Genomic DNA, 144,179 nt, shown 5'->3' with positions numbered 1-144,179 from the left:
CATGGTCACTGCCTATTTATATGGCTCATTGGACCACAATATTTTTATGAAAATTCCCGAAGGATTCAAAGTGCCTGAAGCATACAAGGATTCTTGATAAACTTGCTCAATAAAGCTTCAGAAATTCTTATACGGGTTGAAACAATCAGTGCGCATGTGGTACAATCGTCTTAGTGAATATTTGCTACAAGAAGGGTTTAGAAAAGAACCAATTTGCCCTTGTGTCTTTATGAAAAGGTCTGGATCTGAATTTGTAATAATAGCAGTATATGTTGATGATTTGAATATTATTGGAACTCCGGAAGAACTTTTAAAGCAGTAAAATGTCTGAAAAAGGAGTTTGAAATGAAAGACCTCGGAAAGATAAAATTTTATCTTATTCTACAAATTGAACATTTTGCAAATGGGATATTTGTCTATCAGTCAACATATACTAAAAATATTTTAAAGAGGTTTTATATGGATAAAGCACATCCATTGAGTACCCCAATGGTTGTGATATCTCTTGATATTAATACAGATCTATTTCGACCTCATGAAAATGATGAAGAGTTTATTGGTGCTGAAATACCATATCTTAGTGCAATTGGTGCATTAATGTATCTTGTCAACAATTCTAGACCAGATATAGCTTTCTCAGTAAACTTGTTATCAAGATTTAGTTCTTCTCCAACACGAAGACACTGGAATAGAATTAAGGATATATTTAGATACCTCCAATGGACCATTGATATGAGATTGTTTTACTCAAATGAATCCACGTCACAATTCATGGCATTCAACAAAGTAAACTATGGTTGCCACTTCCTCAAATCATGCAGAGATAATATCCATCCATGAAGCAAGTCGAGAATGCGTTTGGTTAAGATCAATAACTCAATACATTCAAGAAACATGTGGCCTTTCTTTGAAAAGAGACGTTCCAACAATATTATATGAAGACAATGTTGCATGTATAGCTCAACTGAAGGGAGGATACATCAAAGGAGAAAGAATAAAATATATTTCACCAAAATTCTTTTTTAGTCATGATCTTCAAAAGAAAGGTGAAATAGATGTCCAACAAGTTCGTTCAAGTGACAATTTAGCAGATATGTTTACCAAGACATTGCCGACTTCAATCTTTGAGAAAATGAGATACAAAATTGGAATGCGTCGTCTCCAAAATATCAAATGAAGTTTTAATCAGGGGAGTAAAATACGTGTTGTACTCTTTTTTTCTTAACCAAGATTTTTTCCTCTGGATTTTTCTTCGTAAGATTTTTAATGAGGCAGCACTCAAAGCGTATTACCAGAAGTTGTGTACTCTTTTTCCTTCATTAGACTTTTTCTCACTGGATTTTTTCTAGTAAGGTTTTAACAAGGCACAATATTTATGGATGTTCACGATAACTATGTGTATTATTTCTTGTAAAAATTTAATGAGGCACATTTCACGTGGACATCCAAGGGGGAGTGTTATAAAGAAGTGGATGTCATTTTAGTGGAGAAGTGGATGTCATTTTAGTGGGACCCACTAGCAAATTAATGAAGTGGGGCCCACTAGGCAAGTTGTCCAACTTACTCCCTTTTCTTTGCTATAAATTGCCAAGTTTTGGTAACATAGAAATACACAAACACGACTTTCTCAATTCCTCTGCTCCTCTTTCTTTCTTTTATTCTCACCTTATTTTGCTAAGTTAATTTACTTTATAACACACCAACATTTGATTTACTTTGCTATCTCCCTGATAAAGGTAAAGTTATATTTTGTCTGCACATTAATAAAAATATTATCTCATGGATAGTAATAAAAGGATATATAAGTGCACCAATTGCACTATGATATGATACTTTTTGATTGTTTTCATGATATTTAAATTGATCTTTCTTTATATTAAGCTATCTCATAATCATTGTGGTACTCATTGGAATCAATTTGAAATCTTTTAAATTCTTCAAGGATGTTCATATAACCTTCACCGTATCCGTTTAATTATACATGAGAATTGACAATCATTCACTATACATATTTAAGTTTTTCATGAATTGTAGACTGAAGGAAAGTTCATTGCGTCCACCATAAGATAACACTTTTCCATACAATAATGTCAAGACTTTTGTGAATTTTTTTTTTATCCCACAAGGCACAAGTCATAATCTATATCTCACATTTTATTTTTTCGTTTAACTTTCACACAATTGTACCTCACTGACATCATACCTTAGATTTTGGACTACAAGGCTAAAGCATCACTTTCTCAAGTCAAATAAAGTATAATTGAGTTATGTATTTTTTGGCCAATTATTTATATGTCCGCACTTTTTGACGTATTTGAATTCAAAACCATCGTTATTCTTCCACCTTCCACTACATTCATCAAACCACCACCACATTAATTTAGAAAATCTTATAAAAACATAGTAATGCACGAATTTTGAACAAAATGCAAAAAAATTATTACACCGATTTAGAATGATATATGGGAGATATGGCTTGTTAGATTTGAAGTGTTCAACTGATTCCTTAGATAGTGAAAATAAGCACCTTGATGCAGGTGCAATAGACATTACCAGATACTCCAAATCAAGTTGAATAACTTCAGAGGAAACTCTAGTATAGGGCGGTTTCAGGGTGTGGACTGCCTAGTGATGCATATATGAAGTACTACAGAAGAATGGCCCGTGCATTTACATTTAAATGTGATGGGTGTTTTGCCACACATGGTAAAGTTGAAGAAAGGAAAGCATAAAGCCACAACTATTATACTAATGTAAAAGTACGTTGAATAAGTTCTTAATTTACACCAGAGAATGCCTTCATAGGTAATAATAGGTATTCCACATATCCAAAATAAAATTTAACGAGTAATGCCTATTGAAACTGAACTTATCCAGTCTAATTCAATAGAAACACTTCCATTGTTTCATCTCTTAGAAAAAAAGACAGAAACTGATGAATGAAAGCAGCAAGCACGGTTGCAACAGCAGTAGTACAAAGTCAAATACACCTTCTGCCCAAATACACCTATTGGCTTAAATTTCTTATCTCATGTCTGTTTTTTTGTGAAAAATACCAATTGAAGTGGAAGGTATCGAAAAAAATTAGTTGCATTCTCTGTCCTTAATGATAAATAAATCAATTCGTAGTAATGTGATAAATGAATCATATACCTGAACAAAAACACAATAGAGGAACTCTTGTAAAAGCAAAGCTAGGAGAAACAATCAACATAAATTGCCAAATCATAAAACATTACACATCATGTATCATATTATTAATCTTTGCTTCTATCAAAGCAGGAGATCAACATGTCAAACGGAGGAAGCACCATTACTAAAGTTTGATATGATAATAAATAATGAAAATAAATTGAACATGAGAATTTTACGTGGAAACCCCTCAAACAAATAGAGGGGAATGAGAGTATACTGCTCTCAAATACAAGGAGAAAACAATAATAAACACTTCTCTTTTGTAAAAGGAATAACTCACTAAAGAGGACACTCAAAACTACAATATTTATCTTGGTGTATAACTCTCCTTGTGTTCTTACTCTTTTGGATTGTATTTTTTGTGGGATGATCTAAATGAGGGCAAGAGTCCCTCTATTTATAGAAAACTAGAAACGCATAAAATAAGTGTTTTCTTATCAAAAGTTGCTAAAGGAGGCAACAACTTTTGAAACACGTAAAATACGCGTTTTCTTCTTAGACGGTGCATGTGCACCTCCCTTTTTGACTTTCTTGCATTCTTCCACTTGAAGATTTAATTGAGAATCAATTAAGTCTTCACACCATCCTTTCTACCCAATTACTGCAATATTACGTTTTTGCTAGGCCAATAGAAGATCGACACCATATAAACTTGTTACTATTGATCGGCTTCGCAAACATATTTGCTAGGTTGTCATTAATGTGAATTTTCTGAATATCCACATTGCCTTCTTCCACCTTCTCACGAACAAGGTGATACTGAACTCGTATGTGCTTTTTCCTTGAATGAAATGCCAGATTCTTTTTTGCAAGATGCAAAGCGATCTGACTGTCACAAAATAGAGCAACATTCTCTTATTTGTGCCTGAGCTCCTCCAGTAACATCTACATCCATATTGCCTCTTTGCTAGCTTGTATAGTTGCTACATATTCTCCTTCCGTCGTAGATGTAGCCACGATAGACTGCAGTTTTGAAATCCAGCTTATAGCTCATCCAGCAAGAGTAAACACATAACCTGTGGTGGACTTGCTTTTATCAAGATCACTTGCATAATCTGAATCCACATAACCTTTAACAGTAAAGTCTTATCCTCCATAACACATTGCAACATCTGAGGTACCCTTAATATATCTGAGGATCCTCTTAACAGTATTCTAATGCTCTCTACCAGGATTAACCATGTGTCGACTAACCACTCCCACTGCTTATGCAATGTCAAGTCTTGTACATACCATGGAGAACATTAAACTTCCCACTTCTGATGCATACGGTACTCAAGACATCTCCATCCTCTCTGCTTCATTGCTAGAACTCATACTTGAGGATAACTTGAAATTAATAGGAAGTGGGATAGAAATTGACTTACTGTCTTGCATCTTGAAACATCGTAAGATTTTCTTGAAGTAGTTCTCTTGAGAAAGCCGAATCTTCCTATTATTTCTGTCTCGGTGAATTTGCACTCCTAGAATATTGTGTGCTGGTCCCAAGTCCTTCATTTCAAACTTCCTAGCCAATTGTGCCTTTAAATTTGTGAGACAATCTTTATTGGGGCCTACTACCAACATGTCATCAGCATACAATAGCAAAATAATAAAATCGTCATCACCAAATCTCTTGTAATAAACACAAGGATTTGAACTATGTCTGTTATATCCAAGACTTATAATGAAGAAATCAAATCTCTTATACCAACACCTCGGCACCTGTTTGAGACCATATAGAGATTTGTTCAACCTGCAAACCCAGTTCTTTTTTCCCTATTCTTCAAAACCTTCTGGTTGGAGCATGTAAATTTTTTCTTCAAGCTCTCCATGAAGAAATGTAGTTTTGACATCTAACTGTTCCAAGTACAAGTCAAATGTAGCACACATCGCCAGGACCACTCGAATTATTATGAGTCGAACCACTAGAGAAAATATCTCATTGAAGTCTATACCTTCTTTCTGAGCGAATCCTTTTACCATCAATTTTGCATGATCTTCTCCACTTGATCATTACCATTGCTTTTGATCTTGTAGACCTATTTCTTTCTAATGGCCTTCCTTCCTTGTGGTAATTGAACAAGATTCCATGTTTTATTTTTATGAAGAACTTCAATTTCTTCTCGCATTGCTGTCATCCATAAAGATGATTCTTGGCCTTTCATAGCCTCGTGAAAAGTTGAAGGCTCTACATCCTCTGTTAATAGACAGTATGCAACATTGCCCTCCATAGAATAATCTGAGTGCTAAGATGGTTCTCTTCTCTCCTTAGTTGACTGTCAAACTTGTGGAGTTTTGATCTCAGCTTGCTCTTGTTCTTTGTGCTCTAGTGCAGCTTTAGAAGAAAGTGGAATTTCTTCTATTTATTCAATTTCAACTATAGTAGTCTCTGATTTTTCTTTCAAAGTGCTACCTTCTTTTGCTTGTATCTTGTTTTCAACAAATACAATATTCCTGTTGATTACCACCTTGCGGGCAGTGGGATCCCACAGCGATACCCCTTGACTCCATCAGCATACCTTAAGAAAATGTATTCTCTGAATTTCGTATCCAACTTCGATTTTTCTTAGGTGTTGTACATAACATAAGTAGGTGTAACACCCCTCAAAAATTTTCCTAAGATTCGGACTCTTCTTGTTTTCGTGTAGGGTCTAACTCAATTATTTTGGGAGTATGTGCTTGAGTTAAGATGAGTCCCCGAGCAATTGAAGAGTGTTGGAGGTGATGTGGGGTCATGGAAGACCCCTAGGACCAAGCTAAGTCCAAAAAGGTTCGTCGTGGCTAAGTTTTAGGATGAGTTTGTATGAGGGGTTGACTTCTAACGACCCTATCTTTTGAAAGATGACAATCTAGGTAGCTCACGACCTATTAAATTAAAGTTCGTCGAGTCTTCTTTTCAACGCCACCAAGAATGTAAATTTTGGAGTTCGGAGTCGAAAGATATGACAATCCTAAGACGAACTAGCACGGCAGGGATTTCAGGCCTGGGTTCAACTACTGGAAATCTGGGCTTGGCACTGCAGTGGCGCGACGCGCCACTATCGCTTCAGGAACAAGCCTCAGTAGTTTGGTCTCTGGCGCGGCGCGCCATTACGAGGTGTGCAGGGTTTTTCAAGCCAAATTTCCAGAACTCAGAAACTTTGGCCTTGGCGCTATAAGGGCGCGATGCGCCACTATCGCGCCAGAAACATGCCTTAGTAGTTTGGTCTTTGGCGCGGCGCGCCACTACGAGTTGTATAGGTTTTTAGGCGTAATTGGCCTTCGCGCTTTAAGGGCGCGATGCGCCACTATCGCGCCAACGGCGTTTTGGCCTAATTTTCAGAATTTTGGAGGAAGGGTAATTTGGGAATTGTCCCAAATTATATATACTCAAGCCTAGACCATTTTGGGATCATATTTTGCAGCCACCCTCTCTCTCTAAAAAGCCCTAGGAGTTCCTCTCTCTCTCTCTTCTTCTTCCTCTCCAAATCTTTCTCCAACAAGAAGAGTTCCAAGAGCTTTAAGGTTTGAGTTCTCCATTGAAGACCTAACCACAAGGTTTTCTTCAAGTCTTCACTAAGGTATGTAGGGCTATCTAAAACATGGGTTGAGTCCACCCATGTGCCCTACTCTTGCTTTGAGGTTAGATGTTCATAAAAATGGAGTTTCTTGGTATGGTTTATGTTTGAATGAGTTTTGTCCGCTATTTATTTAATTCTATATGTGTTGATGTTGTTGAGTAAGAAGTCCCTAAAATGAGCCTTTAGGCGAGTATGAGTTGATGAAGATGAGTTGTTAAATATGTTTTGTTGATCTTTTTAATTATGTAGATTTTGATAAATGATGTTATTTTCTTAAAAATGTTGCCTATTATAAAATGTCAATTTAAAGTCTTGAAGTTGTGATGAGTCTCAAAGATTTCTCAAATGGATGGAAGGAATGATTGATTACATCTAGATGTTGCTATATATGTGCATTTAAATTTCTTTTGAAGATATGATTGAGATTGATTGGATAGTATGATTGGGAGAGATTTGATTGTGATAGAGTTGATGAGTTGACAAGGTTGTAATGAGACTTGTCGATATGATTTGATTGAGTTGATTGGATGGAGTTTTATGAGCATTAAGTCTTGGAAAGAGTATCGAGCACCGAATTGGACAAGATTATAGTCCATACTCGAACCCAATAACTGCATTGCCAAACATAGGGGGGATGGAACCGTTAAAGTCGGATGCTTCCCCGAAATGTTTGTCCTGACATTATAGGACCTGGTTGGATTGGATCCATGATTGGTTGATTCGTTCATACCCTGGCAAAGTATGAACGGACGCGGCAATAATGTCGGTTTGTTGTACTTTCACTGGCTTATAAGTGATGGTTGTCGGGTAAGAGAAACTTCCAAATAGGTCTTGATAATACTTTGAGTCAGATTGAGTTGAATTGTATGTGATTGGTCCCATCTAAATCATATTCTTGTTTAGACTTAGGACATTTGATTGAGTTGTTATTCCTCTTGAGTTGAGATTCCGAGTTGATTGATTCTTCCTTGATGTTCATTGTATTCGGCCATTTTACATACTCGTACATTCCATGTACTGATGCCATTTGGCCTGCATCGTTTCATGATGTAGAGACAGGTATTAGAGATCATCAACCGGCGCTCCGTTGAAGATCCACATACGCTCCCAGCTAGTTGGTGAGTCCTCCTAGTTTTTGGAGGATGTTGAGCCTTCTCGTACAGTTTTGTTATCGTTTCCTTTATTTTTGATTGTTGGTAGCCATGAACTTGTCATTGGCACCTCTTAGACTTTGATAGAGGCTTCATAGACTGGAGTGTGGGGAGGTTGAACTGTTATTTTGAGGAGTCTTATTATATTGTTTTGTTGGCTTGAAAATGTTTGGCCTTCGGCCCCCATATTATGAGCAGTATATGATTTGATTGAGTTTTCCGCTAAGAGAATGTGATTGAATGAATGTGTGACTGGACCAGGTGGTTTGCTCGGAGGTCAGAAATGGCCTTCGAGTGCCGGCCACGCCTAGGGTACCTTCCCGGGGCGTGACAGTAGGACTTTCGAATATATGTAAGCAAGAATAATCAGCTGGTTTTCTTGTCCACATCTCCACTGGGGCCACATTTCATTAGTCTTCCTCTCGCCATCGTCAAAGCTTCAGCTTGCTGCGAACTTGCTTATTTGTCTTTCTTATTTTTGCATCGATTTTCTTCTTCTTAGACAGCGGCTGCAACTTCATCAAAAACTAGACTGTCTGTATTGTTCGTCAGGTTGATAATGAGTTGATCATACGAATCAGGCACACTTTGAAGTAGAAGCTTCGCACGTTCAGTCCCCTCTATTTTGCAGTCCATTGTTGTAAGTTGCGAAAATAGAGTATTCAAAGTATTAATGTGTTCAGTAACCGATATGGACACTACCATTTGAAGAGTATACAATCTTCTTTTTAAGAAGATTTTATTGTGCAAAGACTTGACCTCGTACAATCCCGTAAGAGTATCCCATATTTTCTTTGTCGTCCGTTTTACAGCCATACTAAACAACACTTGATCAGCTAGTGTCAAGTGTAGATCAGCAATGCGTTGCTGTCTATGTCATTCCACTTGCTGTCATCCGTAAAGTCTGTGGGCCTGCCTTCAATTGTAACTAAGCAATTATTTTTTCTCAATATCGCTCTTATTTTCAATTCCACAACGAGAAATTAATTCCATTGAATTTCTCAACGTCAAACTTTGTTATACTCGACATTGTTATTTGTTTCACACCCTTTTAGATTGTTTCTGAATATTTTGCGAACAATCGTGACAAACTGTATCGTCACCAAAATTTATTAATCATGTGAATAGTACTTTTCACCGAATTTTACTATTCACAAAAAATTACTATTTACAGATAGTACCTTCGCATAAAATAGACAGAATAATCGAGGGCTCTGATTCCACTGTTAGGGGGAGGAAGTACCACAACTAAAGTTTGATATGATAATAAATAATGAAAAATAAATTGGATATGAGAATTTTACGTGGAAACCCCTCAAACAGATAGAAGGGAAAAACCACGGTGTAGAAGAATTTTACTATGATAATATGGTAGTACACCGCTCTCAAATACAAGGAGAAAACAACAATAAACACTTCTCTTTTATAAAAGGAATAACTCACTAAAGAGGACACTCAAGACTACAATATTTATCTTGGTGTATAACTCTCCTTGTGTTCTTACTCTTTTGGATTGTATTTTTTTGGGATGATCTAAATGAGGGTAAGAGACCCTCTATTTATAGGAAACTGAAAACGCGTAAAATCATGTAAAATACACGTTTTCTTGTCAAAAGTTGCTAAAAAAGGCAACAACTTTTGAAACGCGCAAAATACTTGTTTTCTTCTTGGACAGTGCATTGTGCACCTCCCTTTTTGACTTTCTTTCTTGCGCAACAGTCCAATACAGACGAAGTACCTTAATGCATAATGATTAATGACCACCAACCTATACATATAAACTTCAGAAGTGTAGCTTTTACTATTTGGTCCTAGAACATATGAACTACACGAACAGATATGTTCGATATAAAGAGCACAAAATCAGCACCAAACAAAATAAAATCATGTTTGTAGCAAAAGTATACTCATGTCAGAGTTCCTTATTGTCACTTAAAAGGAGCTGAATTAGCATAAACCTATAACATATAAATTGTAGAAGTATAGCTTTTACTATTTGGTCCTATAACATAAAAAATGCACAAACAGAATAATATTTGTATGTTCTATACGAAGAGCACAAAATAAGCAGGAAACAAAAGTAAAAATCACGTTCGTGGCCAAAGTATACTCATGTCAGAGTTTCTTATTGTCGCTTAAAAGGGAGTTGAATTAGCATAGCTACAGTCCAGGTTGCATGTAAATTTGTACAGAAAATAGAGAAGCCGAAATATAACATAAACTTGTTGTTTCATCACTCTTAAAGAGGTAAAAATTATTAACTTATTGTAATTAGAACATTGGCAACATCAGTTTTACATGATTGGTACTTCTCTTTCCTGCAGAAACTTAATCTTGAATAATATTTTCTTCTTTAGAAAGCAGTAGGAAATCAACACAAATTCAAAGCTGAATTAATATTTGAAAATCCTTTTCCACACATTTTTTTTAATAAAAAAAATCAATAGGTCTCCTATTATGTTCGTACCTACTATCTTCCATGAAATAGCTGAATAAAGAATCTCTTGATATGCATAAGGAATAAATACAGTACTATACTTAGAAAATTTTCAAGCAGTAATCAGTGAACAAATTCAGTCGTCTAGTCTATATGTAATAATGTACAAGTGAAGAGAATAATAACTAAAGTATCAAACTTGCCAGTAAAAAGTGTACCAAACAGATTGCTCTCTTTTCGTGTGCCTGAGGTGACATCATATTGCAGAGCAGCTGCAAAATAGTTCGAGATATTGCTACAAGAAAATATATAATCTCAAAGGTATACCCTTACTCCAAGAGTTCCATCGCTTCCATCACCATCACTGTGCATGAAGACTTAATAAAAATTCCATCATACTGTTAAACCATCAGTTAAGCTAGATAAAATTATTTGTCTATTCAAAAGAAATGTAACTTGTAGCTAATATATTGTTATAAACATGTGATGGAAGGCATCCAACTTGGAAAGAGATAGGGAGAAACAGATATCAAGTAACCGAAGAAATCCAAGGGAACTTATGTTGGCCTTGCCAAAGACAGCTAGAAATCAAATATTATTATTAATATCTTGAAAACATTTTTCTTGTTTGCTGGATAACACAAATATATCAGGGAGATGCTTAAGAAAACTAAGCTCATATTTCAGAGGTGCTTTCACCAATATGTTGTTTCCTCTATGTTATTGCTACATTTTTCACACCAACTTCATGGGAATCCAAATGACATTAAATGCAGTTATGAATGAATGATTTCGTAGAATTAAAGGCGGAACAGATCATAGTACCTGTCGATGTGAAAACACTGAAATCAAGGTGAGTAAAAACAGATTAAATGTAAGCTTCGTATCACCATAGAATACGAAAATCACCAACTATATCCAATTGTGTTTTTCTATTGTAGGGAACATGAACCTAACGTGCAAACTTGAGGGGTAGAACTTCCTATTACCACTGAGCAGAAACAACATGGAAGCCCACTCATCGATCTTACACAACAACTTTTGATTTGTTGATTTTTTTTTTCACAAACTACTCTTGAAAAGCAATTTAAGAACATATTCTCTTGACTTAAATGATAAGTTTTTACCTTTTCTTTCATTCATTTATTTTTTCAACAATTGAAACATTTCAGGAGTTGATTGGATCAGTTAGAATAGTTACCAAGAAATTATATGCTTAAAGATTCAAGCTTTTCAAAGAGTTGTGTTTTTTCCTCTTTTTACCATGTCTCTACAGATGTGAAATAACATATCAAGTTTTTTCACAATAAACTCTTCCACAAAAAGCACTCAGATATTTTAAAAAAAGTTATCTCGACTAATACTATCATCATCATCATCATCATTTTTTGAATATTTTTGTTCAATCTCTAAGCCTATTGGTACTGCTCAAAAGGACTAAAGTTACAATTCCTCTCTAAATTAGAGAAGGTTTATGAAATCTCCCTTATGTTTCGTGCCTCTTTACCTTCACAAAACTAACATAACAATTATTATTAGATAAGTGGTACTTACTAAAAAGAATTACACCCTCCATTTCAATTTATTTGTCCTATTTTCCTTTTAGTCCCAAAAAAAATGTCTCTTTCCTTTTTTGTTTAGCAATTCTTTAATTTCAATTTTCCACCAGTAGTGTTTGAAATCACAAGATTAAAAGATATTTTGGTACATTTGACATAACTTTTAATTGAAGACCACAAGATTCAAAATTCTTATATATTTTTTGGAACATCATGCCAAGTCAAAATAGAACAAACAAATTAAAACGGAGGGGGTATTATATAAACAGAGGGACAGAAAAGTGAACATTGTTATAGGTAAATAGATGTATTTTCAGCTTAAACAAACACAATTGAATACCTTGTAATAGTGAAGCAACTGTGACCTTTTATGTTAGAATACATGGTACCTAATATACCGTTTCGGTCATCGCTATTATCAACATTATAGCTTTGGTATTTAAAGCAAATTACCAACTTGTTCAGGTAAATGGTTAACACTATTAGGATGATTGAAGTGTATATGCATTTCTCTAAATTACTATCTGGCGATTATATTAGTAAAGTTGTAGACCCCAATTCCAAAGCCTTGGGGCTCTCAAGCCATAAACTACCATCACATTTCCATCAACAGAAAAATTTCATACTTTGAAAAAGTGAGAAAAAGGGGAGAAGTCATGAAGAAAGTTCAGAAATTAACCAAAACAGTGAGTAAAAGCTGGAAGGAGTGAAGAAGAGAGAGAAAATCGAGTAAGTAATATACTTACCTCACGATTATTCAAAACAATCTGGTCATTTGAATCAATTTCCACAATGAGTTTCTTCAAGAAAATTTTCAATAAGACCAAGAGTCTTCACACGCTGCACCTATTAAGAAGAGTATTCAAAACCAATAGCAGGTAAAAAGGTCGACACTTATAGATTCATTTAAATAAAAAATAATTGTGGGAACCAGACTATTTAGCAAAAAAGATAGAACCTGCCATCTTCCTTCAAGGCATGCAATGCTCGTCGTTTTTTCATCGACATTCTTGTTGCAAGTAGTTCTCAATTTTGTTAAAAGTAATAGTCACAATTTAATTTTTTTCTAAGTGTCACACATTATATTCTAATTTTTTTTGTGAACACAAAGTTAAGACTAACAATTTCAAACTGCAGTTGAACCACATTCAAACAAATTATACACATCTCAAATGAGTTTTTTGAACCTAATCATAAATAACACACCTATTGCTCACTAATATTGTCCAATAGAACTAAGTAATGTAACAATCAGATTGTTTATTGGCAGAGGAGCATGTTGCAGTAAACCTAATGAGAAAAATAAGAAAATCCAGTGCTTTGGCATACTATCGAACATCTTAGTGCATCAACATTTATTAGCCAAGTATTTTAAGATTTTTGTTGGGAACTGTCAATGAATAAGAAAATAGGAATCAGACAACATGTTCACCATTAGAGACAATGCTCCATCAGTGAATTTATACATTTTTTTGAGAAAATCGAAAAATAGTTGAGATGCATACAGAACTTTCAGCAAAAGCAGAAGCAATCCAAAAAAACTGGCTACTATAAACAATGAGAATACAGTAAAAACTCACCAATACAATGAGCTAAGATAAACACCAAGATATAGAAATATAGCAACTTCTAAAATGTTTAATACAGAAAGAAGCTGATGAAAATTTGAGACCCACAAAAAGAAAAAAGAAAGAAAAAAATGCTCTGTGACAGAATTTTCTGTAGCACACATAATTTGATCATGGACGGAGTCTGATATGAGCAAGTATAATGCTAAGCTAAGAAAAGAGTAAAAGACAAAAAAAAGGAGTATAATTTGTTTTCCAATATTGAAATCGTAGACAAAGAAACCATGAACTTACCCTATGGGTAATGGAGAATTGGATAGATTTCTTTTGAATATGAAGTTCCTATGTTCCATTGGTGCACATGTTTGCAATTCTGTCTTTCTCCTTGAAGTAAATGCAATCAGAAATTTTTAAAAATAAATAAAATACAAACCGATAAATATAAAAGGAGGACATGAGAAGGAGAAAAAGAACCAGAAGAAATAACATTAAATTAACTCCAAATTCAGAGCATGCAACATAACTACAACACAAAGGTCGAATAGATCAAGAAAATTGTATGAAAAATCAAATCAGTCGAATAAAAAATCGACAAAATAAGAACTAAACTCAAAACAAAAAAATAAAATCAGAGATACCACTTTGATTTTCGGGACAAAACTTATGAGAACACAAAAATAAACCTAAACATCAACTATTGGAAGAAGAAGGTGGAAGAATGGCTACAGTTTCTGAAGGCCTTCCAATGCACAATAAGCTCACTTTACAAAGCACTTTTTTCTTTATAAGCTGAGATAGAGAAGATGACCAGAAATAAGTACGTGATTTGCTTACAAAAATACGCATATTAACAGATGGGCCCAATATAAAGTACCGTTCACAGAACTTTTGGTACAACAAATAATAGCAGTGTTCGTCCCAGTCCTTGTTGGCTTACATAATACAACAAATAATAGCAGTGTTCGTCCTAGCCCTTGTTGGCTTATATAATAGGGTAATACAACTTTAAGCACTAGTACAACTATGTGGCAGTACTGAGTTCAAATGCCATGTTGTATTGCTATCATATCAAATTGTGTAGATTGAGGTAGTGTCTGGTAGTGGTTGAACCAAATGCCTGGGGAGGTTGGGTGTGGGGTTGGAACTAAATAAGATAACTGTTAGGGGTTGTTTATTTTGAAGACAAGTTGTGTCGGGATTGGTTATTTTGATACTCTATAATTTTTAAGAATAAATTATTTGTTTTAAAAAATACACTCTATTTTATTTAGTAGAGAAGGGATTTCAGGGACCTCGAGGATATTTTTGTCATATCCATTGTTTTATTCCGGTACTAGTACTCCACCCTATGGTTAGGATAATTACTAATTACTAATTACTAATCATGGCATTGTTATAACTTATCCAAGGATTAATAACCAAACAAGGATAAAACAGTATTAAATATTTATTTTAAGACTGTCTATGCTTGTCCATCATACAAAATAACCCCTTAAAGTTAATAATAACATGATTACTATTAAATTATGAACCAACTTGTTTGTGTATCGACTTTCACGGAGAAGATATTGTTGGGATAAACTATTAACCATGCATCTAAGTTATAGTGTTTTATTTAAATCCTTTGTAAAGACCTTTTATTTTATTTTATATATTATAATAAAGTCTTTATTTAAACAGATTGTTGTGAATATATGTCCGTCCATTGCTTGTATAGCAGACAATTTTGGGCATGGAGTATTTTAACTCATACACGAAAGATTAAAATTGTTGGTTCATATAAGTTATATATTAAACGTTCACAATCAAAGATGAAGTTAGACAAACATATTGATGATTGTAGCACAAGATTAAATATAATTTAATCTTAATTATGGAAATGATAAAATTCTAACTTCTTGTGCTAGTACATTTAGTATGTATTGAACGGGTCAAATTGAGATACTTGTTGCGGTTCTGAATTTTAATAAACAATATCTCTAGTCCATTACGTGTACTTATACTCTTAATCTTGATATAATTATTATAATCTATGTAATTTGATTTATTATTTTAATCTATGAAAATGTGAGACTTTTTTAATGAGTCAATAAATTCCTAATAGATTGGATAATAACAAATCATATTAGTGAAATAATAATTAGTTGATAGAACCGTGTCTCGGTCTTGAGATAGAAGACACCCCTTTATGGTTGCTTATAAGTTTTCACGTGAAACTCTGCAGGTGAATTTTATCCAACACGTGAAATAAGTTAAGTGAAATAATCAAGGATTAATTTAGTCAATAAATTAAATTTTCAGAAAATTTGATTTAATTGATTGGTGTTGGTAATTCTAACACGGGGAGTTAAATAAGATGTAACGGTGGATTTTGAAATTAAATTGAGGAGTGAAATTATAAATTTTTAGTAGAATAATTTATAACTTATTACGATATGATTAATTCATTCTTTTGCGAATTATTGTCGTAATTGGAAGCTAGCCTTTGTTAAATAAATATGTGGTCCCTAATATACCTGACTAATTTGTCGTATCTGGGAAAAGATAAAGGAATAGAAGAAGTGATATATCAAGGATCTTCTAAAATGAATTATTTGGAAATTCAAACTTTTAAATGGTGTTTAAAAGCAAAAACGTTTTGCTAATAAAAGGCAAAAATGGTTTTGAGTTTAAATGGCCATTTATGGTCTTTATTGCCTTCTAAAGGAAATAGAGCCAGTAATAAGTTAGAATTAATTCATTCTAATTTGTGTGTCCCGATGAATATACAAGCAAGAGGTGGATTTGAATATTTTATGACTTTCACAGATGATTACTCAAATTATGGGTATATTTATTTGTTGCACTGTAAATCTGAATAATTTGAAAAATTCAAAGCATTTAAGATTGAAACGGAGAAACGACATGGTAAACATATCCAAAGATTACAATCTGATCATGGGGGTGAATACATTTTTGCAGAATTCATTAAGTACTTATCAGAATCAGGAATTACATCTCAATATTCTGCTCAAGAAACACCACAACAATATGGTGTGGCAGAACGAAGAAATAGGACTCTTTAAGAAATGGTTAGATCAATGTTAAGTTATTCCGATTTGACTTTTAGTTTTTGGGGATTTTCTTTGAAAACTGCAAATTATATTCTGAACTTGGTTCCTTCGAAATATGTACCTTTAACCCTATTTGAATTTTGGAATGGGCACAAGCCTAGTCTACGGCATATTCGAGTTTAGGATTGTCCAACTCATGTACTAAAAGGAAAAACAACTAAGTTGGAATCTAGAACAGAGGTGTGCATTTTTATTGGATATCCGAAAGGCACTAAACGAGGTTTATTTTATTGTCATAAGAAAAAAAAGGTAATTGTCTCAATAAATGTCAAATTTCTCGAACAGGACTATTTGATGAACATGTTCCTAGAAGTAAACTTATGTTACAGAAACTGACCAAAAGAATAATTATTTCTGAATCATATGATAGAATCCCCGAAGATCTTAATATAGAACCATTGAATTATGCCGAAGCACTACATGATAAAGATGCTGAAATATGGATTTTGGTATGAAATCTGAAATGGAGTCTATGTACTCTAATCAAGTCTGGAATCTTGTAGAACCACCTGAAGGTGTAAAACATATTGGTTATAAGTGGATCTTCAAGAAAAAGAGGGGTGTGGATGAAAAAGTGAAATTTTTTAAGGCTAGGCTTGTTGCATAAGGATTTACTCAAAAATAAGAAATTGATTATGAGGAAATTTTTTCGCCGGTAGCTATGCTCAAATTCATTAGGATTATCTTGTCCATTGCTACTCATTACAATTATGAGATTTGAAAAATGAATGTCAAGACAACTTTTCTTAACAAAAGTCTTGATGAGTGCATTTATGTGGCACAACCAGAAGGTTTCATAGAAAGTGGAAATAGACACATGTTTTGTAAACTTAAAAGATCTATTTATGGATTGAAATAAGCATCTAAAGCACAGAATATTTGTTTTGACAATTCGATTATGACTTTTGATTTTGATCAATTTGAAAATGAATCATGTATCCATAAGAAGTGGGAGGGAGACAGAGTAGCATTTTTGATTCTGTACGTTGATGATATTTTGCTCATAGGAAATAATGTGAGCATGTTGAACTATGTAAAGGAGTGGCTATCATCACGTTTTGATATGAAAGATTTGGGATAAGAGACTCATATCCTAGGGATTAAGCTTATGCAAGATCGTAAACAACGGATACTAGGCCTATGTCAAGAGCTTTATATTGATACTATTCTTGCAAGGGTTAACATGCAAAATTCCAAAAAGGAATTTCTTCCTTTTAGGCATGGAATTACTTTATAAAATGATCAGTTGCCCAAAATAACTGATGAGATAGAGAGAATGAAGGCGGTTCCTTATGCATCTGTTGTAGGGAGTTTCATGTATGCTATGTTATGTACTAGATCGGATATATGCTTTGTTGTTGTCATGGTTAGTAGATTTCAGTCTAATCCAGGGCAAGAACATTGGATAGCAGTTAAGCATATAATCAAGTACATGAAAAAGACTAGCGATTACATGCTTGTTTTCTATCATGAAAATCTTGTACCTATTGGGTATACAAATTCAGATTTCCAATCAGATAGACATTCAAGAAAGTAGACCTTAGGATATGTATTTACTCTGGGAGGTGGAACTGTAATATGGAGGAGTATCAAGCAATCCTATGTTGCTGATTCCACCAATAAAGCTGAATATGTAGCTGCCTCTGAGGTGCCTAAGCAGACTGTTGGGCTCAGAAACTTTCTAAAAGAGCTTGGATTGATTCCTTCGATTGAAGCACCTATCACGTTTTATTGTGATAACAGTGGTGCAATAGTAAACTCGAAAGAACCACGTAGCCATAAAAGAAGTATACACATTGAGAGGAATATTATTTGATTCGTGATATAACTCGAAGGGGTGATGTGAGAGTTTTGAAAATTGAATCGAAGAGCAATTTGAATCGAAGAAAAATTTGGTGGACCCATTTACAACAGGCTTGCCTCAAAAGGTGTTTGATAAGCATGTAGAAGAAATGGGTGTTAAAATTGTAAATGCATGACTATGAGTCTAAGTGGAAAATTATTGGGATATACTATTAACCATGTATCTAACTTAGTATTTTACTTAAATCCTTTGTAAAGACATTTTATTTTATTTTTATATATTATAATAAAGTCTTTATTTAAACAGATCATTGTGATTATATGTGCGTCCATTGCTTGTATAGCAGACGATTTTGGGCATGGAGTATTTTAACTCATACATGGAAGATTAAAATTGACGGTTCATAAGTTATAAATTAAACGTTCACAATCAAAGATGAAGTTAGATAAACATATTGATGATTGTAGCACAAGATTAAATATAATTCAATCTTAATTATAGGAATGGTAAAATTCCAACTTCTTGTGCTAGTACATTTAGTATGTATTGAAGGGCCAAATTGAGATACTTGTTTAGGTTCTGAAATTTAATAAACAATATCTCTAGTCCATTATGTGTACTTATACACTTAATCTTGATATAATTATTATAATCTATGTAATTTAATTTATTATTTTAATCTATGAAAAGGTGAGATTTTTTTAATGAGTCAACAAATTCCTAATAGATTGGATAATAATAAATCATATTAGTGAAATAATAAGTAGTTGATAGAATCGTGTCACGGTCTTGAGATAGAAGACACCCCTTTATTGTTGCTTATAAGTTTTCACGTAAAACCCTACAAGTGGATTTTATCCAACACGGGGAGTTAAATAAGATGTAAAGGTGGATTTTGCAATTAAATTGAGGAGTGAAATTATAAATTTTTAGTGGAATAATTTATAATTTATTATGATATGGTTAATTCATTCTTTTACGAATTATTGTCGTAATTAGAAGCCTTTGTTAAATAAATATGTGGTCCCTGCTATGCCTGACTAATTAATCGTATCCGAAAAAGGTAAAAGAGTAGAAGAAGTGATATATCACGGATCTTCTAAAATGAATTATTTTGACATTCAAACTTTTAAATGGCGTTTAAAGCAAAAAAGTTTTGCTAATTAAAGGCAAAAAAAGTTTTTGAGTTTAAATGGCCAATTATGGTCTTTATTGCCTCTTAAAATGCACTCTTGAATAACCCTTATGGCTGATCTTATTACACCAAAATTGGATGCATAAAAGGGCATCTTGGAGGAAGAAGAAGATCATCCTCTTATGAAAAGAAAATACTCACTTGTCCACACAATTTTCAGTTTAAGAAGAATCGGTTAGAAAAATAGTAGAAGGCCACAGAAAGACTGTAACTCTACAGTCCTTGCTTCTAGGCGAATTTTGTGAAAGCTTCAAGAGGTTAGTCTTCCAAGTTCACTGTTTTGATTTACGCTATCATGTTATCATGTAAATTTAAGATCCAATAATGTGCTTTCGCTGTATGTATGTTTTTACACTCTAACAGATATAATTGCTATTTTACCCTGGGAGGAATGGTGGGAGTTTGAACTGACAAAAGATGATTCCAGTCCACATATTGCGTTGCTTCCTGGGTTTATAGTTATGGGAAATCAACATCTTGTATTGCTTCTGTTCTTGAAATGTACATGGAAGCAGGACTATTTGGTCCACTTGCAAGTTCGATTCAGGTTACAGAATTCACGGTGAGTTCGTTAGATGGATTTTGAAGTTCCATTTTCAGGGAAAGGGTGGTTTTTTCTTTTCAGTTGTTTTCCCCTGAGCATTATTGGGGGTGCCTTAACTGGTGGTAGTATTTTCTGCTTATCCTGTCCTATTATTCACATATGCCTACCAAGTATATATTTTGGACAGTCGATTCCCTTTTAGTTACTTCCCCTTTTTAAGCTGTTCTATTTTTTTGCTTGGGCTATCCTGAAATATGTACATGTTTTACTTTTCCTTAAAAAAGATGTGTGATCAGGCAAGTGGTTCGCTTGGGGACCAGCAATGGTTTTCGAGTGCCGGCCACGTCTAAGGTACTCTCCCGGGGCGTGACAGTTTTACTTTTCCTTAAAAAAGAAATGTTTCCTCTATACCTTGACTTCTGTTTTACAGATGTTTCTTTGACTGTGTTTTAATCCCTGTTAACCCTTTTTGGTGCATCTTACTCAAAGGCATATAGAGTCTTATATCAAATTTCATTGAGATACTAATAAACTGGTAGGGGTCTGCCGTCCATGCTTTAAAGAGGTAATGGTCTTAAGTTGTCACTTGTTGTTTCGAAATGCAGATAAAAGATGCTTACTCTTTTAAGTTTTTTGAAAACAATACCAATCGATTGCCTAAGTGGTACAATGCGGATGACACAGTGAACTTCCTTTCTGTCAAATTCGAGGGGAGTACTGGATGGAATTGCCTGGATATAACACAATGGATATATATGCCCATATGAATGAAAAGTGCCCATCTATGCCTCCAAAATATTACAGGCCACAAAGTTGTTGACGAGGATTTTTATTGCCAGCTATCTTTGCTGTAGTTTAAGGTATTGCATGTACAAGGATGGTTGTTCCAATGCTTTACATTCCAGCAGGTTAGTGTGACAATTGAGTTTGATTCATACCGAAAGCGGTAGGGAAAAAGAAAGAATCCTAATGAACTTGTATGTCAAAACAGACAGATAATTGATGTGTAAATAGCATTATAGTAGTAGTTTTGTTGATTTAATCTATCTGTAAAACTTTATAGATCCTCAAACAATCTTTTACTGTTGGTCAACATATGTAGCCACTTTCTGATGTAATCCATACAATCTTTTTGCTCAAGCAGTTGATACAAGTTTGCTCATTCACAATTTCTATCACTGGAAGATTTGAATTGAGATACATATGAAACTATGAACACACATTTTATCCTGCCTTGTACTGATGACATAAAAAGGTTACATGATTCAAAAAAGTATCCACACAAGTCAATTATATAAACAGATTACATGGCCAAAAATTACAATAAAGAAATTTGTGATTGCAATGATAGAGTAGAGTCAATAATCACTATTCTAATAAGAATAATGTAGGCAGTCGTCATGTGTTGTGGGCAAAAACTGAAGCTCTACAAAAAGGACATGTTTTTTTCCTTTGCAACCACTTGTTGATGCATTCATCATGAAATTCATGACCACATTGAAGTATGGCAATGGTATCTTCATCTTTATATTCAAGTAAGCAGATAGCACATGCTTCTTGTTCCTCCTCTTCATCATCACCATCTATATTCATAGCAGGAGTAGCATAATATGTACTTGTTTCGAAATACTCAGACATGTCTTGATCCACAAACTCATTAGTATCGTCTTCTTCCTCCATCTCTTCTTCTTCAATGTCATCAAGAATCAATTGTGGCACTTGAATTCTGTAATGAACGTAGTTAGTATTCACTCTCATTCGAGCCGTCCTAGCCAGTCTTCCACTTGTTTGGTTCAATCCTTGCTGTTGATAGCCTTCATTAAGAAGATGTCTATCATACTCCATTGTTGTTTCCATATTTTCAGATATATCAACTTCAAACTCCTCAATTTCTTCATCAAGAATCGACTCAGATACATCATTCGCAAACACCTCCTCCTCCTCTTCTATAATTTCTTCATCAAGAATCGACTCAGATACGTCATTCGCGAATTCCTCTATTTCTTCTTCTTCCATAATTTCTTCATCAAAACTATGATCAAGAATCGACTCGGATATGTCATTCTCGAACTCCTCTGCTTCTTCTTCAATTTCATCAACAATATGACCAAGATTTGAATCCTCAAACTTAAAACGAGTCATGAAACTATAATCAACACGCACTCGAGGCTGCTGTTGTAGTCGATTCAAGTAAGAAACATCAGGTGGCAACGTACGAGACATGTTTCTTAGGGTTTTTTTTTCTATGTGATTTTTGTTAGATAACGAGAAAAATAAACAAGAAAGTGATATTCGTTTTATTAATTTATAGCCTATAGGGAATGGGAATTGGGAATTCTTTTTTTTTTTCCTATAAATTTTGTTTCCTTTGCTTGCCTCCCAAGTTTCTATTTTTCAAATATGTAGCACTATAGATTATTATTATTATTTAGAGTTTTAGGTTTCAGCTAAAACAATGTTTGGATGGTTATTATCTATTGTATTCTATTATTTAGATTAAATGCAGTGTTTGTTTTTATTATTATTACTTAAATTTTATTGTATGGTATGGTTGAATTCATTGTTAGGTAACGATAGAAAGTCTCGTTTTGTGTAACCATTGATTTGGTATGATTATACCATTATCGTATTCTTTTCTTATTTATACTTACCGTTATTTAATAATCCTATTTTATTCCTTATCATACCTTTTATAGTAACTTTATAATGTACTCTATTTTTCTTGTTGACTTATCCTTCAAATTATTGATATATGGTATTATGTAACGACAAACAAAAAAGGATACATTATAAACAAGTGTTATATTCATCAAAACAATATAGTACAATACAATATAACACAGTATAATATAATACAATACATTATAAAACAATATGTTACAACTATCCAAACAAAGTATTAACAGGGCTGGCTCTATGCCTTACAAAATAAGGCACTTGCCTTAGCACCCTAAATTTGAGGGGCCTTATTTTTTAGCAATAATAAAATTATTATAAGTATTTTTCAAAATAAAATAAATTTTTACTGTCCGTTTCAATTTTTAGTTTAATATTCAAAAGATTTTTTTATTTTTTTATTAAATTTCAAACTTCATTGAAATCAAAATCAGACAAACAAATTGAAACGGAAAGTACTATTTATAAAAAATGATTGACTTATGGGGGTGATGGTTGACAATAATGGTGTGGGATGCGACAGTTATTGGTGAAAGTGGATGATTACATCTTAATGATATTAGATTGCTTCGTTATAAATCTTAATCATTTAGATTTCTGCCTAAAAATCTCTTCAGGTGATCAAGGGGGCTTTGCATCTGACATTCGTTGGGCTTCTTCCCTATCCGGAAACTAATCCAATGAAAGCGCAGAAAAGCCCAGAGACTGTACTGAGCCATTCGGTGACTAGTGAAAGATTGAGCCTTTTTTGTTCAACCCAAGTGGAATTTCTAGCTGGACAATTAAAGAATAGAGTTTCATTTCGAAAAGCAAGCGCACCAAGTGCGTGTGATAACTAGAAATTGACAATTCTAAAGAGTCTCGAGTTTTCCATAGAAAGCATGTGGCTCAACAGTTCCTCGCTTCTATGAGCCAAATCACTCTCCTCGGGAGTTCTACCGTTCTGAGTTGGAGGTAAGAGCTCTTTTTCTTCAATAAAGGTTTGTCTTTCCGATTGCCTCCGCCCCTATCTCTTAAAGCTACGGCATCCCATGTCAGAGGACCAAGCCACTCGAACAAAGTTAGACACTTTTTTGAAAAGATCGGGCTCGGAATTATTGGAAGATGAGCATGACTAGGCAGAAGAAAAAATAAACAAATTGCGTAGAGCTCCCGGCGGTTCATTCATCTGACCGTAAACTAGGGCCACTTTTGATTCTGCAATATTTTCTTTATTAATCACTCCAGATTCTTTCATTTCCATGTAAAGATCACTCCCAAGGATCCCCCGGCCTCGGGTCCTGAAAAAGACACCGATCAGAGACGAAAGTTTTAGAATTGATGGTCAAATTAATACCTTCATTATGTGCAAACAAATGAAATCGTAGGGTGTGTTTGGTATAAAGAAAAACATTTTACAAAAATATTTTTTCATTTTTCTCATGTTTGATAGGATTAAATATTTTTCAAATGGACTTATTTTTCTCCAATTTAAAAAAAATGACTTCCCTACATAAAGAGAGGAAAACCTCTTCCAAAAATCACTTTCAATCTGAGCACCCAGCCTAGGACCCTACCTTTGATATCGCCCTCAAAACAAGGTCAGTGTTGGATTGAGTTTTGAGTTAAGGTCTATGTTATGTATTGAGTTGGGTTGAGAGTTGAGTCCTAAGTTGGAAGTATGGTCTTGTGAGGGAGTTGGGTCCCGAATGAGGTCAGATCTCTAATCTCATATCAAGGTCGACGGTCGAAGTCAGGTCCTAAATCTAGGTTGAAGTGAGTTTTTGGGTCAAGAATTGGGTCCTAGTTGAGAGTTGGGTGGCAGGTTGAGGTCAAAAGCATAGTCAAGATCCAGGTGTCGGGGTCAAAGTTGAGAAAGATTTTTTTTATTGGGATTAGGGTAGGGTTCAAGAATCAAGTCTCGATTTGATATTAGCGTCTAGTCATTGGTTGGGTTTCGATGAGGGATTAGGTCTAGATTTGTTGTCGGATCAGGGGTCGTGGTTGTTGTTGGTTGTTGTGTCCCAGGTTAGGGTTAGGTTAGGTTATGGTCAAGGATCAAGCTTTGAATTGGGATCAAGGTCAAGTTCATGTCTCAAATCGATGTTGGGGTCAGGATAAGGGCTTGGGTTCAGGCCCGGATCTAGTGTAATAGCATTTGTACAAATTATATACCTAAACATTTTTGGCACAATAATTTTATTTATTAACCAAACATTAGAAAATAAGTAAAAAAACTATCTTATTTTCTAGAAAACCATTTTCCTTCATACCAAACACACCTTTAATGTCAAACAATTCTAAAAGCCATCCATATTATCTTTTTTATGGAATTTGAACCTAAATTTTATTTTCTATTCCTAGTACAAATCATTATTTGTATTCAATTGACTCCTCTTCTTATTTATTTTACATTTCAATTTAAGCATATCAATTTATACCTAGCGCATTTTTTTGCGCTGCTCTTTTTTTTAGGGACAAGGGTGAAAAGTGTCCTTAACGTATTGGAAATAACTCAAAAATATCCTCCTTCCACCTATGAAACAAATATATATTTTTAATTTAAAATGTGACATTATTTTTATTGGTCCGCATGTAATTAAACCAAATAAAATTGGAGCCATTACGTAATATTCAATGCAGTGGCTACTGCTCCATTGGTAAGGAATTGAACTGAACTGTAGCACACCAAAGTTACCGTTTAAGTCAATTTTCTCATATAAAAAGCTCAAATCCAAGTTTTGACAAACCCATACAAGCTGATTTTATGGATAAATTAAGGTTCCACGCGCTATGGGTAATTGTTTTCAAACATTTCTCCAAGTTAGCTTCGAGGTGTATTTTAATATATAGATAGTATAAATAGGTAAAGAGAACATCGAATAATTGGGATGTAAATTTCTCAAATAAATGTTATTCCTTTCGTTTTAATTTATTTTTTTGATTTAACCACTACACAAAAAATGATCTTTAGCGGCAATTTATTGACGGCAACAGTTTAATTGTCGCTAAATATATTTATTTAAAAACAATCGCTAAAGCCTATAACGACATTGATGTCAAATACTAATGTTGATAGACGTTTTAACACTCTTTGTTAATGTATATACTTATTGTCGTCAAAAATTATTTTTATTATAGTGAATCTTTGAATTTTAAAAAAAGTAAATACTGCCTTCAATCCAAAATAAATAAATTTTTCGTGTGTGATACACCCATTAATTAGTTAATGACATTAATTTAAAAGATAATTTGTCAATATTACATTTCTGTTTTTTTTCAAAATTAACCTTAAAGGTGCATATAGTTGAAAACTCCATTAAATAAAAGAATAATTTTGGAAAAACATAATTAACACATCTTTAGATTTTGAAAAATTCAATATATTCATTTTGGACCATAGAAAAAAATGTCAAAAACTCATTCATTTTTAACTAGAAGGGAGTAATATTTTTCAATCTTATAATCTTAAATCAAAAACATATAAAATATTTCAAAAACCCTTTAATTTTATCATCTTAAACAATCTTATAAAAACATTAAAATTAAAAAATTTAGAAACATCATTTTTGAAATGATAAAAAGAAAAGAAAAATAGATCAAACAAAATTAAACACAAGGTAGTACGTAACTTCATACTTCTTCTGTTATAATTTATATAACAAACTTTTCTTTTTAGTAAATTTAAAAAAGAATGACATATTTCTATATTTATAAATAATTTAACTTTAAAATATTTATTTTACACTAAATGAAATGATTTATAGTCACACAAACATGTACTCTCTCTATTTCTATTTATATGTCACCATTTTAGATTTCACGCATCTCGTAAAAAACTAGACAAGTTTACTATTGTACCCTTATTTATTGTTATCTTGAAGTTAGTTTTCAATAAATGAATATAAATTAATTTATTTTAATTAATAAAATTGACCAATGAACATAAATTAATCATTTAGTTATCCTATGTTGGTCAAATTCATATTTTCAAGGCTAATGACTCTGAAGGGTAAAATAGAAAGAATAATGTTATTTATGTATAGGTCTTGTGAAATGACAAAAGTATTAAAGAACATATATTTTTACCAAGGATGAAATATAAATAAAAACGAAGGGAGTATGACTTATTTTAGATCACAAATTTTAAAAAATTGTAAATTTTATGTCAAGTCAGACTTATTCACATAAAGTGAGACGAAGTGAATAATCATTTAATTTTTAAAGTATTCATTTTACCATTATATAATTTATAGTCACACAAACATATATACCTTATTTTAGACTTAAACTTTTTTTAAAAAATTCGTATCAAGTTAAGATACAGGTATTCTCCCTCTGTCCTATTTACTTGTCAAATATTTTCTAATTTAATTTTTCTTTTTATTTGTCATTTTTGACAAATCAAGGAAGAATAATTTTTTTCTTCTTATAAGACATTATTTTATTGATTCAGTTGACAATTTTTTTTATTGTTAAAAAAAAAAGAAAAAAAACGACTACTTACTTGGCTTTCTTTTACTGAGAAGGACTTTCACTTAATGATTCTCTTTTTAGGGGTCGAGGTTAAACCGCATACATGAAATTGATGTGTGCTTCACACTTAGCATATAGATTAACTAACTGATTGTTAGTTCTACAAAAATTCAACAAAACCTCTAAATTATTTTATGTATTTATAGTTTATGTACTTTTCCACCAATTTCAACACCTTCGTTTTTCCACCAATTTCAACAACTTCATTAAAATTTAGGATTTAAAAATATAAACTAAACATAAGAGGAATACCAAAAAGTAAGTGCAGTAATGCCTTCATAATAAATCGAAATTTGACAATGAAAATACAAGAGGAAAATTAAGCAAATAAACATTCAATGATAGTCTAGCTTGATATAAAGTCCGTAAGTCAATTAAAATTTAGGATCTGTTTGAAAAGTCACTTGATAATTGAAATTTGTGTAATTACTAGGATAGTAATTATCAGCCTAGTAATTACACAATCCAATAATTACAATGATCTGTTTGTTTGTCACAATGTAACGTACTTGGAAATAAGCAGATCATAGATAAGGTTTTTCATATCTCGACTCTCCCTCGGTTCGTTCGGAAATCATGGTAGTCTTTGCAAGATAGTCAAAACGCGTTTTGAACGCGTAGTCAACAAAACGCGTTTTGAACGCGTAGTCAACAAAACGTGTTTTGAACGCGTAGTCAAAAAAGGAAGGTTCAATACGCGGATTTTACGCGTGTCTAGTTTTCTATAAATAGAAGACCTCTTGCCCTCATTTATTCCATCCCAAAAAGAGAGAATAAGAATACAAAGAAAGTTATACACCAAGATAAATATTTTAGTCTTGAGTGTCCTCTTTAGTAGTTGTTCCTTTTACAAGAGAGAAGTGTTTATTGTTGTTTTCTCCTTGTATTTGAGAGCTGTGTACTCCATATTTTTATAGTGAGATCCTTCTACCCCGTGGTTTTTCCCTTCTATCATTTAGAGGGGTTTCCACGTAAAATTTTCGTGTCCAATTTATTTTCATCATATCAAACTTTAGTTGTGGTGCTTTCTCCCCCAACAGTCTTTTCATGGAGATTATTGGGAACGAAAATGTGCCTGGGGTTAAGAACAACGAGAAAACTGCCTTCTGTCTGTTGCCATGGAATGTGTATATATATATATAACATAATGAAATGCATGTTTCACAAAAATATTAATATTATAAATATAATGTCATAAAATTAATAAAAAAAATTGACAAAAAGATGATCTATCAAGTCTAGTTAAAAAATAAATAGCTTGCAATGTGAATAATCAAGTCAATACTACTAAAATAAATGAAACTGAAAATATAACATAAGTTCTAAATTTAAAATACAATTTTAAACATAATACTACTCTTATGTCAAATTTCAACACAACATATATAAATATGATTTCAACGAAAAGAACGTAAATCTGCAACTTTATTCAATAATGACTTCTACTTTAATTTAAAAATTCGAATACTAGCAAAATTATGCTAGTGAAATTAATAAACATAGAATTAAAAAAAAGTAATACGAAAAATTGCATGGAATTACATGAAGTAAAGGTGGAGAATGAGAAGGAAATGAAATTTAAATAATAAAAAATATTAAAATGATAAAGATAATAAGAATTAAAAAATATTAATAAAAAATAAATTAAAACAAAAAAAATAAAAATAGAAATAAAAGGAATAAATTAAAAAGTAATCAGCTTGTAATTACACTATGTAATTACACCAATTCACAACCTCCCTCTAGAAATTGTATAGTGTAATTAAACCCCTGTCAATTACACTCAATTACCTGCTGATCAAGTAATTACATGGTTAACCAAATATGCCAGACAATATAATTACATTTAATTACACCAAATTCAATTACCAGGTGACTTTCCAAACAGGCCTTAAACTTAATAAACGATAGCAATAGGCCATTTCATTCAAATTTCAACACTAATAAGAAAACTTCAACATCAAATATATGGAGCATAATGAAAAAACAGAAAGTACCATTACAATTCTTTTGACTGCATATTTTTTTAGAAAATTATATCAGATTACCTAACTAAACTCCTATAGTATACTTGATAAAAAAATTAAAAATTCATTAAGTGAAATATTATCTACATCATTCCATGGAGGGTAAAAATGTAATTAACCCTAAGGAGAAAACTCATAAAATAAATAGAAAAGGAGAAGTCTTTCAAGGTTTAATTTGTTGTGGTGTCCTGTAAATATTTTTGAAGCATAGTAGTGTACATTGCTGACTATAGGCCATTATCTTCCCTCTTTGATTTTGTAATCATGAATGAAAGAGAGATGTGATATTCTTATCAACATAACACACTAAATAAAACTTTTCAATGGTTAGAAAGACGCCTAACTTACTTGGGTTGGAGCAGTGATGCAGATAGCAAAAACAGGGATAATATGAAAACAACTATGAATCTGCGAAGACGTTAGTGTCAAACTAGGTTGGCATATGAATAAAATTTTGTGATAAATAAAAAGCAAGAATTGTCGAGATAGAATGGAATGTAAAATTTGATTTGTCAAATATTAAATAATAATAAATCAAGAGAACAAAAAAAACAGGAACAAACTTAATAAAATTGCAACTATGGGAGGAAGTTCCTAGCAACAGTACCATATGCATATGGTATTTTTGGTACTATAATTTGGTTGCCAAATTTTCTAAGATAGGAGACTTTTTTGTATTTTGAAAGGAATTAGTAAGGTGAATTTAAAATTCTAAAACATTAATACTATCAAATCAAACCATTCTGGAACACAAAAATGCAAAAGTTTAATATAGAAAGACATGAATTTAAATACCACTTAACATGAAGTATTAGATCTTTGGATTTTTATAACAGAGGATAAACTTCTTCTCCTGTATTGATTTCTTCTCTGCCTTTGCTGCTTTTGGAATTGAAAATCTTACAGTTTTGATTTGAAAAGACACAAAATATTTATGGTGTAAGTCTTCTTCTCTGTTGATTAATTTTCACATTTGTAAAAATTGATGTGATTTGGCACTATGATTTGGGTGAAGAATTTTCTAAGAGAAGGCTTAACAGTGTGAGAAACAGAAGATGCATGATTTTGTGTGGAGCTGCAAGAAGGCGCCGCTTTTGCTGGAAAACTACTGATTTGAACCGGAAAAACCTAAAGGTCGACACGACAATGGGAGAAAGAATAGGGAGAAACAGAGGAGGATATGAATGAAGGAAACGCCTGTTGAGTTTTATTTAACTGGGAACATTAGCAGCTTTTGGGGTTTCTTCAACTGAAGCGCCAAGGGTTTTCTAATAACTTAAAAATTGAATTTATTAATTTAAAATAGTAAAAAAAAACATTTAAAAAATAAATAAATAGCCATCCTGGTCTTTATGAGCGCCAGTAACCGAGTCTAGAATCCTATGTATATATATAAAATTGAGTTAATGTCTTTAAAAAGTGTAGTGGATAAATATATTTTAAGAGTCTATTAATTAATAGAAATAAAATAATAAAATTATTATATCAATAATTATTTTTTTAATGGATATTCTAAATCAAAATTTAACTATTAAAAAGAAACTGAAGGGGAGTATATTTTTTACCATTATTTATATCTCTCTTTTCCTCTCCCTCTTTATTCACATTCCAAGGCAGAAATAAAATAAATTATCATTAATGTCAATCCTTCCCCCCTCACTCTTAAATTCTAGAGAAGAGTAAATTAATTTCCTAATTATACCTCTCATTCCTCTCCATCTTTTGCTAATTTAACAAAATCTAGGGTTTAAAATTTCACTACAACTACTGCTTGTTTATCTCCATTTTTTGAACTCCTCTAATCTTCTAGCAGCCCTACAATCCAAGGTATGGTCCTTTTTTTAATTTTAGGTTTATTTATTCTTTTTAGGTGACAACTGTTGATTTTGTTTTTAGTTGTGTTAAATATTGAAATTTGTATGTTTTTATGTATTTTGCATTTTATTTTTCGAGTTCTGCAGTACAAATGATGAAAATAAGTCAAATAGAATCACTAAAAGATATTAGAGAAGTCTATTTTTCTAGCATTGATATCCAAATTTATCAGCAATTTTCTTGTAATTGATTTTTTAAAATAATTTCTTTTTCAATTTCTAATATATTTAGCTCTTGAAACATATTTTCTGATTTATGATTCTTTTGTTTTCTAAAATAATATCAAGTGCTCCTTTTTATTGTATTAAAGTTTCAATTCTTCTCTTCTTTTTTTTTTTTTGCATTTTGAACAACCAAATTGTGTGTATTTTCTAATTGTCATATTTAAATTCTAATAAATAACTAAAAAGACAATATTAGTCTATGAAATAATTTTTTTTAATCAGCTATTAAGAAAGTTTTGGGGTCGCAAAATTTACATGTACACAAGTTTACATGCCCAAGACAGTTGCTTTAGCAGCTTCACCCTTTGGTCGTACCTATAATGGTTGATGAAGTGGGAGGAGAATCTCGAGGTCTCATGTTCAAATCCTTGTGGAGGTCTCATGCCTAAGCTTTGGTGGACTAAGTTGCACGATACGTGGGAGGTAACAAGTATCAGATGGAATAATCTAGATGTGTGTTAGCTAGCCTGGACTCCCCGTCACAAAAAAAAGGGGGGGATTCTCCCTGAGGACTTTGGTTCAGTGGTAAGGAGATAACATGAGATGCATGGATAGAACTTATGTCATGAGTTTGAACCTTGCCATTGACAAGGAGTTTAGTATTTACGCGGGATCAGGGTAGAGGGGCTAGTGGATATTCCCCAAGTTTCGAACATGTTGGCCAATTGGGGTTAGGTGGGTTAACTCATCTGGGATAACTCGGTTATCAAAAAAGACATTATAACTTTTAGGAAGGTTTGGAGAAATGAGAATCTACATTATACATTTGATAATTAGCTTTTATTGGTCTTCCCTAAAATGTCCAAATTACGTTTGCTATGCATTTAGCATATGCTGTCTTATAAAATTCAGTTTAGGTGTTCCAGGATGAATTCGGATAACAATGTTAATGAAAGCTAGAATCTTTCTATTGATAGAGCCTTCACATCTACGCAAAGCATCCTTTTTTGCCCTTCCATTTTGTTCTTACTGTAGTTGGGTCCGAATCTTTGTGATGGTTTGAAAGTAGTTTCAAATATTCCTCATTCTCCGGGTAGTATACTTCCACTACAAATGGAAGATGCGTATAGTTGCTTACTTCTAGCTCTTCAGCTTCACTGGTGAATCAGTAAATGTACTTTGAGTTTGTTTTCTAATAATACATCAGATAGCATATAATAAGTTAAAGAATTGACAAAAGTGGTATCACATTATCTGAGCAATCATGGTCATAGTAAACTTTCCACCACAAGCTTATTATTCATCTCGACTAATTTGGAGGAGAAATACTCGTGTCTTGTTAATCTCTGAGTTGATGATTTAGAATTGCATGCATATATTAGGGATTGTACTTGATAACCTAAATGCATGCCATTGGCGCACCCTTCCTCATTTGAGAGGATACTTCCTTTTTCGTTCCTTCCTTAAAATACCGCACCATCTTTAGAAGATGGTCTTGCAGTCATCTTCTATTTTTCCTGCTTGTTTTGTTCAAAAACCTCGGGTGTATATTTTCTTTTGCAATATTTTGATAATGTAGTTTCGTGACTTGGGCCTTATAGGATAAGTCAATTGTACTGTTTGCTATTCATAATTGGATTAGATCAAGATGTATTTCAGATATTAATTGGCTTTAACAATCATAACCAAATTACACGTATGGACAAAGATTATATATATATCCCTGCTGATGACTTGCAGTAAATATGGTTTAAATATTATAAAGAAAGAACATCTGGTATTTTAACACTTCCATACAATCGAGTTACATAACAAAATCATGCATGTCAACTTGCACAAAGAAAGTTATGTGAGATCGTACAGAAGTGATTCTCTTAACAATGGAGCTATCAAAAAAATTTCCTTAATTGATCTCTTATCACTTTGGTCCATGTCCGTTGCTTTTTATAGTATACATTATTCCCCCAACAATTGTTTCACTAGTCAGTATTATAACGTATATGTTGAATACATACCAAATTGTTCTCGGCTCTGGGCTGGATAAAGTTGCTGTGTCTTGTGGCATGCATTTGTTGCTATGGGAAGTTACATGGGTATCAGCTATGCTTTTCTGAGTTGCTGTTATCATTTTTCCTTAGAGTCGTTTGTTGTACTGCTCTGCCTTTTGTCTCTAATAGGGAGCCTTGGAGTAACTGGTTAAGTTGCTGTCATGTGACCAGGAGGTCACGGGTTCAAGCCTTGGAAACAGCCTCTGGCAGAAATGCAAGGTAAGGCTGCGTACAATAGACCCTTGTGGTCGGGCCCTTCCCCGTACCCTGCGCATAGCGGGAGTTTTAGTGCACCGAGCTGCCCTTTTTAGAGAGCTGATGGAGAAATGACGTGATACAACTATTCCGCAACTTGGACATAGATTAAAAATTTCCTTCCATACAACTTTGTTCTTTTCAGTCTAAGCCATAACTCACCATGAAAAATAAACTTAGGAGGCGAAAAAAGGGGAGGGGGCAGAGAAGATAGAAAGAGGAATTTGGAAGCAATTCCTTTTATGTGAATCTGCTGAGTCCTACTTAGCCTTGGTCAGCTAGAACCATATTAACAACAACAACAACAACATACACAGTGTAATCTCACTAGTGGGGTCTGAGGAGGGTAAGATGTATGGGACCTTACCCCTACCTTTGTGGGCAGAGAGGTTGTTTCTACCAGACCCTCGGCTCAAAAGAAAAGCTTTCTAAGTAGGGTTGCAGGAAGAACCATATTGACCATGAAGTTATAATCGTTTTCTCCTAGTAATATTTCATTGTCTGTTCCTAAGCTTTTTTGGAGATTACCATATATGGCTTATTAGATGTTTAGACCAGTTTAATCTTATTTCTTATTAACCTTCACATGTTTACCTGTCAAAAAAGCCTAATTCCTAATCTCTCTATATGTCATTAACCGATACAGCCATTGTTTTAACTTTACCATTTCAAATTTTTAGTACTTTACTATCCTGCTTTTGTGTCAACTTTTATCATGGAATCCTTGCATAATAGTGTTCCTCCTTCCTAAATGGATTCTCTACTTTTATCCCCGAGTGATCCCAAATTGCAATCCCAGAATTGAAATGATACATTAGGTCATATTCTCTTGCCAAGTCAATGAAATGTCACAAGTTTTATTTATTATCATAATAGTTGTTCCTAGTCAAAATAAGAGCTGATTTTTCCAGGCAAGTAATACAAAAGACTAGCAGGAAGGAAGTTTAGATACTCGACAGCAAATTCTGAGAATGAGCCAAGAAGCTATTCAAGGGAACAGCTACTATGCTGCAGTAAGTCTTCCTGTCAAGAGGGGGCGGGGGAGGCCACGCAAGGATAACAGCCTAAAGCGTGTAAAAACTGCTCATTTTCCACCAGGGTTTAAACAAACAAACGAGATCCCATCCGAACAAGTAGATACAGTTAATGTTGCAAATGATGGAATGATAGGTCAGGCTGTTACAGGTGTTGTCGAAACTGCATTTGATGCTGGTTATTTTCTCAATGTTAGGATTGGCGACTCCAGTATAAATTTCAGGGGTGTTGTTTTTAAGCCAGGACATTTTGATCCTGTCACGGCAGAAAATGATGTGGCACCACATGTTCCTATGATTAAAAGGAATGACATTCATCTACCCATTAGAAACCAAATTCAGGTACATGGCTATGATTGGAGGCCTCAGCTAAATGTATCGGCTCCAACAACAGCTCCTCCTTCTGGCCATTTGGTGGGCGCCCGCGGTGCTGTTGTTCCCATTGTCCTTCAACCTGTCAACCCGACCAATGGATTTCCACCTACGACGCAAGCTCCTCCAGATTCATCCCAAGCTGCTCATATGACAGCTGCTCTAAAAGAGAGAGGTTTGCAGACCGTTGCTCCCTTGGCTATGCTGCCACCTGATGATTCACTAATTGAAGTGACCAATGGCATTGAGGCCTCTCATAAGTTGTCAGCAGGGAACTTGAATGTGGTCCTGGAACGAGATATTGGCAACATGAATGAGCCTCCATCTATAGAACCAAGCGATTCTATGAATTCCCCTCTTCCCACCTCTGTTTCAAAACCATTGATGAATTACGGGATTGGCAGGATGACAGAGCTTTTACAGGTAAACTTGAATAACTTTCCCTGCTCATTTCAAATTCTAAGAATATTGTACATCCATTCTGTGTAAGTCCTGAGAGAATTGTGATTTCCTGAGTGAAGGCGGTGCAGGAAAATCTGATGGAGAACCAGGTGCTTCGTGCTGGGGAACCATCCATTGGCCCTGGCGAAGAGCCTATTAGAACAAGGAGTCCAAAAACGGATGGTTAAAGAGAGGAATCAAGTGTGATATCTGATGTCTCGCATCCCTAGCTCGGAGAGACCTCGACAACACACATGGATGTGGTTCAATTGCTTCTGAAGTTGTACCTTGTCTTTTCCATGGAATGACACATCCTGGGCAAAAAAAGACCAGAAAATGGGCAAGTCTTGGGACTCAAAAGCCCCTCTGTTCAGCATCTAGAGGTCCTTGTTTTGTTATTTTCTTAATTTGCTCTTTAGGTGATGTGATGAAGAAATTGTCTAAAATGCTACTTTGTGTTTAAGGACAAGCATTCACAGCCGTTTAGGATCAGAGAGGAAGAGTGACCTTTCAATTTTCTTTCATTCTTCCCAATGGTAGAAACAAAGAGTAAGAGGGGTGTGTTCGGTATGATGAAAATATATTTTGGGAAAATAAGTGGTTTTCTTATTTATTTTCTGTGTTTGGTTAGTAAAAAGAAACTATTGTCCTGTGGAATTGGTATTTAGGTATAATTTAGGCAAATATTATGATTTCATACTCGGACTCATGTCTCGACCCAATGCAAGAATCGGTCCCGGCTTGACACCGATTCAAGACCTGACCTCCAATTGACCTGGGACATGATCTTGACCTCGAGTTAAGACTTCACCCCAGTGTCAGACTCGAGATTGAGATTCCAACTCTCTTCATTTTTTCAAGCGCATATTTAGATGAGGAACACTTGTCATTAAAGGTATAGATTAAATTAATTTACTAGGCCTCTTAACCATAGTTGAAGAATAAATTAGAAAATAAATTGATCGACTTTGGTAAGAAAAATCTCAAACATTTCATAATTTTTGGCTCATTAATATCATCACTTTGATTATACTTCCTGAATTATTTTAGAGATAAGTGTCAAAAACAAATTTAAATTATTTTCCTTTTTTGAGTCATACCTAAATTATTGTAAGTGCGAGTTTAATATCTAAACTATCACTTATTAGTTTCGAAAACACACCTCTCTCTGTTTTGTTCTACTTTTATCACGTGTACTACACTCTTTTTTTCATTAAATTTTTTTTGTCACATCACACTCCACATGGAAAAAACATTCCACCTCGACAAAAATTAAATAAATTATTAGAATTAATTAAAATTAAAGATTAAAATATTACTATCCATCCAAAAAAAACTATAAAATAAAATATAAAATATTTTTCTTACCCACTCCACCACTTTCTCCCCCCCCCCCCAATTGTTTAGTTTATTGTTATTTTTTAAATTTATTTTATTAAAGTTTTAAAATAAAATTCTTACTTCATCTCCCCAAACCCTTTCAAATAATAATTTAGATATTATTTTAATTTTTTTAAAAAAAATTCTACCCTCCCCCGCCTAACCCTCCGCTGTCAAATTGTTTTCTCGTTTTGTATTAGATATATAAATATGATTTTAGAAAAATATTTTTTACTTGCTGCAAGACTTTTCTTAAAATAAATTTTTTATTTCTATTAAATTCGGTTTGCAAAAGAAAAAAATAATTTCCTAAAAATATATATACATACCTAACACAAAACGAGAAAATAAAAAGTAAATAATAAAAAATAAGAGCGGAGGGTTAGATGGGGTAAGTATAATTTTTTATCAAGGTGGAATAGTTTATCCATGTAGCAAGGTTTTTTTTAAAAAAATATAAAGAGTAGAGAGAGTGTATTACACATACCACTGATGTGTGTTTCTCAAACTAATAAGTGATAGTTTATGTATGAAACTCACACTTTCAATAGTTTAGATATGAAACTCAAAAAAATGAGATAATTTAAATATGTTTTTGACACTTGATAAAATTATTAAAAGCAATGGTAAGTCTATCTTTTAAAAAACAACACTCTTCCCTCTTTTTAATTGTAGTTTTTGGCCATGTAATTTACAAATTGAGTTAATGGCATGTAATTTACAAGTTTTGTGTAAAGCAAGTCTCTATGAGTCCTCTTAGATGTATAAGTTTCATGAACACCTATAAATAGAGATTAGCTAAGTTAGTGTAACTTGGAGGACACCTCAAATACCTTGTATAAATATTCATATTGCTCAACGTTAAAATAGAGAAAGTGACAACTTCTGGGACATGACAAAACTAAAAAAATTTAAACACAAGAACTTAAGAATCAAAATCAGATACATATATGATAATAAGGCAGAATGGCTAAAGATCCTCCTGAACTTAAGGTTTTTTTTATTAGTGAACACCTAAATTATAACCCATTTTAAATATCCTCTGAACTCGTTTATTTATCTATCACGTACCCCTGCAGCGTCCACATGGCTAAATGGTGTATACACGCACATGACGTGGTGAAAAAATAGTTGATATGAATGTCCACATAGATAATTAATAGCTGATGTGGATGTCCACATAGGTAATTAATACCCCACGTAAATTAATAATAGAAACTCCAAAATGCCAAACTCCAAATATAACCTTTACTAGGGCTGTACAGGACAAACCGATAAACCGCACCAAACCGATAAATCGAACCAAACCGTAAAAAAAAACCCGACTAGTGGTTTGGTTTGATTTGGTTTGGTGTTTGAAAAAAAAACCCCCGACCATTATAGGGTTGGTTTGGTTTTAACTAAAAAAAGTCAAACCGAACCCAAACCGACCCGATTATAGAAATACTACTTTTAAATTATGTTATACATAAAAATATTTATTAAAATGTAATTTATAAATATTTTTTAAATTTTTTTTATAATTTTTGTTTTCTTTCTTACATTTAGATTTGGACTTGAGTAGCCCATCTAAATAATATACAAAAAAAACTTATCTTATAAAGTTATATTATAAAGTTGAAACTTCAAACAGTGTTGTGCCTCCATCTTATATGTTGATATTTTGTACTAAAACTCTTTCTAAGAAGCACTACTCTGTGCTTTTTATTAGATACTATGAGAAACCCAAAAAAATTCGAAAAAACCCAAAAAACCCGAGAAACCCAAAAAAACCCGAAAAACCCGAGAAAAATTGATATCGAAAAACCCGACTTTTATTGGTTTGGTTTGATTTATAGATTTAATAACCCGACACAAATGGTTTGGTTTGGTTTGTAAAAAATCCAAACCAACCCGGTCCATGTACACCCTAACCTTTACACTTCTCACTAGGGCTGTTCACAGTTTTGGTTAAAACCAAAACCAAATCGAAAATTTAACCAAACTGAATAAAAAAACCGACATTTGGTTTGGTTTGGTTTGGTTTGATTTTAAATTTGAATAATCGATAATATTTGGTTTGGTTATGGTTATAGAAAAAAATAACCGAATAAATAACCGAACCAAACCGATAATTATATACATAAAATTTATAATTATTTATATGTATAATATTAGTTTTTCATAAATAATTAAAAATATTTTATATCTTTTAATTATTAATTTAATATTAATCTACTTATTTTTAATGTCCAACAATCCAAGTCCAACTCTCAAGCCCAATTATAAATTCTAATAAACACTAAACAGTCGTCCAAGTCCAACAATCCAAGCCCATTAGCCCAACTCTCAAGCCCAATTCTAAATCCTAAATTCCTAATAAGCACTAAGCACTTAAGTAGCAGGCAGCAACATAAGGTAAAAGTTAAAACTTTAAAACCCTAGTATTTATTTTTCTTTTACATTTCTGTTTCTCTCACATTGGTTTCTCACAAAGTCACAGACTCACACTCATAGACTAACAGTGAAGGCTCAAAAGCAACCTTAACTCCTCAACCCCAATTAAATTGGTTTGATTATGATTTTAATCAATAACCAACCATGAACACCCCTACTTCTCACTCCAGATTTTTCTCACTTCTCTCTAAACCTTTGCACCTTCTCACTCTCTCACTCCAGAACTTTGAACTTTTTCATCTCACAAAATACGTCGGAGTAATTTTTGCCTCACTAAGAGGTGTAATCGAAGGAGTAAAGAGGTTTTGGTGAAGCTTTTGCTCGATTTGGGTCAGTTACAGTTCTTAGTGGTGAAGCTTTTGCTCGATTTTGTGAAGCTTTTGCTCGATATTTTCGATCTTGTCTGAAATTCTTACCAAGGAAGTGATTATACACCCTTTATAATGTGTTATTGTTTGTTTTCTTTGACTAGGGTTTCGCTTTGTCATATTTTCTAACTAGGGTTTCGCCGTAGTTTTCGACTGAGCTTCTGAACAGGGAATTGTTTTCGTCATAGTTTTCAACTATGATTATTACTTACTGAATGTAATATTGTTTACTTGATCAACTTATGCATGCATGAGTACTAGGGTTTCTGGTAATTAGTTCAAAAAATTAGGGCTTTTTAGTAAAATCAAGATTCTATGTATAATTGAATGTTTGTGAGTATCATCAATATTTTAGGTTTCTAATTCATATATTCTATTTTGGTATTGTTAAATATTAAAATTTTATGCATATTTCCATACGTGTAATTGTATGCTTGTGAATATTCATATATGTTGACTCTGTTGTTAAATGCTTGTCATTATTATTGTGGTTATAGGTTGTCAGATGGCTTGTAAGTACCTTAAGGTTCAAATTTGGGGGTATGTTGGTAAGTGAGGTAGGTCGTCCAATATATGTTGGGGGTAGGACTGAACATGTGTTCAATGTGGATGAAGATCATTTGTCAATTCCTAACTTGCAGATTATGCTAAGTCTTTTGGAATTACTAAGTTAGGAAAGACTTACGTAGTTCCATCTCTAGGGAGTGATCTGGTTGAATTAAAAAAAGACAGGGACATTTATGATATTGCAGTGTTTTTGCATAGTGGGGACACCATATATATTTATGTGTATGATGACTCAATGCTAGAGGATATGGGTCCCTCTTAAGGGAAAATTAGTCAAGATTTGAGTCAAGTTGGTGAGTCTTTTAATGCACTTGGAACTAGGGAATATGACAGTTCTTTAATTAGGCAAGCAAAAAATCCAGATCTAGGATTAGCTTCTTCTTCTTCTTTGAGTCAAGATCTAGTGGAGAATGAAAGAGTTGAGCATGAAAGGGCTGATGATGAATCTTCAATAGATTGGACTGATTCTGAAGAAGAAGAAGAAGTTGTCCCTTTTGTCCAACAAGAAACTGAACCTTCTGTTCAAGAAGAAGTTGAACCAACTGTCCATGAAAATGCAGAACATGATATAGACAATGATGGTGAAGATTTTGACCAGTCTGTTGACTATGGTAGTAATGTGCATGAGGAATTGAGAATTGTGAAGGAAGATGTGAGAAAGTTTAATAGAGAAAATAGGAGGAACAAGAAGAAGGAAAAAACAAAAGGATTTTTAGGTGAAGTTGGACTTGATGAAGGGTATGAGGGTATTGAAAAAGGCAAGAAGAATTTTAAGAGTAACCTAATAGAGGATGAGCCATACTATGACAGTTCTGATTGTGATAATTATCAAAGTGATGATGACTTACTACCTGTTTCTAATGATGAACTTGAAGGGGGGAGTTTAAGGGGAAGAAAAAAGAGTAATAGAGTGATATATAATTCTACTTGTGATGTTGTAATATGGCAGTGTTGGTTGGTATTTGAAAGTGTAAAGGAATTTAGAGAGGCAGTTACAAAATATGTTATAAAGAAGGGGGTTGAGTTAGACAAATATGTGAATGAGAGTACAAGAGTAAGAGTGAAGTGTAAAAGTGGTTGTCCATGGTTGTTGTATGCTATCAAGGAAGGAAGAAGTGAGAACTTCACTATCAAGACCTACAACCCAAGGCACAAATGTACCAGAACCAACACTAATTTCCTCTGTAATTCTAAGTTTTTATCAAAGTATCTGAAAGATAGGATTATCTCTCAACCTAGGATCAAAGGGTGGGAAATTCAGGATTGGGTGAGGAAAGAGTTGAAGGTTTATGTAGGCAAGACAGTGTGTTTAAAGACAAGAAAATTAGTTTTGCAGGAAATTATAGAGGACCATGTGGCAGAATTTAACAGAATCCTAGACTACAGGGATGTCTTTCTCCAAACAAATCCTGGCAGCATTTGTGTTGTGAAACTTGCATATTCAGATAATGGGATGAAACAGTTTCACTCTTTCTATATATGTTTTGATGCTATGAAAAGGGGTTTCCAACAGGGATGCGGAAGATGTATAGGGCTGGATGGGTGTTGTTTAAAAGAAATTTGTAAAGGTCAACTCTTGATAGCTGTTGCTAAGGATGGAAACAATCAAATGTTTCCAATAGCATGGGCAGTAGTTGGTACTGAAAGCAAGGATACTTGGAGATGGTTCATGACCATTTTGCAAGATGATCTTAATCTAGGAGATGGTTCCCGGGTCAATATTATTAGTGATATGCAAAAGGTAATTCAATTTCTTTATTTTTGTCTTTAATTTAATTTGAACCAAATTTATTTAACTTTATTATTTTGTTTGAAACTACAGGGACTAGTAGCTGTTGCAGATGAAGTATTTCCGGAATGCGTGCTAGGCACATATTATCTAATTGGTCACAAAACTGGAGAGGCATAGAAAGAAGGAAGATATTCTGGAGTTGTGCTAGAGCCACTTTTGAGGCACAATTTAAGCACAACCTAGATGGTCTAGCAAAGCTGGGAAGAGGTATTGTTGAAGACCTTATCAATTACAACAAGGAGAAATGGTGCAAAGCTTATTTCAAGACTTTTTCCAAATGTGATAGCGTAGATAACAACATGGCAGAGAGTTTCAATGCTTGGATCTTGGGACCTAGGAACAAGACTATTGTTTCTACGTTGGAAGAAAGCAGAATCAAGTGATGAATAGGGTGAATAAGTCAAGAGCATTTGCTAATTCTTAGATAGAGAATATATCTCCAATGGCAATGATGGTATTTAATGCCAATGTAACAAGATCAATGCAGTGTAACATTGATTGGAATGGTGATGAAGGATTTGAAGTGTTAGAAGGGACATACAAGCATATTGTGAACTTGGGACTACAGAAATGTCGTTGCAGATCTTGGGAGTTGAAAGGCATTCCATGTACATGGTATAGTAGCAATGAACCACCTGAACGTGGATGCATCACAAGCAATTTCAAGCTGGTACAGAAAAGAGACATATCTGAAGGCTTATTCTCATTTTATTCAACCAGTTTCAAACATGAAAATGTGGCCAGAAAGTACAAATCCAATAGTTGAACCACCTGAGGTAAGAAAAATGCCTGGTAGGCCACCAAAGAACAGAAGAAAAGAGATTGTTGAAGTGAGAAAAGCTGGGAAGTTGCTAAAATTAGGGATAGTTATGACATGTTCAATCTTCAAAAGAGTAAATCATAACGACAAAAGTTGTCCAAAAAATCCTAAGCCTAAGTCCACACCAACACCCACACGAGGTATACTCACATTAACTTAGACTATTACAAATTGCATTACTTATTAACTTAGTTTCTTGTTCTATGGTGTTTTCAGTCACAACAGTCCTCCACTGGAAACAAAAAGGGTAGAGGCCAATATGAAAGAGCAAGTAGCAACAATACCCGTAAGGCAAAAAGAAGAGGTGAAGGAAGTGGTTACAAGAGGCCAAGAGTTGTGGGACAAGGTGTATTTGTTTCTGATATTGGATATATTTGTATTAATGTAAGTTTCTTATAATATTATGAATATTGTATTCTCAAATGTGAGTTCAAAAATAACTAAGTTGTTAATATTTCAGCAAGGAATGGCTAGTAGTAGGACGGTTAATACTGTGGTACAGAGTTCTGCACATGTGACAGGTGATATTGGTTATCAACCTATCAAGGGACTGAAGTGGAAAGGCAAACAAGCAATTACTCAAAGAGAACTTCAAGTCTGAAGTGTTATGCATTGTGTTCAAACCAGATCAAGTGCTGCTGGAATTCAGACAAGGGCACAAGCCAAGGGAAAATCTCCCTTAAAGAAATCTTATTTTGTTAATGTGTGGTTGGTAACTGTTAATGTACTTTTGGTATATTTAGTACTTGTGGTTGTTCAACCAAACTTAAATTAGTGACTGTTTTTGTGTTTTGGTGATTGACTTTTTAAGTATTATGGTGGTGGTTGGTTGAAAGAATGAAGCACTATGTTGTGTTTCATGATCAAGAAAAACGTATGGAATGCCACTACTTATATTATTACTATGTTTTATTATCACTCTCTCTTTGTATTTTTGTATGTTTATGTAGTATTACCTATTCTATGTAGTTGTAGTTTTACGAAAAATGGGAAAAAAGATGTATTGAATAGACATCAGCAACAATATATATATTGCTTTAATAAGAAGAAACATACACGTCATACGTTAATAACATTTTCACTAATCAACTACACACGATATGAAAGAACATTATGACATTACATATCAAACTATTACGCAAAATCAGTTTTAACATCCTTCTACACTCCAATTGCTTTTGTTGTTTGTTGGTCTTATTCAACAGACCCAAAATCACAACATTTGCTTGGTTGGAAAATTTTGGATCATACCAATCGAAAAACTTACAAGGAGTTCGAAATAAGGATTGCATTACATAAAATCAAAGTTAAAAAAATTACATAATACGAAATGAAAAGAAAAAAATGAATAATACATACCCCATAGTGCCTACAACCAAGGAATCTACGTCCGGGGTTGTCACTTGTCCATGAAATTCTCACAATTGGAGGACTCCCACATGAACAAACAAGTCTTGCAAAAGAAAGAAAGTGGGTTCTAAGAAATTTGAAAAGGTAGAGAAAAGCAAAGAAAAATGGGTGAATAAATAGAAATGGTGGAGAAGAGAGAGAATGTTCTGAAAATGGAGAAAAAGAACAAAGAAAATTGGATATTTTAACTTTTTTTTACTGTTGGAGACTGTGATGTGGCAAAGATATTACTCCCTCATGCGCCTGATTGAGTTTGTACTCAATTTCTATGCCATGTGGACGCTGCAGGGGTACGCGATAGTTAAATAAACGAGTTTAGAAGGGGTATTTAAAATGAATTATAGTTTAGGTGTGCATTGAATAAAAAACCTCAAGTTCAGGGGGGTCTTTAGCCATTCTGCCATGATAAGAACTGTAATCTAAGAAAATAAGTGGTGTTCGATTAGAAAAGAGAAAATATTGTCCTAATGGCATTTAGATATAATCTAAAAAAATACTATAACCTTGCACTCTAACGCATGTCCTGACCCAACATAAGACCTGACCTGACAATAACCCAGCACCCAACCCCAATATAAATTTGGGATACAACCTTGACCTCGACCCCAACGTTGCTGACCCTAGACTCTAGACCGAGACTGTCGCAGTCCAAAAGTGGACATGATGACACTCGTCTTATCTCACCAAGGCAATTCAACCTAAAATCCGATTAAACAGATAAATGCGGAAGTAAAGAGGAAATGCAACCTTAACATAACGAAATATGTTGATAACTTAAGCAAACTCTTAATACCCTCAAAATCTAATTATCACGTGTACAAGCCTCTAAGTATTACATTAGATTAGAAAGAAATACAAGTCTCAATGTCTTTGTGTCTGAAGTAGAACAAGAACATAAATAAAGTGTATGAGATATCCGCCAAAATGACAAACAACTACCTCACTCTCCAACTGGAGCCACAGACGTAGAAAAGTAGGAGGAGATATCAATAGGATCTGGGCTCAAACCTACATAAATGTAGAAAGCAAGGGTGAGTACCAATCAACATGGTACTCAACAAACAAATTATTAATTCTAAGTAAAGACATATTGAACACGAGTACCCATCACATACCATCCGAACCTTCTCAAACTACAACTTGTATAAGAAACAACCCAACCTAGCGATCCTCACTCCATATCAACAATACACGAAAAGAACATCACAATTTGCACTTCAACACACACATAATAGTATTTAAGTATAATCACAGTTCTTCGTTAGTTAACAATCACAACTCACGCCATAAGTTGCGAATATCATAATATAAAGACAAGTGTACTGCAATGTAGTGTAATGTCAAATAGAGTGATACATATCTGTCCTAATAATACACATGCACTGAATCATCGGTTCAAAAATAATGGGGGATCTTCAGTCCATGCACCTGTCACGACCGTATGGCTCGATCCCTTCTCTCTCAAAATGAATATGCAACGGATGTGTGGCCTGTTCATTATTTCCTCTCAATATGAATCAGCCACGTACGTGTGGCCCGTTCCTTATTTTCTCTCAATATGAATCGTTCCCTATTTCATCTCATTCTTACAATTCATGTACACAACATTGACACAACCTCGGTGCAAGTAAATAGGTACAAATACTCAATGAGAGAAACACAATGAGAGGAATAACACTTTCATAGTCACAATCCAATACAGAAATGTCATCACAACATCATGTTTAAGTTGATCAACTCATTCGAATCATTCAAGCAACCTTACTTCACAAAATCAACAATTTCTTCTTTTACCTTGCTTTTATCGTCATTAGAGTTTATTGAATAACCATCAAAGCACGATATATGAACCCTTTATCAATCCTCATTACTCTCATGCATACAATGACATACAAGGTTCAATATACTTCAAAAATATTTATAAAGTCCACTTGCCTCAATTCAAGCATGCAATCACTCTGCAACTTGAGTTTTTTCCTTCCGACGAATCTTCAAATAAACACAATCACTCCCAATCTGAAACTAACAACACTCCTAGACCAAATTCTATATTTTTGGAGTTAGATAGAACTGACAGAATTCTATTCCGAGACTCGTAGTTTGGTTGGTACCAAAAACCACTTCTAAACAACTTAAGCCTTTAAAAATTCAGAACTTTCAAAAATCATAACTTTTCAAAAAAATTCCAGAACTAACTTCGTAAACTAATCAAGCATGAATCAGGACAACTATCGACAGGATAAAATAGTAATATTTCAAAATTTTCAAAAATGATATTTAGGGTTATTATAGAGATCCAAACTCAAGCTTGATGTACCAACCCTGAGACCCAAGATTCAAACTCGATCCTTGACCTTGAGACCCAACCTGACCCCGACCCTAACCTTGAAACCCGACCCCTAGATCCAACCTTACCCCCTGACGAGGAAAATTAAATTCCTTAAATCTGTAACAACTCCAATTTCACAATAAAAACTAAATATTATATTCACTAAACTCAAAGTTATAATGGGAAAATGAAACCAACAATGAAATTGCAGAACAACAATTGACTAATAAAACAAGAAACTATTGAAGAAGATAACTGAAGGGAGATAAGAAGCTTAGACTCAATGAAAGGGATAAGAGTACTAGATATTTTTCTCAACAATTTGCCTAATCCTTCTTCCTAAACCTTAGTCCCTTTTAACCAGTTGATAATTGGGCATGGATCCCAAATTAACCTTTGTGAAGGCCTTTTGCTCCTATTACTTCTTCTTGGCCCAATAACTAAGTCTATGACATCCATATTTATATTGTGTTGGGGTAGATTCATAACAAAATCCAAGTCATGAATATTCAAGAATCAAAAATCAATTTTGCTACTTCAAGAAAGAGAAAGCCAATTTGAATTTTGCTACTAGTTGTCAAGTTTATCTGTTAAATAACTCTAGAATAATTAGCTATAAAGAAAATGAGTTGTCAACTATGAGTTGTCAATGAGTTAGGTTATAAGTTGTGTATGAGTTGTCAATTAGTTGTCATTAAGTTGTACAAGGCTTTTGAAGCCTATAAATAGAGGCAATGACCTCTAGCTATGTGGTTTTTAGTTTTTTTTTAAATCTTCTATTAGTGAAACTTTGAGTTTTCTTTTAAGATCTTGGATTAGATCTTGTGTTTTAAGGGATTTGGATTAAACTCTTTCTTTCCATGGATTCGGATTGCCTTTAAGGTGTTATCTTACAACACGTTGAAGTTGTTCCTTGAACAAATTGTGTTGCTTACTTTAATCATCACATTAGAGAATTTCTCTAAAACTTGTGCTACATCAGCTTGGTATCAGAGCCGGTTGATCAAGCTATAATTTTTGTTATCTCTTGAAGGAAATATGCCACAAGCTATGGAGGATCTTACAATGAGGATGAACAACTTAGAAGAAAGATTGAATCAACAAAACATTGCTCTTCGTGAAGAACTCACGAAGAGGTTTGAAGAACATTTTTATTAGTGAGAAACAATCAAGGAGGTGTTGCTGGAAATCAAGGAATCAACATCAACAAAGCAGAAAATCAACAGTCATAACAAAGAGCGATAAATATAAATGTCAATCGGAGACAACATCGAGCTCAACATGTGGAAGAGGAAGATGATGTGGAGGAGCATGATATTTATGCACAACCAAGAAGAGGTTATGCAAATGGTGAAGATATTTACAAGATTAAGGTAGAAATCCCAACTTTCAATGGTAATGTAGACATTGAAGGGTTTCTTGATTGGATATACGAGATGGAGACATTCTTTGATATTATGAATATCCCTCCAGAATGTTGAGTAGACTTGGTGGCATATAAATTGAAAGGAGGTAATGGAGCTGGGTGGAATCGTCATCAAGAAGTGCTTCTTTGAGGGGTGAAAATCGTGTAAGTTATTGGCCACAAATGAAAGTACTTCTAAAGACTAGGTTCTTGCTATCAGATTATGAACAACTCTTGCACTTGCAGTTCCATAATTGTGTTCAAGGCAATCTGTCTATTTCTGATTATACAGATAAGTTCTTAAGGTTACAAGTAAGGTGCAACATTTCTGAAAATGAAGATCAACAAGCCGCAAGGTATATCAATGGTCTAAGTGATTCGATCCAAGAACGTCTTGGCATACAACAAATTTGGTCTATAGATCAAGCCCAAACTCTTGCCTTAAAGGCTGAGAGATCTTTGAAGACCAAGAAGCCCTATAGAGCCCTTTCTTATTCTCGTCCTGAGAATATATCCCTAAATTCTCCACACAGAGAAGAGGTGAAATCTATTCCATCTAAAGGGAAGAAGACCGGTAAAGGAACATCTTCTAGCAAAAACCTTGAGAAGCAACCATCTAATATAATCAAGTGTTATAAGTGTCATGAAAAAGGGCACATATCTAGCAATTTTCCAAGAATGAAGTTTGTCAACACCACTCGTCGTGATGAAAGGGATGAAGAGGTGGAAGACTATAAAAGTGAAGGTGAGCCCGAACTATATGAAGAAGAGGGAGAAAAAATTATATGTGTGGTTAAGAGCCTTCTATGCTCAACTATGCAACTTGAAGAGTCACAATGAAAGAGGATATTTGAAAGCAAATGTACTATGAATGGGAAGGTATGCAAATTAGTAATTGATAGTTGCAGCTGTGAGAATTTAGTTTCTGAAAGCATGGTGAAACACTTAAATCTTGAGACTCATGATCATCCGAATCTATATACTATTAGATGGCTCAAGAAAGGAGTGAAGATCAGGATCCCCAAATAATGTTGGTTACCACTTTCATTGGGTAAGCATTATCGCTCAAATATTTTATGCGATGTGGTTGATATGTATGCAAGTCATGTTCTTATTGGAAGACCTTGGCAATTTGATGTGGACGCCACACATAAAGGGAGAGACAATTGGTTTTCTTTCATTTGGAACAAATGAAAGTTTATTATACTTCCGAACAAAACTCTTAATAATGCTTCTAAAGAAAACGAGAAAAGTATGCTATCTATTACTCAAAATTCAAAAGAATTTGTTCAACATTTGAAGGAGTCAAAATTATGTGCCGCATTAGTTGTAAAAGGAGATGAGCAACCTGTGAAAGAAACTCCAGTGGAGATGCAAAGTCTATTATCTGAATACCAAAGCATACTTGGGGAGCCTCAACATCTACCTCCTATTAGGAATATTCACCATCGAATTAACTTTGTTCCAGGTGCTAGTCTTCTAAATTTACCACATTACAGAATGAGCCCAAAAAAGCATGCTATTTTGAAAGAAAAAGTAGAAGAGTTATTGCAAAAGGGGCATAGTAGAGAAAGCATAAGTCCATGTGTTGTATCAACACTACTCACACCAAAGAAAGATGGGTTTTGGTGGATGTGCACGGATAGTAGGGCTATCAATAAGATCACTACCAGATATAGATTTCCTATTCCACGCTTAGATGACATACTTGACCAATTGAGTGGAGCAAAGGTATTTTCAAAGCTTGATCTAAAAAGTGGGTATCATCAAATACGAATTAGACCTGACGATGAATGGAAAACTGCGTTCAAGACAAAATATGGGCTATATGAATGGCTAGTTATGCCATTTGGTCTTTCAAATGCACCTAGCACTTTCATGCACTTAATGAATCAGGTTCTTCATCCATTCTTATCACAATTTGTAGTTGTCTATTTTGATGATATACTAATTTATAGAAAGAATATGGAGGAACATTTTGAACATGTTAAGAAGGTGATGAATGCATTGAAGGAGAATGAACTCTACGTCAACTTGAAAAAGTGTGTGTTCCTTGAAACAAGGTTGGTTTTCTTGGGCTTTGTTATTTCAAGTGAGGGAGTTCAAGTTGATAAATTTAAAGTAGAGGCAATAAAGGGCCGTCAACTCCAAAGTATGTCTCTGAAGTGAGGAGTTTTCATGGTTTAGCCATTTTCTATAAAAGGTTCGTGAAAGAAAAGTTTAAATAGGATAAAAAAGCTGAAGCTAGGTTCATGGAGATTAAAGAAAGGCTCCCACAAGCTCTTATTTTAGCATTACCAGATTTCAACAAGATTTTTAAATTAGAATGTGATGCTAGTAGAGTAGGCATTGGGGGTGTTTTATCACAAGTAAGGAAACCCATTACTTTCTTCAGTGAGAAACTAAGTGAAGCAAGACAGAAATGGAGTACCTACCAACAAGAGCTGTATTATATTTACAAGGCATTGAAGACATGAGAGGTTTATTTATTGCCTAAGGAGTTCATTGTCTACATTGATCTTTAATCGTTGAAGCATTTTAGAAATCAAAAGCATGTGGATTGCATGTTGGCAAGGTGGGGAACCTACTTAGAGAGATTTAATTATCTTATTGTCCACAAGTCCGGAGAAACTAACCGGGTGGCAGATGCTTTAAGCCGACGTGTAAGTCTCATGGTTTCTTTTAAAGCTGAGTTACGGGGAGTAGATCAAATAAAAAAATTGTATGAAAATGATGAAGACTTTGGGCAAATCTTGATGAAACACATGAAAGGGCTACCATTAGAAGAGAATTTTGTGGTACAAGATGGATATCTCTTTAATGGAAATCACTTATGCATCCCTAGAAATTCTCTATGGGAAGTTGATCAGAGAGATACATTCAGGTAATCTTAGTGGTCATGTTGGTTGTGACAAGACTATCGCTAATATGGAAGCACGCTATTATTGATCACAACTTAAAAGATATGCTGGTAAGTTTGTGCAAAGGTGTCTCGTATGCCAAACATACAAAGGTCAGGTCCAAAACACTGGACTATATATGCCATTACCAGTTCCAAGTGCACCATGAGAAGATCTATTAATGGATTTTGTACTTGGTTTACCAAGGCCAAGGTATGGGCATGATGCTGTTTTTGTAATAGTAGACAGATTTTCTAAAATGGCATATTTAATTCCTTGTCGTAAGATAATGGATGCCCATCATATGGCTAATCTTTTCTTTAGAGAAGTCCTTAGACTACATGGTGTTCCAAGATCAATTGTTTCAGACCGTGATAGCAAATTTCTTGCTGTATTTTGTCTTACATTATGGAGGCAATTCAATACAGTGTTTTCAAGCATTGCACATCCACAAACAGATGGACAAACAGAAGTGGTGAATAAATTTCTTGGTAATTTAATTCGCTGCATATGTGGAGATAAGAAAGGACAGTGGGATTTAGCTTTATTTCTTGCCGAGTTTTCCTACAATAATTATGAACATAGATCTACAGGCCGTAGTCCATTCTTCATTGTCTACACTAAAGTTCCAAGACATGTGGTTGATTTAGTGATGTTGCAAACAAGGGAGAATTCAAGATCAACTATGAACTTTGGTGACAACTATTTGGAATTATTTAAAGAGGTTCAAGATATATTAGAAGCATCAAACAAGAAATACAAGCAATTGACAGATAAGAAAAGGAGGCTAATATCATTCCAAGTTGGTGACCAAGTAATGGTATGCCTTAGAAAGGAGAGATTGCCTACTAGTGTTCATGGAAAACTAAGGCAAAAGAAATATGGACCATACACTATTCTAAAGAAGATTAATAATAATGCCTATGTGGTAGATTTGTCAAGTGAGATGAATATTTCAAATATTTTTAATGTGGCTGACCTATCACTCTATCATCCAAAGCAAGCATTTTACGAAGAAAACTCGAGGTCGGGTTTCAAACAAGTAGAGGAGAATGATGAGGAACATCAAATTCCTTAAATCCAAGTCATGAATATTCAAAAATCAAAAATCAATTTTGCTACTTCAAGAAAAAGAAAGCCAATTTGAATTTTGCTACTAGTTGTCAAGTTTATCTTTTACATAACTCTAGAATACTTAGCTATTAAGAAAATGAGTTGTCAATGAGTTGTATTTGAGTTGTCAATGAGTTGCGTATGAGTTGCCATTAAGTTGTACAAGGCTTTTGAAGCCTATAAATAGAGGCAATGACCTCTAGCTATGTAGTTTTTAGTTTTTTTAAAATCTTCTATTAATGAAACTTTGAGTTTTCTTTTAAGATTTTGGATTATATTGTAACACCCCTCAAAAATTTTCCCTAAGATTCGGACCCTTCTTGTATTCGTGTAGAGTCGAACTTATCTATTATGAAGTATATGCTTGAGTTAAGATGAGTCCCTGAGACAATTAAAGAGTGTTGGAGGTGATGTGGGGTCACAGAGGACCCCTAGGACCAAGCTAAGTCCAAAAAAGGTTTGTCGTGGCTAAGTTTAGGATGAGTTTGTATAAGAGGTCGACTTCTAATGACCCTATCTTTTAAAAGACGACAATCTGGGTGGCCCACGACCCATCAAATTAAAGGTCGTCTAGTCTTCTTTCCAACGCCACCAAGAATGTAATTTTTGGAGTTCGGAGTCAAAAGATACGACGATCCCGAGATAAACTAGCACGACAGGAATTTCAGGCCTGGGGTTCAACTACTAGGAATCTGGGCTTGGCGCCGCAGTGGCGCGATGCGCCACTATTGCACCAGGAACAAGCCTCAGTAGTTTGTCCCCTGGCGTGGTACGCCACTACGAGATGTGCAGGTTTTTTCAAGCCAAATTTCCAGAAACCAGAAATTTTGGCCTTGGCGCTATAAGGGCGCGACGCGCCACTATTGCGCCAAGAATGTGCCTCAGTAGTTTGGTCTTTGGCGCGGCGCGCCACTAACCGATGTGCAAGTTTTTAGGCGTAATCAACCTGGCACTGCAATGGCGCGACGCGCCACTATCACGCAAGGAGCGTTTTAGCCTATTTTTCAGAACTTTTGAGTAGGGGAAATTTGAGAATTGTCCCACATTATATATGTATCATCCTTGAACATTTTAGGGACATATTTTCAGCCCCACTCTCTCTCTAGAAAAGCCCTAGAAAACTCTCTCTTCTTCATCATCATCTTCTTCTTCTCCTTTTTCAACAAAGGTTTGTCCCAAGAGCTTCAAGACTCCAAGTTTCCATTGAAGGCCCAACAACAAGGTTTCTTCAAGAATCTATTCTAAGGTATGTAAGGCTATCTAAAATATGGGTTGAGTCCACCCATGTTCCCTATACCTTCCTTGAGAATAAATGTCCATAGGAATGGAGTTTCTTGCTAGGGTTATGTTCAATGAGTCTTGTCATCTATTAAATTGATTCTTGCTATGTTGATGAGGTTGAGTCAAGAAACTTCTAAAAAGAGCCTTTATGTGAGTATGAGTTGATGAAGATGAGTTGTTAAATATGTTTTATTAATCTTCTTAACTATGTAGATTATGATAAAGGATGTTATTTTTCTTTAAAATGTTGCTTATTTTCAATTGTCCATTTAAAGCCTTGAAGTTGTGATGAGTCTCAAAGACTAATCAAATGGATGGAGAAAATGATTGGTTATGTCTATATATTACTATAAATGTGCATTTAAATTACTCTTGAAAGATATGATTATGAGATGTGTGATTGTGATAGAGTTGATGAGTTGACAAGGTTGAAATGAGACTTGTCGATATGATTTGATTGAGTTGATTGGATGAAGTTTTATGAGCATTGAGTCTTAGGAGGAGTATCGAGCACCAAATTGGGTAAGAGTATAGTCCATATTCGAACTCAATAACTACGTCGCCAAACGTAGGAGGGGATTGAACCGTTAAAGTCGGATGCTTCCCCAAATCTATTGTCGTGACATTATAGGACTTGGTTGGATTGGATCAATGATTGGTTGATTCGTTCATACCCTGGCAAAGTATGAACGGACGAGGCAACAACGTCGGTTTGTTGTACTTTCACTGGTTCATAAATGATGGTTGTCGGATAAGAGAAACTCCCAAATAGGTCTTGATAGTACTCTGAGTCGTATTGAGTTGATTTGTATATGATTTGGTCCCGTCAAAACTATATTCTTGCTTAAACTTAGGACGCTTGATTGAGTTGTTATTTCTCTTAAGTTCAGATTCTGAGTTGATTTGATTCTTCCTTGACGTTCGTTCCATTCGGCCATTTTACATACTCGTACATTCCATGTACTGACGCCATTTAGCCTGCATCATTTTATGATGCAGCGACAGGTACTAGATATCATCAACCGACGCTCCGTTGAAGATCCATATACACTCCCAGCCAGTTGGTGAGTCCTCCTAGTTTCCGAAGGATGTTGAGCTTTCTTGTATAGTTTTGTTGTCGTTTCCTTTGTTTTGATTGTTGGTAGCCATGGGTTTGTCATTGGCACCTCCTAGACTTTGATAGAGGCTTCATGGACTAGAGTGTGGGAAGGTTGGACTGCCATTTTTTTTAGAAGTCTTATTATATTTGTTTTGATGAGTTGATAGTGATTGGCCCTCGGCCCTTACATTATGAATAGCGTGTCTATGATTGAGTCTTCCTTTGAGTGAATGTGAATGAATGATAGTGTGACTTAATCAGGTGGTTCGCTTGAAGGCCAGAAATGGCTTTTGAGTGCCGATCGCGCCTAGGGTACCCTCCCGGGGTATGACAATAATGGTATCAGAGCACAGAGTTCAAGAGTCCTAGGGAGTCTATGAAGCTGTGTGTAGTAGAGTCTTGCTTATGGGTGTGTTGTGCACCACACTTATAATCAGGAGGCTATAAGACATTAGGAATTGTTTCACTTATTTTATACTCTGAAATCGTGCGATAGAGTTAAACTCTATAAAACTCCTTTCTAATTCGTGCATTTATACGTTACAGATAATGCCTCCTAAATGTACGACTAGCCAGAGAAATGTTGATAACGTCAAGATGCCTCAATCAGAGGTACGCCCAGCAATGGCTAGAGGCCGACCTGCGAGATATGCGAAGGCACCTCAAGTGCCTGCTACTCCACCTGTACCCACTTCAGAGGCAGATTTTCGAGGGGCGATTGCTATGCTCACTCAATTAGTGGCTGCCCGAAATGGTAACCAGAGTTCGCTGACTCTTAGCTCTAGTTCCCAACAGCCGTCGACTGCCACCAGAATTAGCGACTTTCTGAGGATGAATCCGCCGGCATTCACGGGTTCTAAGGTTGATGAAGATCCCTAAAATTTTATTGATGAGATGTGGAAAATTATGAAAGCTATGTATGCTACGGAAATTGAAGGGGTTGAGTTGGTGTATTATCAACTCAAAGATGTGACAAACATTTGGTATAATCAATGGGAATAAGGTAGAGGTGAGGATGATGAACCTGCTATGTGGGATGAATTTGAGGGAGCCTTTCTTGACCACTTCTTTCCCTGAGAATTGAGAGAAGCAAAAGTGGAGGAGTTTGTAAATCTGAAACAAGAAGGAATGACAGTTAAGGAGTATGGTCTGAAGTTCATCCAGCTGTCCAGGTATGCTCCAGAGATGATCCCAGATTCGAGGTCGAAGATAAGGAAGTTCGTCTCCGGATTAGGGAGGCATGTGAAAAAAGAGTTCAAAGCAGCATTGTTGATCTCAGACATGGATATTTCGAGATTAATGGTGTATGCTCAACAGGTGGAGGATGAGAAAAGAAAAGACAGAGAGCAGCATCTGAACAAGAAGGCAAGATCAGTGGGCCATGAGAATGAACAGAGGCAAAACAAGGGCAATAGGTCCTTCTCCCATAAGAGGCCTTCCAACTATGCCTCATCCACAGCAAGTGCACCTATGTCGCAGAACAGGTATGATCGGTAAGGACAGAGTCGTCAGAATTTCAGACCCCAGGGTTCTCAATCCCAAGCTAGCGTGGTTCAAGGTTCGCAGGGGAAGCCACCATGCATCAAGTGTGGTAAGCTCCACTTGGGAGAGTGCAGAGCGGGAAGGGTTGGTTGTTATAAATGCGGCCAAATAGACCATTTCCAGAAGGAATGTCCAGCATGGGAGAACAGAGCCCACTACTCTACCACCGCACCACTAGCTAGAGGTAATCAGAGGGACACTACTTCAAGTACGAGCAGAGTTACAAACCGTCTATATGCCATAGGTAGTCACCAAGATCAAGAGGACTCTCCAAACATCGTGACGGGTATGATTCGAGTCCTTTCTCTTGACTGTTATGTTCTGATGGATCCGGGTGCCACACTATCTTTTGTGACTCCTTACGTGGCTAGTAAATTTAATAAAATTCCTGAACGTCTTCATGAGCCTTTCAGTGTAGCTACTCTTGTCGGTGATTCAGTCTTAGCGGAAAGAGTCTATAGAGATTGCACTGTGTCAATTCATCACAGGGATACCTTGGCTGACTTGGTTGAGTTGGACATGGTTGATTTCGATGTGATCCTTGGCATGGACTGGCTTTATATCTGTTATGCCTCTATTGATTATAGGACTCAGATTGTCACGTTCAAATTCCCGAATGAGGCGGTCATAGAGTGGAAGGGTAGTCCTGTTGTGCCTAACGGTAAGTTTATTTCCTACCTTAGGTCCAGAAAGCTAATCTCAAAAGGGTGTATCTATCACATTGTCCGAGTGAAAGATAATAATATTGAGTCTCCATCCCTCAAGTCGGTCTCGATTGTCAATGAGTTTCCCGATGTCTTTCCCGAAGATCTGCCTAGAGTCTCTCCTAATAGGGAGATCGACTTCGGGATTGATGTTCTTACTGATACCCAGCCTATCTCAATTCCTCCATATAGAATAGCCCCAGCTAAGTTGAAAGAGTTGAAGGAGCAGTTGAAGGACTTGTTAGATAAGGGATTCATTAGGCCGAGCGTCTCACCATGCGGTGCTCTCGTCCTATTTGTGTGAAAGAAAGATGGGTCCCTTAGAATGTGTATTGACTACAGACAGCTGAATAAGGTCACCATAAAGAACAAATACCCTCTCCCCAGAATAGATGACTTGTTTGATCAACTACAGGGTGCCACTTATTTCTCAAAGATAGACCTGAGATTCGGCTACCATCAGTTGAAGGTGAGGGAATGTGATATTCCAAAGACCATTTTTCGGACTCGTTATGGCCACTTTGAATTTTTGGTCATGTCCTTTGGGTTGACTAATGCCCCCGCAGCTTTTATGGATCTCATGAACTGGGTTTTTAAACCATATCTTGATATGTTTGTGATTGTATTGATAGATGATATTCTGGTCTACTCCAAGAATGAAGAGGAACATGCTTATCATCTTAGAGTCGTTTTACAAACTTTGAGGGACTAGGTATTGTATGCAAAGTTCTCTAAATGTGAATTTTGGCTTACATCAGTGGCCTTCTTAGGCCACATTGTATTTGGAGATGGTATTCAGGTTGATGCTCAGAAAATTAAGGCAGTGAAGAATTGGCCCAGACCCACATCCCCGACAAAGATAAGGAGCTTCTTAAGTCTGGCCGACTATTATCGAAGGTTTGTGGAGGGGTTCTCATCCATATCATCACCATTGACTAAGATGACCCAAAAGAAGGCTAAGTTTCAATGGTCCGATGTTTTGAGGAGAGTTTCCAGAAATTGAAGACCAAGCTAACCACTGCTCCTGTTCTAACCTTGCCCAATGGAACAGAGGGCTTTGTGATCTATTGTGATGCATATAGAATTGGGTTGGGCTGTGTACTGATGCAGAGGGGAAAGGTGATGGCATATGCTTCAAGACAACTTAAGGTTCATGAGAGGAACTACCCAACTCATGACCTTGAGCTGACAATTATAGTGTTTGCGCTTAAAATTTGGCGCCACTACTTGTACGGAGTGCATGTTGATGTATTCATCGATCAAAAGAGCTTACAATACGTCTTTAGCCAGAAGAAACTCAACCTGAGGCAAAGAAGATGGCTTGAGCTACTCAAAGACTATGATATAAGCATCCTCTACCATCTAGGTAAAGCTAATATTGTTGATGATACTCTTAGCAGGTTGTGTATGGGTAGCACTACCCATATAGAGGAAGGAAGGAGGGAATTGGCAAAGGAGGTACATATATTAGCCCAATTGGGAGTTCATTTGGAAGAGAACAATGAAGGCAGAGCTACTGTTCAGGATTGGTCTACATCCTTACTTGTGGCAGAGGTAAAGGAGAAACAAGACCGAGATCCCGTCCTTCTCCAATTGAAGGGAGTTGTTCACAAACAAAAGGTAATGGTTTTTACCAAAGAGGGAGATGGTGTGTTGAGGTACCAAAATAGATTATGTGTGCCATATGTCGATGATATTCGAGGAAGGATTATGGCCGAGGCTCACAGTTCCAAATACTCTATTCATCCCGGCTCTACAAAAATGTATCATGACTTGAAGGAAATCTATTGGTGGAGTGGGATGAAGAGAGATATTGCGGAATTCGTTTCCAGGTGCCCGAATTGCCAATAGGTGAAAGTCGAGCATCAGAGGCCATGTGGTTTAGCTCAAAACATAGAAATTCTGGAATGGAAGTGGGAGATGATCAACATGGACTTTATCACTGGGTTGCCAAAGTCCCAAAGGCAATATGTTTCGATTTGGGTAATTGTGGATAGGATGACAAAATCAGCTCACTTCTTAGAGGTAAAGACTACTGACACCGCAGAGGATTATGCAAAATTATATATACAGGAGATCGTCAGGTTGCATGGGGTTCCCTTGTATATCATTTCAGACAGAGGAGCTCAATTCACTTCCTAATTTTGGAAATCTTTTCAGAAAGGACTGGGTTTGAAAGTGAATTTGAGCACGATATTTCATCCCCAGACGGATGGACAAGCAGAGCTCACCATTCAGACATTGGAAGATATGTTGAGAGCTTATGTGCTTGACTTCAAAGGAAATTGAGATGATCACTTACCTCTCATAGAGTTTGCATATAATAATAGCTATCATGCAAGCATTCAAATGGTTCCTTATGAGGCTTTATATAGGAGGAGGTTTAGATCGCCAATTGGATGGTTTGAAGTTGGTGAAGTTAAGTTGATTGGGCCTGACTTTGTTCACCAAGCCATGGAGAAGGTGAGAGTTATTCAAGAGAGGCTAAAGACAGCCCAAAGCCGCCAAAAATCTTACACCGACATGAGGAGGAGAGACTTAGAGTTTGAGGTGGGTGATTGGGTATACTTGAAGGTGTCGCCCATGAAGGGCGTCATGAGGTTCAGAAGGAAGGGGAATCTTAGTCCTCGATATATCGGCCCTTACCAAATTTCGAGGCAGATTAGGAGTGTTGCCTATGAGTTGGAGTTACCCTCAGAACTAGCCTCTATTCATCCGATGTTTCATGTTTCGATGTTGAAGAAATGCTTAGGCGATCCCTCGTTGGTAGTCCCTATTGATAGTATTGGAGTTAAGGATAGCTTATCCTATGAAGAGGTTCCGGTCCAAATTCTTGATCGCCAAATTCGCAAACTGAGGAACAAAGAGATCGCCTTAGTCAAAGTCCTATGGAGGAACCAAATTGTTGAGGAAGCCACATGGGAAGCGGAGGAAGCCATGAAATCTAAATATCCACATCTATTCGTGCCTACCGATGAGAATGTTGAAGGTAATGTCCATTTTCTTGACTTAAAAATTGTTTGCGCATTATGAGTTTGATTGGTAAATTATTTGAGAATTTGATTGACTGAATGACTGAATTATGATTGTGATTTGTACTCCAAGTCCATTCTTGGTTACTCGTCATTCGAGGATGAATGATCCTAAAGGGGAGATAATGTAACACCCCTCAAAAATTTTCCCTAAGATTCGGACCCTTCTTGTATTCGTGTAGAGTCGAACTTATCTATTATGAAGTATATGCTTGAGTTAAGATGAGTCCCTGAGACAATTAAAGAGTGTTGGAGGTGATGTAGGGTCACAGAGGACCCCTAGGACCAAGCTAAGTCCAAAAAAGGTTTGTCGTGGCTAAGTTTAGAATGAGTTCGTATAAGAGGTCGACTTCTAATGACCCTATCTTTTGAAAGACGACAATCTGGGTGGCCCACGACCCATCAAATTAAAGGTCGTCTAGTCTTCTTTCCAACGCCACCAAGAATGTAATTTTTGGAGTTCGGAGTCAAAATATACGACGATCCCGAGATAAACTAGCACGACAGGAATTTCAGGCCTGGGGTTCAACTACTAGGAATCTGGGCTTGGCGCCGCAGTGGCACGATGCGCCACTATTGCACCAGGAACAAGCCTCAGTAGTTTGTCCCCTGGCGTGGTACGCCACTACGAGATGTGCAGGGTTTTTCAAGCCAAATTTCCAGAAACCAGAAATTTTGGCCTTGGCGCTATAAGGGAGCGACGCGCCACTATCGCGCCAAGAATGTGCCTCAGTAGTTTGGTCTTTGGCGCGGCGCGCCACTAACCGATGTGCAAGTTTTTAGGCGTAATCAACCTGGCGCTGCAATGGCGCGACGCGCCACTATCACGCAAGGAGCGTTTTAGCCTATTTTTCAGAACTTTTGAGTAGGGGAAATTTGGGAATTGTCCCACATTATATATGTATCATCCTTGAACATTTTAGGGACATATTTTCAGCCCCACTCTCTCTCTAGAAAAGCCCTAGAAAACTCTCTCTTCTTCATCATCATCTTCTTCTTCTCCTTTTTCAACAAAGGTTTGTCCCAAGAGCTTCAAGACTCCAAGTTCCCATTGAAGGCCCAACAACAAGGTTTCTTCAAGAATCTATTCTAAGGTATGTAAGGCTATCTAAAATATGGGTTGAGTCCACCCATGTGCCCTATACCTTCCTTGAGAATAAATGTCCATAGGAATGGAGTTTCTTGCTAGGGTTATGTTCAATGAGTCTTGTCATCTATTAAATTGATTCTTGCTATGTTGATGAGGTTTAGTCAAGAAACTTCTAAAAAGAGCCTTTATGTGAGTATGAGTTGATGAAGATGAGTTGTTAAATATGCTTTATTAATCTTCTTAACTATGTAGATTATGATAAAGGATGTTATTTTTCTTTAAAATATTGCTTATTTTGAAGTGTCAATTTAAAGCCTTGAAGTTGTGATGAGTCTCAAAGACTAATCAAATGGATGGAGAAAATGATTGGTTATGTCTATATATTGCTATAAATGTGCATTTAAATTACTCTTGAAAGATATGATTATGAGATGTGTGATTATGATAGAGTTGATGAGTTGACAAGGTTGAAATGAGACTTGACGATATGATTTGATTGAGTTGGTTGGATGAAGTTTTATGAGCATTGAGTCTTGGAAGGAGTATCGAGCACCGAATTGAGTAAGAGTATAGTCCATATTCGAACTCAATAACTACGTCGCCAAACGTAGGAGGGGATTGAACCGTTAAAGTCAGATGCTTCCCCAAATCTATTGTCGTGACATTATAGGACTTGGTTGGATTGGATCCATGATTGGTTGATTCATTCATACCCTGGCAAAGTATGAACGGACGCGGCAACAACGTCGGTTTGTTGTACTTTCACTGGCTCATAAATGATGGTTGCCGGATAAGAGGAACTCCCAAATAGGTCTTGATAGTACTCTGAGTAGTATTGAGTTGATTTGTATATGATTTGGTCCCGTCAAAACTATATTCTTGCTTAAACTTAGGACGCTTGATTGAGTTGTTATTTCTCTTGAGTTGAGATTTTGAGTTGATTTGATTCTTCCTTGACGTTCGTTCCATTAGGCCATTTTACATACTCGTACATTCCATGTACTGACGCTATTTGGCCTACATCATTTTATGATGCAGCGACAGGTACTAGAGATCATCAATCGACGCTCCGTTGAAGATCCACATACACTCCCAGCCAATTGGTGAGTCCTCCTAGTTTCCGGAGGATGTTGAGCTTTCTTGTATGGTTTTATTGTCGTTTCCTTTGTTTTGATTGTTGGTAGCCATGGGCTTGTCATTGGCACCTCCTAGACTTTGATAGAGGCTTCATGGACTAGAGTGTGGGAAGGTTGGACTACCATTTTTTTTAGAAGTCTTATTATATTTGTTTTGATGAGTTGATAGTGATTGGCCCTCGGCCCTTACATTATGAATAGCGTGTCTATGATTGAGTCTTCCTCTGAGTGAATGTGAATGAATGATAGTATGACTTAATCAGGTGGTTCGCTTGAAGGCCAGAAATGGCTTTTGAGTGCCGGTCGCACCTAGGGTGCCCTCCCGGGGCGTGATATATATCTTGTGTTTTAAGGGCTTTGGATTAAGCTTTTGTTTTCCATGGATTTGGATTGGCTTTAAGGCGTTATCTTACAACACGTTGAAGTTGTTCCTTCAACAAATTGTGTTGTTTACTTTAATCAGCACATTAGAGAGTTCCTCCAAAACTTGTGCTGCATCACCCCCGACCTCAGATCCGATCCTGATCCCAAGGACCTACCTCAACCTTAAACCTTAACACGACCTTGAGATCAAGCTCGATATTCTAACCACAAGACTTGAGACTCAATCTCGACAATGACCCGACTGCCAACCTCAACTAAAGACCCAACCCCGATAACTACCCAAGACCTAACCTCAATGTCAATATCCAACCTCGACAATAACTCGAGATTCGACCCAACTTTAACCCGAGACACGAGACCTGACCTTAACTTCGACACCCAACCTCGACCTGACCTCGAGATTCAACCCTAACTCCTGACCCTAAGACACGACCCAATTATGAACCCTACATCGAGACTGGCCCTAAGATCCAACCCTAATACTCGAACCCAACCCTAACAATGACATTAACACAAAATTTAGCGAGTCTCAAGTTAGGGTTTTGGTCTTGTGTAGATTTAGGGTCAAGTCTTTTGTCAGTTCATTATTGGGGGTTGTTCATAGTTTATGGTTGAAATTTGAGGAGGGTGTCGATTCAAGTGTCAGATCCCAAGTTAGGGTGATGTTAACATCTCCGAAGTTGATATTCACAATTTTTCAAACTGTAATAAAAGTGAATGATCTCCATAAAATTGTTGGTGAATATACCACAAATTGGGGATAAGCATAAGCTAAACTAACACCGACATTCTAGCGATTCACCTCAACTTAACTCGGGTCTTATTACCCCTCCCCCCCCCCCCCAAACTCAAGTTTTCTGTATTTTCTTGCACATTCTATGCTAACATGACACCTTTCAACCAGGTAAAGTTTGATGCGTTATATAACACGCGCCGCCACGTATGTAAATATTTTAAATTATAATTTTTTTAAAAAATTAGTTTTTAAAAATCTTCTTATTTTCTTTATCTTGTCTTTAAACTAAGTTAATACATATATATTTTTAAAAATTCTTTTGCGTTGTATTTAAACTTTTTTTTTTCAATTTTTTTATCTGGAATTTATTGTTTTTTCTCTTGTATTTAAATGTACATTATACACGAGGGGAGGAAGTTTAAAGTTGAGAGCAAATTCTGAGAACAGCTCTTACGCTACAACAGGGGCGGCCGCGCAAAGATAACAGCCTAAAGCGTGTAAAAACTGCTCTAAATAAAACGTGTAAATAACCTATAGTCCTAACTCCTACGTATAAAAAGAATTCCAATTCCCATTTCCTATAGGCTATAAATTAATAAAACGAATTATCTCTTTCTTGTTTATTTTTCTCGTTATGTAACAAAAACCACAGAAAAAAAAAACCCTGAGAAACATGTCTGAACAACATCAAGTTGCCTGTTTTTGTTCTCGTACGTTGCCACCTGACGTTTCTTACTTGAATCGACTACAACAACAGCCTTGAGTGCCTGTTGATTATAGTTTCATGACTCGTTTCAAGTTTGAGGATTCAAATCTTGGTCATATTGTTGATGAAATTGAAGAAGAAGCAGAGGAGTTCGAGAATGACATATCCGAGTCGATTCTTGATCATAGTTTTGATGAAGAAATTATGGAAGAAGAAGAAATAGAGGAATTCGCGAATGACGTATCTGAGTCGATTCTTGATGAAGAAATTATAGAAGAGGAGGAGGAGGTGTTTGCGAATGATGTATCTGAGTCGATTCTTGATGAAGAAATTGAGGAGTTTGAAGTTGATATATCTGAAAATATGGAAACAACAATGGAGTATGATAGACATCTTCTTAATGAAGGCTATCAACAGCAAGGACTGAACCAAACAAGTGGAAGACTGGCTAGGACGGCTCGAATGAGAGTGAATACTAACTACGTTCATTACAGAATTCAAGTGCCACAATTGATTCTTGATGACATTGAAGAAGAAGAGATGGAGGAAGAAGACGATACTAATGAGTTTGTGGATCAAGACATGTCTGAGTATTTCGAAACAAGTACATATTATGCTACTCCTGCTATGGATATAGATGGTGATGATGAAGAGGAGGAACAAGAAGCATGTGCTATCTGCTTACTTGAATATAAAGATGAAGATACCATTGCCATACTTCAATGTGGTCATGAATTTCATGATGAATGCATCAACAAGTGGTTGCAAAGGAAAAAAACATGTCCTTTTTGTAGAGCTTCAGTTTTTGCCCACAACACACGATGACTGCCTACATTATTCTTATTAGAATAGTGATTATTGACTCTCTACTCTATCATTGCAATCACAAATTTCTTTATTGTAATTTTTGGCCATGTAATCTGTTTATATAATTGACTTGTGTGGATACTTTTTTGAACCGTGTAACCTTTTTATGTCATCAATACAAGGCAGGCTAAAATGTGTCTTCATAGTTTCATATATGTCTCGATTCAAATCTTTTTGAAACAAATACTTGTTTACTTGTTTCCATTCTGGCATTCTTCGCTCTATTCCCTGTTCTCGAGTCCCATGGAACACTCTTTTAGTAGTCATGCTCGCGTTCTTTCTTCTTGCATTTATATGGAAAGATCATGGGGTTCTCCCAACATATATAATGTAGGAGTGCAGCTAATTAGTATGCAGGATTGAAGCACTAAATTCAATCGATAAACTCGATTTTCCAGTGATAGAAATTGTGAATGAGCAAACTTGTATTCACTGCTTGAGCAAAAAAGACTGCATAATTACATCAGAAAAGCGGCTACATCCAACAGAAAAAGATTGTTTGAGGATCAATAAAGTTTTGCAGACAGATTAAATCAACAAAACTAGTACTATAATGTTATTTACACTTCAATTATCTGTCTGCTTTGACATACAAGTTCATTAGGATTCTTTCTTTTTCCCTACCTCTTTTGGTATGAATCTAACTCAATTGTCACACTAACCTGCTGGAATGTAAAGCATTGAAACAACCATCCTTGTACATGCAATACCTTAAACTACAGCAAGATAGATGGCCATAAAAATCCTTGTCAACAACTTTGTGGCCTGTAATATTTTGGAGGCATAGATGGGCACTTTTCATTCATATGGGCGTATATATCCATTGTATTGTATCCAGGCAATTCCATCCGGTACTTCCCTAGAATTTGACAGAAAGGAAGCTTCACAGTGTCATCTGCATTGCACCACTTAGGCAACCGATTTGTATTGCTTTCAAAGAACTTGAGTGAGTAAGCATCTTTTATCTGCATTTCGAAACAACAAGTGAAAACTTAAGACCATTACCTCCTGAAAGCATGAACGGATATTAGTATCTCAATGAAATTTGATATAAGACTCTATATGCCTTTGAGTGAGATGCACCAAAAAGGGTCGACAAAGATTAAAACAGTCAAAGAAACGTCTGTAAAACAGAAGTCAAGGTATAGGGGAAACATTTCTTTTTTAAGGGAAAGTAAAACACGTACATATTTCAAAATAACCCAAGCACAAAAATAGAACAGCTTAAAAAGGGGAAGTAACTAAAAGGGAATTGACTGACCAAAATATATACTTGGGTAGGCATATGTGAATAATAGGACAGGATAAGCAAAAGATACTACGACCAGTTAAGGCACCCAAATGCTCAGGGGCAAACAACTGAAAAGAAAAAAACACCCTTCCCCTGAAAATGGAACTTCAGAATCCATCTAACAAACTCACCGTGAATTCTGTAACCTGAATCAAACTTGCAAGTGGACCAAATAGTCCTGCTTCCTTGTACATTTCAAGAACAAAAGCAATACAAGATGTTGATTTCCCATCACTATAAACCCAGTCATCCTGTTCTGGTATAGTCAACAATTTGGCAAAAGATGACCCACGCTTTTCGACTTCAACAAGAACATCAGGAAGATCAAGGCCCTGCATGGACACAAAATTCAGATCCTCATTCAACATTAGTTGTGGATCGTATCAGATGTACGGAACAAGCTTGCACTCTCTTGGTTGTTTTCTCGAGAATTTTGACAGCATGCTTTTAAACAAACCGTTGTGCATTTTCAGGGCAAACTATATTTATGTTATTGAGCTTTGTTCATTTCGTAGTAATTTGCTCAACTTAATTAAACTAGTTAATGGAGGCACATATTATCTTTAGATGAACAGCTGCTCCGGGTGTATTTTGTCCAACTTTTATCTCAATAAATAGAGGAAGTTCACTAATTAGAGAAAACAGAAATGACCTGCGTTCCAAGTCGCTTGTTTAAGGCTTCATTCCACATGTTAGCTGCATATGCAGGCTGTAAGTGATTCCAAACAGTCATGACAGAAGCAACCTGTACCGAGCAACATATCAACAACAAATTAAAGCTGGTGAAATTTCACAAATGAACCAAATTGAAGAGGCATAAAGCAATATAGTAGCACTATATTTGTGCCTCCCACTATACTCTCATCATTCTTCTCGTGTTCAACGTTCTTTCATACATCTCAAAAGTAATTAAAAGCGTGAGTGTCATCATATGATATTTTGATGTTATTGCACAAACAATCATCTGCATAACTGCGCATAAGTTTATATTGATATGGCATGAACCTTCTGATGAACTTTAAGCTATCATAAGCTAATAAGTGGAAATTGGTCACTTGGATGCTTTATAATTTGAATGGAAGAAAATGATCATGCAAAGATCTCTTGTGTGTTATTTTCGAAACTCTATGTGTAAAAATAAAGATCTCTTATAAAAAAAACATAAAACTAAAATCAAATTTGTAAAGGGCTACAAAACCAATTCAACATATTATTCAACACATCAAAACCTGACCAGCTCAATAGTCTTCTTGGAAAAAGCACATGCATGTTAATCGCTTATTTCAGTTCATAGTTCACATGTCTAGAAACTCAAATGCACCAGTCAATAACAATCTTTATCGAGAAAATAGCCAAAAGCCCCAACCTATATTCGGATTCCCAACTACACACTTCAATTCACAGGGGTCCTATCACCCCCATAAAGTGCTTAAAACTGAAATTATTACACCCTTTAAAAGTCATAAAAACATCTCTATTGACCTGTGAGTTTCACATGTTTGACACATTGATATTTTATTTTTTAAATTTATTTTTCTTTTTTTATAATTCTTTATCCTTTTCTCCTATATTCTCACCATGTCTTCATACACCAAAGAACTTTCACCATTTTCACCATTAATGTAAACACCAAAAATTTATTGGAGTTGAACTTGTGAGAGAGAGGTGAATAATGATGGCAGAATTCATTGAGGGATATTCGACCTTTGCTCGTCAGAGAAATTGGAAAACAAGCTAAAAAATGTGAGGGGAAAGGAAAGAGAGAGGACGAACGGAGGGAGTGGTGTTGCCATTAGTGGAGGTCATCGGAGATGACCATTATCCTCTCAAGGAAGATGAAGAGAAGCCGACGATGTGCTTCACGTCATCGTCATCGACGCCAGCGGCGGCAATTTTGAAGAGAAAAAGGTTGATTCACCGGCAATTGAACAATTAATAAGATTGATAACATGCCGATTTTAAGATGTAACTGATTGATTGAGAGTTGAGATTGATAATTAAAGGATCTATTAGTTTAAAAAAATAATACTATCTTTTTTGGGTGTTCAAATGGGTTTAATTAAACCCAGATCGGTTTCTTCCCAAATCAGATCCAAAGCATTTTGGGGTGATATAACTATATGTCATATTATCTTATAGTTGATTAAATTGGTTTTGCAAGTTATTTACATGAGAGTTTTAAAACTTGTTTGGAATCAACAATGGTGAATCCGGTGGAGATGGTAGCAGCGGCTGAGGCTTAGAAATGGTGAGTGGTGGAGAGATTTGGTCTATGTTACTATGGAGAAGAAAGAAAATAATTTTTTAAAAAAGAATAATTAAAAATACATATATTTATGAAAAGAGATATTAAAAATAAAGTTATAATATTTATTTTTGGTGCTCACTCTCTCAAAGAGAGTGAAATACACTCACCTTGCCAGCTAAGCATTTAGGGAGGTAATAATTTCAGTTTTAAACTTTCTAGTGGGGTGATAGGACCCCCATAAAATTAAAATGTGTAGTTGAAAATCCGATTATAGGTTGAGGAGGCATTTGGCTATTTTCTCATCTTTATCTGAAAGAACAGAGGTCAATGCTTGAGCCAAAGCAGAAACTGAATAAAGTGTCAAATGAAACGAATTACAAAGTAAAAGGATTATTAAAAGGTTAAACACTTCAAGGTACTAAAGCAAGAGCAAAATTGGCACAACTATGATCACAAAGAATAGATGGTGCATACCAGATGAGCATCCAAGGGAGAGGGATAATTTCCGTCAATTGTATCTATCCAACTAAATATTAGGTTATGGAAACCATATGGTTTGCCTCCCATGCTTCGTGCATATTCCCAAGCAGCAGTCTGATTAAACTTGGAACGGAGATCAGGGTGCAACGGCAGCAATGCAATATGTGGATTGGAATCATCTTTTGTCAGCTCAAACTCCCACCATTCCTCCCAGGGTAAAATAGCAATTATATCTTCTCCCTGAGAGTAGATACACAAACAAGTTGGTTCATATAGCAGTAATCATGTTATTATCCACTTAAAGGGGTCGTTCTGTATGGTTGGACAAGCATAGTTGGTTCATAATTTAGTGCTGTCTTATCCCTTGTTTGGTTACTAATCCTTAGATGAGTTATACCAGGATTAGTAATTAGTATCGGAATAAGTTATCGCTGCAAGAGGGTGGAATATCCCTCGAACCCTTACTCTACTAAATAAGGTAGAGGATATTTTTGTAAACAAACAACTTATTCTTAAAAATTATGCAATGTATGTTATTTTTAATACAACAAATCAAATAGTCAATGAGAAATAATATCAGGATAACCAATCCCGGCATAACTTGCTTCCAAACCAAACGACCCCGAACAGTTTCCTTATTTGGTTCAGCCCCACACCCTACCTCCCCTGGTATTTTGGTTCAACCACTATCAGACACTACCTCAATCTAGACAATTTGGAACACAGAGTTCTGACTACTTCATCTGATTAAAGATGGTGCAACTTTTGTACAGGGATCCCGGTGCAACTTTTGTACAGGGATCCCGGTGCAACTTTTGTACAGGGATCACGGCATTTGATATGATAGCAATACAACATGACATTTGAACTCAGCACTGTCACATAGTTGTACTAATGCTTAAAGTGGTATACTTCATATATGCATCACTAGGCAGTCCATACCCTGAAACTGCCCCATACTACACTTCCCTCTGAAGTTATTCAACTTGATTTGGAGTATCGGGTAATGTCTATTGCACCTGCATCAAGGTGCTTATTTTCACTAGCTACAGAATCAATTGAACACCTCAAATCTAACAAGCCATATCTCCCAGATATCATTCTAAATAGCTAATTAGCTATAGGATAGGCTGCTAACTACACCTTAAGGATATCAGAAACAAGTAAAAGAAAGGAGAACGACAGAAGCAAAGAAGAGTTGACTTATAGCTGCGTAGTAACAGTTAAGCTCAAAATTTTTTTAAAACAAAAAATGAGAGACTAAAAAATTAGGAGAAAAAGAAAGCTTCTCGACGATTTTTCTTTTTTTTTCTTTACCTTAGAAAGCAACTAAAAAGCTAGGAAAAAAGAAAAGCTTAAGACTCTTGAAGATTTTCCTCTTTTTTTCCTTTACCTCTGCTGAAATAATCATTTTATTCTCCCAACTCTAGTTTTAGTACATAACACTTTGATTACTGATGGTCTAGTAAACAATTTGCCTTGAGAACATGCAGCACAAGAGAATTCTTTAAATTGAAGAATCTTTTGGCTCTTCAAAGAGTGTCCATGTGAACTCTCAATTATTTTGCGCATCATATTAGAACCGAGATAGCCCAACCGGTCATGCCAGATAATAAAATCATTTGAGTTAGTAAACCAGGTTTACTATGGCATGTGTTTCAACCATGCTAATACTTGTGACGTATAAGCCGGATGAAAGAGCGGGTAACTTTTTAAATATAAACGTCTTGCCCGACATCATTGTAGTAATATAAAGATATTCATTCTTTTCATTATTTGTAGTCTCAATATGATAGTCATTTTGACGAACATCTTTGAAACTTAATAAGTTTTTTTGAGACTTACTATAATATAATGCTTCATTAATTGTCAAACTTGTTCCTCCGATAAGTACAACTTTAGCTTTTCCGGATCCTTCAATTAATCTTGTACTACCAAATATTATATTAACATTAGCTTCTTTCATAATCAAATAAGAGAAATATTTTTTATCTCTTAAAATAGTGTGTGTTGTGGCACTATCGATAAGACATATCATCATAATTGATTTTGGATCCAACTAATGACTGGGAATTTCCATATTCTTCATAAACAAAAAGATACATTATAAGAACGTGAAATACTAACATAAGAAACATTAAGAAATTGCACTAAAAATGTAGAAATTAGTAAGACATAATGCCTTGTGAAAAACATTTAAGAAGGACAACATAGTAGCAAACATAATAGGAAAACAATAACTATTTTTATAATTTTTATCCCTAACTAGATGATCAGTTCTTCAGTCAATATTCATATTCTCATAAAAGTCTTCAGCTTTCAAATGAGTAATATTTGAGAGACCTTCAAAATCATCATCTTTATAAGAAATATTTGCCTCAATATCTTCATATTTATTTGAGGGAGTTGTTTCATTATCATCATTCCGAAAATGCAAGCGTGCTTCCACATTATTATCTCTTCTTTTGAGAGAAGCTTGATAAAGTTTCACAAAATGGACATTCACGTGCCCAATAACCCTTCATACTGTTGGGATATCTATTAACCATGTAATTATGTTATAGTATCTTTATTTAATCCCTTGTAAAGACTATTTATATTATTATAATAAAGTCTTGATTTAAATATTTAAATAGATCATTGTGTATATATGTGTGTCCATTACTTATATAGTAGACGATTTTGTGTATGGAGTATTTTAACTCATACACAAAAGATTAAAATTGTCGATTCTTATAAGTTATAAATTTATGTTCACGATCAAAGATGAAGTAGAACAAACATTTTATTGATTGTAGCACAAGATTAAATTTAATTTGATCTTAATTATAAGAATGGTTAAATTCCAACTTCTTGTGCTAGTACATTTTATATGTATTGAAAGGGCCAAATTAGAGATATTTATTAATGTTCTGAATATTTATTAAATAAATTCTCTAGTCCATTACATGTAATTATACTCTTAATTTTGATATAATTATTATTTTTTATGTGATTTGATTTATTATTTTGATCTATTAAAAGGTGAGACCTTTTCAATGGGTCAATAAATTCCTAGTAGATTGGATAATGACAAATCACATTAGTGAAATGATAATTAGTTGATAGAACTGTGTCTCGATCTCGAGTTGAAGACACCCCTATATGGATACTTATAAGTTTTCACGTGAAAACCCTGCGGGTGGATTTTATATCCGTCATGTGAAATAAGTTAAATATGGTAATAAAGGATTAATTTAGTGAATAAATTAAATTTTTCAGAAAATTTGATTTTATTGATTGTTGCCGATAATTCTAACATGGGGGTTAAATAAGATGTAGTGGTGGATTTCGAAATTAAATCGAGGAGTGCAATTACAGATTTTTAGTGGAATAATTTATAATTTATTATGATATGATAATTTATTCATTTGCAAATTAATATCATAATTGAAAGCCTCATACAAGTCTACGGTCCCTGTTGTGCCAGATTAATTAGTCAATTTTAGAAAATAAAGGGAGTGTTACGGAAGAGGTATAATTACTGGTCTTCATAAGGAATATTTCAGTTTTTTAAATTAAGATTCTAATTTTAAAATGAGATATTTTCTCTTGGAAAAGGAATAAAAACGTTTGGCAATATATTAGGTTTTAATTGGGTTTTAATGGAATTTGATTGCCCTGTTTTTAATTACCCTTAATTAGCCCTTATTGTCAAAAGACGTTTTTTGTCTCCCTCTCTACTGATCTTCTATGGAACAGTGGGTATAAGTAGAGGAAAAAACCTTAGAGAAAAACACACCCTTTACGGTAAGAAAATTCTTGCCCACTCAAGGAAACAAGTTGAGAAAATAATCAGGTAACAGTAGAAGATTGCAGCCCTGGACAATCCTACTTTGAACAAGTTCTGTGAAAGCTTCAAGAGGGTTAGTCTTCTATATTTTTGCGTTTTTGAATTGTATTATCATGTTAACATATAAGTTTAAGATCCTCTGATGTGCTTCCGCTGTGTTTATGATTTTACACTCTCTAACACATACCACATCGGTGGCAAATATTGACTTTACCTCTAAAAGGATTATTTTGAGAAACTTTATTGTTTTCATGTTTATTTCCACCATGATGACGATAATTATTTCGTCTTCTATCACGTCCTTGCCCACGTCCACGGCCATGATAATTATTTTGTCTTGATTCAAGGTGATTTTGTATTGCTACAACATTCGCTTAAGGGAATTGAGCAAACCCAGTGGGACGGACTTCATGATTTTTCATCAGCAAAGTATTATTTTGCTCAGCCACAAGTAGGCATGTAATTAATTCAGAATATTTCTTAAACCCTTTTTCACGATATTGTTTTGTAGCAACACACTTGAAGCGTGAAAAGTAGAAAAACTTTTCTCAAGTAAATCATCATCAGTGATAGTATCTCCACATAATTTTAATATAGAACTTAGTTTATGAATAGCAGAATTATACTGTCACAATTTTAAAATCTTGAAATCGAAGATGTATCCTCTCATATCAAGCTTTCGGTAACACCGTAAGTATTAGGTGGTCATACCGATCCTTCAAATTAGTCCATAATTCAAGAGGGTCTTTCACAATTAAATATTCAGTTTTAAATCCTTCATGAATATGATGGCAGAGAAAAATCATGACCTTTGCTTTATCTTGGTTTAATATTTTATTTTCTTATTTAATAATATCACCAAGACCTTTAGCATCAAGGTGAATTTCAGCATCAAGGATCCATGACAAATAATTTTTTCCAATAATGTCAAGTGCCACAAACTCAAGTTTTGATAAATTTGACATGATGAAAACTGAGATAGAAATTAATTTAGAAATAACAAAGCCAACTAAAATTAAATTTTTTTAATACCTAAGATAGAAGTTAATTTATCCGGAGAAAATTAGAGCGTCATGCTGCTAACGTGTTGTAAAAGTAATTAAATTATAAGAAGAGTAAGCAAAAGACAAGAAAGGAAGACAAAAGAGAAGAGAAAATTGTTATCTGTGTATTTCATTGCACAAAATCAATGGCTATTTCTAGCCAATGCTCAAGGGGCAAATGGTGAGTAAAATGGGTTAGGAGAAAAAGTAAAGTGGTAGGGGTAGGGAACAAAGTAAAGTAGACAATTGGACATCCACACTCAAAATTGTTTTACAACACTCCCTCTTGGATGTCCATGTAAAAAAAACAAATTTAAGTGAAAGAACAAATATATATATTTATTCTCAATACGCATTGATTGCTACCTCATTAAAAACATTGCTAGAAAAATCTAGTGGGACAAAACCTAGACTAAGGAAAAAAGAGTGCATCACGTATTCTAGTCCCCCACGATTCAGATGATTAAGTTTTCGCATTCCAATATTGTATCTCAATTTCTCAAAGGTTGAAGTTGGCAATGTCTTGGTGAACATATCTGCTAAATTATCGCTTGAACGAACTTATTGAACATCTATTTCACCTTTCTTTTGAAGATCATGAGTAAAGAAGAATTTTGGTGAAATATGTTTTATTTTGTCTCCTTTGATGTATCCACCCTTCAATTGAGCTATGCATGCAGCATTATCTTCATACAATATTGTTGGAACGTCTCTTTTCAAAGAAAGGTCATATGTTTCTTGAATGTGTTGAGTTATTAATCTTAACCAAATGCATTCTCGACTTGATTCATGAATGACTATTATCTCTGCATGATTTAAAGAAGTGGCAACCATAGTTTGCTTTGTTGAACGTCATGATATAGCTGTACCACCACATGTAAATAAGTAGCCTGACTACAATCGACCTTTATGGGGATCAGAAAAATATCCTGCATCTACGTAACCAATCAATTCTGATATGGATTTATTTGAGTAAAACAATCTCATATCGGTGGTCACTCGGAGGTATCTGAATATATGCTTAATTCCATTCCAGTATCTTTGTATTGGGGAAGAAATAAATTTTGCTAACAAGTTTACATAAAAAGCTATATCTAGACTAGAATTGTTGGCAAGATACAATATTGTACCAATTGCACTAAGATATGGTATTTCAGCACCAACAAGCTCTTCATCATTTTCATGAGGTCGAACTGGATCTTTATTAATATAAAGAGATCTTACAACCATTGGGGTACTCAGTGGATGTGTTTTATCCATGTAAAATCTGTTTAAAATATTTTCAGTATATGTTTTAATGGACAAATATCTCATTTGCAAAATGTTCAATTTGTAGACCAAGACAAAATTGTCTTTCCAAAGTCTTTCATTTCAAATTCCTTTTTCAGACATTTTACTTCCTCTAAAAGTTCTTCGGGAGTTCCAATGATATTTAACTCATACAACTATTATGACAAATTCAGATCCAAACATTTTTATAAAGACACAAAGGCAAATTGGATCATTTTTAAATCCTTCTTTTAGCAAATATTCGCTGAGACAATTGTACCACATTCGCCCTGATTGTTTCAGCCCGTATAAAGATTTTTGAAGTTTTATTGAACAAGTTTCCCGGGAATCTTTATATATTTCAGGCATTTTAAATCCTTCAGAAATTTTCATAAAAATATCATTGTCTAAAGAGCTATATAAATAGGCTGTAATGACATCCATCGGATCCATGCCAAGTTTATTATGATCTGCCAGATTTATAAGATACTTGAAAGTGATTGCATCCATCACAGGAGAATATGTTTCCATATAATCAATGCAGGTCTTTGCGAAAATCCTTGTGCCACAAGTCGTGTTTTATATCTTACGACTTTATTTTTCTCATTTCGTTTTTGTACAAAGACCCATTTGTACCTCACTAGATTTATACCTTCGGGTGTTTGGACTATCGGTTCGAAAACTTCGCATTTTCAACCGAAGCTAATTCAACTTGAATTGCATCTTTCCATTTTGGCCAATCATTCCTCTGTCTACATTCCTCGACAGATTTTGGTTCAAGATCCTCATTTTGTTGCATTATTTCAATAGCAAAACTATTGTCGACAATTATATTATTTCGGTTCCATATTTTTCCTGATGGGACATAATTTATTGAAATTTCTTCATTATTTTTAGGCGCCTCAACCTCTTCCAAGATTTTATCAATTGTTATGTCTCCACGCTCCTCTTGAGCAAGTTCTTCCATATCATGACCATCTTGATTGTTTGTCCCTTTTCTTTTTCGAGGATTTTATCTTTGGAACCGATCGGCCTACCATGTTTTAAGCGTGATTTAGACTCGTTTATATTAATTAATTGTCCTACTGGACATCAACTCGAATTGAAGCATTAGCAGATGGAATATGATATTTATTAACTCTTGATAGGTCAGTGAATGCATCTGGTAGTTGATTTGCAATATTTTGCAAATGAATTATCTTTTGAACTTCCAGTTCACATTTATTTGTACGAAGATCTAAATAAGATAGTGATAATGCATTCCAATCTATTTCTTTTTTCAGCTGCTTATTTTCTTCCCCTAATGCTGGGTATACTGATTCATCAAAATAACAATCAACAAATCTTGCAGTAAATAAATCTCCAGTCATAGGTTCCAAATATTTTATGATAGAAGGAGATTCATACCCAACATATATACCAATCTTCTTTGGGGTCCCATCTTTGTGCGTAGTGGTGGAGCAATTGGAACATATACCGCACATCCAAATATTCTAAGATGGGAAATGTTTGGCTCATGTCCAAAAGTCAATTGTATTGGGGAGACTTTATTATAACTTTTGGTCTGATCCGCACAAGACTTGTTGCATACAAAATAGCATGACCCTATAATGAAATGAGAAGTTTTGTTCTCATAAGCATTGGTGTAGTAATTAATTGGAGGCGTTTAATCAATGACTTTGCTAGACCATTTTGAGTATGAACATGAGCAACCGAATGCTCAACTATTATCCTAGTGGACAAACAATAATCATTAAATGCCTGAGATGTGAACTCACCAGCATTATCAAGACGAATTGTCTTTATTGCATAATCTAGAAATTGTGCTATTAACTTAATTATTTGAGCAAGTAATCTCGCAAATGTCATATTACGAGTTGATAAGACTCTCAAAGCTCAATTATGCTAACTCTTGTAATTTTCGTTGGAAATACACTAATATACTTTGCATCTCATGTAGTTAAAAGTCAAAACCTCAAATGCACAAAAACAAGAAGAGGAGCATGTTTCATCTTCAGCTTTTGATGGACTCAATAATCTGAAATCATGCCACAGTTGCTAATGAAAGTAAAAATATAATAAAGAAAGAAGCTTATAAAATGTAACATATGTGTTTTTGTACATGGAGGCAAAACTTTCCACTTTACTAGTTACTATGATCCATCAAAAAGTCAAAAATAATATCTTAAACAAGAGACTGCAACTTCTCTCAGAGCAGCCAACCCAGACACCATGATAAATTCTAACTAAAAGCCACATGCTTGCAACAATCAGATTCTATTATTTTAGACATACACAAAAAGGGATAGTTTTGTCCCTTTCCGTTCTTCATGCATACTTGTCAGTGGAATGATTGTTGAGCATATAACATAAAAGTCCATGGAACGACATAATTATAAATCCGTCTTTGCTCCTAATGAAATAACGAGCAATGGAAAAAGTACCATCATGTGAAGGCCAAAAAAAAAGTTTAAAAGTACCTTATCATTCTCATGTCCAGATTCTCCAACCCACAGTTTTCCTTCAGCATCCCTCAAGCAAACAGCACTATGGCCAGCATAAGTTCCAGATACCCATTTTTCTAACGTCTCAAAACCACCCCAACGCCCTCTAATTTTTGATATTGCAAGAAAATCTCCAGAATGTATGTCTTCAGTGGTAAGGTTGGCGACCCATGGTTGACGACGTTGGTCAAATGAAGCACCCATGTGTTTCTTCAGAAATCTGATATTTGAGTTTTCACCCCATCGAGTGTTTGTGAACAAAGGGAAAACATCCCATAGTGCTCTAAGGGTTCCTAACATTCCTGCTTGCATAAGGAAAATTGAGACTCCTTTACGTTTCACCTGCATTTGCATTTTAGAGTCCATTACTCTTATCATAACAGAAGCTTATACTAATGCCCATGAAGTTCCGTTTATGAAATAATCACAACTCACGTATTCTAACTCAGCTAGAGACTCCCACTCTTTGATCTGAAGAGTATGTTCACGAGATAAAGCGTAGTAATCCCATGTCACACGATATGGGGTTGCAAAGATGTAAAGGTCCAGACAAGTATAACTGTGTGCATTGTTGACCTGAATAATAATAAGAAATATTTATTAATGAAAAATCACAGCAGTCACAAAGCTATAAATTCAACTATATGTCGATGTACTAATGACCATGGGACCATGAACATTTATTAATTAATAAGTACATTATTTAGCTGTCAAACTAATCAGTACTCCCTCAATTTTGTTTTATACGGCACTATTAGATTGTGCAGAGCTTAAGAAAAAAATCAACACTTTTGGCACATACAGAAAATACCCTTAGAACTTGTGGTCTTAAACATGCTATAACACCGTAAAGAGCAAGCCATTAAGGGTAAAATGGGAAGTACAAAATTTATATGTTCCAAATATACAAAGGTGTCATTCTCTTGGGAATAGACTCAAAAGAAAAGAGAAATATATAAAATGTAACTTGATGTATACTTAGTCAACCTTATCAAAAAGATGTACACTTGGTCAATATATTTTCATAATTAGTAAGCCAAGAAGCAATCTATAAAAAGAACGTCAATTATACCAAATGGTAAAATTAAAACCTGTAACTTTTCATCAAAGGTGTTAAGAGATCTAAAACGAGGATGAAATGCCTAAAGCATTTTATGAACACAACCTAAAAAACCTCAACTGACAAAAAGCTATTCCAGTAGTTGAGCTGAACCACTCTCACGCAGAGACGAATTAACAATGACACAATAGCTCTTCCTTGTTAGCACATTACACCAAAGTTTCTAAAGCATTAAGAAAGCTATGGAAGTCATTAACTACCAAACATTATTGATTTACCACATTGGTCCTATTTCAGGACCAACCAAAAGTAGTATTTAATCGAGGTTACCAATGTATATAGTAACAACGTGTCAATATTACATTGTCTTGACATTAACAGTAGGCCATTTCCTCACTGCTAAGAGAGGGCGAACGATCAAGTAAGATAAAATTGGAAAAAGAAACTAAACATCAAAAAATCAAATGCAGAAACTATTTTTTGAGATGGTAAATCAATAAATTTAATACAAGCTTGTATTAAATTCACAAAAAGGCTGTGAAGCCACATTTACAGGTAAAGGAAGCAAAAAACTGCTAAGCTAGAGGATATCTACTGAAAAAACTATAGACTCTAGGACTTGTAGTAACGCCTCTGTGTCTTCTATCAACTGAAAAAACAAATGCATAAATCATTTCATTCTTAATCTACTGCACGTACGTATTCAGTGACAAACAACCACTAATTACTAGTTATTGGTATGTAGATTAGTGTAATTCAGTCCAGACCAGATGAGCTGTTTGAAGAATGAATTCCCTGATCCCACCAACAGAATCTATACAGAGGAGGAAACCTAAGAAATGAGAAGCTTAAGAATTGAAACTTAAAAGTACTGATCTATGGAGAAGTACCGTTATTGAAGAACAGATGGTCAAAGCTTCTTTAAAAAATTGGGAACTAATCCACTACATCAGTTAATTGATTTAAAGACCAAGCAACTGAAAAGAGTGCCACAACAGATACGTGTGCCAAGCTAATTAACCACTGCACTAAAAGAGTTGTTTAGCATCAGAAGGGGAAGATTTGGAATTCAAGTAATAACTTCTTTAACTTCAATTCATTTTATCTCAAGGGAGACTGGGACATTTATTGTTATAAGAGCCAATGCAGACCAACAAAGAGAGAGAAATTGATCAATGGAAAAGAACCCAACTAACAAGAAAAACAGGAGGTTGAAGTGATATCAAATGCGAAAAGTAAAAAAAAAAGAAGAAAAGAATAAGCATTGAGCACCCAAGGCCTAGTGGTCAATGAAGTGGTTGAGAGCCATGAGGTCTCAGGTTTAAATCCCAAAGGAGACAAAAACACTACATGATTCTTTCCACTTGTCCTAGCCTTGGTGGACAGAGTCATCCGGTACATGTTGCTAGTGGGAGGTGGCAGGTATCCCGAGGAATTAGTTGAGGTACGCGAAAGATGGCCCGGACACTATGGTCATCAAAAAAAAAAAATTGAAGTCTGGAGCTTTAAGCACAAAGCGCATATAAAATGCAAGCTCTAATGAAGAAATATGCAAATGAAGATAACAATGAAAAATATATGTAACACAAAAATAATAACTATAAATACAAACAACAATTATTTGGATAAAAGCTTTGATAAAATAATAATTAGCCAAAATAATTATTTTTAGTGTTTTCTTCATCAATACACAACCCAAGGGTGAGGAACAAATGTCTTAGAGGTCGTTTGGTGTGACAGATAACACCAAATAGTCTTGGAATTAAATTATAGTGGCACTTAATTTGTTGTTTGGTTGGCAAGTTTGGAATAACTTATCCCGGAATTAATAATTCGTACTGGATAAGTTATCCCTCCTCTTGGGTAGTATACTAATCTCGGGATAAAATAGGTAAATGACAAAGGTATCCCTTTAAATCCTTTTAATACCTCACTTCTTACATTAATATTTATACTTACATTATTTTTAATACCATATAACAACATTCACAACTTTCACTCCTTACTTTTATGATAATTCTTCATATTGTTTCTATTAAAAAATTACACTATATAATATAATTTTTATTTATAAATTTATTTGACTAATTCTTATGTTTATTTATATTTTGATTTCTCATAAATTCTTTTTTACTTTAACAAACTTAAAATGGAAATTCTATTTTTAAATTAAATAAGAAGAAAGTTTTATTTTTAAATACATATGGACATCATGGAAATGCATACATAAAAATATTTAAGCTAAAGAAGATAAAAGTTTTATTTTAAGAATGAATATTGAATAACTAAAGCTTGCAAAGAAAATATAAAAAATTAAATAAAGTGAAGGCTATTTTTGTAAACAAACAATCTATTCTCAAAATTTATGCAATGCATATTATTTTGAATACAACAAACCAAACACTCAATAAGAAATAATCTCAGCATAACATATCCCATCATAACTTGTATTCAAACCAAACGACCCCTAGTGTCTTAGTGGCAAAAGCACTGCCTAAGTGGAGTAAACCACTCAGCCTATTTTGCACCTAGCTTCAGGGCTAAAATGCGCCTCAAACCGATCTTTGACAGCACTGTCACTATCAGGCAAACCATTATAATCCACATAGTTCAAGACATGAAGGGCACAACTAGCACCAAAGACCACCATTCTAAATTCCTTGCATGCAACACTTGACAATAACACATCACCAACCCCATGTCACAATTTATCATATCAATGTCAATCATAACTCACTCATAAGTAGGGAGAAATGACTACTTAAACATCCAATACCTCTAAAATAGTGCAACTTTAGGAGACCACCCTAAGTGATGAAGTTGAAGCCATTTTCTTCAGCCATGAGCAACTATAAGGCCCTTTTATCCTCAACAATAGCAACAATATAGAGGAATATGGATAGAGAGACAGATAAATGACAAAAACGGAAAACAAAGACAGCGAGCGACTTCACTCACCGTGATCTCATATTTCCTATGTATGTATTTCCTTTACTTTCAATTAATTTAAGATATCTTTTTAAGAATATTATTGAGCGTACTTAGCTCGGATGGATTACTCACACACGATTCAACTTACATCCATCAAGAGGCAACCGTCTTCAGGACAGTGTAATAAGCCACCAAGCTTGTTGCCCTGATCCAATCCAAAAAAAGGTCTAAGCTGTTTCCTCTCCATCAGTTCCTTTAGCAGTTCAAGATCCATCCCAGTTGCTAAGATTAGTGTGTACAGGTAATATACCAAAATGTTTTATACCTCTCTGAGTCTTTTGGCTAAGATCATTTCACATCCCAAAATGTTTTTCTTAGTTCCATTCAAGAATTTACTGGCCCATACAAAATCTTCAAATAATTAAATAAAAGCCAATTTTCAGAAGTCCATAGCAAAGAATGAAGCTCAACTTCTACCTAGTTTTCTCTCTCACACACAACAAAAGCAACAGATATCAAATAGAAAAAGAGATTTTAAAAAAAAAATGCAAGGTTCTTCGTAGATAACCAAAAATACTAATCGTATCCTAAGTTGCTCGGACTTTTCACTTTCAGTACCACACCCATGTTAACATGAGATGGGTGTGGGTGTCGAATCCATACCGGGTTTGGTCAACTGATTTTGGGTACTTTAACCAAAACGGAGAAATTCAAAACAGATACAACGATATATGTAATCAAAACAAAAGGCTAAGGTGAAATTGAAGAAATTGGAGTACCTTATATATAGAAACTTCTATGTAAGTTCTTTTCTTCATATAACCCTTCTCCTCTTGATCAATATATTTTTCTCATAATATCTAGTAATTTTCTACATAATGTCTCATAATTTAGACATATAACTGTATTTCCACATATTTGATATATTTTAGCCCAATCCCCGCACCAATACCGTCCCCCGAATCTTAAAACTTAGATCATGAAGGATCCAATCTATAGATATGCACCTGCATTGGATCCCTACACCCGAGTCAGAGCAACATGGCACGTATTGCGAATAAGATCAAGTTTTTCACAATAATGAAATTAAAAACTCTGCTCTATATTAGGCTAAACCTAAATCCCAAAAACAGCAGTCCAATTTCAACCAAAATAAACATGAAACAAAACCTCCATAAAAACAAAAATTGTAATTGATACACTGAAACATCAAAATAAAAGGAAAACAACAACTACCCACCTTGATATCGATAGTGCCACCGCCAAATCGACTCCCAGTTTTGTTGTGAAGTTGCAAGGAAGCAGTATTGTTGTAAAAGCAAGCACCTTTCCATTGAAGGGTATTATTATTAGCAATTGAAAGAGCCCCAACAAAAGAGGGCAATAGGTCAACAGCACTGTAGAGGGAGTTGACAATGGGCCATGACACTTGTACAGGTAACATTGGCAAAACATCTCGAATATGAAATAGTGACTTTGACCCACTAATTGGGAACAAACAAGAAAACATCAATACAATGAACAAAAAATGGGTTTTCAAGAAAACTGCCATGGCTATCTATCTTCTGATGAACCCAGGGGAGTTTTTTTGGGGGGTTTGGGGTAGGGGTGGGCATAAAATACCGAAAATCGAATTACCGAACCGAACCGGCTAATTCGGTATTTCGGTATTCGGGAATTCGGAAATTCGGTTCGGTATTCGGTACCAAAAATAATATTTTCGGTATTCGAGTTCGGTATTCGGTATTTATTTTTATACCGTTCGGTATTCGATAATTTACCGAATACCGAATTTAAATGAGAATTAGCAGCCCATTATAATGATATATTATGTTGGGCTAAAGCCCAAAGGAGTATAGAAAAGGGCAAAAGGCCCATTATCCATAAATGTTTAGATCCAAAGACCAAACCCAAATTAAATCCTAACTCCTAAGTAACCCTAATTCCCTAACTCCCTAAGTGAACGCCCACTTCACTCTTCAGTCTTCAACTCTTCATAGTTCACAAATGACAAATACAAACTAGAAACTTCCGACCACTCTTCAGTCTTCATATGTCTATGGATTGACATATTCCATGATTTCTCAATTTTCAGACTGGTTGGAGAGTACTCTAAAGAATACTGTACCGACCCCAAAGCTTTTGGAGAGTTGGAGAGTACACAAACTCGGAGGTTTATACGCGTTGCTTTTGCTCCACATCTGCCTGATTCTTACTGTGAGTTTGTTATTACTAGAGAAAAGGCTTTTGGTTTAGAAAGATAAAGGACATTAAGCTTGAACAAAAGGAATTGAGATTCACTGCAGTCACAGTTTTGCCTCTCTTGACATGGCTACTATATTTCGCAGGACAACAGGGGCTTGACAAGCAAAATAATCTTGCTGAGGAGCTTTTTCTTGGCTATTTCACACAGGAAAGGTATATAGGTGACAGGTTAGTGCCTTCTTTCCCTGAGAGATTGAGATTAGTTGCATTAGCATACTATGCTACACAGTAACAACATTCAATTTTATTTTCCTTTTCCTTTCTATAATTGAATCTTTCTCTTGACTTTTAGTGATTCACAAGCAGAGATTGTAAAGTTTCTTCCTTGTATAATCCCCTTGGCTTATTGACCAACACTGATATTTAACTGAACTTCTTGCTTACAAGTGAATAAAAACTCACTATGAGCTTTTCCTTTTGATTAGCAGCAAAAGAAATTGACCTTTAGTTAACCTTTCCTAATTAACAGAATCATTACAGTGAGGCATCACTTGTCAATAGTCATTTTTTATTCTTTTAGTATTTTATGACCATAAGCAGATGCTACACATAATAAATTTTCACAACTTTTTATAGGAAAAATTACATAATTACGCAAATATTTATACGGAGAATGATTTGAATTTTGTCTTGGTTGATCTTTTGCGTCGAAGTTTTAACTCGTGTAATATATATGTATATTATAATGGTTCTTAGCTGTGTGGCCTTTTTTTGTTCATTTGTCATTTTCATGATTTCTGTTACTCTGCAGAAAGATTTTGAAAATGAATTTTAATTGTTAGGGAGCTCACTGCATTGATATGGATTTGAATTTATTTATAAGTACATTATTTTGTGAAGTAGCTCACTCACCTCAATTCACTCGATTTGTTTCTTTCTAGATTGGTGAGAACAATGGATTACTCTGTAATAGTGTTTGGAGTATAAGGGGTTACTAGAAATGTGTGCAAAATTATTGTTCATTTCATCTACAAGCCTGAAAGTTCAAGCCAGCTTGTAGGAAGTGGATGACTTTTGTATATTTATTATTAATGCAAAGAATTGTCAATCGCAGATGACTCGTACTTGATCTCATTTTGTTTATGTTAACTTGTTCCTGTGCAAAATTATTGTTCATTTCATCTTCAAGTGCTTGCATTTGTGTTGATCTTATAAGACGCAGAAATTTGGGTATTACCGAATACCGTACCGAACCGAATTTTTATTTACCGATTACCGAATTACCGAACCGAAGTTTGAAAGTTCGGTATTTGGTATATACTTTGAATTACCGATTACCGAATTATCGAATCTAAATTTTGAAAATACCGAACTGAATACCGAACGCCCACCCCTAGTTTGGGGTGTCATATATATGGTTAAAATAAGAAAATGGGTTGCCATAGAAACAAGTTATCATCATTATAATAAAAGTTCAAGAATCAATATGGTTACTGAATTTTCTTTTCTTGATTTCAATGAGTTTTTTTGTTTTTTTTTTGCGTGTAAAATTATCAATTTTTTCCTCTTTTATATCTCAAAATGATAAAATCAATCTTTAAGAAGTTACATAAAAATGTCATAAATTGGGAAGTGTTGGTTTTTAATTTTAAGTTGCTTTTTTCGAATTCCTAAGTTAGGTCCACGTTATTGCTATTTGCTGACACTTCTTTTGTGTCTTTTGTCAACTGAATTTTCTATTATTGTATTTGTTGCTGTCTTTCTCGGGCACGATCCCTCACTAAAGTTGTATCATCTATTTCACGTCAACAAAGCAAAATCATCTCTTTCTATTTATTTGTTTAATTTTAGTTTATTTTTAAAAAATTAATTTTTTAATTCGAACTTTTTGTGTGTCATATTTAAAATAAGAAGTATATATTTTTGTAGTTGTAATTTAAGATCACAATATTCAAGACTTCATGAGGACGGTAGCGAAGAAGACTCGAACACTTCCCAATCGAAATGGTGTTGCACCATGATACAACTCTCATCATGTTTTATATATCTTCGTGCAGTTGGATGAATTGACACTTCATATTCAAAAAGAAGTAACATGTGTCTGTTTTGTGCAAACGATATAGTATTGATCGACGAGATATGCGACGTAGTTAACAATAGGTTGGAGGCAGACCCTAAAGTCTAAAGGCTTCATGCTGAGTGGACTAAAACAAAGAACATGAGGCGGATGGAGAACTAAGTATTGATACACAAGTCATTGCAAAGATAGGAAGCTTCAAGTATCTTGGTCTATAATCCAAGAAAATGGGGAGATCGGTAAGGATGTCATACATCGTATTGGAGCAGATTGGATGAAATTGATGCTCGCATACGGTATCTTATGTGATAAAAATGTGTCACCGAGACTTAAAGATAGTTATATGGAGTAGTTGTTGGACCGACTATATTGTATAAGGTGGTGTTGGCTAGTAAAAAATTGTTATACTTAGAAGATGAAGGTAGCAGAGATATGTTTAGATGGAATGTGGTCATACTAGGAAAGACAAGATTAGGAATGATGATATACGGGCAAAGGTGTGATTAGTCTTCATGGTAGACAGGATGCGAAAAGGAGGTGCATGAGGTTGGCCATGATAGGTTTAATTAAGGAGAGGTAGATACAAACAATGGAAGAATTGAGGAGAGGTAATTAGACAAGATATACACAACTTCAGTTCACCAAGGACATGATCTTAAATAGAAGAGCATGAAAATTGAGAATTAGAATAGACGGTTAGTAGGTAATTGAGCATTTTCTTGCTTTCCAGTGGTAGAACATTCAAGTGAGAAGCACCTTTTCTTCTTGTTGTTGGTAGTAACCGTCAGTTTTTAAGTTCATTTTGTTAGTTTGACTTAAGGTACTCCACTTTAGCAAATTAAGGAACTAAAGAAGCTCAGGATTGTATTTAAGGTAGGGGTGGGCATAAAATACCGAAAACCGAATTACCGAACCGAACCGGCTATTTCGGTATTTCGGTATTCGGTATTCGGTACTTGGGTCCGGTATTCGGTACCGGAATATTAAATTTCGGTATTTCGGTTTCGGTTTCGGTATTTATTAATTATCCCGTTCGGTATTCGGGATTTACCGAATACCGAATTATTTCTGTTGGGCTCCTAAAAATTTCTTTTAATTTTTAAACATAAAGGGTATAGGCCCATTCCTATAATTTAATCCAGCCCAATTGTCTTCAACATACCCTAACCCTAACAGACTAACACATTACACACTGTATTCATCTCAATACTTCACTACTATTGAAGTTCTCCTTCTGCCATTCACGCCGCCTTCAGGCTTCAGCCCTTCAACTTCACTACTACAGGTATTTCCCTCTTCTAGATCTACTGTTTCTATGGACAGTTTTCTTTTCTTCAAGATCTATTGAAAGCTGAACACATTTATTTCCAGTTTGCCCCATGGAATCCATCAGAAGTGCTTATAACTTCAGCTGATTCTCGTATCAGAATTTTTGACGGATCAGATATGATCTATAAGTTTAGAGGTATGGATTAAATTTATGTGCCTTAAACAAATCCTCGTAGACGTAGATTTGCATTAATCCAAAAGGTAGCTTGTACTGAATTGCTTCCTTCTCCTTCGAACAATGTTGATGCAGTGATAAGAGTGGGAAAAAAGAGGGAAACATATGCATATGCATATGCATATGTAGTGTTGATCTTATGTTTTGATATATTGTCTGTTCCTGATGGTGATTCAAATGAAATTCAGATGCCTGGGACTAGGAAGCATGTAACTTCATTCAATTTGCAATGACTAGTGCAGTTTCGTTTATTTCTATTATTACTCTCATCTTCCACTGTATTGCATGAAGCCTTCGTTTAGGTCTGTAATCTGTTGTAACTTCATGGGATACTTCAATAGCACTCTAAATGGGGTGGGAAAGTTATTGTCCACTGGCATTGCTGACAGAAATGTGTTTTCAATATTGCTGAATGTTGCTTACTAGCTTTCTGAAATGAACAATCCTTTGTAGACCCTCTCCCTCACTGGGAGAAGCAGGGCAAAGAAAAAACAAAACCACGAAAGGTGGGTTTCCGTAGTTTAGCCCATCATGAGGCCCCTGTAAAATACAAACTAAATACTAATTATGCATCTTGGTCTGACTAAATCCCCGTAGCATGTTTTTCTTTAGAAGTGGATATTCATAACTCATGTTTAGTGAGTGTTTATCATCTTCCTAACCACTCCTTTGAGTTGCTACTTGTTTTCCAGGTCTTGCGAAGCCTGGTCCAGTTATTGAAACATTTTGTTCTGATGAATTAGTTTCAAGACATGTCAAACTTGATGGAGTTGTTACATTGGTTGATTGCAAGCACTCCTTGCAACATTTAAATAAGGTAAAACCCAGATTTGTGTCGAATGAGGCTGTCGAACAAGTGGCTTATGCAGATCGTATTATCTTGAACAAGGTAAGGCAGCTTCTAGCTTTTACTTGGTTACTCTTTTCATAGCCTGCTGTAGGTTCAATCAATCTTTGGAAGCCTATATTTCAGTTTATGTTCTTCTGATTATGTTGACAGATAGACTTGGTAACTGAATCTGAGCTCGAAGTGTTAACAAAGAGAATCAAGGTAGAGTCTCTTATTTTTTAGTCTTTCTTCTACAATTGCAGTGCAGTTAGTTGCTCTAATATACACATGACTTATATTGTTGTAATATGTTACGTATGAATGATTCAATGATATTAAATTGAAAATTACCTTCCAAAGTAGGGGTAAGGTCTGGGTACGCACTACCCTTCCCAGACCACACTCGTGGGATTACACTGGGTTTGTTATTGTTGTTAAGCTTGGAAATTTCCCTCTTGCTTATGTAGTTTTAAGAACTATTCTGCTTAATGTGAAGGGGGAATTTCTTTGTGAGGCTCTTCTCACTGCTTTCTTATTGTATTCCTTTAATTTCCTCCGTAATGCTTGTTCCAATATGACTTGGTAATGCATTTTGAGCTGCATTTAGTTATATTTCCCCCTTTTTTCGATTATATTTACGACTCCATTTTTGAATACCAAGTCTTGATCTATAAGTTTAGAGGTATTTTCTCTATTATATACTCTTTTGGAGAGTTCAAAACAACATCATACATGTGTTCTCTAAACCACATGTTCTATTTTTGTGGTAGCATCAGGTTTCCGAAATACAAGCAGCCAAATTGCAGCTTCATTTAGTTCGGACGAAAAGTATGTGATAAGTGCAAGTGAAGACTCTCATTTTTATAACCTCGTGATAAGTATGCATCTTGATGTAGACAAAATAGAGCACAAGAACTGAGTTTGACAAATATTAATCTTGTTGGAATATTTATCCAAATGTTTCCGACGTTTTCAACCATGACAAAATGTACATTACATTAACTTATTGTTGAAAGTGGTTGTTGCCTACATTCTATCTTCAATTGATAGTTGTGGAGTAAATGAAATCTAAAAAAATCCATTTACAGAAAATGCACGATGTTTTCTACCAAATATTTCTTTTCTTGTACACTGTCAACAGAGGCAACAATTTGGGTATTACCGAATACCGTACCGAACCGAATTTTTATTTACCGATTACCGAATTACCGAACCGAAGTTTGAAAGTTCGGTATTTGGTATATACTTTGAATTACCGATTACCGAATTATCGAATCTAAATTTTGAAAATACCGAACCGAATACCGAACGCCCACCCCTAATTTAAGGGACCAAAATAGGTAACTCTTGAAATTATCAACTTCATGTTTAGGTCCAAAGTCAAATATTTGGCATCTCTTGTTCTTGTATGTGATATTGATTTTTGTTGTGTTTCTCACATTTTTGGTTTTTAAGTGAAAAGATTTCTCATTATAAGACTTTGCAACTATGTCTTTCTCTCTGTGTGAAACGTGAGTTTTCATGACATCTTTGTACTTTGTTTTGTTGCTACGAAACCCTATGTATTCTTTTGAGTAAGACCTGCCTTTTTTAAAAAACTACGGAAAATGGCCTAAAATGTCTTCGAATTATTGAAAATGGTAGAAAAATATTTTTTGTCCATCTATTGGGCCTAAAATGCCCTTGACATCCACCTTTAGATCCAAAAATGATATTTTCTTTAACAAAAAGGGCATTTTAGGCCCAATAGATGAATGAGGGGCATTTTGTACTATTTTCAATAGTTCGAGGGCATTTTAGGTCCTTTTTCATAATTAAAATTCTGTAAAATAAATTTTAATTTATAATTAATTTTAAATAATTAAATTGTAACCAATAGATGGCTGCTACGTGTTTAAAAAAAATATTTAATTAAAATTCTGTTAAATAAATTTTGATTTATAATTAATTTTAAATAGTTAAATTGTAATCAAAAAATGACCGCCACGTGTTTAAAAAAATTATTCAAATTAATTAATTAAAATTCTGTTAAATAAATTTTAATTTATAATTAATTTTAAATAATTAAATTGTAAGCAATAGGTGGCCACCACGTGTTTAAAAAAATTATTTAAATTATTTAATTAAAAATATTTTAAATAAATTTTGATTTATAATTAATTTTAAATAATTAAATTGTTACCAATAGATGGACACCACGTATTTAAAAATATTATTCAAACTATTTAATTAAAATTGTGTTAAATAAATTTTGATTTGATAATTAATTTTTAATAATTAAATTGTAATCAATAAATGGCCTCCACGTGTTTAAAAAATTATTCAAATTAATTAATTAAAATTCTGTTAAATAAATTTTAATTTATAATTATTTTTTAAATAATTAAATTATAAGCAATAGATGGTCGCCACGTGTTTAAAAAAAATTATTCAAATTATTTAATTAAATTTTTTAAAAATAAATTTTTATTTATAATTAATTTTAAATAATTAAATTGTAACCAATAGATGACCGTCACATATTTAAAAAAATTATTCAAATTATTTAATTAAAATTTTGTTAAATAAATTTTGATTTATAATTAATTTTAAATAATTAAATTATAACCAATAGATGGACACCACGTATTTAAAAATATTATTCAAATTATTTAATTAAAAATTGTGTTAAATAATTTTTTATTTTATAATTAATTTTAAATAATTAAATTATAATCAATAAATGGACGCCACATGTTTAAAAAATTATTCTAATTAATTAATTAAAATTCTGTTAAATAAATTTTAAATAATTAAATTATAAGCAATAGATGGCCGCCACATATTTAAAAAAAATTATTCAATTTTTTAATTAAAATTTTGTTAAATAAAATTTGATTTATAATTAATTTTAAATAATTAAATTGTAACCAATAGATGGCTGCCACATGTTTAAAAAAAATTTATTCAAATTAATTAATTAAAATTATATTGAAAGGGCCTAAAATACCCCTCAAACTATTGGAAATGGTACAAAAACGTCTCACATTCATCTATTGGCTTAAAATGACCTTTTCCGAAATGGTACAAAAATGTCCCACATTCATCTATTGGCTTAAAATACCCTTTTCCGTTAAACAAAGTGTCATTTTTTGGACCCAAATGCGGATGTAAAGGGCATTTTAGGCCCAATAGATGGATGAAGGACATTTTTATACCTTTTTTCAATAGTTCAAGAACATTTTAAGCCCTTTTCCGTTAAAACTATCAGGAGAATAATTTTAAACTATTTCCAGCAAATAAAGGATTATAATTCTGGGAAATTTGCGTAAATATATCCTTCAACCATCTAGTTTATCAACATGGTCAAAGCATACACTTCATCTATATATGTTGTATATAGATATGTATATTTAGTATAAAGTATACATTACCTAATAGTAAAATGTCCTGAATTAACCTATTGGGTTTGTCTCATATGCCTTTTTCATTAGTTTTCCTTCATTTCAAAACTTTTTTGACATTGCTAAACAATTTTTTTTTCTTATGTTGCTAAGATTAAAGATTTTAGTTTGTTAATTGTGTACTTCATGATCCTTTCAATCAAACTTGATAAAATATCCTCTTCCCAATTATAAAGTATTTGGCATAGGTAGTTTGATAGTTATATATGAAGTTAAAAGGAATAAATCCCCCACCTTAAAGTTTGAGGGGTAAATCCAACTGTCAAGAATAATGCTCTCAGATAAAACTTTTGGATGCCCCAAACCCAATAATTGATGTTTGCTATTACAGATGTTAATGAGATGAGATGAGGAATAAAGAGCTACCATGCTCCAATTATCCATTCAACTACTACGCCTCAATCTCAAGCAAACTGGGATCGACTATATGAATTGTCATTGACCCTATTGCTCTATTTAAGCTCATCTCAATCCAAAAAACAAGTATCTGTCTATCATATAGAAAAAAAAAACTTTGTTGTCTAATCTGTAACCTGCATGTATGCTTTATGAACTATGCTGATATTCCTGTAGCTTCCTTCGGAATCAAGAAGAGGAAGACCACTGGGATGAAAGTGCAGAGAACCTGTATACCAATGCCTAAGAAGAGATTGTCAAAAGATCCTGAAGAGATGTTTAGAACTGAAGCCAGCCCTGCTCCTACAAAGGATCCCACCGTAGAACCTAAGTTGTTTATTGACATGAATAATGCAAATAAAGTCCCTTCAACGCCTGGAGGACAAAGCTGTCCTGATAAGATAAGAAAGGGCATGAACCTACAAAAGGAAGAAAATACTGGTGACAAATATGGAACAAGAAGTAATCATATTTTATACTTGATGGAAAAGATGTTAGCTGTTCCAGATGTTCTATAACTACTTTTAAGAAGACCTTATATAAGAGAATATGGGACATACTTGAATTGATTGATGCCATCAGAAAGAGCAGAACCAAATAGCACTGTAACCTTGTCTGAGATGCCTAATAAAACATTAGCTCGAGAAACCAAAACCATATCTAGAACAGTCAGAAGGGCCACGCCAACTTGAGTAAACCTGCATGAAAATAAATAGGAAAATAAGTATTTGGTAATCTAAGTCAATATTCCTTCATCACATCACATTCGCAAGTCAGAAATCTACTTACATGAGAATATGCCGCAACCTCGTCTTTTTTAAAAAACGATTGTAAGTCAAGGTCCCAATCATGAGACTCAACCATCCAAGAACACGTGCTGTTCCAAGGAAAGATGCCTCCAGTTTTAAGAACTCTGTCTGATAATAGAACATAACCGTCGAGAGATTTGGAACTGTCACGTGAGCCAGAAAGAACCAAGCCATTGGTCTGGACTCCAAGGAAAAAATTGCAAGAGAATAACCACAGTAACATCAGTCATCAGTTCTTTAAGAAAATGCAAAAGAGAAATGGCATTACAAACAAAAAGTTAAGAAGATGGGAAACTACTGAACAATTCACAACCTCCCATGAGGTCCAGACTGACTAGTGAAACATGGACGCATGAAACTCATCGAATGGAAGCACCAAAAAAGTGATAACTTGACCTGTAATTTAATCTATTAAAAGGAATGCTGACACTTTGATCTTTCATAAGAAATTGTGATACAAGGCCAATACTGATGAAAGTGTTCTTGGAATCGCAGCTTTATTATTTCAATTAAGGTGATGCAAGTCCATTTTTATGCCAACGAAAGAAGTCCCTTCATGGTCCTATGACCCCCTCAAATATGGTACAAAAATAGAAAGAAATGGCATCACCAAAGGTTAAAAAGAAGGTCGAGGAAGACTTTCAAGACCTAGGTCCCATCATGTCATAATAATACACTGAAGCTGGTGCCTGGTAGTGTTCTAGCAGAAGCTCCAAAAGGAAAATAAATTGATTCGTGATTATTAATTAAAAAGCATCAACACAAAAAGGAATTTAAAACTTCTTCACAAGTTACCTCAAAATGGCTGGCTGGCGGAACGCCCTAAATAATGTGTAAGTGGCCATTTTCAGTGATTGATACCACGGAGACAATGGCGATCCATTTTTGTTGGGAGCCTGAAATTTATTTTCCGTAGTTGGCGCTATTTTTGTATTTTTCTGGCTCTTCTTTCTCCTCAAAGTACTAATTTTCGATTTTTCACCAGAGAATTTATCTTCTTCATCAATAATTCTGCTCGTCATATCAGAACCATTAAATGTAGAACCTTCAGAGAATGCTTTACCTTGTACAGAACCCTCCTCAACCAAGCCACACGAAAAGAGCTGCAAAGCAGGTAAGACAGAGAAAAGGAGGAAAATCCTATCTATCGGTAAATTGTCTAATGCATGTCCTCCTAGCAAACTACCACAGATTCCTCCGAATGCCAAAGACAGCCAAGATACTGACTGAAGATCACCAGCAAATGATGCCCTGTTGACAAGTAAAGGTAAATTAAAAAAAAAGTCATGCCTTTCACACATAGCTAAATTAATCTAAATCTTTTTGGCGCAAGTTGTACATGACAGAGTCTAAACCTGTCGAATTAGCACATAAAATGAGACTCACAATTAAGTGACAATTAACAATTCAAATACAACAAACCCAGTCATTCCATCATCAAAAACTTCAACTGAAAGCAACGCCTTTGTATATAACTACATTTAATCATGAACTGAATAGACAAGTTTACCCACGGTACAACCTGCTATTTGATCCGACTAATTTGACATCTACTTTTGCTGTGTTGTCTTGTCAAAGGCTTAATTTTGGTCCAGATACATTTTAAAACTGAAGGGGAGCCTTGGAGTAACTGGTAAAGTTGCTGCCATGTGACCAGGAGGTCACGGGTTCAAGCCTTGGAAACAGCCTCTGGCAGAAATGCAAGGTAAGGCTGCGTACAACAGACCCTTGTGGTCGGGCCCTTCCCCGGACCCTGCGCATAGCGGGAGCTTAAGTGCACCGGGCTGCCCTTTTATACATTTTAAAACTGTGTGTTTGTTTCTACAGCTACATAAAATTGCTCAGATTGGGGACTTTCCTTTAAATGACAGAAAAAGTTCCATGCAGAAAACATACCTCTCAAATCTTACTGCCTCAGCGATCATTGCGTCAATTACGACATCAGCCATTGCAGAGCCCAGGTTCTGCACTGTCAAAAGAATCATGAGTTCTATCCTCGTATTTCTCAGGAAAGCACTTAAACCTAAAATGAGCCATGGCAACAGTGAGAGCAAAGTTGCAAGTGTAAGGTAGGGGACTCTTTTCCTTCCTCTAATTGGAAAGCAATCGGACAATATCCTGCAAAGAGCATATTGAATATGGTTGATGGAGCAGAAGAGCAAGAAATGAACTATTTTTCCAACAAGATTTCATGAGAAACGACAAAAATGTTCTTAGCAGAGTATAAGTCATGAACAACACACCAGCAGTTATGGACCATCTTATAATAAATTTATTGTTTAATGACAATTTCTTGTGGGATTTCACAGGATATGTTGTTGTTGTTGTTGTTGTTGTAATGACAATTTCCATGATTTAAGAAAATTCTATCTGGTTTTAATTCATATTCTTAGGTCTTCCACAGTAAGATGCTACCATATGGTAAAAATTGATCCCATGATGTTTACTATAACTCCAAGCAACTGTTGAAAATTTCATTTTCTCTTTATATGGAAAACTCTACAACATATCTAAATGCCACCTAGCAAAGAACATTTTTCTAAATATTCATTTCACACTGATCTGCAGCTCCTTTTGTTGTTTCTAGTACTGCTGATCCGAGCTACAATCAGATGGAAGGAAACCAAACATCTTAAGAACTTTTTTCTTTTTATATGTAATCTAACACTTAAATGTTTTAGATTAGTTGATCAAATCTGAAGGATCATTAAATTCTCAGTATAATCTGATATTCAGCTCAAGCTAGCTTTACTTAACATTTACATAAAAGATGAGCCTTCCAGACAATTGGAAAAGCTAATGAAGTGTGCATGGTTCACACCAACTTTTAATCTCATGTTCATATAAACCAGGAAATGTTCATGCCATACACATAGAAACTGAAAAATTAGGAGAATACAGAAAAATCAAATCCCCCCAATTCCTCAGATTTGGTATAATTACATCATACATGAAAAGAAAACAAAATCACCATAAATATGACCAGAAGATCAAACTAGAATGAACTTTTCTTAGACTATAGAAGAGAAGATCAAACTAGAATGAACTTTTCTTAGACTATAGAAGATTTATAAAAGTATGTACGAGAAAGGAACAACATTGAGGAAGATGTTGTTTCTCAGAGAAAATCCATTAGATTGATAGTTGGATAGCTTTAAGTGGTGTGTACTTTTATATTATAATTAGTTAGGGGCTTTGTGAAACAATAATAACTTTTTTGTAAGTCAAAGAAAATTATTACTGTGACTTACAAAGAAAACAAAGACACCCCAAAGAAAAAGAGTCAAACTGGAAAAGGATAATAGATAATTTCAGTTTGAAGAGGACTGGCTATTACCAGTATGATACAAACACAGAGATGATAGGAGGCAATCATTTGAAAAGATGAACTTGACAGGGAAGTGGTTGGACCACTTGGTAGCCAAGAAGTCCTCAAGTCTTTTATTTAACCCCAAGGGCCTAATAATCATGGTCATTAGCCACAATGTGATGGAGTGAGAGAAAGTAGTCTAAACTATTCCGCCAGGTACTATATATACTGGGGACAGGCACTTACTGCCCAAATCAGGTATCCAACTCTTTGATTTGAATATAATGTAAGAATTGAGGCTAGATACATGAAGAGAGAGGGAGCAGAGGACTAAAAGGAATGTGGTAGGGGCGGGGAAGACTATAAGGAACTGGATTGTCTATTACATTTTTTTCTTTCTCTGTTTTTTTGGGGGGAAACAACATGTAAAAAAGGGCAGCCGGTGCACTAAATCTCCCCTATGCGCAGGGTCCGGGGAAGGGCCCGACCACAAGGGTCTATCATACGCAGCCTTACCAACATTTCTGCTAACATGTCTGTTTCATTTATCTTATAGCTTATTATTTTGTCAATTATAGTTACGCTCTACATTATAGAAGTCATAGTTCACCATATATAAACTAAAAGATAACCATGAATTTCTGTATACATATTTCATCCTGGCTGATGGACCTATACGGTAAAAGTCTATGGTTCTAAAGCTCAAAAACTGACGTCAAACGTCTAATATTCACTCAATTCAAGCATGATGATCTACCAAATCAGATTGAACTCATCCAAATTTGGTCTGAAAGTTAGTTTGGCTTAATGTTTTTCAGTTCCATGCTTGAGAATTGTTTTGAAGATATTTGTTTAGACAATTCTGAACAAGACTCAAACATATTGCTAGGAAACCATTTTCTGATCATTCACAAGTATGCACTACAGAAGTTCACAAGAGGTTGAGTATTCAAGATAGATAAATACCCATATAAAGGTTTTATGCTCCATGGAAAGAATGCTATTGAAGTGACAAATTGGGAGGCTGATGGTGATAACTTCAAGTTGTCTTTCAACTGATATGAAACTGCTGTCCAGACAAAAGATCTGAACCCCTGCTTCCAATAATTGAGAATGGTGTTAATTATACCCAATGAGAAAATAATGGGCTTCCAACAAAAACCTACAAAATGCATTAAAGAGATGCTCAAATAAAAAACAAGTGTATGGAGAACCGAGAGGTTACATGACCACTCACTCTTCTTCTTTTTTTCATGTTCACTTTCCTGCCCCTCTGTAAATGCTATTTAATTCGAGGAACAGCAGAGCAACACTATACGCCCACTCTCTTAACATAAAAAAGGCTGCCAAAATACTCTATCAGAGTATGAGAGATCACATAGAAGACAAGTGCGAGAAAACCTTAAGGGTTCATTTTGTTCAAGTACTAGTTACGCAGGAATTGTAATGCAAAGAATGTATATGCAGTGAATAATGATATAGGTATTGTCATGCAATGAACAATAATACAGAGAATGCTATGCAGGGATTACCAACTTTAAGAGCATTTTAAACTTTTAATACTTTAATCCACCCCACTTGTGGGATTTCACTGGATATGTTGTTGTTGTTGTTGTTGTTGTTGTCATACTTTAATCCACGTATTGCTAATATAAATATTCTTATTTCCACATTATACCTCACATAAAAAGAAATTAAGATCCCTGCATAAGCTATGTCGTATTAAGCTTAATGGGGCCAACCAAGTGATGCATTACTTATGTTGCCAACAAAAAATTGATTACTTGTCAAATATTATTTTTTTATTATATAGACGACTAAACATATAATTCGATGCATAATTTTATGTAGATAATATTTAGCTAATGTAGCCAATCAGATGATCCCTAAGAGATCTCGTTGAGATAAACAGTCAAGATAACTGCTATTACAGCAAAATTTGCAAGATAAGAGAACAATCTTGTTGGTTCGTTATGCATAATTTTGTCTAAGCTCTGCTGTAAGACTTCATTTAACAAATTTGAAGTACTGAAAGTCAAAAAAAGAGACTTCATTCGAGCAAATCAAAAAGAGGCAACAAGGTGAACTTATTTTTGCTTATGGACAGCAGCATATTAAGTCCAAGATTTTAATATATTGGTTTTCTAGCTGATGGTGTTAGCATCTTGCAACAGCTTTTCCACATCTGGTCACGTACCATATTTTATCAAACTTCTATTGAGGATTTTTTCCTTGTGTTCAACTGTCACTGGTTAAAATCCATGTTTTAATTTATTTAAGTCAAAGTGCTGAAAAAGCGCATTGAGGACTTTTATTCCTCTCCCGCTCCACCACTTGGCTACCTACGGAAGAAAAAGCATAAAGCTTTAAACATTTGCTGAACAAACAGCATGATTACTAGTTTGTCAGGTACAACTAAACTGCAATTTCCCCATTTTTTGACAATGAAAAATTTGACGCGCTTGGCCAGTGAGCTTAAATAAGCTTTCATTAATCTTTCCTCATTTCAATCCTCTAAGTCTTCTATCAATCCTCTAATTCTTCTACTAAATCCACTAAAGTCAGTACTTTCAATATGGGACTGGAGTAACATACTTTTCATTCTCAAACAAAGTAAAGTACTTTCGAGTTGGCTCTTGACCCAAAGACCTCCTTATGTCTCCGCATCGCACTGCTTGGATCAATTAAACTGTATTCTGGTGATTTCAACAATCACAATCCAACTGTATTTACCTCAACCACAGAAATTTTTCGTATGTATTTATACCCAAGACGAGATGAAGCCTCTCTTTTAGGCTCTAACCACCAGAAAATACAAAGTCTTTTGTAAAATGATGTCATCCACACCTAAATTCTCCAAACGATGATGTTTTGGAAAGGACACAAAATGAGTCAGTTGTTTCTGAGTCGATTTGAAAAAGATCTCAAATCATCATAATCATTGATATGTTTTATGTCATAAGCAAAATTAAGTTTATTTTCTTAAAAATAAATTGGGGATAGCGGCAAGGGGAAATGGGGAAGGGGATTACAAGGTGAGGAATCAAACCCTCAACCACCAACAAGTTGAAAGTTCAGGTAGACAACCAACTGAGCTACTAAAATTCTTTAGGTGAATTAAGTTTAATTGGCACCCTGATGATTAATTTTGATGGCAGAAGCATGAAAAGTTATTAAAGGAGCTTACACACAAAAAAAAATAGCTAACAAATAACCTTGAAGCATTGCTAACCAAGGTTCTTGATTTGCAAACCATACAAAAAAAACTGATCTATAGATTAAGATAAACACGGAACCTAATACAACAACAACTATATATCAATTCTAAACTAGTTAATTCGTCTATATGAATCCTCGATGTCTGTTCTAGCTCCCGTTTCTAATCAACACCCAAGTGGAATAAGAAATTCCCAGACCACCCAACTCAACAAAATCTTGAAATTCGACTTGGAACAATTTTTTAAAGTAGACAAGCTAGATTTAATCTAAAACCCCAGAAACCCCACCATTCACAACATTAAAAAAAACAACCCCAAATGCTGAAATGAGAAACAAAAGGCATAAATGACATCTGAAAGGCATAATATAGGAAAGTATAAATTCAATCAAAGAAAAAACAAAGGGGGATGGTAAATAGAGGGCGAAACCTGTGTGAAGTAAATGAGGCAAACAAGCCATAGAAACGAAACCCCAAAAGCAGTGTGTAACTGCTTAAACCAACCGATCATTTTGGAATCGATCGATGATTAAAGACTAAATTGTTTTTTTCTCCAGTCGTTCCTTTTAGCCGAAAAGAAGACTGGAAAAATGGGATGCCCTCAGATTACATGGATCCTTTCCTTGTTAACGTTCTTTGTTTATTCAAATCTATAAACCTCTTGCCATACTTGTGTTGACCTATTCGTTACTCTTTCCCAATTTTCTTCCTCATTTTCATCTTTTCTTTTTCTTCTTTCCCATCGTCAGCGCCTATATTATATTGACCCCATTTACATTTGATAATTGTATTGTTTGTAGGCTTTTAACTAGATATAAAGTTTACTAAAATAAAATAAAATTTAAATTCTGTACTCTTTAATTAAATACATTTATATATTTTAATGTTTTGATCTTAAACATAACAAGCGAAAAATTAGAACTAAGAAGTTGTTAAAATATATCTCTCTATATATATATATAGTTGAAGCGTATGTCACGCAAATTGTCATGTAGGATGTGTGTCTACTTGTTCAATTTTATACAAATTGAAGTATTTATTTATTCAACTCTATACAAATTTAAGTGTTCACTTGCATGCTCTAACCTTATAAGGCGCAACTAGCACCTGATGACACACTTAATTATTGATTAACCCTGTTAGACATGTATAACACTATTCACGCATAAAAGCTACACCCAATAAATACAAATAATTAAAAATATCTCAATGTTGATAGTACAAAGTAACAAGACAACACGACCACCAACGTATAACTATACAATCCCAATCTACAAGCCTCTAAAAGTATTATACTTCATTGAGACAAGGCCCAATATACATATCAGTTATCTATAGCAAAAGACTGACAAATTGTAATGACCCTAAAGGCTATTTTTGATAATTTTTACAAATGACTATTTTACTCCTCTCGGTAGTTGCCTCGAGTCATGTTTGATCGGTATTCGAAGTTGATTCTATGAAATTCGGTGAAAAACTGAGAGTTTTAGAAAAAGTTGAGTTTTAGAAGCCTAAATTGTGAAATAGTAGTTTTCGGAGTCATTTAGAGTTTCGAGTCACATAATGAAATTTTCTCGATTCCTTTAGCTCTGAAATGTGAAATTTGGTCTATGAGAGTTAACGGAATTAGATTTGGAGTTATATCGTGGATTTGAGGCCTTGAGTTGGGAATTCTTGAAATTTTGATCGTAGAGTTGACTTTGATCAATATTTGGAGTTCGGATGCTCGAAATTGAATTCCAATAACTCCGTTGGATTTGAGGGATGATTTTAGGACTAGGGAGAGTTCATGTGTATTTTTTTCGGAGGCTCTCATGGTGTTTTGGTCTTTCTGAGGCTTAGAGTTAGTTTGGTTGCGACTTGTTGGAGTTTTTGTCAAGGAGATATCGAATTCGAATTCTGACAATTCCATTGAGTCTGAAACGTCGAATTTAGTATAGTAGGATATATAATTTGTGTGTACAGGACTTCAAACGAATTTCGAGCGTTCAAAAGTTTGAAAAGTGGAATTTCGTAAGTGTTGTGTTCTGGTACAGGGTCCGTTTGAGCGAAGGTAGGGTCGCGAAAGTGACCTCTACTTTAGTGAGGTACCCATTGCTTTAGCAACCTCTGCTTTAGTGAAGTACCCATCGCTTTAGCAAAGAGAGTTACTTAGGAGCGAACCACTGGTCGTGAAAGCGACCCCTGTGTCGCTTAAGCGACTTCTGAGGGGTTTATGGTTGGGGTTTTAGCCATTTTCCTCATTTTCAGACCTTGAGACTCGATTGGTTGATTTCTGAAGTGAAATTTTGAGGCTTTTTGATTGGATAAGTGTTCTTTACCTAGAATCTTCATTACACATCCATTATATTATGATTTTAACTTCGAATTGAGGATTTTGGACCTCAAAAATTGAGGATTTTGGACCTCAAAATTTGAGGATTTCTTCAAGAACTTTGAATTTCTTAAAATGGTGATTATGGACTGTTTTGAACTCCGTTTTTGAAATGGTTTTCTTTAATGAATTCCTAATATTTTGAGATGATTTTCATCAAAAAAAAATTGAATTTAAACTCCATTTTTGGAATCGGATTTTTGAGTCATTTTGACCATTTTGCTCGAAATTCATGATTTTGGTGTCGTTAGTTCCGTAATTTAATTTTGAATCATTAATTGATTATATTCCTATGATTTGGAGCATCAATGAAAGGGAAAGACTCAAGTTTCAGAGTAGTCGAGAGTGATATTAAGGCAAGTGGAACTCTAAACCTTCGTAAGCTTTGTAGAACCTTGTATTTCTGCTACGTGCTATGTGAATTGATGTAAACTTGAGTTTGGATTGATTATGAATCATGAATACACCTAAGGTTGATTATCGAGGTTATAAGAAGAAATTTGATCTAATGAATTGATGTATTTGAGTTAACTGACATTGTTGACTCGTTGTGGAGATTACATTGTGATATTCTTAGTATGAATTGCATATGGTATTGGAATTCATTACATTCCCATTGATTGCATGAGCATTCCATATGCATTTCGGTTGAATCTTATCATTGAAGTCCAAATTGATGATTACGCCAATGTGAAATGGTTCCGTCTAAGTTATGATGAAAGAGAAAAACTAAGAGGATTCGAGGGATGCGCCACACATCGCGGTTATTACTTTATTGCATTCGAGGGACGTGCCACTCGTCGTGTTTGTTATTTTATAATATTCGAGGGACGTGCCACGCACCTTAGTTGATACTAAATGATAATCAAGGTCACGCCACACATCTTGGTGGATGCATGGACATACATGCATCATTTCATTGGGCACTCATTGCATTGCATTTGTTTGATTATCTGTGTATTTGCCCATACTATGTGTAATTGTGACTGATATACATGTGATATTGTTGATACATAGCTGGCCTATTTGAATTGTTGAGATGCACTTTGACTTGCATGCTACATGAGTTATATATACTGTTAGACTAGGTTATTCTGCTTGCAGGTTGTAGTTATAGAGATTCAGATGGTGTGTCAAGAGTACTTGTTTCTATTTAGCCTTATCTGTGATTAGTGTCTTACTTGCTGAGTACCGTGTTATTTAATACTCACCACTTGCTATCTACATTTGTATAGTTTTCGTGCCTGGACAGTGATACAGATTCCCTTTTTTCATCCGCGACTATTCAAGGATACTTGAGAGGTAGTTGTCGACGCCGACGATATCTCTTGTTTTTTTATATGCTTTGTTCTGTTTGAGAAACAAAAGCATTGAGACTTTTATTTATCCTTCATTTACATTGTATTAGAGGTTTGTATATGTGACAACCAGTCCTTTGGGGTGTTGTAGTTGATTAAGACTTCTGTTTTTTTATACTATTTATCTATTTAGACTGTTTCTACTTTATTTCCGCATTTGTATGGATTTGGGCTGACTTGTATCGATAGAGTGAGACGAGTGACATCACAATCGAATTCGAGTCATGACACAAACCTCTGAATCTGACAAACTCCAAAGAAGTGAAGATAGGCAGTTTGTTGTAACTCGACAACGCTATAGACGAGGTCTTTCTACTAGTCTGTTAGAACCTATAGGCATAAGTGCAACACCCCCAAATTTGGAGCATCGTACAAATAATGTATCGAGTAATGTAAAACGAATAATAATTGAGAAGGTATCGCAAAGTATTGAATGTAAATATAAAAAGGGGATTAAAGATAATATGAGTATGCTTACCGACTCGTGAATCTATAAATAGTTGAATTGATATCATAAAGTACTGTAAATAATCATATAGAGAGTCAGAGGCTAGCCAGAACGTACAAGGCTTAAACCTTAAAAATCATAACTAAATCAATAATCAACTTAATTGAACCAACCTAAGTGACATTATCAAATACTAAACGTGCTCAGAAAAAAGGTCAAAAATAATCATAATATAGCCTAATGATTTCTGACACAAATCAAGCATCAATAATCAAACAACAACCTGATCGGGCTCCCATAAGCTCATCAGGTACATACAACAATTAATATAACCTATTCGAGCCTCTATAAGCCTGACATGTACACATCAATCTAACTATTTCTATTGACCTCAATTTGGGCCCTAGGGGTCATTTTGATTGTCTAGTATGAATGACTTTCTACATCATTGGCTAGTCTATAGACTTTATATATATATGTCTAGCCCGGAGGCTCTATGTGCTTGTCTAGCTCAGAGTAATTGAGCACACAAGACTCTTGTATATGAGAACACAAGGCTTTTATATTTATAGCTAAGCACACAAGGCTTATGTATCTGAGCACACACGGATTATATGTCTATATTTTAGCACAAAGGCTCATGTATATGTATCTGAGCGTATAAAACTCTTGTTTAAATGAACTAGACATGTAGGTTATGTATAACTTATCTAGCCCCATAGGCTCCATATAAATGATCTAGCCTTGTGTGCGCTGTATAAATGATCTGGCCACTTAGACAACAACATACATTTACATAGCCCAAGGACGAGAAGTTTTATGGCAATCAGGCAAAAGATACTGATTTCTGTCGTAAAATATTATTCGAGGGCTAAAGTAGCTACAACTCAATACAAGAAGATTCTTACCTCATTATGCACACTCGAAAAACTGCCAAAAACTCAGTATGCAGCTAGGACTCCGGTTCTACAACACCCACGAAGCTATACCACAAAATTGGTGGGAAAAACTATACCATAACAATGAGCTTAACGCGTAAATTAACTTTCGTTAAGTTACTACGAGATCATCAAGATCCTAAGAGTAATCTAAGCTTTTGCTATTGTTTTTCTCGAAGCACTTATGTTATAATTGGGTTTCTAAATGAAGACGACGATACTTTATAACTCTCGACCGACTTAGGGGCCTGCCCCACATATTGGTTTGCACAGTCTTATTAAAACGCGAATATATTTTTAGTCTACGATCATATTGGAGAAGGGTTTAATGTGTTGATAATTGAAGTTGTAGAATTATCGATAAGTTTTATCGATTTTTGTTTCATAACTTGCTTGATTTCAAAACTTAACATACAATCAATGCATGATTTGAATACCTCAACAACCATTGCACGATTTGAATACCTCTTAATACATCGATCTTAGCATATTAAGCACTCTTAGTCTTATCCCCAAAATACGCGTTAATTTATATATTCTGAATAAAAAAACCACTTTGTAATTGAATTTAACGTAAACACTTATTTATTTGTCATAACATAGTTACAATATAATTACAAACTTGATGTTTGATTGCACAAGTTTAACTACTACACAGTGGATGGGAGAAACACACTTTGTAACATGGATGCATTATTAAAAAAATTAAGAACGAACGCATTAAGTAGAATTGATCCCTAGTCCTCTAAGTAAAGAACTTAACCTTCAACTAAGTGCATTATTTAACTTTGTTATAGCATGAATGCTAACAGATAATATTATACTAATTTTAAGAAATGTATACATGCAATTAGGGGTGTACATGGACCGGGTTGGTTCGGATTTTTTACAAACCAAACCAAACCATTTGTGTCGGGTTATTAAATCTATAAACCAAACCAAACCAATAAAAGTCGGGTTTTTCGATATCAATTTTTCTCGGGTTTTTCGGGTTTTTTCGGGTTTTTCGGGTTTCTCGGGTTTTTTGGGTTTTTTCGAATTTTTTCGGGTTTCTCATAGTATCAAATAAAAAGCACAGAGCAGTGCTTCTTAAAAAGAGTTCTAGTACAAAATATCAACATATAAAATGGAGGCACAACACTGTTTGAAACACAGTTTGAAGTTTTAACTTTATAATATAACTTTATAAGATAAGTTTTTTTTGTATATTATTTAGATGAGCTACTCAAGTCCAAATCTAAATGTAAGAAAGAAAATAAAAATTATGAAAAAAAATTTAAAAATATTTATAAATTACATTTTAATAAATATTTTTATGTATAACATAATTTAAAAGTAGTATATCTATAATCGATTCGGTTTGGGTTCGGTTTGACTTTTTTTAGTTAAAACCAAACCAACCCTATAATGGTCGGGTTTTTTTTTCAAATACCAAACCAAGTCAAACCAAACCACTAGTCGGGTTTTTTTTCCGGTTTGGTGCGATTTGTCGGTTTGGTGCGGTTTATCGGTTTGTCCTGTACAGTCCTACATGCAATACCTAATTTTATGAAGAGGTTACAGATTCACATGCCCCATAATTAGGCTATAAATTCGCCACTGCATCTAAAATATATTTCTAATTTTATCTATCACTAGGTATTCAAGATAGACCCTTGTGGTCGGGCCCTTCCCCAGACCCTGCGCATAGCGGGAGCTTAAGTGCACCGGGCTGCCCCCCTGCCCCCCTAGGTATTCAAGATACATATTATATTTTTTTAAAAAAAACATAATCTTTGATAATTATAAATTTTGTAGCTAATATTGTAAAGAAGTTGATATATAGTTTACAATAATAAACAATACTTTAAGCATATTCTTATTTAATTGCATACTATTTATTATTTTGATTCATTCTATCATCGTCTCAATCAATTCAATCTACCTGCCCTTTAGATGTTACTGTTGGATATATACTATTAACCATGAAATATATACTATTAATCATGAGTTTGGATATAGTATTTATCATAGAACAATTGTTTATTCAATTTTAATAAAAATTTTAATAGATCATATATTCGCTTATGTGTCCATTTACTTATATAGTAGATGATTTAGTGTATAAAATTTTAACTTATACACAGATGATTAAATCATCGGTTCTTATAAGTATAAAGTATCTTTGTTCATAATCTAAGATGGAAATTGGACAAACCATCGGTATGATTGTAGCAAAAGATTATATATAATTTATCTTGATTATGGGAGCGGTGTAGTTTCAACTTCTTGTGCTAGTGTGTTTTGAATGTATTGAACGAGACCGAGTAGAGATAGTTGTTTTAGACTGACTGACAAAAACATATTCTCTAAACTGTTAAATGTACTTATATTGTCAATCTTGATATAACTATTATGATCTGCACATATTAATTATCGTTTTGATTTATTAAAAGTGAGATTCTGAGATGGATCAATATGCCTGGTGGATTGGATGATAATAATATATATTGGTGAAATAATAGGTTAGTTGATGAAATCCATGTTTCGATATAGAGATTAATGATATGTCTTTTTGAGAAGCTTATAAGTTTTTATTGTGTCAAACCTTGCAAGTGAATTTATGAATCTGACACATGAAATAAGTTAAGCAGTTCTCTAAAAGAAATTAATCTTTAAGTTGAATTCATCAGCAATTTAATTTATTGATTAGTATCTATATTCTTAACATGGAAAATTACATAAGTGTTTAATGAGGAATTTCAAAATATAAATGGAGGAGTGCAATTACGGATTTCTAGTGGAATGATTTGTAATTTATTATGATAAGAATAATTCAAATTAATAAGTTTGAATTATTTCCATAATAAGGGCCCTCAGTAATTAGTTCGGTGGTCCGTGCCCATATTTAACTAGAAGTCAAAATCCTATTTTATTCTCCTTGTTGGACTGGTAAAAGGTCCCTATAAATAGGGTTCTCCTAATCTAAAAAGGATAGAGATAGGATTTCTATGCATACTTGCCCACCCAAATATTGAGAGAATTCGGTTTAGAACTGTTGCTCACGCTTTAAGAGGTATTTATCAAATTAAATTTCAAAAAGTTTATGTGTTCTAGCATGCTTGTATGTGGTCAAGCATGAACACATGTTTTATCTATTATTTATGTAAGCAGTATAATTCTAGTATGCTTCTAAGTTTCTTCCTCTTGACCGAATCTGTAACCTTCATTAGCAGATTCATTTTCTACTCTGCATATAGTTTTCCAACAGTTACAAATTCAACTGTACCGATTTTAGGGTAAACAGTTTCACTATGTTTACACTAATCTAATCATCAATTCAGCTGAACAAACAAGTGTTACCAGATATATCCAGATTGCTAGTGGATTTTCAATAAAATAAAGGCAACCAGGATACAATAACAGTAACAAGCTTAGATAGCCTGTAGCATATGATACATTATATATTTATTAGATGCAATATGTTGGAACGTTCGTGGGACGATATACAAATGGTCTGACTGTGTGTGAATATCCTGAAGGATGATTGTAGCTGAACTTCACCCCCGAATTGCTATCTCCCAGACGTGTGCAGTGCTCGTGGAAGCTGCTGATAGGTCTTGCTAGGCATGCATCCCAACGATCGCTCTCTGGCATTGTCTCAGCCACTCTATATATCCCCTTGGAGTCTGTGAATGCCTGATAATTCAGAACTTCCCCGGCCTTCGTAATGCAAAGAACAGCAACCTCTGCACCTGCAACAAGGAAATAATATAAACTGCCTTCAGATACAATGAACAATGAAACTGTTATCATTATACATGTATCTGTACCACCAAAACTAGGATAAGATAATCTTGCGTTGCGTGTTGAACCAGCATCAACAGTACAAGCAATCACATTAATCAGCAGAAACATAGATGACAACTTGTCCCAAATTGACCAAAAAGAATACAAACGCTTTATTCTATGCCTTCCTTGCCTGAAGTTTTGATACCAAAATATGTCCAGAATGACATCTTCTATCATACTAATATAGAGGCACAATGTAACATCTTTTATTATGAGGTTACATTAAAACATTTAAAGGTAAATCATGCGCCAGAGTACCTAATGCTTGGACTTTATCCCATACGAGTCTAAAATAAAGAGATATTTTTGTCACAGGCTTAAATTGTGATTGGTCTTTAGTTTGGCCTTAAACATGCCAGAGTACAAACCAGAGCATATTCTAGACAACAAGAATGGGGTGAAAAGTAAAATTTGCCATGAAATGAAGTGTCTTGGACTGGAACCAAAAGTGGGGAAGGAGGATAGCAAAACTAGGACCTACAGATTAACATTGCCTAAAAGAAAAACATCAAGCAACTGCTCAACATTGTATTCCATATCTAGCTATAGATGGTTAAGAAAAAGGAAGGAGCTAAAACGGTGATAAGCATTGGGCGTGATACCCTTCTCACCATCATGGTATCATTAGTGGAACGACCAAACTATCATGGTACCGATGACTAAAATTGACACCGTCAAAAAATCCAGTCATGCCCTTTTGTTGAGATTGTTTTTACTTTATGATAAATGAGGAAACTTTAATGTGGAAATTCTCGATAGCCTTTTGGAGTTGTTTAATAAGTGAAGCCTTATATGAATGAGTCATAAATCAAGTTTATTGACTTTCTATGACACTATTTTGACATCTTTTTTTCTATAAGCCCCAATATCATTGGCAAATACCAAACAACAGAAGCATATGAAGTAGCAATGTCTATAATCAAGGAAGAGTAAGTGATGAACTAAACAAGGCAGAATAGTTAAATGGAAGCATAGAAGGTAGCAGGAAGACTGAAGTAAAGAATCACTGTACATTAGGCATCTAGTGGTGCAATAAGATCCTCTTAATTTTCTATTCTCACGGATGAGATTAAGGATGATGTTGAACATGCGCAGCGACGGTGTTCTGCTAGTGCAATTGTGTCAGTACTTGAATACCCATGCCAAGATTTCTCATTGTGCTTTGAAGCCCACCAGCTTTCACATTTACATTTATAAAATCAAGAGAACTTTCTAACAGGAGAGATTCTAATGTATACGGTTCCAGGAAAAGGAAATAGATTCATGGTGTCAATATTGGTACACAAAAACTTCTTTCCCAGGAGCACACAAAGTATAGAGGGTTGCTTAGTCTATATTTCTATGTAAGTGCGTACAGATAGGTACATGGAAGGAGAGGAAACAGAGGGCATTCTTCAGTCCTCTTCAATATTTCAAGAATCTGTTTTACTTCGCTACATATTTAGTATCGAATATCAAATAAAACAAATAGTCCATCAGAGTTCAAATCTTATTGGTTAGCAAAGAACATGCTATCAATATCCTTCTCAAGGATTTTTAACAATTTCACCATAAGATTCCCCAAAAGTAAAATGATTTCTATCATTTGATGCACCATTTACTAGAACTCCAATGAATCTTCTTGTGATTTTTTTATTGCATTAATTGTCTAATTAGTTACTCGCTCGTCCCTCTATCCCAAAACACTTGTCAGGTTTCACTGCTCGATAGTCAATTTGACTAATCTTAATTCAATAATGTAGAACTACAATTTAGATATTCGAAAACTATATGAAAATTACGGTGAAAAACTACATCTTAAAATATTAGTCAAAGTTCATATAGTTTGAATCTCGAGAAGCAAAAAGTGAGAAGTATTTTGGGACGGAAGGAGTAAAAAGAACTCAATGATTAAGATATCCAATACTTTAGCTTACTTGTAAGTTGTAACTAGGTTCATGAACATACTGCTTTGGTTTTAATGCAAAATAGAAGAATTCATCTCCTTTTAACCAACCAGCATAGAAAATGAAAAGAGTAATTAAATAAAAAGGAAGAAATATATTTGTTTCCCTTCCGGATGACATAGAAGGATTGTCTCATCTGTTGGGAGCCGGATGAATAGGCTACACGTACTTATCCAAAACGGCCTAGGAATGATAACAAAGTTGAAAGTTTGGAACTTTAGTTGATCCATAAGGTACAAACACCCCTTATATTTGACTTTCAGAACACAAATTCTTAAGCAGGCCAATTTTTCTGAAACTATCAGTAAGCATCCAGTAAAAATATAACAATCATTTAATCAAGCGAAATAAATGCCCATCATGATTCTGAAAACACTGCAATTTGGGGAATCGTAACAGCTCAGTTGATTGACTACCTAAATTTTCACCTTGTTGGTGAACAATTGATTCCCCACTTTGTATTCCCCTCCCAATCTCCCCTTCCCCTACCCCGACTTTTTGGCAATTTATATAATTAGTAAAACTCTCAAATATATCCAAAGCTCTAGAACATCAAAAACTAGAGCAAACATATAACAACAGATTTGAAATTGTAACCAAGCATCGCCATGAACATTTTTTACCCTATTTTAGGATTGAATTCCGGAAATCATGTTTAGCCATAAAAATACTAAAAAGTTGTTCACTTTTTTTATTCCAAATCACTCACAAAAATTTAAAAACAACTCCCAATTTGTATTCATTGCCAAACACAACCCGGCCAATTTCCAATTACCATATTTCACTTTCAAAACAAAAACTACTTCTTTCAAACAAGCCCTAAGTATAAAAATTTTATTATTCATCCCGATTAAGCTTCCTTCCCATTAATCTGGAAGTTCTTCTCAGTTTCAGAGCTAAAGATCGTAGTTCTCAAACGAGAAATCGAAAAGATTCTAAAACATACAGTAGCAAGATCAGCTAGAAATGAAAAAAAAAATAGAGATAAAAGGGTAAAAAAAGAACCTTCTAGAATATGGTCTTCAGGACCAATAGAAGAATCAGCACAAACATCACAAACAACTCTTCCATGAATTTCTCCAGTCCAACCTCTTACACCTTGTAGGGACAAATTGGTAATTACAACAGTCAAGTAAGATACCATTAATAATACCTTTCTCCAATTTGACTCCATTTTTTCTTAGCAAAAAAAGCTCACTGGTTTCTTGATTTCATTTTTTTTATTCAGACGAGAAATTGGATCGGTGAAGTCTTTTAATCAGGTGGTAGTTGAGAGTTGGTTGGACCGGTATCTGAACCCGGTTCGATATCGAGTCTCATTGTACTCGGTTCGTTTCGTCGGTGACTCGGCACTTTTGGAATTTGGAGTATTAACACTTTTAGGGGATCACAATTGCCAATTTTTTTGGATAATTTTTATGAATTAATTTACAAGAATGATTTAATTGATATTTGATATGATAACTTCTCCTTTTTTTTAAAGTAGGATTTGAGCTTTCATTTTTTTTAATTATTATTCGAAGATGTTCACTAAAAATGATCAATATCAACTTTTTAAAAAAGCTACACAATTTTTTATTTGATTTCTTTTAACCTAAACATATTTTTAAAGTATTCTATTACATTTTACTTCTTAAAATTTTATTTTCATAAATATAGTGCGCACGTCCAACGTATGTACCCAAATACTAGTTAATTAAAAAGAGTTTCTAGTGCTCCAAATAAAGAGGTAAAGATTGCTACCTAATAGGAGGGGGGGCGAGGGGGGGGATTGAGCATGTTGTATTATAAACTCCGTTAAGAATGTTAATATTGACCTATTATTACGGGATATGAAAAATAAATGAGATTTACTTCCTTAATCATAGATATCATATTTAAGTCTTTGAAAATAATAAAGACCCGCAAGAAGCGCATTCCCGTTAATTGAACTCTATCTGAATGAAATCTGAATTAATTGAATTAGTGAGTTCTGAATATCATACAATTAAATTTTAAAAAAGAATATTATTATCTTACCTAATTCAATAGGGTATTGTTGTCTTGTATAATTCGATATAACCCTTTTCCTCTCGAGAAATCTTAATAATGCAATTGATTAATTGTTTAAACTTTAACATGAAAGTTCAATGCCCTATTTTATAATCCCCTCCGCTATTTTTCCTTCCTTACCCCGCCTTAAAAAAATAAAAAATCCCCCCCCCCCCTAAATAGTTGGGTCATTCATGACTAGGCAGCTGAACCAACAGTTTGGTAAATAGGATTACAAAGGGAAAAAAAGTTTTTGATTTCCTGGGAGACCCAAAAAAAAAAGGATTTTCACTCTTTCAGGGATGAAAAAAGTTTTCAATTTTTTTTTTTAATCTTTTTGATATGGTTGTTAACATTTTTTTGTTGATGATGATTGTGTGAATAATATAAGATAATGATATCATATATATAAGTAAGAGGAGGAAATAATTAAGTGATAATGTTCTGTTTTTCATGTTGTATGTCATCATCAGATCAGGACAAAATTAATCAGAAAAATTCTCTGGCAAAAAGCATTCATCAAGAACAACAAAAAGACACCAAATCTATAGCCTCATTTGCCAACATTTCTATTAAAACTGGTAAATTCATCTCTCATTTTCTTTCATCTCATGCATGCACCCAATTTTTTTTGTTCTAATTGGTTTGTATTTTTTATTTTTTTTTTGCAAATTGAAAAAATTGCATGTATTTTTTGATCTTAGACGGAGCTAGAATATTTAGTTTATGAGTTCTATGTCATAATATTTTTTTGATTATCATGTTCTGGATAGTATTCGTATATATTTAAATAAAAAAAATTAACAAAAATACAGGATTTAAGTCAAAATTATTGGGTTTTGTAAAACTAGAAATTTGGTTCCTAACAAGAAAAATGAAATGCCTTTCCTCTAGAAGAAAGCCAAATTCTTTTCATTTGGAAAAAAATTGTTTTCTTCATTTCCCCCATATATTGCAAGTAGTCCAGTAGCAGTTGCCAGAATTTTTAGTTTATGGGTTGTGAACCACAATTCCTTTTGCTTATTGATTCTGAATAGATTATTTATACACATAAAGTAGATTTTTAAAACAAATACAGAGTTTTGAGTCAAAGCTATTGAATTCTGTCGATCCTATAGCCAGCAAGCATTGTGCCCTCCCCACTATGTAGTGCTTCTATTTTTATTAATGAAGCGACATTGGATAGCGAAGATTCATATGATTGAGGCATAGTTGTTGTTGTGTGTCTCATTGCTTAGTTGGTTCAACTAATATTTTACAAACCAAAATTGTAAAAACTTCATTTGATGTCATTTTTGTTCTATCCAATTTAATAATCCAGAGTTCCTTCTTTTGACATAATATTGTGTGTGTTGTGCAGATAGCAGCAGAAGGAAATACATAGTTGAAGAAATAGAAAAGTATGGAAAAGGAAACATTTCAGCTCAAACAATCACATACAATGACTTGTCTCTTGCCACTAACAACTTTGATTCTGAGTGTTTGCTTGGTGAAGGTGGTTTTGGGAAAGTCTACAAGGGACACATTGAGAGCAAGAACATAGTACTACTCTTAATTCCCACATTTCTTTAAAATCTATGTACAATTAAACCTCTCTATAACAGTAGTAAATTATATGTTCTGTATACCAGCATCTCGCCTTTGATTGTATCCAACATTATATTATATGTGGTCGTGTTGTTTTAGTTATATGTATTTTTTTTTCAGGATGTGGCTGTAAAACAACTTGATAGGAATGGGTTCCAAGGAAATAGAGAGTTCCTTGTGGAGGTTCTGTTGTTGAGCCTTCTTCATCACCCTAACCTTGTTACTTTGGTAGGATACTGTTCAGACGGCGATCAACGAATATTAGTATATGAGTTCATGTCAAATGGTTCACTAGAAGATCATCTTCTTGGTATGCATTATTTCATTCTCCAACAAAATTATTAACTTTAGCATTGGTATGAGTGACCTCAAGTATAACGGAGGATAAAATTAAGATATTTCGTGTAGGAGAATTTTGCATCTCTATAGTTATTGACGTATTTACCTTTTGTTTGGCAGAGCTTGGTCCAGAACAAAAGTCACTTGATTGGATTACAAGGATGAAAATCGCGGAAGGAGCAGCAAGAGGTCTTGAATATTTGCACGAAACAGCTAATCCGTTAGTAATTTACCGCGACTTTAAAGCATCCAACATACTTCTAGATGAGAACTTCAATCCCAAGCTTTCTGATTTTGGACTAGCTAAGCTAGGTCCAACTGGTGACAAGACTCATGTTTCCACCAGGGTCATGGGAACCTATGGTTATTGCGCACCCGAGTATGCTTCCACTGGTCAATTGACAACTAAATCTGATGTCTATAGCTTTGGAGTTGTCTTCTTGGAAATAATTACAGGAAGAAGAGTCATTGACAACTCATTACCGAGCGAAGAACAAAACCTTGTTGTTTGGGTAAGTTACAAAAGTTCAATATGCTTTAGTTATCCCAAGTTTTACACTATCAGATTGCCTAAAACATAACGTTATGTCATCTTGACAAATTGTTATGCAGGCAACACCACTGTTCAGAGACAAGACGAAGTTTCACTTAATGGCGGATCCATCGATGGGAGGGGATTACCCAATGAAGGCATTGTACCAAGCACTAGCAATAGCAGCAATGTGCTTGCAAGAGGAAGCCAGCACACGACCTTTGATGAGCGATGTGGTGACTGCTTTGGAATTTCTATCAGGTAACAAGAAAAAATTAGATGCAGAGGACAAGGACGAGGACGAGGATGAGAAGAAGGCTGCAGAGGAAACTTTCAAATCCCCTCCTGCATTGCAAAGTTTTACGAGTAGACTTGAACGTGCTGAAAGTCATGATACAAATGGCGTTAGAGAAAGAGACTAGAACCTTGTGTGCATAGCCAGAAACCTTTTTTCGATCTTAATAAGACCTTCTGAACATTTTGCATATTATTTTGCCGGCTCCCCACAAAGCTTTAGAAGTATATGTTGGTGAAATTATAAGATGAAGAAATTAACTTCACTTCTTGGATGAGGCGCGGATATCTCGCTTTTTTTAAGGAGATTCAAGCCCACTGCAGTAAATCGTTTCACTGGTCCAACAGTAGTCCTCTTGACTTGTCCCCTCCAGGATACAATAGCCTTATCACAAAAATGTAACTCAATAAACTCTGAACAAGAGTTGAGTTTAAAGCTCTATACAAAGAACACCTCCCTTCAACTAATAATAACTCTCTTTTTTATATAAACTTAACTCTCTCAATTTTTTCTTCTCTTATCTTTCTTTCAAAACAAAGAAAACCTCTCTATTTATAGGAGAGAAAATCATACAAAGATGAAAAATAATAGAATGCCATCATTATCATCATTTAGTGTACCATTATGATTTAGTGCACCATTATGATTTAGTGCACCACTTATTAGTGATAATTAGATTAAAAATACATAATAATATGATTTAGTGCACCACTTATTAGTGATAATTAGATTAAAAATACATAATGGAATGATTTAGTCTTGCACTAAATAAAGATGATAATGAAAGACATTTTTATACACTAAAGAAAGAATAATAAAGATGACATTAAATGTCATCAATGGACAATTGCTAAAATTGCAATTTAATAAAATGTTAAAATGATCACACTAACAGTATATATATCACAAGTATTGAATGAATGAAGCCAATGATGTTAGAAACTAAAACCTTTCTGTGAATATACATAAAACTTTTTTGTTTGCTAAGTTTCTCAGATTTTCCATATAATATAGTCTTAGAATATGGCGTTGGAAACGCATGGAATTTAAGAATCTGCCTTTTGATATCGAAGTCTATGTGCTTGAGGAATTTAGGTCTTCTTAAAGGCTCACTTATGTCATATGTTAATACTTTGGCTCAATCATGCTATTGTCACTACAAAAAGGACTCATTTGTGACATTATTCTTTAATGTCAGGTATTGGTTGTTTACTTTTTTCCCCCAAACAAGACATTATACGTAGTTATTGCGAAGGAAAGACTGATCAATTTGTTTCCATGAGAGAAAATTGCATCCAATGAGTACTTTTCTTACAACGCTTGACTAGTGTTGGACAGTGACTAACGCTTAAACTTGTGAGGGCTGTTAGGTGCTGCAATCCATCGGTTAAACATTTTAGCATCTTATAGTTCTGGACAGATAACTTCGTGAGTGAAGTTAAACGTTAGATTGAGAAAGATTTTAATGATTGACAAAAAGAAGAACAGGTGAAAGGAACACGTAGCTATAACATGTTCCTTTCAGATCGAGTCCAACTGGGATAAGGAGACAGTCAACCACGTAAAACAGAAGTATTAAGGCGGTGGATGGAGAATGTTTATGACCTGTCCAGTTGCATAAAGTTTTCTTTCATGAGAGGATTCCTACAAGGAAAGGGAGACAGTAAAAGGACAACTACTCCAACTCAAATAAGGCGAGGTCTTGCAATTCTACAAGGAAAGGGAAGCAATAAAAGGACACCGACATCGACTCAAAGAAGGAGAAGTCTTGCTTCTATAAATAAAGAAAGGTTTTCACAAAGAACCTTGTGCACTTACATAGAGAGAATCAAGCAGAGTGAATTGAAGTAAGAGAGAGTTCATATTTGAGAGAGTTCTAATTGAAGATTCGAGTGCAGCCAACGCAAGGAAACGAGATTGAAGAACCTGATCCATAAGCTTATGCTTTATAGTTCTTAAGTCAAGTTTGTTTGTAATGCGTTTTATCGAGTTGTATTTAAACGCTTTTTAGATCCAGTGAGTTATAAACTGGAGTAGGAATATAGTTTTCAAGTTGGGCAACCTGAAGAATTGGGAACATAAACCTTGGGAGGTTTGTGTTGAAGTTTAGGGATTAGAGTTAGTCTCTAGGATTGTAAGAGTTGTAATCCGAATTCATAACTAGAAGTTGATTCAACAGTCACGGCTGATTGTTGATTCATAGGAATTAGAGTTAATAATTCCTTAGGTTACATAGGTTTGTAATTTTAAACTGTTGAGACTCAGAGTCTACAGAGGTGTAGATCGTGATTTTTTTCTTTTTATGAATCGGGGTTTTCCACAATAAAATACTATGTTATTACTTTATTTGATTTACATAAACATAGTCCTTATAATCCGCAAAGGAACATAATATACATGTTCCTTAGACAAATCTGGGGTAAGAATTCCAACATTAAACCATTCAGCCCTTCCTCGGGGAGACTCTCTAGTGCGCCACAATATTCAATTTCCATAACTCTTCAAAGCATTGAGATTACCCAGGCTGGTAGGCAGCTCTTTGAGATTATAGAACCTATAGATAGTCAAGTATTTGAAATTTACAAGGCTTTTGAACGTCTCTTCTGGGAGGGAAGTAGCTTCTTCGTTACGTCCAATGAGGAGGGCATTGATCAATCTCCATCCCTTAAACTTCTCCTTCATTTGCAGCAATCCTTTCAGATTTTGAAAGTTTTCTATATCAAGTATAATTCCTATATCCTCTTGCTCCATGTTTCCTTTAGTTAAAAGAAAATCGTGTGCCATTCAGAGAGTGATGAGATATTCCTTTTTTAAAAATTTATTTCGGTGTCCTTTGGGAATACCGAGCAATATGCAAAACATTGTCTCAAATCAAGTGGAAGATGATGATAACCGTTGAAATTTGCTTTAGTTACAATAGTTTTTAGCAAAATAAGTTGTTTATTAAAATATTTGAATTTTGATTTTAGTTAGTTTGTTTGAGACGGTGTATGTGATACATTTTCAATAGTTCAAAAGTATTTTTGATCTTTTTCAGTTTTTCAAAAAACCAACAATCAAGATAGGAATTTTCAAGGTCCAAATCTCACATGTTCCCCCATTCACTTTCTTCCCTCTTGAAGCATAAAGGACCTCCAAGAGTCTTGCTTGCTAGAGGCACACCCCCACATTTTCTTCACAATCTCCTTTCCGATTGCCATAAGTTTAGGATTTATTTCCATTTGGTGGTCAAATGCACGTTGCTTGAAAAACAACCAACGATCTTCTTGAGACAAAGTTGTAATAATTGATTCAATCTTTCCAAGAGGAGTAGTAATTAGAATTGAAGCACCACTTGCTCCAACCTTCAATACTGCTCTTAAATTAGTCCACTTTTCTTGATCATCATTCCAAACATCACCCAAAACAAGAAAGTATCTTTTTCCATTCAACTACTCCTGAAGCTTTTTCTAGAGGGGGAGCCAAGTTCATGTCACCAAGTGACGTTTCTTCAATAGATTCTACTATTGTCTTTATCAACCTATTCTCATTAAAATCTTCCTAGACACAAAAACTCATATCTTTAGTTTGAAATTCTCAGTAACTCTCTGATCATTGAAGACCATTTGGGCAAGTGTCGTCTTTCCTATTCCCCCGCATACCAAGTATTGGGAGTACTCAAAGTTCTTGTTTTATTACGATTTTCACTATTTCATCCTCCTCTAATTTGTCCCTTCCCTAAACTTTTGGTTCAGTAAACTTCATCTGCTTCTCTTGAGCATCTTCTAGTACGGCTTGAATCATAGAAAACATGCTTGAAAGTTTTTTACATTAGCAATTAAGTTAATCATTCTTCACATGTTAAAGAAAATATATATTCTTTACGTCTTAATTTATGTGACACTTTTTAGATTTCGAGATTCAAACAAATTTAACTTTGACTGTAAATATTTTATATATCTTTTTAAATATTTTGAATTGTTAATTATTGTGATTTATAATACTTTTTTTAATATAGTTTACAAATATATAATTTTTATTTCAAAAATTTTAGAGATTTCATGCTGAAATTCTCGATCAAACTTAAATTGTTTGACTTTCGAAAAATGAAGAATGTCACATAAATTGGGAGAAAAGGTATACTAATTTATATGATTTCAAGCGCTCACATTCTGTCAGTCTTCTCCTCATTTTGAGCATTGTAGCAACCAACCCAGGTGGCGCCAAAGATTTCAAGTTTATGGGTTAATTGCTCGACTTAGTTATTGGGTTTGTAATTAACTATTTAACTGTATTTAATGGACTTCCTAATACAAATAAAAAGTCTAAATAAAAATTATTGAATTTGTCGAAATCCCCGTAAATAATACTCTATCTCCGCCCCCTGGCAAATAATTACCTTAATCTCCCTGCAATAGTTAAGGAAATATAAAAAGATAACCTAATATGGTTAACAATAACTTGGTGGAAAGGGGGGCTTTTATTATACGAAAAAGGATTTAAAATGACTTTGAACTATTGAAAATGATATAAAAATGTCACTCATCTATTTATTAGACCTAAAATGTCTTTGACATCCACCTTTAGATCTAAAAACGACCTTTTTTTAACGAAAAAAAGACATGAGAGACATTTTTATACTATTTTCAATAGTTTGAGTGCATTTTTAATCATTTTCCGTAATTAAATTCTATTAAATAAATTTTAATTTATAATGAATTTTAATATAATTAAATTATAATCAATAGATGACCACAACGTACTTAAAAAAGTTATTCAAATTATTTAAACACGAGAGAAAGTCAAGGTGGGTAAACAACTGTATTTTTTGAAGAAAGAAAACAGAGGAAGAAACAAAGAGACAAGGAGCCCGTTTGGATTGACTTTAAGTTGGTCAAAGCCCCTTTTTAGCTTTTGGACGTGTTTGTCTAATGCTGACTTTAAACCATAAAGTTCTTAAAGTCAGTAAAAAATGAAAAGTTAGGATTCCTAACTTTTTTTTCCAAAGTGCTTAAAGTCATTTTCTTTGACCATGGAAATTACTTTTATATCCCTTATATTTTAACTAAATTCCCAAATTACCTTTTTTTATTCTTTTAATCCTAAAATTCACATCATAAGCACTTTTATCCAAACACTCAACTGCTTATTTATAAAAATAACTTTCAGCACTTCAAAGTTCTAAAAACACTTCATACATAAAAATTACTTTTTTTAAGCCCATCCAAACGGGCTCAAGGTTTTTAAATCACCAGTAAAACAGGTTAGGGTGTTGGGGGTCTGATTTTTCATTAGGTAAAAGAATTATGTGGACCAATGTAAAATAACCACTTGTTTGTTTAAATTTTATGTCCTAAAAAAAATGCTTAAGCCAATAAATGAAGGAAAAATATTTTAAAATAATTTTCAATAGATTAAGCAGCTTTATCTATTATTTATGACAGGATATATTATATATCAAGACGTGGACATTGGAGGAAAATGTTATGAAACAATTGGCTAGTATGACTATCCACTGCTTTAGAAATTAACACTATCTTATTTACTCTAATTTCATAACAGTACTGACAACCTTCAATTATTTTCTACTCCTATTAGTTTTAAAACAAATATTGAACCTTTTTTCCAGCTTGTAAGCGTCAGGCATGACATCGAAAGGCACCTAACATATTCACAGTATAAAAGCAAATGCTCCAATTTCCAAAATCTTAACTTGACCTTCAAAAAAAAATGGAGTTTTCCGGCGACAATAACAGTGGCACACATGTTCTCCTCTTCCCGTTCCCTACTTCCGGTCACATCATCCCCCTCCTTGATCTAGCCAATCACCTCATAAATCACAGCCTAAAACTAACAATTCTAGTCACACCTCTCGTTCTACCATTAATTGAACCAATCCAAGAAATTCACCCTTCAGATTCCATTCAAACACTTGTCCTTTCAGTTCCTGAAACCCCTCCTGGATCCAATTTTGCTACAAGGGTTCGTGCGACTTCTAAACTTTATGATCCGATTATCGATTGGTTCCATACACATCCATCTCCTCCTGTAGCCATTATCTCCGATTTCTTCCTTGGTTGGACACTTCAACTGGCATGCCGACTAGGTGTTCGACGTATTGCCTTTTGGCCGTCTGGAGCTTTTACTTGCTTAGTTATGAGTTACACATGGAGCAATGTTGAAGAAATCTTCTCAAAATCTGATGAAAATACTTTGGTTACTTTCAATAATATTCCGAATACGCCGGAATATCCTCGCCTTCAAGTGTGTACGTTGAGCAGTCAGTATAAAAAAGGAGACTCAGATTGGGAATTTTTAAGGGACGGTTTGTTAGACAATGTTAAAAGTTGGGGTACTCTATTCAACACTTGTAGAGAAATTGAGGGTCTTTATATTGATCAGGTAAAGAAAGAAATGGGCCATGATAGGGTTTGGGCTGTTGGGCCTTTGTTAAATGTAGTAGGCCCATGTTATTCTCAACGTGGCGGGTTGAGCGCGATGCCACACGATGAAGTGATGACGTGGTTAGACGACAAGGTTGATGACTCGGTCGTTTACGTGTGCTTTGGGAGTCGCTCGATATTGACACGACAACAGACGGCTGCCCTGGCGACATCCTTGGAACGTAGTGGGGTGAATTTCGTCTGGTGCTTGAGAATTCAAAAAGTGATGGACGACAATGAGGAGGAGGAGGATGATCCAATCACCAAAGAATATGAAAATCGAATAGCTAATAGAGGGTTGATAATCAAAGGTTGGGCTCCACAACTTGCTATACTAAAACATCGAGCCGTGGGAATTTTCCTGACTCATTGTGGATGGAATTCAATACTAGAAGGCATATCCTCTAAAGTGCTCATGCTAACATGGCCTATGGGTGCAGACCAATTTATAGGTGAAGAATTGTTAGTTAACGAACTAAAAGTGGGAATAAAGGCATGTGAAGGTGGTAGTCAAGTAGAGTTGACTCAAATCTTATGTGATTCAATTGGTGGAGCTCGTTCACAAAAAGAGCGAATGAGAAAACTCCATGATGGTGTCGCAAAGGCGGTTCAAGAGGGAGGGAGCTCCAGTCAAGATTTTCATGTATTTGTCAAGCAACTATGTCAACTTCCAAGTAAGAAACCAAGTATATGTAATAAGGGTGGGCCTAAATAGTGGGTAAATTTTCATGCATTTTGCTTATGTATTAAATGATTTCTCACTTTAATTATTTTTTATTTGAATTTTTCGAGTCTTAGGGTTAACTATTTCCTTTGAAATCATTAAGCACAACTAACTCACTTTATTAAGAATAAAAATTATTCAATACATAAGCAAAACAACAACATCCTCGGTGAAATCCCACTAAGTGGGGTTTGAAGAGGGTAGAGTTTATGCAGACCTTACCACTACCTCAAAGAGGTAGAAATGTTATTTTCGAAAGACCCTCTGCTCAAGTGCCTCAAACCGAAGTAAAAAAGGCGGAGAAACAATGAAGAAAGCATAAGCAAAACAAGATATTTAAATCAAACTTTAATAATGAATATTCTCATAAACAAGAATCAAGCAAGGAATTAAATACTACACACTTAGATATTCAATACAAAACAAGAAATTGAAGAAATGGAGAAAACTTCAAGAGATTTCTCAACTAAACCTTCAACCCTAGTAAGATGTGAAAAAATTCTAGCTCCAAAGATGGAACGAATAAATGATGACTACAAAATAGATGATGTGTAGCTTTTATAGTTCAAAATTTTCCCAATAAAAATGACAAATATACCCTTAAAGTTTAGATTTTAGATTTTAAATTAAAGTGTGTTTACATTAATTAATAAAATTGAGTTGCATCTTCTTATTCAATTATTTGCCCCTTGAAATATAAATGACTATATATTGTTCGAAGAAAATGAAAATAATGAAATAATAGATACAATATACCATACAAAATGTTAGTATGTAATGAGAATGATCCAAAAAAAAAAATTAAAAATAAAATATTTCTAATATAAAACACATGGTTCATATAACATGTATCAAACGGGTGGATTGGGCCGAATTTAGACGGGTCAAAATGAGTTGAATGAACAAATGAGTGGTTTATTGAGGCGCTCAAAAGCTACTTGGGCTGAAATAGTTGGATTGATCTAAAATGCGGGTCATAACTCAATATGTCAATTTTTACTAAGTTTTAATTTCTTTATTTGTTCTTTTATAAATTTTTAGTACCTAATAAAATTATTATTTTTCTTTACTATATGGCTATGTAAGACATATATTTTAAAAAATATTTTGATAAAATTTCTCATTAGTCAATTTGGGTTAAATATTGACTTAGTTTTTAAGTCTAAATTACCTAACTAGACATACATCACTACCATATATACTAAGCTTACCTCTACTTTCAAACAATTACATATATTACCACTTTAAATATTTTATACCATATATTATTAAAGATATAGTCAGAGTAGGATTGATTAATTATCTTTACATTTAAACCCCACAATTAGGGGTGTACATAGATCGGGTTGGTTCGGATTTTTTACAAACCAAACCAAACCATTTGTGTCGGGTTATTAAATCTATAAACCAAACCAAACCAATAAAGTCGAGTTTTTCGATATTAATTTTTTTCGGGTTTTTTCGGGTTTTTCGGGTTACTCGGGTTTTTCATAGTATCTAATAAAAAACACAGAGCAGTGCTTCTTAAAAAGAGTTCTAGTACAAAATATCAACGTATAAGATGGAGGCAGAACACTGTTTGAAGTTTTAACTTTATAATATAACTTTATAAGATGGTTTTTTTTGTATATTATTTAGATGAGCTTCTCAACTCCAAATCTAAATGTAAGAAAGAAAATAAAAATTATGAAAAAATTTTAAAAAATATTTATAAATTATATTTTAATAAATATTCTTATGTATAACATAATTTAAAAGTAGTATATCTATAATCGGATCGGTTTGGGTTCGGTTTGACTTTTTTTAGTTAAAACCAAACCAACCCTATAATGGTCGGGTTTTTTTTTCCAAACACCAAACCAAGTCAAATCAAACCACTAGTCGGGTTTTTTTCCCGGTTTGGTTCGGTTTGTCGGTTTGGTGCGGTTTATCGGTTTGTCCTGTACAGCCCTACCCACAATTAACGTTTCAATAAGAATTAAATATCTTTCTCTCTCATCAACCTCCCCCAATCTCCTCCGCCAACAGTATCTCTCCCCCCACTACTCATGTCCTCCACCATTTTCTATCTCTTCCTTCATCCTCTCTATTGGAGTGTAAAATCATACACGCAGCGGAAGCATAACATGCAATCTTAAACTTACATATTAACATGATAATATAAATCAAAAATTACAAAATTAGAAGACTAATCTCTTGAAACTTTCACAAAATTCGTCGAGCAAGAACTCCAGAGTTACTGCCTTTCTATCGCCTTCTACTATTTTTCTGACCAATTCTAGTTAAACCGAAACTTTTGTGGGCTAGTGAATATTATCTTTTCAGAAGAAGATGATCTTTTTCTTCCTCTAAGATCCCTTCTTATACACACAATTTGGGTGTAATAAGATCAGTCATAAGGGTCATTCAAGAGAGCATTCAAGGAGGCAATAAAGACCATAAATGGCCATTTAAACTCAAAAACGTTTTCCCCTTTAATTAGCAAAACATTTTTATTTTTAAACACCATTAAAAAGTTGAATTTTAAAAGTTTTAGAAGATCCGTGATATATCACTTCTTCTACTCGTTTACATTTGTCCAGATACGGTTAATTAGTCAGATATGGTAGGGACCACAAATTTATTTGACAGAGGCTTCCAATTACAACAATAATTCGCAAGAGAATGAATTAATCATGTCGTAAAAAATTACAAATTATTTCACTAAAAATCTGTAATTGCGCTCCTCAATTTAATTTCGAAATTCACCATTACATCTTATTTAACTCCCATGTTCGAATTACCAACAGCGGTGTATTAAACCAAATTTTCTGAAAATATAATTTATTGCCTAAATTAATCCTTTATTATTTCACTTAACTTATTTCACATGTCGGATAAATTCACCTGCAGGGTTTCACGTGAAAACTTATAAGTAACCATAAAGGGGGTGTCTTCAACTTGGGACCGAGACGCGGTTCTATCAACTAATTATTATTTCACTAATGTAATCTGTCATTATCTAATCTACTAGGATTTTATTGACTCATTGAAAAAGTCTCATCTTTTAATAGATCAAAATAATAAATCAAATCACATAGATAATAATAATTATATCAAAATTAAGAGTATAAGTACATGTAATGGACTAGAGAATTTATTTAATAAATATTCAGAACATAAATAAATATCTCTAATTTGGCTCGTTCAATACATACAAAATGTACTAGCACAAGAAGTTGGAATTTATCCATTTCCATAATTAAGTTCAAATTAAATTTATTCTTGTGCTACGATCAACAAGATGTTTGTCCTACTTTATCTTTGATCGTGAACATAAATTTATAACTTATAAGAATCGATAATTTTAATCCTCCGTGTATGATACACAAAATCATCTGTTATATAAGTAATGGACACACATATATGCACAATGATCTAGTTAAATATTTAAATAAAGATTTTATTATAATAACATAAATAATCTTTACAAGGAATTAAATAAAAATACTATAACATAATTACATGATTAATAGTATATCCCAACAATCTCACACTTAGACTCATAACCATGCATATACAATTTTAACACCCATTTCTTCTACATGCTTATCAAACACCTTCGTGGTAAGCCTTTTGTAAATGGATCTGCCAAATTATTTTTCGATTCAATCTTCAAAACTTTCACATCACCCCTTTGAGTTATATCACTAATCAAATGATATTTTCTCTCAATGTGTTTACTTTTTTTATGGCTACGTGGTTCTTTCGAGTTTGCAATTGCACCTCTGTTATCACAATAAAGCGTGATGGGCGTTTCAATCAAAGAAACCACTCCAAGCTCTTTTAGGAAGTTTTCGAGCCAAACAGCCTCCTTAGCCGCCTTAGAGGCAGCTACATATTCAGCTTCCATGGTGGAATCAGCAACACAAGATTGCTTGATACTCCTCCATACTACAGCTCCACCTCTCAGAGTAAATATATATCTTGAGGTCGACTTTCTTGAATCTCTATCTGACTGAAAATCTGAATCTGTATATCCAATATGTACAAGATTTCCATAATGGAAAACAAACATGTAATCCCTAGTCCTTTTCAGTGATTTTATTATATGCTTAACTGTTGTTCAATGTTCTTACCCAGGATTAGACTAAAATCTACTAACCATGCCAACAGCAAAACAGATATCCAGTATAGTACATAACATAGCAGATGCATAAGGAACCGCCTTCATTCTCTCTATTTCATCAGTCGTTTTGGGCGACTGATTCTTTAATAATGTAATTCCATGTCTAAAAGGAAGGAATTCTTTTTTGGAATTTTGCATGTTAAACCTTGCAAGAATAGTATCAATATAAAGTGCTTGAGATAGGCCTAATATCCTTTGTTTATAATCTCGTATAAGCTTAATCCCGAGGATATGAGCCGGTTCTCCCAAGTCTTTCATATCAAAACGTGGTAACAATCAGTCCTTTACAGAATTCAACATGCTCACGTTATTTTCTACGAGCAAAATATCATCAACGTATAGAATCAAAAATGTTACTCTATCTCCCTCCCATTTCTTATAGATACATGATTCATTTTCAAATTGATCAAAACCAAAAGTCTTAATCGAATTGTCAAAACAAATATTCCATGCTCTAAATGCTTGTTTCAATCCATAAATAGATTTTTTTTAGTTTTCAAAACTTGTGTGTATTTCCACTTTTCTTGAAAACCTTCTGGTTGTGGCATATAAATGCACTCATCAAGACTTTCGTTTAGAAAAGCCGTCTTGACATCCATTTGCCAAATCTCATCATTCTAATGAGTAGCAATGGACAAGAGGGTCCTAATGGATTTAAGCATAGCTACCAGCGAAAAAGTTTTCTCATAATCAATTCCTTCTTTTTGAGTAAACCCTTTTGCAATAAGCCTAGCTTTAAAAGTTTTAACTTTTCCATTCACACCTCTCTTTTTCTTGATGATCCACTTACAACCAATAGGTTTTACACCTTCAGGTGGTTCTACAAGATTCCAGACTTGATTAGAGTATATGGACTCCATTTCAGATTTTATGGCAACTATCCACATTTCAGCATCTTTATCATGTAGTGCTTTGGCATAATTCAATGGTTCTATATTAGGTTCTTTAGGGATTTTATCATATGATTCTCCGAAGAACATAAACCGTTCAGGTTTTCTAATAACTCTCCCACTACAATGACTAGCCACTACAGGATTTGCTATTTCTTGCACTAAATTTGGAACATCCTGAACAACCTGAACATTTTCCTCCATAGCTGCAGGTTGCTGGGCATTGCTCCCACTACTTTGGGGTAGTAAAATATCTTGAGTTTGCTCAAGAGCAACCTCTTCGGCAATCTCGGGTGCAATTTCTTTCCTATTGACATTTATCCCACTATGTGGACGTAATAAAATATCAACGACTGTTTGTGGAATGTGTTCTACTGATTCATTACTAGTTATTCTTTTGGTCAGTTCTTGTAACACAAGTTTACTTCTAGGAATACGATTCATCAAATAGTCCTGTTCTAGAAACTTGACATTTGTTTAGACCATTACCTTTTGTTCCTTAGGACAATAAAATAAACCGCCTTTAGTGCCTTTTGGATATCCAATGAAAATACACACCTCTGTTCTAGATTCCAACTTATTTATTTTTTCTTTTAGTACATGAGTTGGACAATCCCAAACTCGAATATGCCGTAGGCTAGGCTTGCACCCATTCCACAATTCAGATGGGGTTAAATGTACATATTTTAAAGGAATCAAGTCCAGAATATAATTTATAGTTTCCAAAGCATATCCCCAAAAACTAAAAGGCAATTCAGAATAACTTAACATTGATCTAACCATTTCAAAAAGAGTTCGATTTCTTCGTTTTGCCACACCATTTTGTTGTAGTGTTCCTGGAGTAGAATATTGAGATATAATTTCCGATTCTGATAAGTACATAATGAATTCTGTAGAAAGGTATTCACCACCATGATCAGATCGTAATGTTTGGATATGTTTACCATGTTGTTTCTCCGTTTTAATTTTAAATTCTTTGAATTTTTTAAAGCATTCAGATTTACGGCGCAACAAATAAATATACCCATAGTTTGAGTAATTATCTGTAAAAGTTACAAAATACTCAGAGCCACCTCTTGCTTGTATATTCATCGGGCCATACAAATCAGAATGAATTAATTCTAACTTATTACTGGCTCTATTTCCTTTAGAAGGGAAATGTTTGTTTGTCATTTTACCTTCTAAACATGATTCACAGGTTGGTAGTGCCTCCACTTTCAATGAATTCAAAGGTCCATCAGAAACCAACCATGAAATCCTATTTATGTTAATATGACATAGACGTAAGTGCCATAAATAAGTTGGACTCAATTGAGAAATACGTTTTCTTTTATTTGAAACAACAATGTTATTTAGTTCAGCTTGTTGTAGCATGTTATGAAAAACTTCAAACACAAAGAAATTTTGTATTTTGGGAACACTATGGATAAAATAATTATTATATTTAATAACAACATTATTATTAGCAAAATGAACATCATAACCATCATCCATAAATTTGGAAACAGATAACAAATTCCTCCTTATAGAAGGGACATAAAGAACATTATTCAAAACTAAAAGTCTGGAACTACTAAACGAAATAGAAATTATTCTCACAGCTAGAAATGGTGCGGGTTCCCCTTCGCTTGAAAAACACAAACTTCATTCTGACTTGACCGCCGTGTTTTCTGAAACTCCTACAAAGAAGTGCAGACATGATCAGTGGCTCCTGAATCTACTGCCCATAATTGGGTAGAAACAACCGCTAAACATGTTTCAACGACATTTAAAAATGAAGTATCTTTGTTTTTCATCTTAGCAAGAAAGTTTGGGCATTGCTTTTTGTGATGTCCAGACTGCTTACAATGAAAGCACTTGCCTTTCAGCTTCGCTACACCACCCTTAGTACCTTCGGGAGTCACAGCCTTCCGTGCCTTTTTTTTCTGGAATTGTGCTGGCTTAGAAAAGGAAGGTCCTACCTTGTCAACCAAAAATGTTGCAGGATCTTGGTGCTTGATGATAGTTTCTGAGGCCTGCAACTCATTCAACAATTTTGCTAATGACAGGTCTATTTTATTCGTGTTATATTTTAAGCGAAACTGTTGAAAACTGTCCGGCAAAGTCTGAAGGATCATCTCAACTTGAGATTCCTTATGAATCTCAACACCAAGTATCTCCAGCTCATTCAAGTAATTCATTAACTTCAGCACATTGTCACGCCCCGAGAGGGTACCCTAGGCGTGGCCGGCACTCAGAAACCATTTCTGACTTCTAAGAGAACCACTTGGTCTTATTTCTTATTTATTCATGAGCGGAAGACTTAAGAATACTAATGTGGGCTTGTCATAATCAAAGGAAAAATAGATAATTATTAGAAGAAGTAGTTTCTAAGGAGAACTACTCCGATTACATCATCAGACTCTGTCTATGAAGCCTCTAATACTCTTAGATGGTGCCAATGACATGTCCATGGCTACCTCAAAAGAAACATCACACTCAACAATAATAAAAGGATAAGGAGTTCCTTCGAATACAAGAAGGACTCACCAAATAGCTGAAAAGAAATGATCTTCAACGATGCGCCTGTTGAGGATCTCTAACACCTGTATCTGCATCATAAAACGATGCAGGTCGAATGACGTCAGTACGTGGAATGTACGAGTATGTAAAATGGCAGGAAGGTAAGGATAGATATCAAGATACTCCTCTCAATAAAACTCAGCTCAGAACTCAACATCATCTCAACATGAATATGTAATGCAAGTTTAAAATATAATAATAAAAATAATAGTAATAAGCAATGCTTACTCAGTTGGGAGTTTCTCTAACCGACAACCATCACTTATGAGCTAGCGATGATACAACGAAGCGATGTCGTTGCCACATCCATCCAATACCTTGCCAGGGTAAAGGACATCACCATCTTGGATCCATTCATCAAAGTCCTCTTTTTGGGACTTAAGAGGCATAGCCTCCATCCTACGCTGGCTACGTAGTTCTGGGGTTTGAGTCAATTAAACTCTTACCCAACTCGGTGCTCAATACTACTCCCAAAATATGTGCTCATATTAAACTCATCATCTAGTCTCATTGGACTTTAATTTAAATCATCAAACTCATCTCATTTCATGTTCATCAATCATTATACTTCCAAAAACATCATTTACATCTTGCTCAAAATATCATTTTCTCAAATTCATTCAAATTCAACTCTTTTACTCTTTCAAAACTCAATAGAATACATATATAGTATTAATTCATATAACTCTTTTTTTATCAATAAAAATAATAAAAAGCCAACATCTTTACTCAAAACATATGTAAAAATATTCATGAACATCAAATAAATTAGAATTCATGGGAAAGTAGCCATGAACAATAATTCCAATAATATGAGAGATAACAATAATAATAATATTAATGCATAAATATATCAAACTCAATAGAAGAAGAATTAATTCATCTAGAATTCAAGATTTGAATAAAACTCAACTATAACTCAATTATAATAAATTTAAATATTGGGCGCATGGACGAACTCAATCCAATGCTATGAAAGCCTTACATACCTTAAATCCGAAGGTTTACTCCGAATTGGAATACTCTTGGATCCCTAGCCTTTTCTTCTCGCCGGAGCGTTTTGTGTACTACCCGGAGTATAAGAATAACCGGAGTAGTATTTTTATACTACTAAAACTAAAACTATATTTGAGAAGAAGTATATAGAGAGAAGAAATGCTTAGGAAAGCTTGATGAATAAAATGAGGAAATAAGGTGGGTATTTATAGGTGGGAAAGAGGGACCTAACAATAAATAAAATAATTATAAAGAAAAATCTGAAAATTTAATGGAATATATTGATGTCATGGATGATGTTAAATGGAGGACAATTTATGTCATGCATGATGTCAAATGCATCTAGATGTTTCCATGGTAGGTAAGATGAGTTCTTTTTAACAGAATACTCATTTTCGAAGCTACGTTTGAATAAGATAAATTCCTTATTAGGATTTGGTTTCTTCATAAGAATTGTAGATATAGAAGTCTAGTTTCATATCGTTCAAGAATCAACCAATTTGGAGTAACCTACAGTGAGATATGAATTTTCTTCTATCAACACTCAATTTCGTCACAGCACTATATCTTGCAAAGATTAATTTATTTGACCTACTTATACTCCGAATTTGAAGTTATGTTCTTCATGAAAGTTGTAGGTAAGGATATTGTGATTACCCAGAAATTTGAATCACCTAATTTGGACCAACCTATGAAAAGTTATGCCCAAAATACAGAGGCTGTATTATTTTTGTCGAGAATTGAAATACCGACATACAACATTTTAGGGGTTGTTACACACATGATCTCTGACAGAAGATCCTTCAATCATTTTTGTGGTTAAAAATGCTTTCATGGCAGTCTACTTTGCAGCACGAGTCTGCTCCCTAAACATCTCTTTGAGAGATGCGAGCATGTCGTAAGTAGATGTAATGGACTGATGCAGATGCTGCAAGACATTCGCTATTGAGGCAAGAATGTAGCATCTTGCCATGTTATCAGCCTTAACCCATTTATCATAGGCTTGAATCTCCTCCTCAGTAAGATCTGCTGGTTTGATTGGACACTCCTCAGCCAGCACAAACTTGTAACCCTTAGAAGTCAAGACTATATCTAAATTTCTTTTCTAGTCAACATAGTTTGGACCCTCTAACTTATTTTAATTCAGGATAGAGGATAGGGGATTGAAATGAGACATAGTTAATCTGAGAGATAAAAAAATATAAACAGATCATTAGATATATGCTTTACATATGTATACACACATATAATCATGCATATGAACAGTTAGAGTCGTTAGTGAAGCTTAACCATTCTAGCAAATATATGAACATGTTCAAGTGTATAAACACATAAGACAAAAACATGTACAACTCAGTTAGAGAGAATTATGTTTAGTTTAGGTAGACATATACACAGTTCTTTGATCATTGATTCAACAAGTCACTTAGTTGATAAGTTGAAACAAGTCATCAAATCAAAAGAAACAATAACATTTCAGAGTACACAAGTTTATCCGATGGTGAAGAGTACCAATGTCAATATATAAACTCATATATCTATTGTAAAAATGATTTAAAACCATAAGAAATTAACCCTTATGTCACAGAACTTAAAAAAATAATTTTTCAGATTTTTTGAAAATTTCAGAAAAAAGAAAAACTGCCAAAAACTAATCAAAACAACTTTGAATGACCAAAAAGGGCCTAGATCACAACAAATCTGTGAGTATTGATCAGTAGGTTATTTTCAATGAACCAGCCAAAAATCAGATCAATCGGAGTTTCTCAAAATTTGAAAAACTCCAATACTGACCAATTTGACAATCATCGACAAGTTTTCTGGCCAGGGTCAGATTGATAGTGTACTCATCATCGCCTTATCACTAAGCTACTGGTTTTAGCATTTAAAAACAACAGTGATTGGGCAAACAACAAAAACCAACCAAATTTAATCTCAATCGAGAGATCAATTTACATAGTTATCAATAAACCATATTTTTAGGGAAAAAATATAAGCTCAAATAGAATTGTCTCATCATTACTAATCATGACATAAATTGTAGCAACTAATATAGGGCAGAAACAAAATTCGTGATTTTTTTTTTTCTAAATTCAGAATGACATAACTAGGCTATTCACTTCAATAACTAACAAGAAAGCTTAATTCTCAGTTAGCAATCCACTTGTTGATGTAATAAAACATCCATGGTGAATGAATTAAGGAACCAGATTTTAATATATAGAATATAAACATCTATATAATCAACACGAACATATATATTTTAAGTATATCTAGATTCGATGAGTAATCTCTAGCAAACAAGAACTCTTCCATATTTAATCATATATATATATATATATCAAAAAAACTCAAATTCTTATTACATTATCATGTATATGTAAGAATACTACTGATACCAATTGTTGGAGTGTAAAATCATACACGCAGCAAAAGCACAATATTGGATCTTAAACTTACATGTTAACATTATAATATAAATCGAAAATTGCAAAATTAGAAGACTAACCTCTTGAAGCTTTCACAAAATTCATCTAGCAAGAACTCCAAAGTTGCTGCCTTTCTATCGCCTTCTACTATTTTCCTGACTAATTCAACTTAAATCGAAACTTGTGTGGGCAAGTGAATATAATCTTTTCAAAAGAGGATGATCTTCTTCTTCCTCCAAGATCCCTTCTTATACACACAATTTGGGTGTAATAAGATCAGCCATAAGGTTCATTCAAGAGAACATTCAAGGAGGCAATAAAGACCATAAATGGCCATTTAAACTCAAAAACGTTTTTGCCCTTTAATTAGCAAAACGTTTTTATTTTTAAACACCATTTAAAAGTTGAATTTTAAAGGATTTAGAAGATCCGTGATATATCACTTCTTCTACTCGTTTATATTTGTCCAGATACGGTTAATTAGTCAGGCATAGTAGGGACAACATATTTATTTAACATAGGCTTCCAATTACAACAATAATTTGCAAAAGAATGAATTAATCATGTCATAATAAATTATAAATTATTCCACTAAAAATCTGTAATTGCACTCCTCGATTTAATTTCGAAATTCACCATTACATCTTATTTAACTCCCCTAATAGAATTACCAACAACAATCAATTAACCAAATTTTCTGAATATTTAATTTATTGCCTAAATTAATCCTTTATTATTTCAATTAACTTATTTCACATGTCGGATAAATTCACCTGCAGGGTTTCACGTGAAAACTTATAAGTAACCATAGAGGGGTGTCTTCAACTTGGAATCGAGACGCGGTTCTATCAATTAATTATTATTTCACTAATGTAATCTGTCATTATCCAATCTACTAGGATTTTATTGACTCATTGAAAAAGTCTCATCTTTTAATAGATCAAAATAATAAATCAAATCACATAGATAATAATAATTATATCAAGATTAAGAGTATAAGTACATGTAATGGACTAGAGAATTTATTTAATAAATATTCAGAACATAAATAAATATCTCTAATTTGGCTCGTTCAATACATACAAAATGTACTAGCACAAGAAGTTGGAATTTATCCATTTCCATAATTAAGTTCAAATTAAATTTATTCTTGTGCTACGATCAACAAGATGTTTGTCCTGCTTTATCTTTGATCGTGAACATAAATTTATAACTTATAAGAATCGATAATTTTAATCTTCCGTGTATGAATTAAAATACTTCACACACAAAATCATCTGCTATATAAGTAATGGACTCACATATGTACACAATGATCTATTTAAATATTTAAATCAAGACTTTATTATAATAACATAGATAATCTTTACAAGGAATTAAATAAAAATACTATAACATAATTACATGATTAATAGTATATCTTAACACTCTCAACACACGATTTCTTCAAAATAACTATCAAAAACGATTTTGGTTCATCAGCAATATATTTAGAGATTTGTTATGAGTATATTAAAGTGTGTGATAAATATATTATCTATAAATATATTATAATGTTTAGTGGAAAAGAAAATGTTACTGCTATAAATGGTAAACATTTTCTTAATATGACATATTTAAGTAAGTTGTCCTTTTAAAAATTGAGCTAATTTTGTTGTAAAGCAAAGGACCGAACCACAAATTATTTCAGCCATTGTTTTGGGCCTTTAGTAAAGTTAAGGCCTAAGGGATTAAAAATGTTTAATTATATTTGAACGATTAAAATAAACCTACTCACATTAATTATATCAATTTTCAAATTTTGAATCAAAAAAAGCGCGTAAGCAAGAAATTAAGGGCTTCTTTGTTTAACATGTGAGGTGCCTCACCCATGTAGAGCTTCTTTGTTTGACTTGAAACATACATACAAACATTGCCACAACAGAAGAGTTATCATTACACTATTATCAACATATCTTCCAAATTCAGTTTTCTGGGTAAACTTTGAATTTCCACTTTCATCATTCAGTTTAGATCTATGCATTCATTTGTTTTCTGAAATTTTATATTTTTTTCTACTACAATTTTAGGTTTTTTACTAATTGGGATTTTTAGGCTTTGTATGATATGAGCAATACTTTTCATGATTTATTAACTGCTTTAACATTTTCTCTAGTTGATAATTAAACTTCCATATTAGTGCTAATTTGTCATTTTCCATTGATTGGATTGTATCTAGGTGTAGTATGTACCAAAGATAGTTAAGAAAGTTTGAATCTTTTTTAAAATAACCATACCTCGACTAATTTCGTAGGATACCCACCACCCCACCAACAACAGGTACCAGGTAAACTGTATTCACCAAGGGTAGTATAGATGAGAAGAAATTACCTAGTGTTTGTGTATCTATTGGAATTTGAACCAGAGACATCATGGTTCTCGATAGCTTCATTGACAAATTAGGCCCACACCCTTGGGTGCAAGAAAGTTTGAATCTTGTTTTCATTTTAGCTTGATTGTATCCACTTGTTGGTTTGATGGAATGTAGATGCAAAATGTGATTTTTTTTTCTCTTCTGTAAGTTCTTTTTCTTCTTTGTTTGCTAATACGGGTGACCTTTTAGGAGGAGAACGGGTATGGTTTTCGTGCTGTATAGTAGTGACAATATTGAAATGTACATATGGAGAACATGGCAGGTTCATTCAAATTTGTACTTTGAGTTTCATGTTTTCAGCATCTCTTGCAATTTCTCCATCCGAATCTTACTTAATTACCATGGCATAGCTGGTAAACTTTATTTGTGTAGCCGACCTCAACTTGTTTGGACTGAGGCGTTGTTGTTGTTGTGGTAGAGTGAGGGTTGGGTTAGGCCAAGGGACGTACCTTTAAGGGTTAGGTTTATATTTGGTGTTATACTTCTCAACCTTCCTTTTGTAACAATGGGTGTAAAGCGGTACTTGTCTTCCATTTTCTACCCGCACACCCATATGTGGGCTATATGTATTAGTAATGTCAATGCCACATTTAGTTTTGGAGATCAACCAGGATGTGGATAACGAAATACAAGTTTCTTCCAGCTGTGTATTAACCTTGCAAAGAATCTATTTTGGTTGTCTATGAGTTATGATCTTTGAGTTTCAAGAAGCTTCACTGATATTTTAGTGGAACTTTTAGGCAAATGAGTAGTGTCTTCTATCTATCTGCCAATGACTATATGTTCAAGTAAGCTGATGATAGGAGAGTTAGGTGAAAGGGGAAATTTGGTGAAAGGTTGTTTCTTTTACCTGGATATTGGTGAAAGGGGGAATATATTGTTGGTTTCACATGCCACCCCTTTCATATAAAAAAATGGAATTGCAATCTCCATTCTACAGCTGCTTTGATGTCTCGCCTGCCTGCTTGGTTATAGGGCTATAAGTGAGTAGGGCTTTTGAAAATAGAGAGGTAGAGCAGCTAGGAGCTCAATATTGGAAGAGCGCCCTCTCTTTTCTGGCTCTGGGGGAGATTTGCTTCTGGCTCTGGTCTTAGGTGATAAAGTGAGAATGTTGTAAAGGAGTTTGCCATCATCAAAAAGGGGGAAATTGATAATGCTCAGTATTAGTTGGTTTTGATGATTTCACAAACTCAAGGAACAGGTAAAGGACCTGGTCCCTTTGAGGACACTTTGCTGATAACGACAGCAGACAAATAGTACAAAATAGATCCTGCCAAGTCTGTAAGTCTGTGTGTACGGGCCAAGTCCCTGTGCAGAGGGTCAGTTGTCTAACCAATACAAAGCGTCCAACGCAATGTATATCACTGATATATACATTCTTTACAACATTTCTCACTTTGGCTTTTTGGAATTAAAAAAAAAGAAAAATCCATTGAAGCTCATGCTCTCAAGAAATCTGAAATTTTCTCTTGAAGAAGATCAAGGACCTGATAGAATTATCAGTCGTTTTGTTCTTGTTTCAGAGTTGTAATTTCTTGGTCTTAATCTTGTAAGGTCCACTCCTAATCTATAAAGGAAGATAGACCAGTTAATTGTTTTTGTTTTCCATTGTTCATTTTGTCGAAGTAACTAGAGCTAGTTATGGAGACCACTTAAAGCTTAAATCAGCTAGGAGTCTAGTGATTTAGGAAGCAGTAGATTTATTGCTTCAGATTTGTAACAGAGTTGTTACTACGAGAGAGGAGGGATTGTGAGTGCAATTCCTAGATTACAAGAGCTTGTAATCTATATCTGCGGAAATCCTGTGGGACAGGTCCCGACTGTTCTGGTGGAAGCACATTCTAACAGTTTTAGTTGAGCTTTCTCATTGTAGATAAATGATGCTTCTCTGTGTTTGATCTAATGAATTGAAGTTATTATCATTTGTTTGGAGGAAATACACGCCACATTCTCCTTAGCTCTGTGACCTGTTGTTTTTGATAGTGTTTGATGTCTAGACAGGTCAAACATGAATTTAAGGAAAATGGAAATCATGCCGACAATTACTTTTTGGTAAACTTGGGCCTGTTTAATAGTTGCTTCTGTCTCACAGGGTTGAATGCGATATCTGCTCGACGTTCCCAGAAAATCAGGAAAGAAGGATGGTTCAGACACTGGAAGCCATCAAGGGTGGTGGAGGCTCTATTAAAGTAGGAACAACTGGTACAATCGGTGCTTTGATGTCGAGAGAATTAGATTCTAAGAAAGTTTCTCCTCAGACATCGGTTTCATGTAGAAGTAGGTCTCCTACTGTTTGTTCTTTCATTGCTGGCAGTGCTTCCAGTCCCAAAAGAGTGAATCCAAAAACATCAGGTGCCGAAGCAAGCAGCAGTGGGATGTCTGTGAGCAATATGAAATGTAGTGAAATTGTCAGGAAAACAAAACACTACAGTCGAAAAACTCAACAAATTCCAATACTAGAATCAGAAAATATTTCCGTAGATAGAACGCCTGTTAGGCAGAAACCTGATAGAAAGGGACATCACATGGTGAAAATTGTGGACATAAATTGTGGGAATGTTGACAGAACTTGGGCAGGCCCTATAAAGAATCGCCTGAAGAAGCTTGGTTTCTCAAAGCTATCTGAGAGTCCTGTCTAAGTGCCTAATCCTTGAACATCAACCTTTAAATTACAGTTGGTTCATTACATAATATCAACTTATTGCTCCCTCTTCTCTTTTTGGGGTCGTGGCCGATGATCCACGGTCTGGTAACAGCTAACAGAAGCCATATCTTCAAGTTGGCGAGGCTCGTTAGACCTGTCATCACAAATAAGATGATGCATTGAGGTTGAAGAGAGGTTGTCCTGAGCTGTGATCCTTGTCTTGATTTTGAGAATTGGTTATTTTGGTTAGGCCTAATTCCAAGTGCATTTACTTGGCTTCTCTTTTCAGAGTCTCGACCCAAAAGGGCCACTTAATTTGACTTGTAATGTTAATGGTTAAATTAAATAAAATCATCTATTTGATGCACACTAACAGAACAATAGTGACTTACATCATTTGAATTGAGGAAGCTTAGATTAGACGTTTTACTTAATACAGGCGAGGTATAAGTTTTGAGGCACAGGGCACAAGTTATGTGGATTTTTAATTTTAAATATTTTATAAATTTATAATAAAAAATATAAAATTATTTCAAGAAAATATAAAATAAATGTAAATGTACATAAAATTGCTCCATCTTAAACGTTAATCAAAACCCATAATTGACTAAAATAATCATAACCATTCATCTAAAAAGAACTAATCGAACTTTTAAAAATAAATTGAGTAGAAATTTATAAATTAACTTGAAAAAAACAAAGTAGGAACCTACCATCAAAAGAATCAAACCAGAGTAAATGATGACTTTGTAGTTTGTATATTGATCATTTTTCTATTTTACTCAGTGAAAGACAAAAATAAAAAATAAAATTATAGCTAAGAATAAAAAATATCTAGATTGAAAGTTTTTTAACTTCTTAAAATTTAATAACAAATTGAATTTAGTGTTTTTTGAAATTAATTTAAATTAGAATTTTTTTTTCTAGGTTTACGCTCCAAAACTAAAAGTCGTCCTCTGCCTATGCGTACGTCTAGACTAATAGGGCTTACGCTTCACGATACTCTTGCCCCCACAAATCATCCCGTGCGTTTTTGCTACGTCCAAAAATACTTTTAAATATTAATTAAATGGTGTTAAATAATGGCAAATAGAGATTTTTTATTTTTATTTTTAAAAAAAAGGGGTGGACTTGGAAGCTTGCTCTGTTTTAAAAATCAGATTTATCAGAGCCAGGTTCCGATCCTGCAACCTGTGGGTTATGGGCCCACCACGCCACTCTGATTTGATGATAATTAAAATATTTATTTTCATCTGCACCCAATAATCTGTATTTCTTTTTCTTTCAATGATTCACAATAAAAGTGATCATATTATATATGTGTATATTTTAAACGTGTATAAAATTAGAGCAGAAATGAATAGTTTCGATTGAAATCTTTGAACTCGAACTAAATTCAATTTTTTTAAAAAAATATCCAATTGTTACTTAAACTAGGACACTGTTTACACTTCGTTACAAAATCATAGTCCCAACTGCTATTATCTTTCTTTTGCAATGATTCCAATCATTTTGGGATTCTGCGCCTCAGAAAGTACTTCTCAATACACTCAGTTATATAATCCTGGAGAGTATGTCATTCGTAATTGAATTTTTATTTCAATGTGCATTATTATCAAGTGTTACACCCAATAGTCACAAGAACTATGCACTACACAAGCAATATATATATATATGTATGTATCATAAAACTCAAATGGCTTCATTACTTGAAATAAAGCTCAACAAGCTTCTTGAGAGTTTCGAAAACGCTTGTGAATGGGTTGAATTGAACAGCGCGCCTCAACTCTAAATCAGGAAATTGGTTGTTTAGAGCTTGTTGCATTGCGGGCATGGACATCATTGCTGATAGCTGACTAGTAGACTTAACCTCACAGTCTTGTGGAGTGTCTTTGATTTTGCTCAGATCATATCCGAAACTTGCTAAATAGTTTTTGTACTTCTCGATAAATTGTGGTCCTGGATTAGGCGTCCTCGAGTATATCTGATTGAGGAGAGAAAAAAGGCAAAATCAGTTGGTCAGTCGGATAAATTATGTCCTACGTAAAATTCAAGCAATTTTGAGAGTTGTAAACTGAAAATTCAGGATTCAGTAATATGTGAATAATATAGGAAAGCAATTTCATAACAGCAACCTATGAATCAATAAATGAAATGTACCATGGTTGTAAACTGCAAATTCTCACCTATTTACTCTTGATCGATGCAATAATGAAGAAATATTTCATCAGGAAAAAATATGGTTCGACGGTTGACATCGATCGGAAAAGAATGGTCAAATGAGAGACTAGAATTCCAAGGGAAAAACTTGCGCCTTAACGCGATCTCTGCACCTTACACGGTTAAAGAGCTCCAATCAAGTTTCTATAATCGTTTCTCTTTGTTGTCATGTTGAACTGTTTTATACCTTCTCGATGTTTCTTATAATATATATACTCCCTCCATCCCAATTTATGTAGCATCGCTTGACTCGGCACAAAGTTGAAGAAAAAATAAGGATTTTTAAAACTTGTGATCAAAAACAAACTTGACATATCTGTATGACGATAAATTATTTCATTAAGGGTAAAAGATAATTTTTTTAGTTAACTTGTTTCTATTTATGGAAAGGTGACTTTCTTTTTGGGACTGACTAAAAAGAAAAAGGATGTCACATAAATTGAGACAGAGGGAGTAGTAGATTTATTTGACTAGAATGTGTTGAAATCAATGCTAATTTTAGTATACTCTAATGGATTGATTTAGTTCTTTTGTGGCGATTGTGTTTATGATTTTTAATATCTTTTGTTTCTCTGATTGATGAATGGTATTCTGGTCAACCCCTTCTATCCCACATGAACAGGAGATTGATTATTGTAGGTTCGATCGAAGAGTATATACTATTCGAATGAAGTACATTTCATCAGTTCAACGTTCATTAGATGAACATGGAAGAACTTGATTATACACTGAATTAAAATAGAGGGTGTGTCTGGTATGGAGGAAAAAAAAATCTAGAAAATGTTTTCCAATCTTCCGATGTTCGGTGGGTCAAAATTTTTGAAAACTTTTTTCCAGGAAAACAAGTTCCTTAAATATGAAGAAAATGACTTTCCTAGTAGAAGTAGGGAAAACAAGTTCCACAAGTGACACTTCACATTGATCGTCTCCTTTTCATCCTCAAACACACCTCATTTTCACCCCCATCTCCGTAGCCTCCATCCCCACCACACCCCCACCTGTACCCACAACCACACCCCAACCCCCACCTCCTATAGTATTTGTCTAAAGTATATACAAATGCTATTAGGATAATATTTTCTAATTATATACTGAACACAAGAAAAATAAGAAACCCACTTATTTTTCTAGAAAACATTTTTCAAAACAATATTTTCCTTCATACTGAATGCACCCAAAATGTCATAATGAGTTATGTGGACAGCTTACACTTCAAAGCTTGAAGTCCTTCAAAGCTTCAAGCCTTCCAACATCAGGTCTCATGAAGGAAGCCTTGAAATTGATCCTATTTCTTCTGGTGTAATGTTCAATTGAATTAGATATAGAGTTAGTTTGTGTTATATCGTGCAAAGAGTTAGTATCTTCGCATCTTCTTTTATAATTACAAATGCCTCTTCCAGTATTCTTATAATTACAAATGCCTCTTCCATCTCGAGTTTGGGATCATACCACAGGCATTTAATTTACTGGACTGAAATCTATCATCTGTACTTATTTAGTGCAAATCTTAACATATATACAGGGTAGGACCAAAACTACTGGGTTTGGGACAAAACCCATATATAGTTCACTAGATCCGCTCCTGCAAGCACTAACATCAACAAATATATTATAAAATGTATCTCAGTATCACAACCATCCAGTGTGATACCTGCGCAATGTATTCCTTCTATGTAAGTTGTAGCCTAGCTAATGCTATCTAGAATATCCTCACATACTAACTCTGAATACCTAGAAAATGGACTCGATATCAGAAGGTCCGAGGGGAGTCACTGGACCCATGTCTTCATACAAAAGAACAAGTTCTTTTTCTTATTTGCTCCGTTAAAGAAATGGATCTTGACCGAACTCAAACCCATCCCATAATTGACCGATGTGGGATTTCTTCAACACCTCCACCCCCCTCATGCTCAGGGATGGACATCTTTAAGTGGGCAATTTTAATATGGGGTCCCAACATACAACAACAACAATTGGTATGACTCTTACTCGGATACCGTGTACAGAAATGGATCTTGGGCCTAACTCAACTACAAATGCTAGCTCTTTACCCAAGCCATATAAAGACATCTATCTCATAATTAACCAATGTGGGACTTCCTCAACAGCTCCCTATTATGGCATGGCTTAGTTGGGATATTTCATTGATTTAAAAGCATAATCAGCAACAAATATTTGATATGTAAGAAACCACCCACATATAACTATTATTGTTATGCCACATTTTGTATATTTTGTAATTGAAAAGCTGTACATGTCAGTACCCTACTTGTGCTAATTAACAAAACTTCATCACTTATAAGTCAAAAAGATAACAACTATTGTTGTTTTTCATCTAAAATGATCAAAAAGAAAATTGGAACCTTTAAATAGGTTTATGTTTGACATTTACCAAATAGCATAAGCCTCAAGCTCTACTGACCCAGGTATGTAATAAATAATTTGTAATAAAGAAGAAATAGGGTCACGTTTTTGGTGCAAGGTGCTCTGTGTCGAGCATGAGAAATGCAAAACTAGGAGAAGCTTATGTTAAGGATAATTTTCACACATTGGAGCAAAATAAAATATTCTTCAATTCACAGCAGCTATTAAAACTGAAAGAATTGATTACCTGAACGAAGCTTTTATCTTTAGCTCCAGAAACCAATGCGAAGTTGTCATAATCAGTTGCAATCACATCATAAGGTTCCTTGGGGATGAATGGTAGTGTAGGAAACTTAAGGTAACACTTCTCCCTGATCATTTCTTGCCTTTCTAGATCAGTCTCATCTTTCTCCTTATCCTCCTCAGTAAGGCATTGAACCCTTCCCCTTATGCCTGTGATGAAGCCATCGGGTCCTCCGTGAACGCAAAATGTGTCTACTTGGAGAGCAGGTGCCTTCATATCAACAGTGTAAATGCCCTGAAATAATTTGGAATAAAGACAGATTATGCCAAACAAGACATCTTCATGTATGAGCGTCCAAGAACCGAGGAACCCAAAATATCTTCAAAAGACATCAAATAAAAAGCGTGATTTTTCAGGTGTTAACACCCCCAACATTCACCTGGGTGCAGTGGCAATCTTCTTGACCTTGTCCAGCAAATCCACGTTTAAGTGAAGCTACTTCGAACCATCTTCCAGAATACCTGATTGGATCAAAGTCTTTTGCTGTCATGCCTCGCATCATCATCAGCTTTCCACCTACACCATCATTTCCCTTCTCCAAAGGAAGTGTTGGCATGCTGTCTGCGGCATTTGCAAGTTGGAACACACTGTTGTAATGAGGAAGATCTGCTGCAAAAGCCTACCAAGAGGATGAAAATACGCTTCAAGGTTTTACAAATATATCTGGAATCTTCTCTTTAAGTTAATTTGTAACAGAATGCATTCCTAAAAGTCATGCTTGCCATAAACTTATCTTTGCTCAATATAAAAGGCAAAACATCATTTTCAACCTTCAGCTTTCACAACCGTTCTATCAAATCAACCAAATACATATGTGCCGTACCACTTTATTTAGGATTCTTTTGATGCTATGTATTTGTCTCCGGAATCAGGAGTAAGAAAATATAGTAAAGATACTAACCAGGTTACTTTGAGAGAGATATAGGATCGATGCTGCAAGACCTGAAATGACATGTTTAACCTCAACCTTACTAGATATAGGACATTCAGTGCAGCAGGCAGACACCACTTTCACAGGCACCCCCCTACAAGGACCGACGAACAATCCTCATTACATGATATAATGGGAATGTTTTGGAAGGGAAAGAATCTTTGAGAAAACATCAGCCATATAAATATAATAAAACTAAGATGAATGCATTACCCCACTTGGCCAGGTTTAGGTTATTGATCGCTGCACAAACTACACCTCAAACACACCAAAAGATATCAGCCAAGGAAATATCCTATCGGATGTACTTTCTATTCTGTAATTCCATTAAAGGAGGAGTTTTCCTGTACTGAAATAGGACTAATTCCACGGG

General features: G+C 34.4%; 12 protein-coding genes across 16 annotated transcripts in view; 7 read left to right on the top strand and 5 right to left on the bottom strand.

Annotated features, from left to right (window-relative positions):
- Positions 1-21,506: 21,506 nt before the first annotated feature.
- LOC129905026 (E3 ubiquitin ligase BIG BROTHER-related-like) lies at positions 21,507-22,331 on the bottom strand. Its single transcript, XM_055980424.1, has one exon. The coding sequence runs from the start codon at positions 22,329-22,331 to the stop codon at positions 21,507-21,509; it is 825 nt and encodes a 274-aa protein (XP_055836399.1).
- Positions 22,332-30,926: 8,595 nt separating this feature from the next.
- LOC129871589 (protein METABOLIC NETWORK MODULATOR 1-like) lies at positions 30,927-36,166 on the top strand. Its single transcript, XM_055946544.1, has 3 exons — positions 30,927-31,153; positions 34,580-35,497; positions 35,596-36,166. Exons 2-3 carry the CDS (start codon positions 34,640-34,642, stop codon positions 35,701-35,703), a joined length of 966 nt encoding a protein of 321 aa, XP_055802519.1. The 5' UTR covers positions 30,927-31,153; positions 34,580-34,639; the 3' UTR covers positions 35,704-36,166.
- A 4,038-nt stretch (positions 36,167-40,204) lies between these two features.
- LOC129905025 (uncharacterized) lies at positions 40,205-43,793 on the top strand. Its single transcript, XM_055980423.1, has 5 exons — positions 40,205-40,211; positions 40,530-42,007; positions 42,089-43,018; positions 43,095-43,262; positions 43,339-43,793. The coding sequence occupies exons 1-3, from the start codon at positions 40,205-40,207 to the stop codon at positions 42,173-42,175; spliced, it is 1,572 nt and encodes a 523-aa protein (XP_055836398.1). The 3' UTR covers positions 42,176-43,018; positions 43,095-43,262; positions 43,339-43,793.
- Positions 43,794-63,823: 20,030 nt separating this feature from the next.
- On the top strand, positions 63,824-64,570 carry LOC129905023 (E3 ubiquitin ligase BIG BROTHER-related-like). The gene has a single exon (XM_055980422.1). The coding sequence runs from the start codon at positions 63,824-63,826 to the stop codon at positions 64,568-64,570; it is 747 nt and encodes a 248-aa protein (XP_055836397.1).
- A 440-nt stretch (positions 64,571-65,010) lies between these two features.
- On the bottom strand, positions 65,011-82,876 carry LOC129871081 (uncharacterized). 2 transcript variants are annotated; one of them, XM_055945949.1, is made up of 7 exons: positions 82,511-82,875; positions 77,715-77,855; positions 77,256-77,621; positions 68,626-68,871; positions 66,556-66,648; positions 66,035-66,235; positions 65,011-65,577 (listed from the first exon to the last, which is right to left on the bottom strand). In XM_055945949.1, the coding sequence occupies exons 1-7, from the start codon at positions 82,820-82,822 to the stop codon at positions 65,362-65,364; spliced, it is 1,575 nt and encodes a 524-aa protein (XP_055801924.1). In that variant the 5' UTR covers positions 82,823-82,875; the 3' UTR covers positions 65,011-65,361. The 2 variants fall into 2 exon arrangements, with proteins under 2 accessions (XP_055801924.1, XP_055801925.1); XM_055945950.1 differs by lacking the exon at positions 68,626-68,871 and having other exon boundaries at positions 82,511-82,876.
- Positions 82,877-83,183: 307 nt separating this feature from the next.
- Positions 83,184-88,972, top strand: LOC129871414 (uncharacterized). Of its 4 annotated transcripts, none has more exons than XR_008762254.1 (5): positions 83,184-83,487; positions 83,619-83,703; positions 84,417-86,837; positions 86,924-87,017; positions 88,568-88,972. XR_008762254.1 is itself a non-coding variant. In XM_055946324.1 (5 exons), exons 2-5 carry the CDS (start codon positions 86,999-87,001, stop codon positions 88,719-88,721), a joined length of 333 nt encoding a protein of 110 aa, XP_055802299.1. In that variant the 5' UTR covers positions 85,084-86,837; positions 86,924-86,998; the 3' UTR covers positions 88,722-88,954. The 4 variants fall into 4 exon arrangements, 2 of the variants coding, with proteins under 2 accessions (XP_055802299.1, XP_055802300.1); XR_008762253.1 differs by having other exon boundaries at positions 88,656-88,971; XM_055946324.1 differs by lacking the exons at positions 83,184-83,487; positions 83,619-83,703 and adding exons at positions 87,749-87,945; positions 88,057-88,107 and having other exon boundaries at positions 85,084-86,837; positions 88,656-88,954.
- A 2,616-nt stretch (positions 88,973-91,588) lies between these two features.
- LOC129870821 (probable folate-biopterin transporter 4) lies at positions 91,589-99,826 on the bottom strand. The gene is made up of 7 exons (XM_055945690.1): positions 99,491-99,826; positions 96,810-96,937; positions 94,430-94,651; positions 93,329-93,784; positions 92,514-92,711; positions 92,285-92,422; positions 91,589-92,143 (listed from the first exon to the last, which is right to left on the bottom strand). The coding sequence occupies exons 1-7, from the start codon at positions 99,569-99,571 to the stop codon at positions 91,882-91,884; spliced, it is 1,485 nt and encodes a 494-aa protein (XP_055801665.1). The 5' UTR covers positions 99,572-99,826; the 3' UTR covers positions 91,589-91,881.
- A 7,690-nt stretch (positions 99,827-107,516) lies between these two features.
- On the bottom strand, positions 107,517-111,323 carry LOC129871413 (uncharacterized). The gene is made up of 2 exons (XM_055946323.1): positions 110,961-111,323; positions 107,517-107,912 (listed from the first exon to the last, which is right to left on the bottom strand). Exons 1-2 carry the CDS (start codon positions 111,127-111,129, stop codon positions 107,629-107,631), a joined length of 453 nt encoding a protein of 150 aa, XP_055802298.1. The 5' UTR covers positions 111,130-111,323; the 3' UTR covers positions 107,517-107,628.
- Positions 111,324-112,339: 1,016 nt separating this feature from the next.
- Positions 112,340-114,970, top strand: LOC129870678 (probable serine/threonine-protein kinase PBL23). The gene is made up of 5 exons (XM_055945520.1): positions 112,340-112,567; positions 113,347-113,528; positions 113,694-113,883; positions 114,033-114,424; positions 114,525-114,970. The coding sequence occupies exons 1-5, from the start codon at positions 112,426-112,428 to the stop codon at positions 114,864-114,866; spliced, it is 1,248 nt and encodes a 415-aa protein (XP_055801495.1). The 5' UTR covers positions 112,340-112,425; the 3' UTR covers positions 114,867-114,970.
- A 5,466-nt stretch (positions 114,971-120,436) lies between these two features.
- Positions 120,437-121,944, top strand: LOC129871642 (flavonol 3-O-glucosyltransferase UGT89B1-like). Its single transcript, XM_055946597.1, has one exon. It carries the CDS (start codon positions 120,449-120,451, stop codon positions 121,874-121,876), a length of 1,428 nt encoding a protein of 475 aa, XP_055802572.1. The 5' UTR covers positions 120,437-120,448; the 3' UTR covers positions 121,877-121,944.
- A 12,800-nt stretch (positions 121,945-134,744) lies between these two features.
- LOC129870952 (uncharacterized) lies at positions 134,745-138,355 on the top strand. The gene is made up of 2 exons (XM_055945819.1): positions 134,745-134,906; positions 137,436-138,355. The coding sequence occupies exon 2, from the start codon at positions 137,485-137,487 to the stop codon at positions 137,980-137,982; it is 498 nt and encodes a 165-aa protein (XP_055801794.1). The 5' UTR covers positions 134,745-134,906; positions 137,436-137,484; the 3' UTR covers positions 137,983-138,355.
- A 1,208-nt stretch (positions 138,356-139,563) lies between these two features.
- The window catches only part of LOC129871276 (chloroplastic lipocalin), a 5,911-nt gene continuing 1,295 nt past the window's right edge, over positions 139,564-144,179 (bottom strand). Inside the window, exons 2-5 of the mRNA XM_055946179.1 lie at positions 143,777-143,900; positions 143,255-143,494; positions 142,819-143,109; positions 139,564-139,971 (exon numbers count right to left, since the gene is read on the bottom strand). Coding sequence (XP_055802154.1) covers positions 139,693-139,971; positions 142,819-143,109; positions 143,255-143,494; positions 143,777-143,900 — 934 coding nt within the window. The 3' untranslated portion in view covers positions 139,564-139,692. The remainder of the gene's footprint in view (positions 139,972-142,818; positions 143,110-143,254; positions 143,495-143,776; positions 143,901-144,179) is intronic.

The sequence above is a fragment of the Solanum dulcamara genome, chromosome 10 (assembly GCF_947179165.1).
Source record: "Solanum dulcamara chromosome 10, daSolDulc1.2, whole genome shotgun sequence".
In the NCBI taxonomy this organism is placed as follows: domain Eukaryota; kingdom Viridiplantae; phylum Streptophyta; class Magnoliopsida; order Solanales; family Solanaceae; genus Solanum; species Solanum dulcamara.
Note: the sequence above shows the minus strand (reverse complement) of the source record. Positions and strands in the feature narration are given on the sequence as shown.

Coding starts and splice junctions, on each gene's coding strand:
- LOC129905025 (XM_055980423.1), top strand. Junction 42,008..42,088: donor TTATTAGTGATATGCAAAAG/GTAATTCAATTT, acceptor TTGAAACTACAG/GGACTAGTAGCTGTTGCAGA.
- LOC129905023 (XM_055980422.1), top strand. CDS start 63,824: ATGACTCGTTTCAAGTTTGAGGATTCAAATCTTGGTCATATTGTTGAT.
- LOC129871642 (XM_055946597.1), top strand. CDS start 120,449: ATGGAGTTTTCCGGCGACAATAACAGTGGCACACATGTTCTCCTCTTC.
- LOC129870952 (XM_055945819.1), top strand. CDS start 137,485: ATGGTTCAGACACTGGAAGCCATCAAGGGTGGTGGAGGCTCTATTAAA.
- LOC129870678 (XM_055945520.1), top strand. CDS start 112,426: ATGTTCTGTTTTTCATGTTGTATGTCATCATCAGATCAGGACAAAATT. Junction 113,529..113,693: donor ACATTGAGAGCAAGAACATA/GTACTACTCTTA, acceptor TTTTTTTTTCAG/GATGTGGCTGTAAAACAACT. Junction 114,425..114,524: donor AACAAAACCTTGTTGTTTGG/GTAAGTTACAAA, acceptor ATTGTTATGCAG/GCAACACCACTGTTCAGAGA.
- LOC129870821 (XM_055945690.1), bottom strand. CDS start 99,571: ATGATCGGTTGGTTTAAGCAGTTACACACTGCTTTTGGGGTTTCGTTT. Junction 94,652..96,809: donor AGCATAAAACCTTTATATGG/GTATTTATCTAT, acceptor TGCTCTTTGCAG/GATATTGTCCGATTGCTTTC. Junction 92,144..92,284: donor GATGGCATCAATCAATTCAA/GTATGTCCCATA, acceptor TTCCTTTTGTAG/GTTCATGCCCTTTCTTATCT.
- LOC129871413 (XM_055946323.1), bottom strand. CDS start 111,129: ATGGAGTCAAATTGGAGAAAGGTATTATTAATGGTATCTTACTTGACT. Junction 107,913..110,960: donor TGAAGACCATATTCTAGAAG/GTTCTTTTTTTA, acceptor TCCTTGTTGCAG/GTGCAGAGGTTGCTGTTCTT.
- LOC129905026 (XM_055980424.1), bottom strand. CDS start 22,331: ATGTCTCGTACGTTGCCACCTGATGTTTCTTACTTGAATCGACTACAA.
- LOC129871589 (XM_055946544.1), top strand. CDS start 34,640: ATGAGCCAAGAAGCTATTCAAGGGAACAGCTACTATGCTGCAGTAAGT. Junction 35,498..35,595: donor GGATGACAGAGCTTTTACAG/GTAAACTTGAAT, acceptor TCCTGAGTGAAG/GCGGTGCAGGAAAATCTGAT.
- LOC129871414 (XM_055946324.1), top strand. Junction 87,946..88,056: donor ATCGTATTATCTTGAACAAG/GTAAGGCAGCTT, acceptor TTATGTTGACAG/ATAGACTTGGTAACTGAATC. Junction 88,108..88,655: donor TGTTAACAAAGAGAATCAAG/GTAGAGTCTCTT, acceptor TTTTTGTGGTAG/CATCAGGTTTCCGAAATACA.
- LOC129871081 (XM_055945949.1), bottom strand. CDS start 82,822: ATGGCAGTTTTCTTGAAAACCCATTTTTTGTTCATTGTATTGATGTTT. Junction 68,872..77,255: donor CTGGACATGAGAATGATAAG/GTACTTTTAAAC, acceptor ATCTACTCTCAG/GGAGAAGATATAATTGCTAT. Junction 65,578..66,034: donor TTCAGGTTACAGAATTCACG/GTGAGTTTGTTA, acceptor TTCGAAATGCAG/ATAAAAGATGCTTACTCACT.